Genomic DNA, 106,578 nt, shown 5'->3' with positions numbered 1-106,578 from the left:
CTTATATTTACATTGAAATTACTAATAAGTTGAATCAAATCATCATAATTTCCCTGACTGAAGATCTTTCTAATGAGGATGTGTCAAAACAGACCCTTTTGTTTAACTTGCATAAACAGTGCTTCAGACAGTGCAGTATTTTGACCTCCAAGAATGTCACAAGAAAACTATCTATTACAAAACCAGACTGGAAACTATAATTCAGCGGGTGGTTAGTTAGAGCTAATGTCAAGCCCAGTTAAAGTTAGATGGATTTATAATAACTGATTTACAGGTGCTGATCAATAATGAATGCAGACGCTACAGAATTATGTATTAGAAGTTATTAGTTACTATTAATATTAGGCTACATATTACTGTATAAACCGGTCAGTGGTACCTTGTCTGTGTACACCCACACACACACACACACACACACACACATACACGCACGCACGCACGCACACACACACACACACACACACACGAAAAGAATGAGTACATGAATTCTTTAACCTTATGTCAAAACAATATAAATGTTTTTATTCATATAAATGATCTTATCTATTATAGTGTACCAGGGATCTGACTAACCGTAAAGTCATTGGACATCACTTGGAATCATGGACTGTAAATTAAGAATGGGCTAAGTGAGAGAAGCTTCCCCCATAGCGTTCAGCTCAGGCTAACTGAAGCTTGTTCATGCTAGCAATTTGGATGGGCTTTTGGAGCCAGCTCCATTATTTAGAATTGAATGAAAATAAAAAAGGAAATGGATAAAATGTGTTAAGACAAACACATAGAGGTAAGACTGACTGTGTTCTGTAATACTTAAAGGGACTAGATAGAAGTTGTCATTTCTTCACTCGCTACTGCCACGTTAGGGCTTACGCATACAGTGGGGAAAAAAAGTGTTTGGTCAGTTCCCCATGGACTTCCTATTGGATTTTGGCCAAATACTTTTTTCCCCCACTGTAACTGCACTCTCTATATTAAGCTTGTGCATGACAGTGGAGATAATTGGTATTTCGTGACAACTTTTCCGGAGCCTGTTGCCATTTATTTACGGCTTCAGGAAGAAGGAGCCAATATTAATACATTCTTATTTTACAGTCTATCTTTGGAATTTCACCACCCAAGCCCTATTTAAGTCTTGTGGCCATGTCACCAAAAACCACCATGAGTGGAATATTGGCATCGAGTTGATCCATAATCTTTCAAGACTGTATATAGGCTCGAGGCTATTTTCATATCATCTTCGAATCCTGTTTAGTTTCCTCATTAATTTGATGAAACTCCCCTTTTGATCAGACATAACCTCAACTTCAGTGAAATCCATTTGACAGTTCAGCTTCAGATGAGCGTCCGCCTCATCCGGTGCAAAGGCAAATTTACCCCAAAAATAACACATTTGGGGTGGTTTGACACCGACAGTCCATTACCCTTTCGGTTTAGTATTCTGCCCTCGCACATTTTCCCGGGACACTTGCGTATTCAAATGCTCTCTGAAAGGTTGCAGGGTTTCCTTGGTTGCAGCTAACATTCGGGGAAGGAATAAATAAATAGTGACATTTTGGAGAAGATGAAATACTAACATTCAGATCCTTTCCGGGGTTACGTCCCCCCGCGAGTCATTTTAAATCTTTTACATAATAATGAGTTGAGGTTCTTCCCAGCTGTGCAGACTGTGCAGGCAAACGTAAAGGCACAAATCAGTGTTCAAAGTGATAATTATGCAAGACTGGAAAGTCACTCCGAGTTTTTGTAGTTGGTGAAAAGGTTGTACAGGACTCTCAGGGTGGACTTCAAGTTCAGGTTGACGACGTCTGCGAAATGAACCACAAAAAGTGAATAATTAAAACACGTTACACAGTCTCTTCGTTGTTTTGTTTTTTATGATGTGCATATTATAGGTATAGTGCAAAATACCCCAAATTCCCAAAACCTTCTTAATTTATTCAGCCTTGGGACAGAAATAGTTTTGCTGTTATGCAGTGTGGTTAAAAAATGTGTAATTTAAAAATACATTATGTAAAATTTATGCTATGATGTCATAATGTCAGGTGGAGGGCAGGGGCCAATACAACCTATCGGAGAAATACCTTTTTTGTTAGAAATTGCCAAAACAAAAATGAAAACAAAAATGTTTTTACTCATCAGTATTTGACAGTGATTGGATTGGGACACCTGACATATTATTTTATGGCTGAAAGTTCTTTATACTGGACAACATTACACACATGTTTTTGAATATTGTCACCACTTTTGGACGCCTTTGTGAGGAAATAATTGGACATAAGTTCATTATCCACGTAATTGAGCCTTTTTTTAAGCCATTCCGCGGGTGAAAAAAACTGTCCACGTTTTTTTGCCTTGTTGTTTCCAATGTAAAATTGGCTATTTCTATCTTTTTTTTTTTTTTTAAATCAAAATCACTATTTTTGCGAATGACATAATCTTAAATCCAAGGCTCTGTGAGCTGCTTTTTCAATACGGGGGAGATGGGGCAGTTTCTCATCATCGGAGGAGCACATGGGCTCTTTTAACTAGTAAACAATATTGAAAATTCCAGCCACGCCGTATGTCCGCCACTGTTTTTCAGATATTTTTGGGCGGACCTGGCAACCCTGAACTACAGACGGCATCTTTGCAGAGGGCGAAAAGCCTTTTGTGAAATACAGTTTTCCACTCTTTTTAGCCATTTTCTGGTGGAATAACTTATTTATCACATATAGATATAGATATAGCTCAGTAGAAGCGAAAAAACGGCAGTCGTAGCTAGCGTTAGCATGTCGCATGGCGCTAACATGAAGCATCATGTTAGCATTCTTCATTATTTAGAAGTAATTATGGCTATTAAATCACTTAGCTCCTCTCCATGTCTTTGTATCTTTATTAAGTAGAAAACTATATCAATAATTCAGCATTTATTAAAGTACTTTTTGAAAGTTAAGATCTTTCACTTCTTTGTTTTCCCCCTGAACTGTTTCAAACATGATCATACTGTATATGGACGATTCCAGAGATGCCGTCTGTATCTATTGCTGGGTTTCAAGTGACATCACAGCGTTCTAAAGGCCTATAATATATAGAGGTAAAATTATTTTGTTTTTGTTTTTGGTCTTGTACATAGAGATCATGGATTCAGTGACTGACATTAATGATCCTTTTGATAATTCATAAATTAAATTGTTAGACACTTATTTACACCTGTGAAAGTGTAATGCAGTTAATAGGAAAACCTGCGATACAAGCATTATTTAGTTTTTGTGAGACACTGATGCTTTACATTGATGCATCCAATATGAGGTATCAATTTTGATGAACTTTAGGGAAAATATAATCATCTGTGTCTTGCTGGTCACAGGGGCAACATTCAACCAGGAACTCTCCGCAACATGGCTTTCAGTATTGGTTTGGGTTTGCAAAAGGCAGTGTCTTTGAATCTGTGAATCTGATTTAAATCCAGGTGAAACTATGCTGTTGTGTATAATTCAAAATAAGTAGGAAAGTTAAAATAGGAGACAAATATTATCTTGTACACAAAATGACCATTCACTCGCACGTTTATCCACAATGGGAATTTATAATCTAGTCAGAAAAATAAACAGGTCAGAAAGAAACCAAAAAAACGTGTAAACTTGAACGTTGTGTAAAATATATATGTTTAAAATAGGTATACAAACCTCCTTATTATGCATCCCCTGTGCCCTACATAGTCACTTATTGGGATCCTGATGAAATCCAGGTCTCTGTTGAGTTATTGTTACAGCCCAACATTGCATCATTTTTTTCGTCTTTTTTGCATGCCTCAAAGCTCCCCCCGCCATTATCTGCACTTCCATGTGAACTGCCATGACACTGTCGATATCATTAACAGATTTGGGCGCACTTTCTTTGATTTTTAATGAACCCCCGAGATATGAGCCCAAAAAGCGACGCAAACTCTACATGCAAATGAGCCCGCACTTCTACAGTAGACTGGGGAAGGACTGCTATGGCAGCATGGAGATACTATAACGACTGTAATGATCCCAATTATGAGGAAAAACACATAGTAGTAGTGAGTGTTTAGCTGGAAAAACTAGGCTACATGGGGAAACTGCATATGAATGAGCAGAACTTAATAAGCTGTATATATTACAATAATACAACCTCATTAAGTTCAATAACAAACGTACTTTATCTAGATGTATAAAACGTATATTTGCACAAAAATGAGAATATATTTGTTTAATGGAAGTGGGTTTGGTCACTGCATCCAGTCAAGCAAAGGGTGTACCGCCATCTAGTGGCCAAATGTACGTACATAGCACTTTTCTTTTTTTAGGTACATTTCTACAGCCTTTACTAATATGTTGTTTGCAATACCATGATAGTACCTTCTGGTCTGGCTTTAGGTTTCTTCAGGCCTCCGTCTTGCATGAGTTCAAAGGCAAAGGCCACGTTGTGAACCTGTCCAAAATATACCAGATTAGGGAAGTATTGTTGTAGGATTGTGTGATAATATCAGCTATGTTATACTAGATGCACAATGTGTACTTTCAAAGAAAGAAATGCTTAAAATATTTAGTCTCTTCTGAGATAAACAATACCTACACAGCCCCACCAAAAAAGTCACAGGCTCTAATGTTTCGTCGATGACTGACTTTAACTTTGATTACCGCCCGCATTTTTTGTGGCATTTTTCAATAAACCTCTGCAATATCATAATATCCAGTGTTGCCTTCATTTTTCACCAAGATCTTGTATTGATGATGGAAGAGTGTGACCACTGTGCAAATCCTTCTCCAGCACATCTCAAAGATTCTCAATGAAGTTAAGATCTGGATTCTCTGTGACGGCCAATACATGTGTGAAAATGATGTCTTACGCTGAACCACTTTTGCAGATTGTCATCTTGGGAAATTATATTTTTTTCTCACAGGACAGGAACATGCATTTTTTTGGATTGTGCAACATAATCTTGGAATATGCTTGTGCCAATCAGGAAGAAGAAATCCTTGGATGAATAACCTGGTCATTCAGGATATTCAGTTCGTCAGCTATTCTCATTCTTTGGGCGCATAACTAGACTTTACCAACTGCAGCCACCCCAGATTAGAACAGTCAACTAAATCCAGGCTATGTATTAACTGCTAAAATAATCTTCATAGTCATAACAGAATCAGAAAAGAATCTTTTTCCCATAGTTTACCTTCTGTTCAAAGCTCTCCGGCGTCAGGAAGAAGTTGTACAACGGGACAAAGTAGTCTTCAAGCAGCCCCATCAGTAATATCAAGTAGACCCCATCTGCAAACTGGATAATCACACATATTTAAGATAATGACAAAACGAGCCACGATATTACCACACACACAGGCACGCGTATCAGATCAGATCCTATCCATTTAATTATTCAAAACCAGAGATCCGCCTTAAATGAAGCTGAGACCCAAGAATGACCCGCGTGAATAAAACATGAAGCACTTAGGATGATGCCATGAATAATGCAACGACTATAATTTCAGACAACAAACCTGCGACTCCAGCTCCGTCACTTCCAGGTTCAACTTGTTCAAGTGTTTGTTCACGAAGGTAATGAGAGACTGCCAAGACAAAAATCATATTAGGCTGTGTTTTTTGTTTTGTTTTTAAAGGAAATGTTCATTAAGCTACAGCAATTATCTGCCCATAGTGTATGCATGGATTTCAACAGATTTTGAGAAAATTTTTGTACAAATAATTAGTTTTTAAAGACAATTATTTATCCGGGCTTGGCATCAGCACATGGAGTTGAATAACGGGGAATACAAACAGCAATGTGTAGAAAGTAATTCACCGTTTTCACCACGTTGAGCTTGTCTGGGGCGTGATCCAGCAAAGTGTCAAACGCATCCCTCTCTGTGTTCCCGAAATAACCCAAAGGAAATTATGAGTCAAGCAACAATAATCAAGAAACCATTTGCATAATGGTACGACTTGGAGCATATGTTCAGTCGAGACTCACCAAATCTCCCCAGCATCATCCTGTGGACGTGAGGAAACATCAGTTACAGAGAGAGAGCGACACTGTGACTGAGAATGAGTCACAGTGTGTTATTGGAAAATGAGCCTTACTCTGTGGTGCTGGTCAACTCCTTGGTCACTACAGCAGTGTGCAGGACGCCCTCTTGTTTCTGTGAGATGATGAAGTTGTAAGAATTGCATAAACAAATAAAAACAAATACAATTTTCCACAGTGTGGCTTTAAGGTAAGATGAAATGAAACTTTGTTAATTTTCCTTAAAGGTGCATTATGCGACTTTTGATGTGAAAAAAAAAAAGTTGATATTTGTGCATATTTGACCATAGTGACCAAACAGCTGTATGGGTGGTCAGCATGGCACCTTTACTTTCGATTACGGTGGCCTCTACAACGCTCCAGGATCACTTGTTTTGTAGGATTTCTGGTGAGAGGGTCCGTCAGCTGGGAAAACCTTCCAAACAACTGATCCTGGATCCTAGAAACCACTGTGATGGAAAGTAAATGCGCTGTGCTAACCACTCATACACCCGCTGGGTCACAAGGTCAAATATGCACAAACTTTTTTTTTTTCCACATCAAAAGTTGCATAATGCGCCTTTAAAGATAAGAAACCGCAAAGTGCATATAGCAAGCACCTAAAAAACTAAATGTGAAATGAAGATAATAATAAAAAAAAGTATATGCAACAGTTAGCCTCTTACCCCCGCCTGAATAGAGTGCATTTTACCCAAATCTAAAATAAAAGCTTCTTGAGAAAAAGTGTCAAAATGGAAAAAAATGAAACTCAATCGAGGATAAAAATGCAACAACAGAGCGACAAAAACCTGACAAAAAAAAGATGAAAGAGTGACCAAAATGTGACAAGAACGCAACAAAAAAGGCAACAGGAGAGCAATAGAAAAGTGACAGAAAATGTGATGAAATGTAACAAAGAACCCAACAAAAAAGCGATGGGAAAAACTTTTTAAAAAAACGCGGCATGACAACGCGGCAACAGTGTGAGGAAATAGATCCATTTAGATGAGTTTTGTAGTTCCTAGCTTTCAAATGAGGCGTTAGTCTGGCCTATAGGCTGTGACATTATGCAAATGGGTAAAGCTGAACAGGAGAAAAGGCACTCGGTTAAGGCTGGGGTTAAAAAAGGACATAGAAATATGCATACACAGCAGGACAATGGGGATGGGCCGTGGGCGTGTACTGCCCACTACTGACCTTGACGACCACCACTTGCACTGAGACGTGTTCAGGCAGTCGGATCGGAGCCTGGTAGTGCATCGCCAAAGCCACAAGCAGATACACAATCGCCACAATGTTCTTCGAATGGAGAGCTGGAGGACAAGAGGGTAAAAGGTCTAATGAAGTTTCGATTATTGTAATTTGTAACTAAACGTGCAAGTACAGGAACATTCAACACTTTTTAATTCAGCCCAGTACTTTTGATGCAAATTCACTATATTTAACTATATTGTATGCGTCATTATAATAGTCAAATGGGGAAAGCTCACAGTCGACGCTCCACTCGATGGTCCATCCGTGGGGTCGGAGCTGCTCGTTCACAGCCTCGAGAACCGTCTGCAGCTTCTGCTTCTGTCCGATCTCAGACTGGGTCACCTCCGCCACGTTCAGCTTTCGACCCGAGAGTTTTTCTGCGAGACATCAAAGGCATTCCGGTTGGTATATTGCATGTATAAATAAAAGCTTTGCTAACATTACATGGGATTAAGATGAGATAACACCAAAGGCGAAAGTGCAGGTCTGGAGACTTGAAGATCCCAAAACCAAGATGCTTTTGGAAGGGCTAATACGGGCATGATTATGTAAAAGAGCTATTACTTTCAACCTAAAAAAAAGGTTTAATCTCACATGAAGCATCATAATGGGTTTATACAGAAGTGCAGCTAAACTGAAAGGCTCAAGTCAGTTCACAGTCGCCTTTGTTCTTAAGAAACAAGAACAAGATCATCAAAGAAGACTCGGGGAACTGCAGCCTCTTAAGCACAATGAAAACAAAAACTCTGTGGTTTGAACATCTCAAACATAAGAGACAAAAGATAGAATAAAAATTATACGAGGGTTGGTAACATAAAACGATAAGGTGTGTTTTGAAAAGGCTCCAAATACACGTGTTCTTTGCTGTTACGTGTGGAAAAGGATGCGTATTGTCTTTGGCGTGACATGCTTTCAGTTTTTGACAGATGATGAAATCTTTTGTCAGCGTGATCCGTGTTGGAGGGAATAAAAGTGACGTGAAGGAGAAGATTAAAGACGAGTTCTGACAGAGGCGCGTCAGGTAAAATACTGAGATGTTGCTTGAGGATTTCAAAGGTTTACATTACGACGAAATACAAAGAAAGTCATATACAATCAAAGCGTGATGTACGGAATCATGATCTAACAAACATAGACATGCTGGTTACCTTTCCCCACCCATTCTTGACAGTGAGTGGCAGGTGGATTTTTAACAATCACAGCAAACTGTTGTAGCCACCTCTTAAATACCATATAAGGAAGCAAAGAGCATATGAATAGGAATTAGATCAAATAAAGTTGCAAAAACTTTTTGGGCAAAAACTATAAAGCCAAAATATTTTTAGCTATCTGTTTTGTTTTGTTTTTGTATAGGACGTTTTCATCAGTATGTATCTATTCTCAAGTTTGCCACCGGAGGGCGTTGTTGAGTTCCTGGGCATTCCAGACATTCTTGATTTAGTTTGCATTTTATCCCTCAAAAGCTGTTTTGTTTGTCATCTGATGCACATGTTTGTTCAGGTGACCTTGATGTTCAGGTTGAAACTTTTATATTAAGTATGACTGCAATGTACGGCATATTGGTCCTTTTTTGGACCGCAGGAAGTACAGAGAGAAGAGGGTGGCTGAGTTTATAGTGGCCTAACGGTACCCAATAAATAAACATAAACATATGACAGAAAGAAATACTAAAAATATTGAAAACCCAAGATCATTGCAAGATAAAGTGAATGACTGAATTGTTTTCTTCCCTGTTGGCATGGGCATCTTCCAAGATCACAATACCAGGATTCATGGGGTTAAAATTGCTAAAAGATAACCCTAACCCTTAAGTTTTGGAGGCGGGACTAAAGTTCTGTTTCTCACCGAACAGTTTCTGCAGCACTTGTCCATCGTAACAATCCTCCTCCAGGTCTTTGACAATGATCCGGTCCTCCTCCAGCTCACTGTTGATCCAGTCAATCAGCACCTGAGGCACAGCCGACACAAATCAATGCTTTACATTCTTCAGTTCATAGATTGTTTTCTGTTTTTTTTTTTTTTTCAGTGTTTGTTTGTGAACATGCACAATGTTGAGATGCAGATGGATTGCCATGGCAACCGCAAAAGGATAAACACTGATGGAAAGCGGAACCACGGGATATTGCATCATACCTTGACCAGATCTTTAAATTTCAAGTTCTCTCTTGACGTCGGGTCCAACATGATCCTCTCCGCGTTCTCCTCTAATTAGGACGAGAAATAATAAAACTGTCACTCACTTTAATCTACAACATTTACATTTCCTGCTGCTTTTCATTATAGCGTTTCACATTAAGGCGTACATTTTGAGGACACATGGCAGTGTGTCTGTTGAACCATGATTCATATGAGCATAAAGACACAGGACATCCCCACCCTCTTTCATTTCCTGCTCCTCCACAACGCCAGTCCCCAGAGACTTCTTTCTCCCCACTGCTGCACCGTGTGACCTCTGTGACCCCTGTTTGACAACCGCCCGAAATGTCACAGGTTCTGCACAGCCCTTGTTTACCAAGTGGAACCATTTTTGTCATAGGGCACAGAGGGAAATGAAACAATACGCAGTGTTATCACCAATTAGGTATAACAAGAAACAAGAAAACACCCTCTCTTCAATGAAACCCTTTAGTTCAGACCTCAGTAAACTAAGTAAAGTAATCAGCACTTGATCAGACCGTCTTGATTCTGTCCCAGTCATTATCAATAGTGCCAAGTCAACGATTTGTTTTAAAGGATACTAGCAAGTCCACAAAGGCAAGGATTCTTTATGCTTCAACAGATGCTACACTAAGCTTTAAGTCAATATTGCTGTGGATCTTGTGACTATTATATATATATATATATATTTTTTTTTTTATTTTTTTTTATTTTTTTTTTGTGTGAAGGAAAATGGCACAATGGCAGTATGCTGTTCCTACCCAGCAGTGTGTCCTCTGGATGGATCTCGGTCCCTGAAGGCAGCATGGGAGCGTTGATGGCATTTTTCCCTTCCTCGTGAAGATCACTCACTAGAAAAAAAATATAATAGAGTTAATGGGAAAAAGTGAGTAAGAAATAAAATAATAATAATAATTATAATAATAAAATAATGACATGACTTTTATTTTTGCTTTACAATGTGCAACTTTTACAACATTTTAACATACTTTTTCATATACGTGCATAAACATACTATGCCTGATTAAATTTGAAAAGGAGTGGGAGGAAGTATAACTTACAAGCTCCCACCCCTGTAAGTATCATGTCATTTCATTAATGTGGTTGGAGCTAATATGGTATTCCAGAAATACACAGTGGCTTGTATTATCCAAACCAATTCGCATTTTCCAACCAAGTGTGCCAATCACTCTCCCTTTCCTTCTGTTTTCCGTCACATGGCAACATGTCAATTTAATGGTAGAAACACATTAATTACATAAATTATAAACACATATAAATACACAAAAATATGTTTCTATTCCAACAATGGTAAGTAAGTACTTCAATTGTAAGCACTTTAGTAGACTACAATCCATTGTCAAGCCCTTATAGTTGCAACCACAATGTGAAAAGATGTGTTTTTTTTTGGTTTCCTTTAGGTTTTACACCTAGAGCCTTTTGGTTGGCTTTTTTTGTTCAAACTAACTTGTCAAATGCACGTAAGGATATGAATTTTACATGTTGGTTATCTATATTACTGTTAATTATACGTCAAACAAAGAAAAGCATGTAGCACATGCCTGGCCCATGCCCTAATGGATCAAACAAATGCAAACCCATCAGTTCCAAGTTAATTGAGAAAGACCAGACACTTCCTCCTCCCTGTGCAGCTCTGTCCTTCCGCTGTGCTGCCGCTGCTGATAGGATTGTGAGGCCGTGGTGTCCTTTGACTGCTCACCAGCATGACAACATTAGCATTAGCATACAATCATGAAGGGTCCATAAAGACAAATAAGAATTGAGTTTATTGTTGACATAATGGTGAACGGTACATGGACTGGAATGAAGCAGTTAAGCAATAGCTGCAGACAATGCACTGTAGAGAAGGCAATTTGAGCGCTCAGATGATCAAGTGAAGGTGAATGGACTTTAAAGAAACGGCGAGACATCGACTGTTGCATGAGAATGCTCTGATCTTGAATTAGCATAATTCTATTTTACACATGTTTTTTGTAGCTTAGCAGCCTTTGCCAGTAAAACAGAAAATCTTGAGTTCTGATGGAGGCAGTATTTATCGCAAAGATTGAAAGCTGGATTTAAGAGCCTTCTTCCACTAATGGCTGCGTCGCTTTTATCGCCGTAGCATTTCGATTTGTGCAAGCAACAAATGGACAACAATCAATGACCCTCTTAGCTCGTCTCATTGACTTTGGCTATTTATACAGCCCCACAATAGGACGTCCAACTACTTTTCATTCAAAACTAACATATAGTGAATAACAAACACAGTACAACTTTACCAGAGTCAACGGGTCCAACGCCAAAGAGGATCTATGGACTGGGAAGGAGGGATCCCCAGAGCTTTACAATCAGATGTGGAAGTCTTTTTTTTACGAATTGCAAATCAGATAAAAAAAAACTAAAGCTAAAGCAATCTCATTATCAGCAATTTACAGAGAGGCCTCTTTTTGCCATAATTGTCCAACTTCCTGCCCCGGGAGCTGACTAGACAACAAAGTCAAAGCCATGTTCAACATATACCAACAGTATCAATGATTAAACACTCATTTGCATTCCAGTGTCCTATAGTTAAGAATATACATGAGAGCTTTTGCTTATTACTACTTCAAAACTGTATAACGCTTTGTTAAACATGATCAGTAGTAAGCAGAAGTACTGTGTATGCTGCTACATACTGACAAAAATAAATAGCTTAGTATTTGATAAACATGTAATTCCAGCTCAAATACGTACATTTCTTGTTACTACCATTCAAATAGCTCTCTGAACCATGTAAGCTGCTAAATTTACCTCTCCTGACCCCAGTGACTACATATGTGTCAACCGTACATACAGCGTATAAAGGTAACACGTCCTGCTTCCCTGTTTTACTCCTTTAGTTCCTCACCCCCCCTAAATATTAGTCAATATAAATCAAAATGTACCTTGTTTTTTCCTCTTGGTCCCACACAGAAACCCCGCCATGGTTCGGACACCCCTAACGTAGTCTGGAAAAGCCTGATTTTTGAGTGCGTCTGAGGGAGTATCAGTGACCGGAGCCCGGGACAGGGAGCTTCATGACGTGGTTATTTCTGGCCCACCCCAGACCCCTTCCACCTCTGCGCGGTCCAGTTACGGGACGTCTCTCTGTGTTTGTGTGTTTGCATGTGTACAGTATGTGTGGAGACAGGACACTGCGGATGTTAGAGCGACAGAGTAAACCTGTGGGAGGCAATGAGATGCACGGGGACGTATTTCAACAATAGAAGGTAATTTGACAAAGTTAATATAGTTCATAATAATAATAATAATAAATGATTGTATAATAACAAAGCTATGTCTTTGATTTTCAGAATTATTAACTGACAAATCAAATTTAGATGTCAGTGTTTCTTGCATTTTTACTGTATAGTATTGTTTTCCTTTCAGTTATCACAACAAATCATCCTCTGCAACAGGGGTTCTGGCAAGGACCCCACTGTGGTCGCTTTGAGAGGCATATTTCCAGTAGATCGAATGGAAAACATGTCCTAGGGGTCGCAAACAGAGCTTCTTATATCTTATATCTTATAATATATAATATTCCTATGTTATATATCGATTTTTGTATAATAATAATAATAATAATCTAGCGTCTGCCAATATTATAGCTAATTGGTGATATATCTCAGCTCTTCGTACTACACTTGCTAAATTGTCTTTCGTAATGTAATTTCCCAGCAGCTTAGGACTTGTTACACAAATGGCTAAGATACATCATCAATCAGAGCCTGTTTTGGCGCACATATAGTCACAATAATTTAATAAGCACAGTCTCGGCCGTTTATCTTGTTCTGGTTTATAGCTGTAAGTAAACAGTCCTTGGGGAATGGACTTCAAACATGTAAGTCAAGTCCCTTCTGCCTTCAGTGTGGAGTCCACAGGCTAAATGTAATGAGTGAGTAACAAACAGGGGAAGCATAAAGCAGATTGAAATTGATCTGGTGCTAGTGAGAGAGAGAGGGGGATATTGAGAGGGAGAGGGGAGAGAGAGGGGAGAGAGAGGGGAGAGAGGGAGAAAGAGAGGGAGAGAGAGAGAGAGATAGGAGGAGAGAGAGGAGAGAGAGAGAAGGGAGAGAGAGAGGGAGGGAGAGAGAGAGGGAGAGAGAGAGAAAAGGAAAGGGAGTGTAACGGGGAGGTTTAGGCAAGATATAAATAATGTTGTGTGGGGAAACTAACTGGGCCTTAAATATAGCCTGGTTATTTACACCAGACTCAGACAGTGAGTAAGAGCACAGAAGAGGCTGCAGCAGCTTCATGAGGGGCGGAGGGTAGAGAAAAAGACATGGATAAATAAATAATGATAATAATTATTGTTTTTGTTTACAGTTATATGTCTTATGAACCTGATTCATATTACTTCAGTAAATGTCAATCTTGATTTAACTTGTCCAGTTTGATAAAACATGAGGACCATTGCAATAAAAAATAAGAAATCAAAAACACCTTGGAATTAGTGGTGGGAAACCTCATGCTTTGATACGATATACAATACTTGGCTCACGATAACTATAATCTCACGATAAAATGGAGATGATCATAAAATTGCCGTGCTGCCCTTTACTGGTCTGACTGAATTCTTGATCATTAATATGCATGACATCATCAAAAGTATCGATATCAGAATAGAAAGTATCGTATCGTCCTGTAAAATATCGCTATATATCGCAAAATCGATGTATTGTCCCTACTTTGAGTAGTGAAAGTCCTTAAATGGCCCCCATAACACTAAAAAGTCATATAACTTAAAATAATCCATTGAAGCAGGAAACAAAACATAACATAAAATCAAGCCAAAATGATATTCTGTAACCTACAATTATGTTGTACAAATGCAGTGCACACTATTTACACAGCTATTTAATTTAGCCTATACAATGCAGGCAGCTGGAGGGTTTTGGGACCCCAAGTGAGTACGTTCCTACTGGGGAATGAGTGATGGTGAGAATAACTCAACTGATGTGAAAATATATGGTTGCAGCAAAAATTACAGATTGAAAAAGTGTATACAATGCAAAAATTAAAGTGATGCAATAGTTTTTTTTTTAGCAATAATGTTCTATGTGAATTGATAAAATCTTTGTTCATTTATAATACATTATGAAACAACTGAAGGGCATAAGTAAATTGCACTCACTTTCAATCAATCCAACTGTCGTATAGATGTTTTGTTGTCTGAAGGAAGTCCCTTTTGATCAATATCCACAGTAAATTCATGATGCATTATAAATGTCATGATGTGGGAGGGACCAAACAAACCATGCCGGGAAAAACTGTGTTTTTGGCCTTATTTGACCATCCTCAATGTGAGACATAACTGACAGAGGATGGGCTGTGTTAGATAACTACACTTCCTTAAACCTTATCAGGACACATACTGTACAGTAGGGCTTCACTGTAACGCAACAACTGACTTCCACAGGAGCGTGTGGGTGAGTGGCTATAAATCTAGCTATAAGAATACATGACCATGAACATAAAAAATAGCATGAAAGTGAATCAAAATGCTACAATTTAAATCTCTTAATGTAAGCTTTATTCTTTGTAGCTAAAGACGTGGAATGATCCTTGTGTGCAACAGTAAACAAAGTCCGAGCACTGGTAAACATACAACAAACTCTAGTTATATCAAATGAGAGATCAGTGGTTCTCAACAGTTACTGCATCAGGACCCACAATCATGCTGGGATGATTGTGGGCCGCGACCCAAATACAACTTAGACTTGTATAGTATTTTGTAAAATAATGTCTTTTCCTCAAAGAATGTTGTTAAATAAGCATTATATGAGCTCAAAAAGCTGAAATGATGATAAAAAACACCTGATAACTGTCATTTGAACAGAGTCAAGTAGTGTTTCTTTACTTTTTCTGCACATAAATATTAATAGACATATTTTTTGGGGAAAGGCTCGTGACCCACTAAAAATGGTTCCATGACCCACTTTTGGGTCCCCTTGATCAGGGGTTCCCAAACTTTCCAGGACGCAACCCCCAAAATCATTCAATCAACAACTCGGGACCCCCTTCTGTAAAATGCAATTAGCTTTTATGATCATTTAAGTTGCAAAACATTTTACATTTTGTTTTAATATGTTCGTTTGGATACTGTATTTTGATATTTGGCTTAATTTCATTAAAATATGCAGTTTTCAAGCAAAAATACATCAAGCTCAGTGTCAGAAATGTAAAAAACATTGTCTCAAAATCATCTTTTGACGCCCACTTAAGTTTTCCGTGACCCCCCAGGGGATCCTTACCCCCACTTTGGGAACCACTGATCTAGATAAATAAACATTGTTAGTATTTCCATAAAAGTACATACAGTTAACTACAAATGAACATAAAGAGCATCTATTTCACACGACCACATGGCTGTCACTTGTACTGCGCTACAGTATTGCAAAATACTATATCATATGACTATTCAGGATCATGTGAAGTAATTTTCCAGTGCAACACCTGCCTCTTGCACCCTTTGCTTTAAGGGCCACGCCCAAACCTGACAAAAACTCACACCACTGACAATCAAACCACATGCACACACCACAATGTACAAAAGACTTCTGTATTCAGTATTATAGTATAAACAAGTTCAATTTGAAACATCTTTGACCACTGAGGGGCACTGCTCTGCCATCTACACAGAAGCAGAGCTGCACAGCCTTAGAGGCAGGCAGTTTATATCCTAATGGTCAATCAAAACAAATGTTCATAAATTGTACTTGGTCTTGGTATACAAACATACCAACGCTGAGATAGCCGTGCCTACCACCCCTAGAGATCACCCGACAAAGCAGACTTAAAGACCAATATGGAGCATCCTATTAGCCTATACCCAAAGAGCCTCCAAAAAGTCTGGAAAACTCCACCTTTCAGAAGAATGCGTGGAATTTAATGAGGTCCCTAAACAATGAATAGGTCTATTTGCTCCAATGGTGGTCCTTTAACTATCTGCCCACAGACACATGGCTGACAGCACACACACACACCAGGGCGTTAAACCATGCAGCTGTTCCTCCAACAGGCGCAGACAGGGGCTCTGCCTGACCAATCTGCAATGGGACAAAAATAGTTCACCTCACAGTCACAAATACATTCTTACACTACAATATCAGGACTAAACAGTGAGAAATCAGAACACAACCAGGCCTTATCAAACTTATACCATGACTCTCTTCCCAGTTGGACAAAATGATGTAAATTACAATTACGCAAAAAAAAAAAAAAAAAGATGTATGTCTAAAAACAGGCTAAAACAAGTATTAAATCGGGACTAAAGGAAGCCTGGGACCAAAACCAAACAAACAAATCCTGAACTAATTCAAGAAAGACACATAGAAACCATCAGTAGGACACGACCTCAGAGTATACTTTACTTAAACTTAACTTAATGTGTGCAAAACAAACCCCACCAAATCCCAGATCCCTCTTATCTTTCTAACCTTGCATTCTTGACACGGGTCACACTTACAGGACAGTCAGTATCAAGGCTATTTTTACGCGCTGCCTCACAATAGATGAATGTAAAGCTGCTATGTGACATGACTGTTGCGCGCTATTGTGTTGTTTACGACTCTTTAATTCCACTGTGGTCGAACAATGTAGACCTATTATATTTATATTGTGTAATCTAGTGGCTTGTGATGTCGTCCTGGAGGCGAGTATTATTTTAAAAAAGCACCATCACATGATTGCAGCACCATGGACAGAGGAAAACAGCCTTTAACCTTTTGGAGAGAAAACAAAACAAAACAAAAAGCAGGATTGTCCATTTCACTTACCTTCCTTGGACTTCTTTTTGCGCACCAAAGTGCCCCCTAATTTGCCCAGAAATGACTCGTCCTTTTTCATCCTCGCGGTGCCAGAGGTGCCCGTGGTCCCAGACATAGTAGTTGAGGTGATTTTGTAATATTAGCTGCAGTAAATACAGCCTCGTTGCTCCACTCTGTTTATTTCAAACACCAGCGCTTTGTCACTCTCCAAAAGCGCAGACGCGTGCCAGGTTCAGTCCAGATAGGCGCTTTTGGAGGCATCAAGGGAGGCAAGAATGACACGGGACATGCTTCACTCTATGTATACCACAGCGCCGACCAGTGGCAGGCTACTGTTATTGATGCTATAGTACTGGAGAGGGACTACTTCAAGTCTTGCCATTAAAGTGCATATGACACTTTAGACACCGTTTTCGCTAAAACATAGTTAAAACAATTATATTCAAGATTTTGCTAAAGATTGTACCCAGCTTTCTTCATAGTTTCACTTCCTTATTGGGCACGGACAGGAAATGACACAGATGAAGGCAAACAATTTGAAACTGCTGCCGTGCCGACCATGTTAAGTCAATGGGAAGTTCCAGTTAACTATGTCACTTCCTGTCAGCAGCTTAAAAATAACTTTTCTGACCAACATTTCTTCCTCACTGAAATAAAACGATAATTATGCAACTGATGTCATCCTTCTGAATAGGTCATATTTTCAAAAGCATTAAAACACATGCACTTAAAAGATTCATTGTGTCATAGCTTGGCCTTCTTTACATGTTGTATTTGATTATGCATAGGCCTGGGCTAATCTAATTGATGGCATACCGAGGTTGCGCTTCCTGTATAAGCTTAACTCAGTAAACTCATTAAACGCCTTTCTCTGGGAGGTCACTCGTGTTTGATCTTAGCTGACTCGTTGTACAATCAATCATATACATATGCTAACAACACGCCATCAGCCAAATGTGAAGACACAATTATTTATTCTTTAGGAAAGTGAGGAAATTAGGTATGCGCCATCTCGTGTCAGCCGTCACCACCACACTGGGTTTCTGAAACGGTTACAAACAAAAAAAGGAGAACACAGTGAGTAATGTAAAGCGGCATGTGATCTAAACAACACTAAATGACAGCCTTACCCGTGGTCTGTAGTAGCTTCCAGTCATGGCACAGTGTATGTCTCAGTTTCTCCACAGTCTCCACATCCTCTGAGAGAGCAGCAGAGAGAGGCCCCAGAGCTGGAGCAGGAGTCCCCAACAGAGAGGCGACTGTGGGGGCTACACTCGGATGTTCACTTTCCTGAGACAGAATCATCACATCATACATACATTCTCAATATGTAGATGCTAGGAAGGGATTCCTTTACTTTAATCTTCATGCAGAGCCACTTCATCATTCACTGCATTTAATTTTGTATCAGTCCATTTCACATTGCCAACTGTTGAAATTAGAGTAAGAGTGCTGCCCCCTGGAGGCCATAACTTCAGAGTACATGAGAGCACAAAAACAGGACAATTTCACTAACTTACATGAATTTATACACCCCTACAAAGGACTAAAATAGGACAAAATCAGACTAATCTAAGATAAAACCAGGAACGAGACCAGCACCCTCTTTAAAACTTAATAATACTAGAAGAAGGCGCTTAAATATGCGCAGTTGCCACAGTGTAGGTGCAAGTGGTTTTTATATTTGCTTTTACCTGCATAACGACAAGAGTGTGCCCCTGTGCCAGACCCTGCAAAAGGCCTGTCAGCTGCTGCCATGCGCTTTCCAAAACTCCACAGTCTGAGGTGCGAATCAGCAACACCAGACTGGGGTCGTACTCATATCCCAGAGGCAGGAGAAGAGTAAGCACTGCCTGCATCAGCCCTGATGTGTCTCTGCAGCCCTGTGAGAGGAAAAAAGTATACGTCAAACTTAATCATATGTGCATTATATCGCACGAGCTTCAAGAAACATTGCCATTTTACGTTTTATAACCTTAAACCATTTGAGCACTGGGGTTTGGTGTAGCCACTGCACTTTCAAACATACTTATGAGCTGAAGGTGCATTACCCAAACATGAATTGAACAAAGCACTACTCCAGCTGTGTTATTTACAGCATGAGTGAGCAACATGGCAGCCCTTTTAAACGTTGTATATGTTTTACCCATTATGATCAAGTTAAAGCATAAGACATCACCTTCTTTAAGCACACAGGAATGTAGTTTTTGGTCTCTGCATCAAAATTCTTGTTGCTTATCTGTACAAGCATTGCATTCCTAGAGACAAGAACAATCCAAGATGAATTCTTCCACTTATGGGTATTTTATATTGCATACATAACCATTTCTAGAGTCTCATTACCCATTTTGTGTAATGCAGCTTTTCACCATGTCATCACCAAGGAAAACAACCAACATTCTACAAAAAAAACACACAAAAAACAAGAAATTCAACACCTGGTTTTGTAAAATTCCCAGTTGATACCCCCCCTCATTCTTCTAGGAGGGGGGATGCTCTAATCTAGCGGCACAACACTACACTAGATAATGCATTACAATATATATAAATAGTTAGTTAGATTATATTTAGTTTAGTTTATTTGAACAGTTTACATTCATTTTTCATTTCATTACAGTATGGAAGCTCAAAAGGAGTAGGCTGAAGGAAGAAGCTGTGCCTACCGCCTATTCCCCCTATTTCCCCTTTTACATAACGATCATGCAGTATACATTAGAATTACTTGTATACATTTTAAGGGGTTTAGTCTGCAGTGCACTTTGCCGTCCCTGATCCCATAATTTGCTGAATTTCTCCCTGCTGTTCCCCCCGCTCATGCTAAGCTTGCCTAATAAATAGTACATGATCAAAAAAATCATGTCAAATCCCTCATACCGCTTGCAGGAGGAAGTCGCAGCATGCTGGACAACCCAGTTCATCACTATAGAGACATCATGGACCAGAGCCAGGCCACTGCGGATCTGAAAGTAATTCAATATAATGAAAGCAGATCATTGATGCTGCTGATTTGGCCAGGTCAGGGAATCACACACACACACACACACACACACACACACACACACACACACACACACACACACACACACACACACACACACACACACACACACACATGCACACAGGCGCCAGATGCACATCACAACACAAATTATGACAGGAAAAAAACATGTTCTGACTTTCACTGTACCTCGTTCTTCTCCATTTGGTCCATTAGAGCAATTAGACTGGAGAGTGTTGTGAGGACATCAGTATCATCAGTATCTAGGGCTGAGTTTTCTCTCCTGCAATGACAAAAAAAGAGATATATTTTAAGTTAGAACTAATAATGCATCACAGAAATGGGTATCCTTTTCATAATGATGTTTATATTTTAGATTAAAGCCACAAAGCTAGAATTATGTACAGTATGTGAAAGGTACAATTATAACTATTTGAGTTTGATCTATGTATTGCAGTGTTACCAACAGTTGTTTCATTAAATTTGGGTCAGGATCCTCAGATGGGCAGAACCACTGACATCCTTCAGGACAGACGGTGCCATCAGGGACCACCAGAGCCGTCTGAACATTAGGAGTCACGCGTTTAGGAGGATCCGGCCAAACTATGTCGTCAGTTTTTTTCTCCTCTTCGTTTATCTCTGCTTGATCTCCATCCTCCGCCGATTTACTGCGTTTGGTGCTGAGTTCGCCGGAGGGTAGATCACCTGGAAGGACACAATGATTCACGGAAACTTCAAAGGCACTATCGGGAACATTGTGTGATTGACTGTGTACCTGCATGGTTGAGACAGGACCAGTACTTTCTGTGAGCCGCCCGGACGCAATGCAGAGATTCAAGAGCACTGAGGAAAAAAGACATTGAGATTTAAACTTAGTATCAGAACAGCAGGACTTGACAGTGCAGCTATGATCACTGTCAGACATTGCATTATTAAACCGACCTTTTGCAGGGACCTTCCAGGTTTACTGGTCGAGGCAGTGGATCTCCGAGCAACGTCTGCACGGTCTCACACACAGACTGAGGAAGGGATTTCAAATTATAACCTCCCTAAAATAAAGAAATTCAACATTAAAAACACAACTCATCGTTTTGATGTAAAGACAGCAAATATGAGCCTGACCTACCTCTAAAACAGCGCACACTTTTCCATCAGCGAGATTCATCAAGAGGTGAGTGAGGTGTGCGAAAACATCCGGTGTTGCACGCATTTCACCCTGAAATTTAAACGTATTAGTAAGTAATCCATTCATCTCATTACGTGTCATTACTCTATTGCATTTTTAGGAACCTCTGGGTCGCCAATGGCTGTGTCAAATCCGGCACACACCAACACCAGCTCAGGACAAAACTAGAAGAACACGTGCAACAAAAATACTATATATTGAGATTGTGGTGTTCAGCAAATTCTCATTCAAATGCTCTCCTTACCTCATAAGCAACAGGCAAAAGTAGATGAAGGAAGACAGACAAGTAATCACTGTTCTCCATTCCCACCTGAACACAAAGTATTTAGACTAAACATTATTTTACACTACTCTTGATACACTGTACCTTCCAAATTTAGCACAATGTACAGTGCTATGCAATAACTACTGTAATAACTACCTATGGAATAATGTGCAGTGTGGAGGTACATAATGTAATAAAACATAAGACCTTAGAGTTAGAGTCTTTTGTCCTATTACATTATGTACCTCCAAACTCTGGTAATACTTTATTTTGCACTACCCTTGATACATTGTACCTAACTAAATTTAGTACAATGTAATGAGCACTGTAACAATGTGTAATAACTTGTACTTGTAGTTTGTAGTACATAATGTAATAAGACAAAAGTCTAACCCTAACCCTAAGGGTCTCGTGTCCTACAAAGTACTAATGCAAGTTATTCCATTGTGTATCTAAACCATAGGTACAAGTTATTACAGATTGTTACAAAGCTCATTACATTGCACTAAATTTAGTTAGGTACAATGTATCAAGGTAGTATAAAATAAAGCGATACCCAAACGGCTAATACCAGTTATTATGGAGTATGTACTACATAGGTACAAGTTATTACACGTTATTACATAGCACATTACACTGTACGAAATTTGGTAAAATGTATCAAAGGTAGTGTAAAACAAAAAGTGTTATCAGTATTTACTAGAAGTAGAAACAAAACTTATGAAAACAGAAAAGTCAATGTAATTGAATCTAACCTTATTCAATGGTACATTTATTGTGAATCCTGCTCCATTTGCTGTGCCAACAATGTCAAAGTCGGACTCCCTGAGATTAGGCCAAAACTTCTGATGCTCAAAGCGGTGCCAGGAAAAGTAGAGCACACTAGGAAATTAGTAGCAAAATATGTTAAGTTTATATCCTCAGGGAAACAATAGCAGTTGATAAATAAAAAGCCTCACCCGGGGTCATCTTCAAAACAGTACTGCACGCCTTGACCATGGTGCACATCCCAGTCCACTATCAACACCCTCACAAACAAAAAGCCTGTGTTATTACTTCATAGTACACTGACAGTCATGTCCTAAATCAGTTCAGGGAATACCTTTTAACACCATATTTTTGCTGAGCATATTTAGCGGCAATTGACACGTTGTTGAATACACAGAAACCGCTGGCTGCACTGCGCATGCTGTGATGTCCTGGAGGTCTAGTGTCAGGAAGAATAGAGAATAATGTCAAATGTGTTTGTGGACCTTTTATTATCTTTGAGCAAACCAAGCATTAAATGTTAAAAAATGCAATATTATAGTAAAAGTGAGTAATATTTTCGTAAACCTTCTTGCTTGTATTCATTGAACAGTCTCACCTGACCAGAGCCATGCCATTCCTCACCTTCCCGGTCATCACACTGTCAACCAGCTGCAGAGTGGCCCCCGAAGCCAGTTTGGCACAATGGTATATGTTCTGACAAATAAAACAGAAAGTGTCAGGCAAATACATTTCCAATTAATGTGAGTAAACAGTGATTATGTATGTATAGCACTTACAGGGTGAAAGTAGACATCCCCATACTGCAACGTAAACTCCTGCAAGTCTTCAAGAGTCATATAAGGAGTCTTCTTCACAGCTTCCAGATATTCCTCGCTGTTAAACGAAATAAATGGCTTTTTTTCATAAAGAATTTTAATTTATTTTAAGTTAGACGAAGACTATATAGACTATTGAAATGTGTTTTAATCAAACCTGTGAACAAGGAGGATCTCTGCCTCTGTGGCCTCTCGAACAGGTACGGAAACACAGCGATCAGCCAGACCGGCTTTTACTAAAGCTTCATAACTCACAGTGAGGCGTTCAGGGACCTCTATCTTACATGCTGGGCTGGGAGAAAAATAAAAGCAGAATTATAATATTAGAATATGATATTATATAGGTAGGCATTAACACATCCAACACAGCCTTGTAAGTCAAAGTTTCTAGGTTTGATTTGGCCACAAAGGCGAGCAGAGATTTGTAAAGAGCAATAGAAGATGATAAGTCCTGAATTTGAATGCATATGATCTATTTACAAAACATTATTCTTGAGTTTGGCCCTTGACCTGCAATTACTGAGCTGTTTAGGACCTCTAAGGAAAAGAGCGCCTGGTTTTCATTGTCTAACACAAAAAAAAAAATCAGATACAAACTAAATCAATAAAATCACTCAATCAAAAGAACAAAGTCTACACAAGCACAAGCTACATTGTGTAACATGATTTATTATTGAAGCATAAATAATACATACTACTAATAAACAGATATACACTAAGAGTTGGTATAAATCTCTGAATAAACATTAAACATTTTACAAACAAGACAGTGTATCATCATCATATGCGTCGACTGGAAACAACAACTCAAACACGTGGTTCCTCCCCCACTCTCTGAAAGTGGTGATTCAGCCATAGAGTCAACACTTGGATTCCACCATCGCGCTTTTTATTCGCATTAACAATTTTCTGATGGGTATTTAAAATGCTATACATTAACTAAATTATTTTACAACATCACACTCAGACTTTACTGGAGTAGTTCAGTGACCATCGTGCAAATGTGTTTCGCTGCCGCGCACAGATACTCACTCGACCCAGAGGAGCTTATAGTTGGTCATCTCCGCATCATAAATAAGAGCTGTTCCTGTTACAGGGTTCATTTTTGCAAACTTCCCGTGCAAAGAGCTGCAGCAGAACTTGGAGATGTGCGGAGTCGTAAGTCGCAAACAGATGAGTCGAAGCGCGCAGAGGTTGCACGCATGGGATAAACTCCTGAAAACTGATATGTGGATGAAGGAAATCTATGGAGCCACATGAACAATTGGGCCTAAAAAAAAAAACCTTATCAGAAGTCCATGATGAACCGTGTGCACGGTGTGCACGAGTACAGAAGTAAACTAAAACAGTAGGAATGTATGTATGAATGCCTTTGTGTGCCCTCTGCTGGACAAGACTGGTAAGCTCAACAGTATAACAATGTAATAACGTTGTAAATATGTGTTAAATATTTTTCTTGCAGAATTGTAACTCATTCAAATCTTGAGGTCAAATCAGGTTTTGTTTTTTACTAAAATGCAGAAGCTTATAAAGAGAAGAAAACATTACACTACTATTGCAAAAGCACACAAACATTACAAAAAAGTGTTTGTTAAATTGGTAAAGACACAGAAATTATAAGAATACTTTATTAAAATACAATAAAAATGTATTTACAAAGAGGCCTCCATATAAACAGGTGTAGAATAACAAAGGTCATTCCATGAAAGCCTGCCTGCCTGAGATCATTACTAGACTCATCTTTTCACAGGAAGTGATGGCATTTTTCTTATGAGAACTCTAAAAGATGTTTATTTTTATTAAGTTTAGCAATGGATGCTGTTACAATCACAGGGTATGCCGTGTTTTGTAGATCATTTTACACTTATTTATAAAACGGTCATGTTTACAGTTCACAGTCTCTTGCCAACACATACTCAACCTAGCCTGTCTTCTTCTGTCCGATCTGCAGTTTCCTGTGTCTTTTCCTCCTTCCCTCCGTCCCCTTCCTCTTTTTCGATCCCAGATTTCTCTTCTCGTCGCCTCCTGATGTTGCACAAGAAGAACAAAGCCCCCCTACACCTCTTCCTGAACGCCGGGTCGCAGGCTGCATAGAGGAGCGGGTTGAGGCAGGAGTTGAGGTAAGCTATGCAGGTCACGTAGGGCTGTGCACTCAGTAGTATTGTATCCAAAGTACACGAGTATGGTATGAACCCAAACCCCAGCAGAACAGCTACTGTCTTATTCACATGTAGAGGCAGCCAGCAAAAGAAGAAAGCAAGCACTAAAGTCACTATCACCCTGAGGAGTCGGCGCTGTCGTTTGCGATCGGGACGGGGGCCTCTTCCAAAATGCTTGTTGAGGAGTTTGGCCAGTGAGCAGTAGCATATGAGCAAAATGATAAGTGGCAAAAGGAAACCAATTAGTGTTGATTTCAAGCTCAGAGTCGCAGCCCACCACATCTCTGCATGTTCTCTTTCAGTTTCATCCAAGTCTTCTCCAATTAACATAGAGTAGTCCATTTGGCAAGAGAGGAAAAATAATCCAGGATGAGTTGGATGCACTGTTTCCTCCTGCCAGTCATCAGCAGCGGCCTCGATTTCCTTAACAGAGCGTAGCAGCAAACCAGGCAGCGCTAGGACACATGACAACACCCACACACCAGTGATGATTAGTACTGCTCTCGTGGGAAATCTTTGTTGTGGATGGTGCCCTGAATGCCTGCGCCCGGTCAAAACCCAGTACCGCTCCACGCTGAGCATGCTCAGGCTGAAGACGCTGGCGTACATGTTAAGGGCTGTAAGAAAGCTGCTGATTTGGCATAAAGGTTGTCCAAAGGGCCAGTGGTAGCCCAGCGCAGTGTAGACCGCCCATAGGGGGAGAGTGACAAGAAAGCACAGGTCAGCTAAGGCCAAACTGGCTATTAGAGATTCGGTAAGAGAGCGAGTTGGGCGCGGGATAGATGGAGGATAAGAGACTGTTGACATTAGGGACCTTGGCCTACAACTTGATCTTGGTTGTCCAGTGTTTTGGGGGACTTCATTGTTGCACACTGTAAAGCAACACAACTTGGAAGTTCTACTCTGGCCTATTTTCTGTCTTCCATCAGGCCGGTCCAGGTATGCCCAGAGGACTAGTCCATTGCCGAGACTGCCAACAAGAAAGGCCAGCAGGTAAACAGCTGGGATGATGGAGAGAGAAGGAGTCCATTCGCTGTAGTCACAGTGGTGGAAGGATGGAAGAGGCGTTGGTGTGGAGAGGTAGTCTGCATCATAGTTGAATTCATCAGACTCCATTATCAGCTCTGCAGGGGGGGCTACAGTTGTCCACAGTGCACGTCAGCCTCTACTTTATACGATATTACTCTCTTGAAAGATCTGGAATAGAAAAGGAATATTTTGGAGTCAAATATTACACATGACGCAACCGAATAGAAAGTTGTTGCTCTAATGCCATGTGAAATGAACTATTACAATAGGATAAGGTTAAACGCTTAACCCCCACCTGAACAAATGTCAAAGCTTCTTGAAAATAGTGTCAAAATAACAAAAAAATGAGACGGAAAACAAGGATTAAAATGCAACAGAAGAGCGACAACAACGTAACCAAATAAGTGACAAACAAGCAAGGCAAAGAGCAATAGAAATAGGGACAAAACCGCTACAAAAAAGGGATGAAAATGCTGCAAAATATCAACAAAAAAGTGAAGAAAAACTGACAAAAGAGCAAAAGAAAAGGGACAAAAATGCAACATAAAAGCAATGGAAAAGAAACTCGAAAAAGTGACAACAATACGAGGAAAAAGATCTGTTTTATTTTGTCAGTCTTAGCTTTCAAATGAGGCGTTACACTGGCCCTTTAGATTTGGGTCAATCTGAACTGGAGAAAACGCACTTGGTTAAGAGGTTATGAAAATACTTGAAAAGATAATATGAACTCACCTTATAATAGTTTTTCCTCAGGCATGGTCAAGCATCTCCAACAAAACTTTCTTCCGTCACTGCTCCACTCACAGCAGGCAGCTCTAAGCCTGTGTCTGCTTCCCTCCGATTATATACCACTGCCCTGTCCCCCTAAAGCGCACACATGTATCAACACCGGACCCTCCTCTCCTCTCCATCCCCACACGGGACCACCCCAAAACACAGTTACGAGACCTGCAAATACTGCCCCTCCTCCCCCAACCCCAGGACAAACACGCTGTCCTCCCGTGAGACACAATAACCCATGGTCTCCCCTGCCTCATTCTGCCCCCCACGTGTGCACACAACTCCATGGGGCCAAGCGACCAACAAGCCCAGCCAAAGGTGCATGTAGCCGAACCTGTGCAAACTCAAATACTCTTTGTTTTGTAAGAGAGTCAGTGTTTCAGGCTCAAACATGCATTGTATAAACTGTGTAAATACGCACTACAGCCCTCATAGGTATGGTCAGGGAGCTGCATAAAAGTAGAATGAGAAGTGCATGTCTAAAAAGAAAAGAAAGAAAGACAGACACAAAAAAAAAGGCCTAGTTTGTTTGTGTCTGTCATAAACCACTGCAAACATAAGTACAGTAGTTCACACAGCTGTGTTGGCTCTGGTTTTAAACAGGGCCGTAATATAATGCTAATTTAAATGGCCCTTAGTGGTGTTCACGCACGGGTCAAAACAACCACTACACTGCCCTGCGTTGAATGAAATATTTTCATAAACCGCTGCCAGTGCCACATCATGAGTTGAGCTACTGAACTAAAAGCCTGATTTTCAGGTAGGGTGCTCAATGTCAGCTTTCAGAGCAACAATGAACTATTTTATTGTCGAGCCATCTCTATGATACTTTTTTTTTTTCTTCAATAGAATAAAATTCAGACCTAAATGAATCTTTTTAACTCATTAAAGCAAATAATGTTCACATCAGCTTAGATATCAAGGTTGATTTGTTGATGAAAATGCCATGGTCTCACTTTGTCACTTGTACAATGCTCCTAGTAAATGTCTAATTTTAATTTTAGCAAGAGAAACGTGTATAGTAATTAACATGCAATACTACATCCCACAAGCCTATTATTGTAAGACTAAAACATTGAAATTATGGCCCACTAAATATAAGCCAGTCATGCATGCAATATGAAATTTAAAGTATTTGGGATTTAATTCTCATTCTGACTTGTAACTAGACCAACCAAGTGGATACATTAAAACTGGCATTGTAGCATTGGATACCAGTGTGTTGTAATTGTAAACAGGAAGTGTTTGCTTCCACAGGGTCGGAGGTCACACGACCATCAACCTGTCGTCGTGGGAACAGATGTTTTAGAAAACATTCCAGTGTCTTCTGCGCCAACATGGCTTCCCTTATGATATTTGATGACATTCACCATACTGATGTCAGAGTACAGCCAAAATACAGTATGACATGTGGTTTGAGGCTGAGAGTAAAGTACTTTTATTGAGTATAATGTTATTAAGACATACTAAAATGAATGTGCCCACAACTATTTTGTGACCATTAGTAACATTACTGTTTCATTGCCTAATAAGTACAGCATGTTCTTCACCATGTACTGCCAGGCCTGTTTTACTACCGTGTATGAGCCACTATCTTACTATTCTAATGGACCCAAATGTAATGCACTAGTATCTATTAAAATTACATGTGAAATTTGCATGAGGTGTTGGCAGACTCTGAAGAAACAAAAGCCGTAGTACTGCAGCGTTGCAAAGTTATTGAAAGTCTGCCGGAGGATTTCTTAACAATGTTTCCACTGTGTTTCCTGTTTCTTTTGGTGATGGTTGGAGCAGAGGTGGAGGAGAAGCTGTCGCCCGAATGCAAGCAGTTCCTGTACATGGGGACTGTGCCTCGTGGACTTGAAGATCAGCCGTTTAAGAAGATTTGTCAATACTATGGCGGTCACCCCAGATTTTTCACCCTGTACGACACCTTCAGCCGCATTCCCGTGTATTCTGCCTACACGTTCAAACGCTCCGATGGATCCAAGAAAGTGGATGTGCCCTGGATGTACGAACCACAGGTAAGTCATATTCTCCTTCGTCTCCTCATTATTTTTATTATTCAAGAGAGACTTTATTAGTTTGTATTTTATATGTAGCATAAAAGGTTTTCAGAGTCGACAGCTGGACTTGAGTTCATGCTTCTCAGATAAGAGGCATCCCAAACTCAAGCAACCCAGTCTGTTTGATGACTGTAAAAACCTTTGCAACGATCGAAAACTCCTGTATGACTGAGAGCTTACACAAAGGAAAAAAAAACAAACACTGAACTTAAAAGAGCTGATTTTTTTTTTCCTGGTAGAGAAAATATTATTGGAAAAGGTAGGAAATTAAATTCACACACTGTCTTTCATCATCTCTAAACAATAGGCCTTTTATATTTCTGTTTGTAAGACTTTTTCATTTTGTTTATCCACATGACACACGTTTGTTTCAGCTCGCTCTTTCATCAGGCTCTCGAGAAATGCTGCCCTTCCCACCGGAGGCCATGCACAAGAGCTTTGAAGATGCCCAGGCCGTACTGGACGACTTCTCTGACAGTGTCTTCTACGAGCGTGGTCAACTGAACCCGGACGAACACCAGGCCCAACCCGAGGACAAAGCAGCCACATATGCTCTAACCAATGTAGTGCCTCAAGTGCGCGAGTTCAACATCGGTCCTTGGAAAGCCCATGAACACACCATACGCAGACGGCTTAACAATTACTGTCGTGGCACGGCGTATGTAGTGACAGGGGTGACGACTGCTGGACATATGATCCGGCGGCAAAATATCAATCGGCTGGGCATACCCAGATATCTGTGGTCAGCTTACTGCTGTACCAATTACGACCATAATGCCCCGTTTGACGAGCGCTCAAAGTTTCCCGCCTTTGCATCGTACGGGCTGAATGACAGCGAGGATAATAAAGTGCAGGAGCTGACAGTGTCACAGCTAGAGGAGTTTTTGAAGAGGGTGACATATGTGGGGAGCACCTTCCAAATCTTCTATGACAACTGTGCGCCACCAAACGGCGTGCAATATTAGACAAATAATGAATTACTTAAATACTTAAATGATTCTTGGTACAGGTGTTCATGTTCAGAAGTAGAGGTGTTGAGTTGTTTCATTGCAAGGTTATCAGAACATTTGGGTGGTCATGAGGGATGTGGTCGTAATGTTGTGCCCAATAAGTGACATAATGTCCAATTCAGCTTTCAAATTTTGTTCCTTTATAGCTGTAAAACATAAAATAAGAAATAAAATGCTACATTTACACAAAGCTTCCAGTATAATAAACCTTACAAGCATGTATGTAATAAATCATGTTAAAGCAAATACACTACATGAATGAATAAACTAAGATCTTTGAACTCTTCTCTTGTTAAGGGTTTATTCACATGTAAAAGAAATCACGATACACTTATTTGACGCTTACAGGTTTTTACTCTTTGACTGCAGCATAAAAACAACATGCCATTTGAAAAGTAAAAAAAAGTTTAAAACTCTAGTAGTCCTAAACTATTTGTCTGTACGTACGTCAAAATATTAAATTATGAAGTAACCACACATGGCAGACTGAAGTGAGAAGCATGTTTTTCTGTGTCGTCCAGACTCTGAAGAATAGATTTGATCTTATCTTAACCAGGTTGTATTGAGCTGCGTCTGTTTCTTTATGCTTGTGTCCAACTTGAGGATTTCGCGGATGGCCATTGTAGCGTAGGTAGAAGACGGCAAGGAGAACTCCATCCGCAAGGCTCGATATTTCCCCTCTGCAGAAGAAAGAAAGAAAAAAGATGACGCTTATCAGATATTTCAGATATAAGTAATTACAAAACTAACCTGTGCTGACGACTGGAGCAGGTTTGTTCTCCAATTTCTCTATGTCTGTGTGCACCAGGGGATTCCTTGGATCATCATACTGAACCACTTCCCTTTGCAGACAAAAGACAGAAGCAAAGGCTAAAGACATCTATTCAAACAGTGTTGAAATATGTTCATGTAAATACTGACCAGCTGACGTCAGTGGGTCTGATAACAACCCGTCTATAGGCTCCGGCCAAACTGTAGTCTTTTATTTTGTGCCGCATGTTGTCGATGTCCAGCGCATCTGCAGTCAGCATCTCTCTATAGCCACTGCCAACTGTAATGCAAACACGAGATCTGAAACAGCTTCTAAATTTCCAGTTAATTCATAGAGAATCACATGGTGCAGAGAGAGTGACCATTATCACAGAGGAGTGTTAGAGCACACAGCGTTTCGGACATCTGTTAAGTTTGCCTAACAAAGTCAATGAGCTGTCATTTACACAGCGCTGTTTCTTACCGTGGTGCGAAGGGTAGATGACGTCAAACCCAGGCAGGGGCATCACAATGTCGTGAATGGAGTGAGTCGCCGCCTCTTCAGCCGACAACACATGAGCCGTAGCTATAAATAAGAGGAAATGTTTTCACTTTAGCCCAACAACTCCAGTAGTTACAGCAAACAATACTTTTTCCTTTGTTGACGGCTGAAAGAAAATCCTAAGCTCCATTCTCTGCATTTACTTCTCTAAATCCATAAATCTCGACTTTGATCTTCCTTGCAGCTTTAACAGAATTCTACTAATCGCACACTCCAAAGTATGTCCAAAGTAAACAATCCCTGTCTGGTTTCACTGACTTCCATCTACCAAACTTTTAAGATGAGAAGTCTTGATTTCTTAGGCCATTAGTTCTTAAAGACAGAAACAATGATTAAAAAGAAGAAGAACTTACTTCCTCTCAGCACCAGGTCGCCCTCTACAGGTTTTAGGCCGAAAGCTTCAATCCTCCGGCTGACCATGGTGTTCCACAACACGCTCTGGTAACTGTGGATGTACATGAGCCGGTTGTTACGAGGAATCTGCAAGGAGGGGGGAAAAAGAACACAAATCTCAGACTAACCTGTAATTAATATGGACCACAAAATGCATCACACTTTCAACAATAAACTTTAAATCCCAATGTTAATATTTATATTCCAACACTAAAAGTAGTTCACGAAGAATGTGGTTGAGGTGAAAAACAAACCAGTCCGAATGCTTGAACGATGTTTTTCTTCCCGTACATGGACAGACCTCTCAGGAGTTGCCCTTCGACGCAGCGCTTGTTGGGCAGCTTCTTCAGGGCGGCCTCTGGGTCACGAGATTTCGCCCACTCCTCCCTGCAGCGAACCAGGAATTCTTTCTCCGCTGAAAAAAAGGTTTGGATCATGTAGCGGGAAATGTTGGAAATTCAAAGCTGAATAATGTAAATACCTCCAGGTCGTGGTAACAGAATCAAATCCACCACCTCATTCCAATCGTTTTTCAGAATGGCCCTAAAAGATATTTTTGTCCGACAATCAGCTAAAACCTTTCAATCAACATGTTTTATTGATGAGGTAAGAGATAGACTCATTGTATGCCTTACTTGCCAACTTTAAACGTCGGTACAGCTGTGGTCCCAAAGCGCTGCATGCCGTAGTAGTTTATAAAGCCAGTCTCTCGCAGAGAAGTCATACCTTTATTGACCTGATCATCAGACCCAGTGATATTTCTGTAACAGCACAAGTATGTTAGTCAGCAGTTCAACACACGCACGTCACTGCTCAATAGAGCTCATGACAAGCACATAACATATTTTATAGTAAACATGGCTATAATTAAATCATTGTAATGTGGTATAATTGCTAACTGACCTGAGAATTATGGTGAAGTGGTTTCCTTGCAGCTCTCCAAGCTTCAGAGGGTGATTTTTGTAGCTGAAGTTGCCAAGCTTCAGATTCATGAGGCACTTGTTAAGGTGGGCCAGCCTTTCTGCAGTGACCCTGAAAAGATGCATTGTAAAAAGGAAATGAGTTAATAAAAAATAATAATTTTGCAACTGCAACTGCAACGTACTTGAGCACAGCAATCTCCTGTACTGTGATGGCTCTTTTGTCTTTGGTTCCCATGTATGAAAACAAATTGGGTTTTAACCTACAGAGAAAGACATATGAACAACTTCCTCAGTCTGTAAAATTTGTTCTTAACCAAAAAAGAAAAAAAGAAATCAAACCTGATAAACTTTGAAAGCAAGTTGATGGCGTCCATAGTATCCTTGTTTTCCTTGTAAAGGACAAAGTGGCAGAAGCTTCCACGGTTTTTGGGCCAGAAGTGTTTTCGTGGTGCTTTTGTAAAAGACGAAAAGAGTTTGGTTATAAACGGTATCACTTCAATGAAAATTGTTACAATTGTTATACAGATAAAGATGTTGTATCATGTTTTTGTTTAGCTTTATCTGAGGTTTTTCCCCTGTTCTGGCATAAATTACTGTTTCTTACCTGCTTGTGCTTTGGCCTCTATCCACCAAAGAAAAGCAAAGGGAGGATAGTATTGTTACCAATAGTTACTAATGTAGACATGCTTATGAATGGGTTCTTATTGATCTGCATGCTGTTGTGATGGTAGAAATTGTGAAGTAATTTTTGCAATGCCATTTCTAGAAGGGCTTGGCAATAACCATACTTATAAATATCATGCACATGGTCATGCTCAGTCAAATTTGGAGTGAGTCACATCATACACAGCAGCTAATCCTCAGTGCAGGCTTGAAATACCTGCTAGAGCTTTCTTCCCACCAGCATGGTACGCCACTATGAACTTGCGGCCATCCCTGTCCTCTGTTTTCGTCTCCAGTCCGGGAAACTGAGTCTTTATGGCTTTGTGGACCCATGTTCGTTTCTCTTTTGAGTCTTCCAACACCTAAAGAAACAAGAAACAATAAAATCATACATGTCACTAAAATCATACACACCACTGTCAAAACCCCTCACCTCTATAGAAACACTGCCCTCTTTGTTCTTAAAAAGCTGTAACTCTCCAAGTTGAGTTCTCTGTTCCTCAGTGAGCACATCTGGTTCATCTGGCGGCTGTGAAGATTCCGGAGTTTCCTTACGACACAAAAGCCAAATTAAAATAGAAATTATTGGAAATTGGATGTACTAATGAGTATGCTACAATACCTCAACATCTGGAGGAATAGAAAGGTCGTCTAAGTGCACAGTCTTGCCTTCTTTGTTTATTTCATGAACGACAAAATCGGAGTATCTATTATCAAATAACAATGCTGGATGTTAGTTGCTTCTCCTCACCATTGCCAGATACATAATCAATGTGGTGCTTTTTTTCATTCTGTACTATCTTGAAAATGTGTTCGATCACATATAATAAGAGGATGCTGAGACTTTAGAACAACCATAAGATTATAACAAAAATAAGTGAAATAAAAACTGCTAAATGGAAATGAGCATATTGTGAAGCTGCTGCTCATTAGCAAACAAAAACATGGTGACAAAACAGTGACTACCTTTCCTTTAGGATTCCTGAGAAGCCTTCATGGTCACTGATATACTTGGTAATACCCACGTCCACCTCAGTCAGTCCATGCTTCATCATTTCAGCAAAACGCTCTCCATCTCCTCCATCTCCTCCCTCTGCATCGCTGTCACCTCCCTCTGTCTCCTCCGTGTCTTTGGGTTGGGCAGCAGCTGCTCCATTCTCCTGGTCGTCCTCAACTTTAGGTCTTTTTGGTTCAGTGTCTTCACCGTCATTCAGTGGAAGCCCTCTCTTCTCTCCAACTTGAGAGAAAAGGCCGGCTGTTGGCTCTGAATCAGCCATCAAAATCAGTCTATAGAGAAAAGGTGAAAGTATTAGTAGAATATCCTACAACTGTTCAGTGATGGGACAAGTGCTTTTTGTTGAACGCTTAACTCACTTAGAACAACGGGTTCTATGGTTGAAAGCAGCTTCAAGTGACCTCTTGATATGAAACACTTTTACTGAGACACTATAAAACAAAACACAAATGTCCGCTGAAACGTGTAAACATTGCAATGTTATAGGCTAGTGTTCGTTAGCAAGGCAGCTATGGTAATGCATCACGTTTATTCATTCTGGGCAACGAACTATTCAAGTAGATTTTGGTGATAAACCTAATCTACACGAAGCAATGTTTTCAGAGTAATTTTCTCACCCAAATTTGGTGAAATTCAGAAGAGAGCGGAAAGCAGCCAGTTTTCTTTTCCACACGTGCACAGTTTGTGCCCGTTCCGGAAACAGATGACTTATTCCCGCCCACTCTTCCGCTACTGGACATTAGTGCTGTCAATCAAATAATTCTCCGCCCTGAAAGTCCATGCTTTTTACGTTACAGTCTTGACACTTGATGGTCCTGTCGTTTGCAAGCAACTGTTATATACAGAAACCGCAAGAGTCATTCTAGCTCAATTTGCAACCAGACATAGCTGAAAAAATAGGAATTATTGAGCTGGTGATCATTGTTTGTTCGTTCAGTGGCGCCGTGGCTTAGATGGTTAAAGCGCCTGTCTAGTAAACAGGAAATCCTGGGTTCGAATCCCAGCGGTGCCTTTTCAGCGGACCATCTACTTTCAATGATGTGCGAGTGTGGAGACAGGCTATGGTGAAGAGACCATAGGACGTTCTAAAAACAATAGAAATATCTTCCATTGCATGACTAAGCCATCTAAGGAACTGCATTGTTGCAACTTATATTTCATATATAATAAAGATGTGCATCGTTAAAATGATCATGTTTGGATTATTTTATTTTTTAAGTTCCAACCAATGGTCCCAAGTAGATTTGTTCAAAATAACGTTCCAGACTCATCTCCCTATAAGCAGCAGGGGGCGCTGTTGGACCAGTGCGCGCTGAGGCAGCAGTGTTAGCTGGGTTAGCTGAGCTGTGTAAGCAGTGTTTGTGTGCGCACAGGGGGCACAGAGAGGACCGGTGCCGCTGCTGCACGCTCCTGACGGGATCAGGAGGCACGATGAGCTCCAGGAAAGGTGAGCACCCCCCATGTCCAACTGGGCTATCCAGAACTTTTGCAGTGCTCACTATAAAAGTTATGTGGGTCGATAGTTTGTCAGGACATGCTAAACGCCTTGTAGTTCTCAAGCTTTAAAAATGCTGATGATGTGTTTGTTTTTTCCCCCTCTCTCCTGCCCGGTGCTGTTCCCGTGAAATAATCCCAAATCCCGACAGTGATGGCCATCCAGGCTAGAAAGAGGAGGCCGAAGGGGAGGAAAGACAAAACGGGTCACCATCGGAGGTAAACTGCGGTCAAGTGAGCCGTCATCCGCAAAATGCCAGTCAAGCCAGCCGTAACGCTGTTTTGTTGTGCGTGACTATTACCGCTGATACGGTAGCCCAATGCGCTCACGGTTAGGGACCGTCAACAATGTATTGTACGTCCTCTTAAGCGTAGATTATTACCACGAATGCAGAGATAATTAGGGACCGTCAACAATATAATGTACGTCCTCTTAAGCGTAGATCAATAAGACTAACACGCTAGGCCAATGCACGACTAATTAGGGACCGTCAACAATGTATTATATCCTCTAAAGTGGATTTTTTTCTACATTTCGGATGGTACTGAAGAATCCTTTTTAAAGGTTTCACTCATTTCTAAGTGGCTAATTGTTACTCACCTCTCACACTCACTATGTGCCTAATTTGACCCAATTTCACTGTATAATTTATGAATAAATACACTACCAATATGCCTATTTGGTCATTTTGAACATGTAACAAACGGTCCTTTTTCTTACATATAGGGAAGGTTTTAAAGAGTCCTTTGAAAGGTTTCACTCATTTCTCAGTGGGTAATTGTTACTCACCTCTCACACTCACTATGTGCCTAATTTCACCCAATTTCACTGCACAATTTATGAATAAATACACTACCAATATGCCTATTTGGTCATTTTGAACATGTAACAAAAGCTCCTTTTTCTTAGATATAGGGAAGGTTTTAACGAGTCCTTTGAAAGGTTTCACTCATTTCTCAGTGGGTAATTGTTACTCACCTCTCACACTCACTATGTGCCTAATTTGACCCAATTTCACTGTATAATTTATGAATAAATACACAACCAACATGACGTCATATTGAACATGTAGCAAAAGCTCCTTTTTCTTACATATAGGGAAGGTTTTAACGAGTCCTTTGAAAGGTTTCACTCATTACTCAGTGGGTAATTGTTACTCACCTCTCACACTCACTATGTGCCTAATTTGACCCAATTTCACTGCACAATTTATGAATAAATACACTACCAATATGCCTATTTGGTCATTTTGAACATGTAACAAAAGCTCCTTTTTCTTACATATAGGGAAGGTTTTAATGAGTCCTTTGAAAGGTTTCACTAATTTCTCAGTGGGTAATTGTTACTCACCTCTCACACTCACTATGTGCCTAATTTGACCCAATTTCACTGTAGAATTTATGAATAAATACACTACCAATATGTCTATTTGGTCATTTTGAACATGTAACAAACGGTCCTTTTTCTTACATATAGGGAAGGTTTTAAAGAGTCCTTTGAAAGGTTTCACTCATTTCTCAGTGGCTAATTGTTACTCACCTCTCACACTCACTATGTGCCTAATTTGACCCAATTTCACTGTATAATTTATGAATAAATACACTACCAATATGACGTCATATTGAACATGTAGCAAAAGCTCCTTTTTCTTACATATAGGGAAGGTTTTAACGAGTCCTTTGAAAGGTTTCACTCATTTCTCAGTGGGTAATTGTTACTCACCTCTCACACTCACTATGTGCCTAATTTCACCCAATTTCACTGCACAATTTATGAATAAATACACTACCAATATGCCTATTTGGTCATTTTGAACATGTAACAAAAGCTCCTTTTTCTTAGATATAGGGAAGGTTTTAACGAGTCCTTTGAAAGGTTTCACTCATTTCTCAGTGGGTAATTGTTACTCACCTCTCACACTCACTATGTGCCTAATTTGACCCAATTTCACTGTATAATTTATGAATAAATACACAACCAACATGACGTCATATTGAACATGTAGCAAAAGCTCCTTTTTCTTACATATAGGGAAGGTTTTAACGAGTCGTTTGAAAGGTTTCACTCATTACTCAGTGGGTAATTGTTACTCACCTCTCACACTCACTATGTGCCTAATTTGACCCAATTTCACTGCACAATTTATGAATAAATACACTACCAATATGCCTATTTGGTCATTTTGAACATGTAACAAAAGCTCCTTTTTCTTACATATAGGGAAGGTTTTAACGAGTCCTTTGAAAGGTTTCACTAATTTCTCAGTGGGTAATTGTTACTCACCTCTCACACTCACTATGTGCCTAATTTGACCCAATTTCACTGTATAATTTATGAATAAATACACTACCAATATGTCTATTTGGTCATTTTGAACATGTAACAAACGGTCCTTTTTCTTACATATAGGGAAGGTTTTAAAGAGTCCTTTGAAAGGTTTCACTCATTTCTCAGTGGCTAATTGTTACTCACCTCTCACACTCACTATGTGCCTAATTTGACCCAATTTCACTGTATAATTTATGAATAAATACACTACCAATATGACGTCATATTGAACATGTAGCAAAAGCTCCTTTTTCTTACATATAGGGAAGGTTTTAACGAGTCCTTTGAAAGGTTTCACTCATTTCTCAGTGGGTAATTGTTACTCACCTCTCACACTCACTATGTGCCTAATTTCACCCAATTTCACTGCACAATTTATGAATAAATACACTACCAATATGCCTATTTGGTCATTTTGAACATGTAACAAAAGCTCCTTTTTCTTAGATATAGGGAAGGTTTTAACGAGTCCTTTGAAAGGTTTCACTCATTTCTCAGTGGGTAATTGTTACTCACCTCTCACACTCACTATGTGCCTAATTTGACCCAATTTCACTGTATAATTTATGAATAAATACACAACCAACATGACGTCATATTGAACATGTAGCAAAAGCTCCTTTTTCTTACATATAGGGAAGGTTTTAACGAGTCCTTTGAAAGGTTTCACTCATTACTCAGTGGGTAATTGTTACTCACCTCTCACACTCACTATGTGCCTAATTTGACCCAATTTCACTGCACAATTTATGAATAAATACACTACCAATATGCCTATTTGGTCATTTTGAACATGTAACAAAAGCTCCTTTTTCTTACATATAGGGAAGGTTTTAACGAGTCCTTTGAAAGGTTTCACTAATTTCTCAGTGGGTAATTGTTACTCACCTCTCACACTCACTATGTGCCTAATTTGACCCAATTTCACTGTATAATTTATGAATAAATACACAACCAACATGACGTCATATTGAACATGTAGCAAAAGCTCCTTTTTCTTACATATAGGGAAGGTTTTAACGAGTCCTTTGAAAGGTTTCACTCATTTCTCAGTGGGTAATTGTTACTCCTTGTAGTTGTGGCCGTAAGGTCTCTGGTGCCTGTCGCGGCGGCAATCCCCGAACCCGGTGGTGGCGCCCGGAAGTAAGGGATGCCGTCAAGCTGAAGAAGGAGTCCTACCTGGCCTTGTTGGCTTGTGGGACTCGTGAGGCAGCTGAGAGGTACCGGCAGGCCAAGCGTGCTGCAGCTCGTGCGGTCGCGGAGGCTAAAACTCGGGTCTGGGGGGAGTTCGGGGAGGCCATGGAGGAAGACTATCGGTCGGCCTCCAAGAGATTCTGGCAAACCATCCGGTGCCTCAGGAGGGGGAAGCAGTGCTTCACCAACACTGTTTACAGTGCGGGTGGGGAGCTGCTGACCTCGACTGGGGATGTCATCGGTCGGTGGAAGGAGTACTTCGAGGACCTCCTCAATCCCGTCGTCACGTCTTCCAATGGGGAAGCATGAGGTGGGCTCGCTCATCACCGGGGCTGAAGTCACCGAGGTGGTGAGAAAGCTCCTCGGTGGCAAGGCTCCGGGGGTGGATGAGATTCGTCCTGAGTACCTTAAGTCTCTGGATGTTGTAGGACTGTCTTGGCTGACACATCTCTGCAACATCGCGTAGCGGTCGGGGACAGCGCCCCTGGATTGGCAGACCGGGGTGGTGGTCCCTCTCTTTAAAAAGGGGGATCGGAGGGTGTGTTCCAATTACAGAGGAATCACCCTCCTTAGCCTCCCCGGTAAGGTCTACTCCAGGGTGCTGGAGAGGAGGATCCGGCCGATAGTTGAACCTTGGATCCAGGAGGAAAAATGCGGTTTTCGTCCTGGTCGTGGCACACTGGACCAGCTCTATACCCTTCATCGGGTGCTCGAGGGTTCGTGGGAGTTCGACCAACCAGTCCACATGTGTTTTGTGGATCTGGAGAAAGTGTTCGACCACGTCCCTCGTGGTGCCCTGTGGGGGGTGCTCCGGGAGTATGGGGTCTGGGGCCCTCTGTTAAGGGCTGTCCGTTCCCTGTATGACTGCAGCAGGAGCTTGGTTCGCATTGTCGGCAGTAAGTCAGACCTGTTCCCGGTGCGTGTTGGTCTCCGCCAGGGCTGCCCTTTGTCACCGGTTCTGTTCATTACTTTTATGGACAGAATTTCTAGGCGCAGTCAGGGGCCGGAGGGTGTCTGGTTTGGGAGCCTCAGGATCTCATCTCTGCTGTTTGCGGATGATGTTGTGCTGTTGGCTTCAACAAACCAGGACCTTCAGCACGCTCTGGGGCGGTTTGCAGCCGAGTGTGTAGCGACCGGGATGAGGATCAGCACCTCCAAATCTGAGGCCATGGTTCTCCACCGGAAAAAGGTGGCTTCCCCTCTACAGGTCGGTGGGGAGTCCTTACCTCAAGTGGAGGAGTTCAAGTATCTCGGGGTCTTGTTCACGAGTGAGGGACGGATGGAGCGTGAGATCGACAGCGTCAGCAGTGATGCGGTTGCTGTATCGGTCTGTCGTGGTGAAGAGGGAGCTGAGTCAGGGGGCAAAGCTCTCGATTTACCGATCGATCTACGTTCCCACCCTCACCTATGGTCATGAGATTTGGGTCATGACCGAAAGGACAAGATCGCGAATACAAGCGGCCGAAATGAGTTTCCTCCGCAGGGTGGCTGGGCGCACCCTTCGAGATCGGGTGAGGAGCTCAGTTACCCGGGAGGAGCTCGGAGTAGAGTCGCTGCTCCTTCACGTCGAAAGGATCCAGCTGAGGGCATCTGTTCCGGATGCCTCCTGGTCGCCTCCCGCAGGAGGTGTTCCAGGCATGTCCTAGTGGGACAAGGCCTCGTGGAAGACCCAGGACACGGTGGTGGGACTATGTCTCCAAGCTGGCCTGGTGTCGCCTCGGGGTCCTTTTTCTTACATATAGGGAAGGAAACAATTACCCACTGAGAAATGAGTGAAACCTTTCAAAGGACTCGTTAAAACCTTCCCTATATCTAAGAAAAAGGAGCTTTTGTTACATGTTCAAAATGACCAAATAGGCATATTGGTGGTGTATTTATTCATAAATTGTGCAGTGAAATTGGGTCAAATTAGGCACATAGTGAGTGTGAGAGGTGAGTAACAATTACCCACTGAGAAATGAGTGAAACCTTTCAAAGGACTCGTTAAAACCTTCCCTATATGTAAGAAAAAGGAGCTTTTGCTACATGTTCAATATGACGTCATATTGGTAGTGTATTTATTCATAAATTATACAGTGAAATTGGGTCAAATTAGGCACATAGTGAGTGTGAGAGGTGAGTAACAATTACCCACTGAGAAATTAGTGAAACCTTTCAAAGGACTCTTTAAAACCTTCCCTATATGTAAGAAAAAGGACCGTTTGTTACATGTTCAAAATGACCAAATAGGCATATTGGTAGTGTATTTATTCATAAATTGTGCAGTGAAATTGGGTCAAATTAGGCACATAGTGAGTGTGAGAGGTGAGTAACAATTACCCACTGAGAAATTAGTGAAACCTTTCAAAGGACTCGTTAAAACCTTCCCTATATGTAAGAAAAAGGAGCTTTTGTTACATGTTCAAAATGACCAAATAGGCATATTGGTAGTGTATTTATTCATAAATTGTGCAGTGAAATTGGGTCAAATTAGGCACATAGTGAGTGTGAGAGGTGAGTAACAATTACCCACTGAGTAATGAGTGAAACCTTTCAAAGGACTCGTTAAAACCTTCCCTATATGTAAGAAAAAGGAGCTTTTGCTACATGTTCAATATGACGTCATGTTGGTTGTGTATTTATTCATAAATTATACAGTGAAATTGGGTCAAATTAGGCACATAGTGAGTGTGAGAGGTGAGTAACAATTACCCACTGAGAAATGAGTGAAACCTTTCAAAGGACTCGTTAAAACCTTCCCTATATCTAAGAAAAAGGAGCTTTTGTTACATGTTCAAAATGACCAAATAGGCATATTGGTAGTGTATTTATTCATAAATTGTGCAGTGAAATTGGGTGAAATTAGGCACATAGTGAGTGTGAGAGGTGAGTAACAATTACCCACTGAGAAATGAGTGAAACCTTTCAAAGGACTCGTTAAAACCTTCCCTATATGTAAGAAAAAGGAGCTTTTGCTACATGTTCAATATGACGTCATATTGGTAGTGTATTTATTCATAAATTATACAGTGAAATTGGGTCAAATTAGGCACATAGTGAGTGTGAGAGGTGAGTAACAATTAGCCACTGAGAAATGAGTGAAACCTTTCAAAGGACTCTTTAAAACCTTCCCTATATGTAAGAAAAAGGACCGTTTGTTACATGTTCAAAATGACCAAATAGACATATTGGTAGTGTATTTATTCATAAATTCTACAGTGAAATTGGGTCAAATTAGGCACATAGTGAGTGTGAGAGGTGAGTAACAATTACCCACTGAGAAATTAGTGAAACCTTTCAAAGGACTCGTTAAAACCTTCCCTATATGTAAGAAAAAGGAGCTTTTGTTACATGTTCAAAATGACCAAATAGGCATATTGGTAGTGTATTTATTCATAAATTGTGCAGTGAAATTGGGTCAAATTAGGCACATAGTGAGTGTGAGAGGTGAGTAACAATTACCCACTGAGTAATGAGTGAAACCTTTCAAACGACTCGTTAAAACCTTCCCTATATGTAAGAAAAAGGAGCTTTTGCTACATGTTCAATATGACGTCATGTTGGTTGTGTATTTATTCATAAATTATACAGTGAATTTGGGTCAAATTAGGCACATAGTGAGTGTGAGAGGTGAGTAACAATTACCCACTGAGAAATGAGTGAAACCTTTCAAAGGACTCGTTAAAACCTTCCCTATATCTAAGAAAAAGGAGCTTTTGTTACATGTTCAAAATGACCAAATAGGCATATTGGTAGTGTATTTATTCATAAATTGTGCAGTGAAATTGGGTGAAATTAGGCACATAGTGAGTGTGAGAGGTGAGTAACAATTACCCACTGAGAAATTAGTGAAACCTTTCAAAGGACTCTTTAAAACCTTCCCTATATCTAAGAAAAAGGACCGTTTGTTACATGTTCAAAATGACCAAATAGGCATATTGGTAGTTTATTTATTCATAAATTATACAGTGAAATTGGGTGAAATTAGGCACATAGTGAGTGTGAGAGGTGAGTAACAATTACCCACTGAGAAATTAGTGAAACCTTTCAAAGGACTCTTTAAAACCTTCCCTATATCTAAGAAAAAGGACCGTTTGTTACATGTTCAAAATGACCAAATAGGCATATTGGTAGTGTATTTATTCATAAATTGTGCAGTGAAATTGGGTCAAATTAGGCCCATAGTGAGTGTGAGAGGTGAGTAACAATTACCCACTGAGAAATGAGTGAAACCTTTCAAAGGACTCGTTAAAACCTTCCCTATATGTAAGAAAAAGGACCGTTTGTTACATGTTCAAAATGACCAAATAGGCATATTGGTAGTGTATTTATTCATAAATTATACAGTGAAATTGGGTGAAATTAGGCACATAGTGAGTGTGAGAGGTGAGTAACAATTACCCACTGAGAAATGAGTGAAACCTTTCAAAGGACTCGTTAAAACCTTCCCTATATGTAAGAAAAAGGACCGTTTGTTACATGTTCAAAATGACCAAATAGGCATATTGGTAGTGTATTTATTCATAAATTATACAGTGAAATTGGGTGAAATTAGGCACATAGTGAGTGTGAGAGGTGAGTAACAATTACCCACTGAGAAATGAGTGAAACCTTTCAAAGGACTCTTTAAAACCTTCCCTATATGTAAGAAAAAGGACCGTTTGTTACATGTTCAAAATGACCAAATAGGCATATTGGTAGTGTATTTATTCATAAATTATACAGTGAAATTGGGTGAAATTAGGCACATAGTGAGTGTAAGAGGTGAGTAACAATTACCCACTGAGAAATCAGTGAAACCTTTCAAAGGACTCTTTAAAACCTTCCCTATGTCTAAGAAAAATGAGCTTTTGTCACATTTTCAAATTGACCAAATAGGCATATTGGTAGTGTATTTATTCATAAATTATACAGTGAAATTGGGTCAAATTAGGCACATAGTGAGTGTGAGAGGTGAGTAACAATTAGCCACTTAGAAATGAGTGAAACCTTTAAAAAGGATTCTTCAGTACCATCCGAAATGTAGAAAAAAATCCACTTTAGAGGATATAATACATTGTTGACGGTCCCTAATTAGTCGTGCATTGGCCTAGCGTGTTAGTCTTATTGATCTACGCTGAAGAGGACGTACATTATATTGTTGACGGTCCCTAACTATCTCTGCATTCGTGGTAATAATCTACGCTTAAGAGGACGTACAATACATTGTTGACGGTCCCTAACCGTGAGCGCATTGGGCTACCGTATCAGCGGTAATAGTCACGCACAACAAAACAGCATTACGGCTGGCTTGACTGGCATTTTGCGGATGACGGCTCACTTGACCGCAGTGGAGGACAGGGGCGGCGATGGAAGGGGCTGCGCGCAGTGGCGGCGGGGCGAGAGTATTTGGCGGGTTTGGTTTGTGACAGCGGTTCCTCTGATTCAGACGGGATCCTGTATGATGCGGGGTTATGTGCAAAATGTGCATATGGTATGTTTTTAAGCGCACAACATTGAACTTGGCAAATGAGAAACACACCCCCACTTCCAAGGTTTACCTGCCTATAGTGCCTTCGCTTAAGAGTGCCAGTACTTTTCAACATACAGCATGGAAACAGCTTTCTGCAACGTTACTTATATTAGACCGGTTTCTCACTCGTGACCTCATGATTGATTTTTTGCGGACCAAAGGGTTGCTTTGGTAGGTCTGACAGATGTGACAGTCACTCTTTTACGACTGTCAGTTGTTGACGGTGAGCTGGGCGCGCATCCTTTTGTCAAATGTTGGATATGAACGCCTTAACAGACATGTAGGCTATAAAATGATCGGATTTTGCCAGTGCAGCATGATTTCTTCGGCGAGAGCAAGGGGGGCGTGTGGTCTGCGAAGTGCATGTGAATTGGAGTAGAGAGACCTTACTTCATGGCGTCACGCAGTTGGAGCGACGTCACCACCGTCTGAAAAGGCGTCAGGTGGAGATACAGCGTGGGCGGCCAGACGAATAATTGGAACCCCCACCACCACCACCTCCACCACCATGCTTGGGTATACACATTACATAACATATTGAGGTACAATCATCCTGCTTGTATGCATTTGGAGATGTGTTGACTTAGGATGAGTTACAGACCGGGTGCAGGTTCATTCAGTGCATCATCACTGACTTTTCTTTTTGGTGACCACACAGATAACATTTGCCCGCATTAGGTAGGACCTTACGACACTTGCTCATGATCAAAACCACCCACCCCCTGTATCTTACACAAATCTGTGTCCAGGGCTAAATCAAAGGTCCGAATGAGGAGCGGCTCCACTAGGGCTGAAACAACTAATCGATTAATCGACAACTAATCGATTACTAAAATAGTTGTCAACTATTCCAGTAATCGATTAATCGTTTTCTAGTAAACACAGACTAAAATTGAGCAAAAAAGACATGACAATTATGTATTTTGGATGAAAACCTACTTTGTTTTTTAAAGTTAGGGTCTGCAGTGTTTTGTACATCGTAAATTTCATAAATATCTGTCTTTGTCTCGTCCAATCAAAGCAGAATTAGCATAAAGAGCCTCCTACAAACGTTTACTTTAAGTTTACTCCATCCGCCTGTCCTCAAGCCGTGCCACTTTAGCTTTATGTGATAAAAAAATTGAAAAAAATACAATTTCCATGCACCTTTCACAGCCAAGCGATTAATCGATTAATCGTAAAAATAATCGGTCGATTAATCAATTACCAAAATAATCGTTAGTTGCAGCCCTAGGCTCCACTAGATTAGGCCCACACTTACCCAGGAAATGATCAGACGCCTTTCACAAGATCAGGGTGTCTGCAGGGCATCAAAAAGCCATAAAAGTAAAAAAAAAAAAATTCTGCCAAAATCAATACCTTAAATGTAATTGAAAAAAACATTACATTGAATTCAAACTGGCATTAAATCTAAATTTATTGGAAAATTCGGACATGGCTCAAACATCTGTACGGTATAAGTTCATCGAAAATACCAAATTAGGCATTAAAATGGTATCAGATTTGACTTGTCTGTATAAACCCTGAAGATACAGTTGTCAAAGAGATGTTGAAAAGGGGTCATAATTTGAGCGTCATCTTGCACATTGTGAAATATCCATAAATCATCTTTTTGACTAAATGTGTAATAATTTCATAGATGACAGTTGACTTTTGTTTTTGTTTTTTTTGTCTTCTATTGTTTGTGTTTCCTTTTGATTTTTTTTATCTTCCGAAGAAAACAAGATTAAATCATTATTAATGGTCACTTGTGGAGAAAGTCTGCCTATTCGCGGTGGACCACATGCTCAGCGCTGTCTTGGCTCAGTCACAAGTGCAACAACACGACAAACTGCTGAGTGGAGTATGTTTATAAGGGCCCTCAATATTAGCCTCAGAGCTGCAAGTGTTTCTTCAAAGCATTCTAATATTTTTTTTTTTTAGATCAATACGCTGACCACACAACAAGAACAGGCCTGGGGCACAGACACTTAAAGTGATTCAGGGTAGATTGGCTTACGCAGTTGTGCTCTGTTTTGTTTTGCATCTCTCATAACCTCCAGATAAACTAGACTAGAGTATTGTAGGGCATGGACCTTCCTTAACCAGAAATCAATTCTAAATCACTTTAAAGTTAAGGATGTTAAGGTGTACTAAAACTCTGTAATCAACCTTTAGTGTTAGAGTATTGTGGCATTTAGGCTTGCCACATTGTTAAACTTTATAGAGGTGCTGTTGTGAGCCAGTGTTGAATGTTGCCATGGAAAGTCTTTTTGTGCCTCTCATTATGATTACTGAGCAGGAAAACTTGTTGCCATGATCACAGCCATGATGCATGTAGACCTGACACTCCAGCGTTTCTCACAATGGTTAAAAGTTTATTAGTGTCATCTATAACTTGGGCAATTTTTTTTCTCCAAGCGAGAAAAGGAAAAAAAACATGGCTACTGGTTTCACGGAAGAAATCTGAGTATTGATCGAAGGAAGAAATGTATCCTTTTAGTGTTATGTATGAGGATAGGATAGGATATAGATAATAAATAAGATCATAATTTCACAAACCACAAAGTCCATTAAAGCAGCATTTGTTTCAGCCTAACTTAGCCAGACAGATGAGTCGCTGTGAATCTAAATGCTAATATTCTTTGTGGGAGATATTTCTGCCAAGTGGCTCATTCTGCTGTGTCATTATAGGGCTTTGTGCATGAAATAGGCTGACTCCAAATTGACTAACACTTCGGCACATCGCTCTGTAAACCTAATTGATTTCTGCTGAGGGTTTGGCCCAGGTTCAAGTGTGAGAGTGTGTGTTTTAAAGTTGGGAGTAGGTTTGAAAAATGTGCAACACAAGGAGTGTCCTGGTGCTCGAAACCATATGTTGACAATTCAATATGACTTTTAGCTGAACTAATAATAATAATAATGCATTAGTTTTATATAGCACTTTTTCAGACGCTCAAAGTCGCTTTACAGTTTCGTGCATTATTCGTTCACACCATACTCTGTGATGGTAGGCTACTATTGTAGTCACAGCTGCCCTGGGATAGACTGACGGAAGCGAGGCTACCAGTCTGCGCCATCGGCCCCTCCGACCACCACCAACCACTCACTCACTCACTCACTACATTCACCCCAGGCTTCCTGGTGTTCCCAAACGGTCTCCCATCCAAGTACCAACCAGGCCCTCCTCTGCTTAGTTTCTGAGATCTGCCGGGATCAGGCAGAGCAAAGGCGGTACGGCTTCTTTTTGCTGATCATTATTAATTATTTAAGCTCAGATGACATGTTGAGTTGATTACTTCTGCATGATTTTGTGGTATTGTAAATTTCATTGCAACGGTTACAATAAGCAAATCTTGACGCTGCAATTATTTGCATTATATCATGTGTTCTGAAAACAATCTCTCTCCATCATGTAATGATAGATGCAGCCGGCGGGATGATAATGTCTGGCCTCAAGAAAAAGCCAGAATGCTCACTCCAGCCACTAGGGGGCAGCTTAAACTAAAATATGGAAAGAATTCCACACGTGTCCAGCGGAGTGCACTAACATAATAAGAGATCAGGATATAAACAGCTTGTTAGAGCCATGTGGTAAATGGTCAGTCTGCCCCAGGGCGGCTGTGGCTACAAATGTAGTGTACCACCATCGAGTGTGGAGTGAATGAATAATGACTTTATGTAGCACTTTGAGAGACGTGTGACACAGGCTGATAAAGCACGAAGTATAAGCCGTTGTTATTTGGCCACAGTAGGGCTGGGCGATATGGACCAAAAGCCATATCCCGATATATTTTGGTTGAATATTGATATACGATGTGCATCCTGATATTTTTTCCGCAAAGTGAGAGCTGTGAAATGAAATGTTAAGTCAAAGTCAGAGCCAAATACGAGTAGTTTTATTGAAAGCTCACTATAAAATGTAAACATAAACACGTATAACAAAGCTCCGTATGGTGCACATTTAAAAAAATAATAATCTTGAAATAAAAATAGCCTGTAAAATAATTATTACAGCGCAAATTTGAACTATATCTATATATGCGATATGTTAATCCTTCTGAACTTGTTTAAAATGTCCACTTAAATCCAGATAGATACATATATATATATATATATATATATATATATATATATATATATATATATATATATACACACATTTGTATAAATATATGAGCAAGATAAAAATTGTGCATATGTAATAAGAGATCTGCGGTCGTATTTATATGACATGATTTGTCTAGTACGTTGAGCAATAGATGCTCAGACCGAGAGTGAGTGCGAGAGGGAGAGGAGGCTTCAGACTGGGAATCAGAGGATGCCACAGGAGACTGAAGGCAGGAAATGAAGGTTTGCAGAAAGTGCTGCGTCAGTTGGACACACAAAGAGGGCGCACCGGTTGCAAAACGTCAGAACAGCAAAGTGGAGCACATATATGATCCGCGCAGCTCGATATTATGGACACTGGTGCTGTGATACAGTTTCATTCTGACTCTTGCTGTTCCACTCAAACTAGTCTTACCTGATGAACAACAACTTCAGCTAGAAACTTGTTTCTGTGTGTTTGTGTTTTCAAGATCATTGTCATGGTTGATTTGGAACATTGACTGTCATGGTCTTTCTTCTTTTGAGGTAGTCCATTTATTTTTATTGGATGTAGCTTTTAATTCGAAATGGTCAATTTTAGACATTAAAAAAAACTTTAAAATAGAGGAGCATATTTCCAATGTCAAACTTTCTTGTTTGCTCAAGCTGTGACAGGCGTGTCTCTGTGGTTTGCAAACTTGTTGGTGGCTAATCTTTATATTATTATATTAGTTTCGTCCTTCTTCTTTAAATTTTGATTTTGATTTTTCTTATTTTGTAATGCTTTTTATAGATATTGAGAGTGATTTCTTGTTGTTGTCATTTGTAAAGTGACATGTGCTTCCCATGTGGTCAGAGAGTGACTCTGGTGCCAGGATTATTGCTGGCTGACTGAATGGGAACTAGTGGTCCACACCAGACAGTGTTCGGCTGCCCTGCCTTTGGATGGGTGCACAACAATCCAAAGCAACATGCACTGCTGTGTGTGTGTATGCATTATTATTCTTTCCTTTTGAGTAATGACGTGCACTACCATTGTATCACTTTCTGTTTTTGTTGACTCGAGACCAGACAAATTAGTCTGATTATCACAGAGGATAATGGCAATAAACCTCACACCTTGTATAATCCAAAGCAATTTATCGTAATAAGAAGTCAATACATTGCCTGACGTATTAAACAACATGACAAATGCATGAGTCAGAAACAGCGCTCCAGGATCAATGATCATTATACAGTATTAATTGCATGCTCAGCTGTGATGGTTCGTTCTCATGTTTGGAGCCTGTTTGTGTGGAGAGTTTGTTTGTATTCTGGCTTATCGCCCCTTGTCTGCTCTGTGCATCGCTAGTGCCTGTGTATGTGGGTCCTGCACAGTCCATGCATTGGTTTGTTTATTTCACGGCCTCAGCTGCCATTGTAAACACTGAATAATTGGCCGAGATTGAGATTCTGCTGTCCTTGTTTAGCCTCACTGAGCTGTGTCTGATTTCCTCTTGTAATAGATAAGGTTTGGTTACCCTCAGTCAGGGGTAGGCATGTTTGCACTGTCTTAGTAATAAGATGGGCGCTGAGCCTCTCCAAACTATGCCCTATGTACAAATAGCAGTGTTGTTCCCAACATAAAAATGAGGTGTTGTGTGCAGTCACGTTTTTCAAAACATCATTGACAAAAACATTTCCAAAAACTGTATTTTTGCTGGCAGATCATAATTGTAGCCCCAGGTTGGGTCAAGTGTCCTGACCACTATTATGAAAGTGGATGCATTTGCGTGAACTGCGTAACATTTTCACGGCTAATAGCTGGGAGTAATAATGATAAACACTGTTTCTGAGAAAGAAGTAAAAGAAGTAAAGCATGTCAGCGTATTTCATTTGTCAAAAACCTTCAGGGAAATATCCATTGAGACTGTTGACCTTGTGTTTGCTGCTGACCAGGCCTCCCCTCTGCGCTCCAGGCTTTTATCACGGACTGAAGCTGCAACCACAGGGAGCCCTTTGTTGAACGCCCCCTCAGCTTGCCTTGTGCATAACACTGTTTTCCCCCAACCTCCCCTTTGTTATAGGGCTGCAGAAAAACTTGACTTGTTATTATTTTTCCCTGGTCTCGACTCCCACAGTGCGCCCCGGCCGTGCTGTGCCCTGTATCTCATTATAAAAAGCCTGAGGTAAATTGGCTGGAATAGAAAAGGTTTCAGAGGCGCAATTCCCCTGTCTGACCGATAGAGGGCAGCCAAGTCCAATGTTTTGCTTTTAGGTGAAAGGGTCCTTTGTGGTTCAGCGTTTGACACACTGTTGATGAAAATGACGGAATACTTTGGCTCTGACGTGATGTTTGTCTTTTGAAATTACTTTTTATGGGGGGGAGGGGGTTGCAATTCAAGGCAACTTTATTTATATCGTGCATTTCGTACACATTATGTTTTGTGTGTGTGTATAGTTTCACATTGTAAACCTGAACGTGATCAAATCCTTTTCAATTTCGAACAAGTGTTATTGTGTTAATGCAGCTACGTGAATGAGGTCAAAGTTCAAAAACAGGGGCCAGGGGTCACACATTAATCAATTAAACATATACCACTTAGCTAATGAGATTCACACACCCATCCCCTCACACACACACACACACACCCTTACAGCCGACTAATGTGGCCACTGGCTGCTCTCGTCACATCTGATATATAGCAACACAATTTTGGCAAGTCAAGAAATGAATCCATACAACCTTGTAAAATCCTCATTAGTATTCTAGGTAGGTGCTCCTTTATCTTTAAACATACACACACACACTTTAAATTGCAATTACCCACCCACCACACAGCCGGGCCTTTTGCCTTTGAGTGCATTCTCTCTCTTACTAAAGCACAGAAAGTGTAAGTTGCTTATCAGAGTGTCTGGTAGATAAATTACAGGCACTCAACAGTAAACTGCACTGGGGCGCTCGGTGGGCCTAAGTGTGTCTCACCAACATAAACGAAAGCGCACTTGTACACCCACTGTAAGTGTTGTAGCTCTCAGGTGGGAGGATGGAAAAAAAGGCTCCCAGACAGATCAGTGACTAATCTAAATGTCTAACAATTATACACAGTTATTGCTGTATCAGGCCTGTCGTTGGGTCTTAAATACCAACTCACTTATTATACGGAGGATGAGTAATTTAATCCGATATTCCAATTTTGCACGTCTGTCCTTAAAGCAATTGACATTTTAAACAGTTATTAATTTAACCACAAAGTAGGTTGATATACACAATAAACACGACTCACACAGCTACTACTAGAGTCTTGCCATCAGTACTTTTTTAGAAATGTGTTAAATTTAGCAAATGTTATTCAACTTTTGCTTGCAACTTGTTAGGGAAATATGTCTCCATAGCAACTGAGACACGGGGAGAACATGTAAAGGCACAGAATCGAACTCTGGACATTCTTCTTTGACTTTGCTGCCAAACCAAAGTACAGTAAGAGCACAGGCACCACATGAAAGAAAAGCAATAGACAAATGTTGCACACAATGGGTAGAACTGAAATTTACTGATCATATTTTCACTTCTTGTAGAAAAGTAAATTGCCTTAATTATTGGCCGCTTCTTGTCATGTGAAAAGAAGGAAAATGTAAGAGGCTGTGAGTGTATGTGTCTTCCACTTGGTGGCAGTGCACTCCCTCCCGACAGTCAGAATCAGCCTGATGGCACAAAGAATGCAGTTATGCAGCAGCATCCTCCTGCTTCTCCTGTGACACCATTTTAGATCATTTGCTTATAATGTTATAGCTCAATCTCCTATCTTTGCCTGCTACATTACCATCTACCCAATAGTAACCTACTGTCTGGCCAGTTTGCGTCACACTTGTATTTTTGCATGAATACTCCCCCTTTAGAGCATCTACCACCAGGCATCGTAAGGAGAAGTAGGCCGGTTAAAGATAGCTCACGGCAGCCTGAATACTGGCTCCCAAAATATATCTACTCCTAAGTATCATCCCCTCTCCCTCCCCCACTATATTCTTCTTTTGCTCTTTCTAGCGTCGGAAATAGATCAAGAGGATTGGGCCTTTGAATTTGCAAATTGATAGCAGGGGGTGAACGTCCCAAAGCAAAGGCAGGAGAATTGTGTCTGGATTTGGAAGCGTGTGAGCTGAACGGATCACCTTTGGGAATCTCGCTTGAATGTTATCCCAGTTGTAGCAGAAGAATATGGCAATGCAGTCGTTAAATATGGTTTGTTTTGTCTTTAATCCACACCATGGTGCTTTTGACATTACATTTCTTACCAGTTACGTAACACCACGTTAGAAATTACTACTGAACTTCCAAAGGTAGCACTGTGTCAGACTTTCCTGTTTGTGGCTGCTCCAGTTTCCTAGATCAACCCTTGAACTGTGTGCACAATAGTCTCATCCTCCATTTGATGCTCCTGACCATGATCCTGCCTCAAAATCTAGTAAAGGGTCCCCAGGGGATGTGTCCCATAGCTCCTCACAGGTTGCCCCATGAGAACATGAGCCCTGCCTATAGGGACAATGTTAGGCCTACAATTTATGTAGCTTAAAGCACAACCCAATGCTACATTTTAGAATCAAAGACACCTTTTTGACAGAATTTGTGCCGTAAAAACCTCATTTTTCTAGTGTGAAACGAAGAGAAAAATGGGGAGAGACTACCAGCAAAACACTGGGGCAGTGATTCAGTGCACGATACAGGGGCTACTGCAGGATGTGAGCAAAAACTGAGAAAGATCTTTAATAACTGTTTTAAATATTCCGATATTACTGTAATACAGTGTTTTAAGAAACCATTACAGCACAGCATATTCCATTAGATTCTATTAGCTTTAAACACAAATCATAGTTTGCTTTGTTGTTTTCACCAAATTGTGCCAAAAGACAAGACTTTAAAAAGTCATAAATCTGGTACAAAACTGACAAAAGAACAACAATAGAACTAAAAATTAACTTTTTAGATGTCAACCAATATATCGGGCCAATATATGGAAATTTTACATCCGATTAAAGGTCGGCATCTCTGGAACTGAACGTGATAGAGACTGTCCCTTTTTTGCATTGAAAAGAGTTCAGTCAGAGCCTTAATATGAGCCCTCCCTAAACCTCTTAGTCCTCAGGAGAGCTGAGAAACATTGCAGTGAAAATCGGTCACAAGTTTGCATACCTGTACAAACTTGTGACCGTATTATATATATTTTATATGTTTTATGTTGCAGACTTTTGCTTATCATTTCGGAGCCATGAGAGATAAAGACTTACCATGTTTTTGTTTTGGAATCTGCTGATTTTTGTCTTTCATACAAGTTTCTTCAGAAGTACCTACTAAACATTAATGTCCTGAATAGTGAGCCATATGTCCCTTATAAAGGCTCCTATTAGGACTAAGCCAACATCTGATCAACACATCTGATCCTTGTACAATTGCATAATGACAATGAAGTTCATTCATAAAGCGCCCCCTGCTGTCACATTTTATGGTTTAAAGCAGAACTAAGTAACTCATGCCCCTAGAGGCCATAAGCGCCACTGCAGGTGTCGTAGCATGTACAGTTTATACTCATTAATTGTCCGTGACAGTAAAGATTACACTGGCAGAAAATACAAAGGGAGAGAGGGATATTGTACATTGTGTCACTCACAACCCAATTACACAAAGAGGATATTTTTTTCACTCGAACTTGGTTGTAAATACTGCTATAGTGGCGCTAGCTCGCAGCTAGCTTTTCCTGTTAGCCTGTTAGCTTCTTCTTCGTGATTCCATTAGTGCGTATTGGGTTTCCGGGTCAGTGGCAGGGAAAGTTGCAAGGGTGGTTTTCTGGCCAGAGACACCAGAGGGAGATGAAAGACCCCCCCAATCATCCCATTAACACTTGTATTACTCCCAGAGGGACTACGAAAAGGATTTATCAAGGTAAACAAGTAACTTAGTTCTGCTTTAAGAAGCATCATATACAGGCTTATACACAGAAATAAAGAAATATATATAGAAAAATCAAAAAATATTGGCCAAAATACAAGACCGTGGGAACCCAGGGTGCTGAGGGTGCTGCAGATCCCCCTGGTGGATAGTTTGCGAACTGCAGGCAATATTAACAAATAGGAAATATGCACATAAAAAGTGTTTTTGGGGTAAATTTTGTCCCTCAGCACCCCCTAGCTAAAATATCTTTCCACGGCTCTGCCAAAATATCAGTGTTGCATATCAGCATCGGCCAATCAAAATCCCCAAAAATCAGCATCGACCTTAGAAAAACCCATATTGGTCGACCTCTAGAACTTTTGCACATTTTGACCTTGGGTGTTTAGCAAAACGTTTGTAAATCTCAGCTAATGGAATACCTCGGTGATCTTGTATTACATTCTGCCTTCTCGCAATTTGGAATTGTGTCACCTAATAATAGCTACAACAATCATTCGGCGATGTATTTGCACCATGGCCCCAAACAAGAATCACCCTCAAAAGTCAATGTAGCTTATCTAAGAATGTGACCCCAAAAATGTGCATACATAAATGAATTAATAATAAAACAGGCTGATTCTCTGGCTGTGTGGAAGAACCGAGGCCCAGCGTGTACTTTGCCCCCCACTGGCCCATATCCACCGAGAAACAGGACAATGGTTTGGCTCTGGGACATGTGTGCCTAATGTAGCTCTTTTATGTGGGAAAGTAGAGACAGCAGCTCGGAGAACGGATCACTGTGTCCTTAGTGCTTGCCCGTGTATCTGTTCCCTGTCGCATGCAGTCCATCAGGAGAGACTGTCTGTGTTGTTGGATGATTTCAAAAGAAATGCTTTCACAACGACAGGCCTATTGTTCGTACCATTCTCAAGCATTTTCAGAAATGCCATTTGAGAAAGACCAAACTGAGGAGAAGAAGAAAATGTTTCTGTTTAAATCAGTCACTCTCAAACCCCTTGATGTAAAAAGACAATTGGCTCGTTGCACAATGTGGCATAGCGCATCCGCCAACCTGAAGTTTCCTATGGATATTAGCTCAGGCCCGTGTTGAATAATCATATTTTCATGGTGGACAGCAAATTCCTGGTCAATCATTTACTGCATGTTAAAAAAGAAAACTTGACGTAGGATCTAAATACTTACACATCTCAAGAAGACATCTATTATAACCAAATTGTTTTGAATCTAAAGGCTAGCATGCAATAAATAATTAAATAGGCCTAAATCACATAATAAATGAAATAATAACTATAGACAAGACGATATGTATATTTGCATCAAAATTTTTAATTGTAATTCATAAAATGAACAACTCACAACTTCAGTCATCGGAACTAGCATAGCCACTACAACATGCAACAAGCCAATAATTAATGTGTGTAAGTATATCCAGTATACACAATATGGGGCAGCAGAGGGAAGGGAGAGTTCAGCTTTTATCCTGGTGGATGAAGTTGTCCTTCAGTCAGTTGGACCTCGCATGGAGTGAGACTAGTAAAATGTATATATATTATTTTCCTGTCAAATCCATGTATAACTAAAATGTGGATCATGGCCTGAATAGACAATTGTGGCTTAAAAATACAAGAATGAAAAAAAAGAATGGGTCTTGCTTCCTCATAGCCCACACATCCTTTCATTTCAAGCTTGAAACAGGGCATTTTGCAGTATTTGCTTAATTCTACCCCTGACCTGTTAATGTCACTTTCCATGTGTATTTAGGCTCCACCCTTAAATCCCATAACTATGCAGATAATACCTGTTCAACAGCTCCTAGTCCATATTTCTGCTGATAATGTATTTCCTGGTCAATATCATTAACCTTATTGTGCCCTTTGTACGCCCCACTGTGCATTTTCACACACTGCGTCACATATACCACACTGCCATACTCCCACACAGCAATATTGAGGTCAGATGGAGAGATGAGACGACCCCCATCACGGCTTCACCCTGTGGCTACGTCCTGCACTGTTTACTCATGTAGAAGCTCCCATCTGCCCAAAAGTGAGGTGAGAAAACACAGGCGAACGCCGTGACAGCCACATAATGACGCAGAACAGTGTCCGCATCCAAAAACGTACAGGTGAGACCCAGCTTTTTGAACAATTGTGTGACAAAGCAAATTAGCCTGAGTAATTGAGTTTTTTAACTTAATTTTTTAACATAATTTTATGTAAAAACAAATGTCTACAAAACTAAATAGTGTCTTAATGTCAACAAACGATGCTAAATCTTCTATGCCCATTTTACTTAGTTTTCTGCCATGTCTTATCCCCCACCAACTAACTTCATGACTTCTACAGCCATAAGTCTCTACTTGGGTCTTCATCTAATGACTGGCTACTTTCACCTACAATAGATTTTACCCAAATATGTCTTAACTCTATCCTAGAATTCAATTAAACAGGAAAAAAAAATCCAGTAAGCTATACAGCATATAGGAAAAAAGGGGCAGCCGATCTGTGCGGCGTTGCCCTGAGATACGGGATGTCGTAATAAGGCAATTGGGAGAAGGAAAGAGAGGCAGAGGGATGGAGAGAGGGGTGGGAGGGGCGCATTTGCTGCGGAGAAAAAGGGGGAGGAGAGAATGACTCAAAGAGAAAGGCATCCGCTTTCCTGCCTCTGAACTGAGCCGCCACCCCTGAGTTTTCACCAGCGGTGGAACAGTCCAACTTGCTGTGGGCTCTGTTGTTGTGCAGAGCTGCAGAAGGCCTGACAGAGCCCAGCAGACACTGTGAGAGGCGAAAGGGGACGTGCATCTACAGACGAGACACACTGGAGAAGGAGCTATTCCCACCGATATTTTCCACCAGCAGCAAGCAACGTATCCAGGGAGAAGATAAAAAGGCAGAAGGAGGCCCGAGAGGAAGCTGACGCTGAAGTGAAAGTGAGAGGCAAGGTGAAGGAGGAGAAGGAAGGAAGGAAGGAAGGGAAGGGAGGGAGGAGAGGACGCTAGGACATGAGGAGGGGCACCTGACTGACATGTCTGCTGCTACAACCAGCTAATCCACTCACACTGCCAGACTGAGCCAGTGCATTTGCCAGGCCTTTTGTGCTGTCCAAAACCAAATCGTGCCCTCCATCCTTTCTTCCCCACTGAGGACAAGAGGAAGAGCGAGGAGGAGGAAGAGGAGGAGAAGGCACGGGAAGAGGAGGGGGTGCCCCTCTCCTCTGCCCAGACACAGCAGCAGCAGCAGCAGCAGCAGCAGAAGCAGCAGCAGCAGCAGCAGCACAGGAATAAGACGAGAAGTCACCTCAAAAAGCCCTGAACTGCTTTGCGTTCTCCCACCGCTCTGCCGCCGCCTCCTGTGGTCCCCGGGCCAGAGAGCGGCTCCCAGGCTCCGCTCATGTCCGTGAACTCAGAGAAATCTTTGTCCCCCGAAAGGTAAATGCCTCCTTCCTCCACCTGTCAGTATCTCTTTCCCCTCAAAGTGTCCTACATGTCCTGGCTTGTTATTGTTAAATCTCTGATGCTGTTCTGTTCTGTATAGCGCCCCCCCCCCCCCCCCCCCCACTCCCCTCCTCCTCCAAGCGCAGTCCAACCACCTACCTTCCCCCTCACCACCTCCATGTTTTGTTTCTGTCTGTGTTTTTTTGCAGCTATTGTCTGGGTCACATTGATTTTTGACTGTATCATGCAACGAATTTCATGTCTGCTTTGTTGCCAAATGCCCCTCAAATCTCGCACGAATCTTCAAACGCACCACCTTTTATAGCTTTTTAACATGCAACCTGCTGGCTCGCTCCTCTTCAAGGTTGCAGCGTTTCTTTTGACAACAATGACAGTCGCACATACACACACCCCGGGCAGCGTGTCGGATGGTGCCAGAGCTTACACAGCAAGAGTGTCAACACACGTCAACATGAGGGGAGCCATGCAGCGGCAGAGGTGCATCTACTAAAACCACTGGACAACAGGCCAACAGAGCACCTCAGATACTACACAATGGCATTTCCAAGCAACTAATGGGCAACGCATGGGCACCAGTTAGGGTTTGTTGGCATTTTCAGTTGTTAGGAAGGCCTAGAGATTGTTGCACATTGAAGATCTATTAGTTCATGGGTATGGAAAAAGATACGATTGTGATTTATTCAGAGAAGCATTGCTATTAACTTTGTGTTTTAAAGTCAGTCTTCAAGTTATTGTGCAGATTTGAAACATTTCTTGGGGCAAACATATGAGAAAAGAGCAATACAAGAATCAGGGTTGTCTTATGGAGCCAAGATGCTGTATGTTACAAATGAAATACACTAAATTGATGGCAGCATTTGCAATTTGCTTTAAGATTTTGAAGTTAAGATTTGTCTTAGATACAAGGTTTCAGATGACATTCACGTCAATAACTTAAGGTGTATATTGTGCAATTGATATGTCACAGGACTATATTGGCAATAGATCTTTGGTGTGGCATAGTAAGGCCATGAAGGACTCATTTTGCAAATATAAAAGGTCTGTTCCATCATTTGTAGGTACTGTTTTTCTCATCTATGGCACCAACAGAAGCTCCAGAAGCAGAGACTGCACTTTTACCACTCGTTCGTTCGTTCTTAAGGTGAAGCCATTGTACTTGCACTAAAATGATCTGATTATCTTGGTGATTTGCTGGTGATTTTTATCACCATAGATGGAAATAGTGTTCCAAGATACTGTGAGCAAGCAACACCTTTTACCCCTAAATCACAGACAGTGTTTCTGCCTGTACTTGCTAATCAAACCTGCTACTTATGTTTAATTAGATGCTCCATCACATAAGAGAAATGAGAATGTAAGGGAAGGGAAGCTTAAAGGCTTAAATGTATTGAATTTGTAACTACAAGGTGCTACTGTACTGTATATTTATGCGGCAAAAAAATGGCTTATTTGGATTGCTGGTTGGCTAGACAATGAAAAAAGTTGGTGAGAAGTTGCCAGTTGACACTATTAATGTTGTTACATTGTGTAATGAGACATAAAATGGAGACCTTGACACTGATGAAGACTTGAATAAAACTGCCCTTGGGTGAAAAATGTACAAGCATACTACATATTCGTGGCACGAGTTACTTCAGCTTATCGCAAAATTCCTTTGGTTAAATATGGTGTCGATCACGGACACATGTCTGAATAACACAAACCCGTATTGTTGCATGGGTGCTTTCCATTCCTGCTCTCCAAACCGGCCAAAGTCATGGCGTGTGTCTAAACCGTCGAAAGCCTAGATTCATTCAGATCTAATTGGAGCGGGCCTGCATTCCTCCTCCCTGAAGTGAATATGCGGAAAGAGCTGGATTTGACGTGCGCTGGAGGGTGTTGTCGGGCCCAGGCAGAGTGTGTGACTCAGGTAGACAGTGACGCTGTGCCAGAGGAGCCCGCGTCCAGACTGGTATTCTCAAAACACGGAGCAATGGACACTTTGATAGACCTAAACATGCTTAATATTTAGGTGTGCCATTTAGGAAAGCAATTCTGAATGACTATGTAACAAATGTGTTCTAGTTTAGATTAGCGCAGACAACACTGAAAGAAGAACGCAAACTAGACTATCAAAAACATACCGAGAATAGTGTGTAGCTTCATTTCTGCAAGTTTGAGTTATCCTGTTTACTTTGGTTGTTACTTCTTCTACTCCCTAAGCGCCCCATTCATTCTGCGTATCTAATGCACCCATTCTGCGTTTATCACGGCACCATTCGTTTGTTAGCATGCCGTTTAAAAAAAAAAAAAAAATGGTGGCTTGCATCTTCCAAGCAAAATATAAGATCAACAAAAGCGTAAAATGAATCGTATAACCCTAGTTTGAACCCGAATCTGAGACGGCTGTGAAAAGTGACACACTGGAATGCAGATAAAACGACATCTTTGGAAACTACCAGATAACATTTCTGAGATGGGAGCTCCATCACATGCATCATCCGGCAGCAGTGAAATGTTCTTGGCCTCACAACCGGCGTATTCTTGTCACATTATCTGTTGTTTGGGTCACAGAAGTCTGACTGTAATTAAGAATAATGGAGAGCACTCTATTGTTGCGTGAAAGGTAGCAGTGAATAGATACACTCATCGGGCCGCCGCGAGCTGAATAGCCCCAGACATCTCATATGACAGGAGCCATGCGCTGGACCATTTTAGAATAACAGATTGAATATTATATGTGCAAATTTGCTTCTTCTTCTTATCGCGATCAGCTGTGGCGCTTTCTGATGATTCCGTCTTCAAGGCTGTGTGTTCTGAATTGCACTAACCTAGAATGTGTGGGTATGGTTTGGTCGCCTTTTGTTCTCAATTCACACAGTACCGAGCGGAAAAGATGCAAATGAATCTCTTCGCCGATTTGCATAAGCTGGCAGCTGTTAAAAGGGATTGATATAAGGCATACGTTTTGAAATGATCACTCTCATTAAGATGTGTGGTAAGAGATGCTCCGAACTCACTTTTAATATGGTCTTAAGTTCTTCTTGAAGGAAGTCATTAGGATTAGATAATCGCAAGTGCCAGATCAGCCAAAATGTCTTTAATGCGTCTTCCGGGAAACACTTTGTCTTCTTGCATTTGTAGGTTATTTTTTGCCATGTTATGAAACTTTTTGAGCTTTTATCAAATCTAGATTCACTTCTCGTAAGACAATTTAAATACCTCCTGGTGTTATAACATTTGGGAGAAGTAAGAAATCTGAACTGCTGAACAAATACAAGAGTCAAGAGACATTTCGAAACATGTTTGTAGAGCTCAAAACTACCAGCAGCCAAAAAAATGACGAGGTCGGGGTATTTGGGATAAAGAAACAATCAGAACCCTGACACACATTAGAGGGAACACCACTGAAGTTTGCGATTTTGATACGAATGCCATTAATCGTGCTGCGTACAGTTCTAAGTTCTACTTTCAGTGTACTTTTCAGTTTCGGTGACGTTTTGTGTTTTGCTGAGATTCATCTGCACAAATTATGCTCATAAAACCATCTGGCATCCAGGTGTGCGTGAATACAATTATTTCAGCATCATTTTAAGGACTGTCTTTATGAGAGATGCCAGACTGTGTTTCTTTGTGCAGGTGTTTCAAATTAATTAAAAAGACATAAACCCCTTACCTTCGGCAGGCAGCATTTGAAAGGAAATATTAAGTAACGCTAAATCTTTATGTGATTCCCAGGGTTCACCAGAGAACAACATTTCTACCTTCAGTGTGCAGTGTTTCCCCTCCATTTTTCCATACTTGGCAGTGGCACAGTAACTACTAACTTGTATGAGGGAAATTGAGTTCATCTTTGTCAAATTTCCGTAATGAGTAGTGAGAATGAGTTCCTTAGTATTAAAGTATTTCAAAAATCAAATAAGCAAAATCAACTTAGAGCTTTTTATTCGGATCGGATTTGGATCACAATGGTTTATGCTGCAATACAAAGCATCGATACTTTATCAAGTATTGCAACACTTTCAATACTTGTGTTTGGAGGCATTTTCATCCTTTGTTTTCCAGAAACATTTACACAGCATTTTAAGGTAAACGTATCACTTATCATAACTACTGTATCGCAAAACATACATACATACGCACATATCGGATCAGCCCCTGAGTATCGTGATTCATATCGCATCGTGACAAAAGTGGATCGTCCAGTCCTACTTTTTACCGTGTTTCATTGTTGTTCTCTAATCAAAAACAGACTTGGAGATCTGTCTCAAGCCACCTGTGCATCTTTGAGTAATCTGTGGATCTTCACTGTTATCAGCACTGTGACGGCAGCTACCAAAAAGCCCCTCCTGTTCCCAAAAACCTCCTCCTGAGGTTCTACGTACCGGGAAATGCTTTCCTCACCTCTTGCTAAACTCAATCACAGAAGTAAGACTACTAATATACCAATATTGTATTTCCCGACCAACAAAACGTAAAACAACACTTTTAACAGTAATACAGATGTGTAAGTGTTGGGATTGTTATCAACAAAGGGCATAATGGTACTCCTTTCTTGAAGATTTGTTTTCATATTCAAGAGACAATTCAGGATAAATCAGTAGAAAAAATAGCTAAAAACAACATTTTTTTTGCATTATATTGAAACCATTTCAAATATGGTTTCGATTCGATTGCAACTGATCGTGCAGCCCTCCTTCAAAGCATTCCCGCTGGATAACATGTGACTTGTTTGCTAAACCACGCGTAGGGATGGATTGGAGCGAGAATTGGGCAGCGCTCTAAAAGAGCAAAAGGTGGCACGGTGACAAATTTCCCCAGGAGCGCTCGCATTAGGAAGACGATCCTTCTTGTGTAACTTGGCACTTTTAAGGCGCGGCGGTGATGCAGATGGATAGAGGACACGTTTGGCGCGAGAGGTGTGCGCTGTGCGTCTGACATCTCGGGTGCACGTGAGCAGCTTAAAGCCCTTTTTCAGCACGAGGATGACATGCCGCTTTAATGTGGCAACTCGTGGCAGGTTTCGAGGGCTTATGTCCTTCATGCAGACTTTCTTTGAGGATTATGTCGAAATGTGATAAATAAACACTCGCAGGTCAAGAGACTTTGTGTGCCTCTGCGGAGACGGCAGAGTGGAATGCGCCGGCTAAAACTTGAAGTGTTTGTGTATGTTTGCGCAAACTCTCTGTTGTGTAGGAATTTTCCATTGTAGTTTTTAAAGTCGTTAAATGGACTGGATTTATGTGATATGAATGGTCTGTGTCCTTTCAACTAGCTGTTATTGGCTGATAAAGTGAGATTCTGACAGGCTGAGGTTACCAATATGTTCTTGACAATGCACAAGAACCTCATAAAAAAGATTATGTCACCTGCCAGGTTTTGACAGAAAAAAAAAGTATTATTATTAACATTTTATCTAAAGGATGAAAGTCAGGGTATACAAATGTAAAGGCAAATGTTCCAAGAGATCACAAGGCGATAAGTGATTTTTTGTTTCAATCCCATGCTTGAATAAATTGAGAAGGATGGGGCATGAATATCATTCAATAGCATACATATAACAATCAGAGGACAGGTTGCCTTGACAATCCCTAAAATGAAATTCTGAAAGTAAACAGGAAGCCATACTCAGTAAATTCTACTGTGATAGCTCCTTGGGTGGGTCATATAGGTATTCAAAGTGATATGAAATTCCAACATAGCCATCAGTAAAAAGACTAACACAATAGAGAATAGACCGTCAGATTAGTGGCAGGGCTGAATAAGATGATGCTGTGTGGCGTGTTGGACCTCAGCCAGTCTGTCAGGAAGCCAGGCCGATGCAGCAGACAGCAGTAGATCAGGCATGGGTGGACAGTAGGATCCAACATGGCTCCCACCGTCTTTCCCGGCCCGACCCACATTACCGCAGACGCAAACAGGCCATAGCAACACACTCTCGCAGCCCGGAGCAGCCCTAGCCATGCCGCGACATGACAATAGGTAATGAAGCGTAGCAGGGAGCTCGCTCGCAAAGTAGAAAACGCTGGCCTGCTTGTCTGGCTCTCTGGCCTCCATTATCCAAGCTGTCCACCCGTCCTGATTATGCACTGAAAGGATGCTGCTGTTTTTGAGGCCAAACTTTGCTCTTCTTGCATGTGGTCACGATCTATTTTCTCCATTAAATGCAAAATTAGCTGGAAATTAATTATCATCATTTTTCAGAAGATACTTGCCCTAAACTAGGAAAGTGCATTTTGTCTGCTTTGTGCCTTTGCTAATGGTTGTTGTCCCATTTTCCCATATCTTGCCTATATGTACATTTATATTTTACTTTTTTGTACTATTTATCCTGTGAACTAGCCCTATTTCTTCTTGAGGAATACAGCTACAACGAATACTCCATGTGCAAGTCCCAAGCACAGATAAATGGAGATTTTGATGCTGCATCAGGAAGAGGCGAAACAATTTCGATGACCTAGCAGCGGCAAACAAGCAAAATAGCTTTTTTTTCTTTGAGTATAGCTTAAACACATTCCCGCCACCTCTGATCGCAAACATTTGGGGAAGTACAGTATTAGCGGCTCAACAAAAGTGCTTGTGTTGTGGTCATAGGCCGCTTATCCTGACTTTTTACAATACCGTGTTGCTGTGTCACTGCAGAGTCAGCACTGGGGACTTTCCACCATGTTGGATCAGGTCCTGTGTGGTTAATCAGTAATGGGAAACACTGACTCAAACACTTTGCAACGAACAGGACACCGAACGCGTCTCACGTGTGTGCGCGCATGTCGCTATGGCAATGACCTTCGAGGAGAGGTCATGTGATACGGACCTGTGCATCTGACCTGGAAGTGAAAAAGGCCAGGGCATGCAGTTTTTAGCATTGCTAAGTTGCTAAGTTAGTATGTTCTTGTGCTTCTTCACAGATTGATACGGTGGTTGTAGCAGTGCAAGGCATTCGGTCAATTCGGTCAAATCCCATGTTATAATCCATGTACACAATTTTTGTATAACAACATTTAAACAGGGAGTGGATGCATTCTAAAAGGAAGCAGGATGACACAAAAAGAACATAAAACAGCATTTGTCACTTTACCATTACCTACATCAGGGGGGTCACAGAGCTTATACAGAGGGCCATGAGGAAACACAACATAAACACTCCAGTCAAACCACACACCAAACTCAGACAGTTGTTAGTCAGACCCAAAGACACCATCCATCAGGACCGGAAATGCGAGGTCATATACGAAATCCCATGCCTATCATGCAATAAAACATATGTGGGGGAGACGGGGCGATCATTCAGCACACGAAAGAAAGAACACCAGAAGGAATGCGAAAAGGAGACAGCCAACAGACAAACAAGAGCAATAAAAGAACAAGCAATGCAAGAAAATCTCAAATCAGCCATATCAGACCACTGTAAGAGGGAGAACCACATCATGAATTGGGACAATGCCAGGGTCATCCGTGCCGAAAGTAACAAGTACCACCGCTGGATCAGAGAAGCCATCGAGATCAGGAAACGTGCACCAACATCTATGAACCGGGACGAGGGAGCGTACACCTTATCCCACACCTGGGATGCCGTCCTGGAGAAGGCGCCAGTCAGTAGGGGGCGTAAGCTCTCCCTTACGCCCCCTTTCGGAGACAGCTCGGCTAGACTATGTCTCCGAGCTGGCCTGGTGTCGTCTCGCGGTCCCCCAGAACAGCTGGAGGAGGTGTGCGTGGATCGGGAAGTCTGGGCATCTCTGCTGAGACGGTTCCCCCCGCTACCAGGTCCTGGATAAAGCGGAAGAAAATGGACTTTGTTTGTATGTGATAAATAAGTTTATATAATTGTGTTTCCCAAAAGATACTTCCAGTGAGGCCACGCCCCCATCTATTGCCGTCTGTATCAATGCAGTTCGTTTCCTTGACAACGACATTGTCAAGGAAACAAAGGAGTGAAGGATTATCTCGAAAATGTTGTTTCATATTCGACGTATTGTCGCCTTCTGCGGCAACTTTGCAACGCGAGGCTTTGCATGTCCATCAGCAACAACAACACCATGGTCATCTTTTGGATACCCAAAGAGGTCCCACAATCCTGACTTCAGGCGTTTTGTTTGTGGATGCAACTCTGGGGGAGAGCGTCCTTCTGCTGTGCTCAGTTACCGGTGAGTTTACGCACTGTTTGTGCTGAGCAGCGACCAGTACATTGGCGCGAGAAATTTCAGTGGTACACCATCCCTTCTAAATCCTACCACGTCCCTTTATAACTGTGGTAATCGTAAAACCGGTTAATCTCATCCCTATCATATAATCGAAGTGCAAATACCGTAAACATTAAATGTGGTATCAGTTGAAGTTTACAAATCTATTACTTGTATTTTGGTTCATAATCCAACTTTTTAGTGCCATTTTATGATTATTATTCAGAGAAAAAATAATGTTTGCAATCTTGTTGATATAAAATATCCTGTACAATGACACTAATAAACCAGTGTCTATGTTAACGGTTGATTGATAATCGTTTGATAAAGTTACCAATTATTCGATTAATGAAATTGAACAGAATGTGCATCCCTAACTTTGGGTCCTTTGCCAGTGGCTGGGTTGCTCATTCATATTTCTTTATCAAATGTTTGAACAATTCAAATATTGAGAGTTTAATTAAAAGCACGACACCGGCTTATCAGCTATGTGCTGCTAACTGCTAACTAAAAGAATGAAGTACTGACACCGTAGAAGAAGAAACAGCTCAATTCAACAGCTTTCCCCGTGGATTAACTCAAACCTGCATGAATGTAGTGAGATACTCCAAGTATATCTTTGACGAGGTTATAACATGCTCAAAAAAAGTCGATTTTGCTTGACATGTCCAAATAAAATGAATCTACATTAAGAGTGAAGGCCGGATCAATGTGACTTTTGATATATATTACATTTACACTTTTAATAGCATTTCAATCTTGACTGCTGGATTGTTCTGCCTGGTTGGAAACAATGCTGATCTTAACCAGGGAGAAATGAGGCGTACTAGGATTTGTTATTGAATTGCATGTCATGTTATTATGTGGAAGGATTTTATTTCATTCAAAAATAATAGATTGGATTGAGGGTAGAATCACAGCTGACACTTTTTTTTTATTGAATACTGTATCAACGTCTGCTTATTTATTCAGAAACATTTTAAATTGTCAATCACTGCAAGTCTGTAGCAATACGTGTCAGTGGCTATAACCTCCCCCACGAGCCAACGCTGAAAACCATTTAGAAACCAATGACTGACAGTTGACCATTTACCTGTCACTTCACTTGACGAGGGAATGGAGACCTCTCCCTTGTCAAGAAATCACATGAGTTTATAGCGGCTTTCGACACAAGAAACATTTAGACAATGACCGTGTGAACATTGTTCCATGTTATCAATTGGCATGGGGCGCAATAACATACACATCACCCAATCCTACTTTGGGATTATCATTTGGTACAAAAGAAAAGATGCACAGAATGAATGTTATTCCACTGGTCTCCAAACATAGCACTATCGGCGTTGGGCTAATTTGTGTAAAATGCTGGAATGCTGTGATCACATTGAGATTACAGCCCCATCATCAGCAGTTTGGTTTTGTGGCTGTTCCTTTCCCTGTTTAGACGCTGTGTTTACAAAACACATTCCAGTCTCATGTTCGTCACGAGCCACAGTTTATATCAGCAATTTTCTAGACTTTCCCCTCAGCATTTCTAATATTAGCTACTGTTCTAATCTACAAATCTCATCTTTCCTTGAAGTACAAAGATATTTGTGACTTCTCTGATGAGATAAAGTCCATTTTTATTGATGTGATGGAGAAAGTCAAACCTTTGCACTTTGTTTTATGAGAAGATGCAGCACAATTTGTCTATTTTTGAGTTGGGAGCAAAGACATAGTTTGCTGCAGAAAGAATTTCAGACAGAAGTCCAGTTGAATTCTCTCAAGACGCAGCCACCGGTGATGACTGAGGATAGAGATGAAACGCCTCCCCTCCAAAAAAGAGAAGAAAGGCGCAGAGAAATAAAAGTGAAAAGAGACCAGGGGATAAGATGGATGTCTCTCTCTGTAGATCTGCACTGCATGCTGGGTAATTCTCTGTTGACAGGGGACTGCACTGCTGCACTGGCGTTGTGGAATGATAATAAGCCGTTTTGAGTTTTTCTTTTTAATGGTGGGAACGAACGCTTTGAGTTTGTTTGCACAGCTTTGCATACACAGGTGAATAAACGTCTAAACTGTCTAGGTCTGAAGCTTCTTTTTTAGTCTAGTTCCAGAAATAATTGTGACTTTGCCTTTTCGGTAGTGCCTCAGTGCTTTGTAGAACTGACTCAATGGAGTAATGTCCTCATCTGTTGTGTGAGATGAGCCTGTCCTGCTGTCACTAGATTCAGTGTTTGCGCTGAGTGATTTGTGATTTTTGTATGGAGTCTGCCTAAGATGGGCGTGTGCCGTGAAAGATATCTAACCATGCTTTCTGTATTATAGTAAACTGAGCATTGCTGAATTTCCAATATAGCAATATTGCAGCATGTGTTTTGAATTAATGGGGAATATGAATCAATTTGAGCTACCTGGTCTCAAGATGCAAATGGTCTTGTTTTCTTTTATTAAATGAAATGAAGCTAAATTAACTTAGCATGTGATCTGTATGCAGAGAGATTATCATGGAAAATGAAATACTGTGCTGCAAAAAAAACGGCAAATGTATAGTACAAGCTCAACTTTCATTTTGTGTTTACTTTGTGTCGCAGTGTCTCTCTTACTACAGACTCTTAAATGTCATGTTGTGACCCAATTTCCCAATTCACTGAATATTTTATTGCTTTGACCAGACGGTACATTGCCCATCACATGTGTTTGTGTGGATTCAGTGTCTTTAATGTTGTCTTTAAGAGGAAATTAAAGCTATGTTCAGCTTACGAAAGTTCACACATCACTGCGATTGGTTAAGTCGATGTGTCAGCTTGCCAAGACTGACCAACTGGCAGAGTGAGTGGGGAAAATTATCTCTCTTTGAACAGAGAAGCACTGACGATCTCTCTCAAATAGCAGTTTAGGACACAGCAATACTCCATTAATCCATTCATTTGTATCCATTTTATCCGGGAACGTAGAGGCAGCAGTTTGAGCAGAGATGCCCAGACTTCCTTATCCACGTGCACATCCTCCAGCTCTTCTGGGAGAATCCTGGGGCCTCCACCCAATGGAACGTGCCCAGAACACCTCCCCAGGGAGGCGACCAGGAGGCATCCAACATAGATACCCGAGTAACCTCAGCTGGCTGCTCTCAAGGTGAAGGAGCAGCGTCTCTACTCCGAGCTCTTCCCAGAGCTCCTCACCTTGTCTCTGAGGGTGCGCCCAGCCACCCTGCGAAGGGAACGCATTGTGACAGCTTTCAGTCATGACTCAGATCTCAAGACCATAACTGAGGGTAGGAACGCAGATATACTGGTAAATGGATTCAATTCTCTCTTCACCACAACAGTCCGAGACGCTGCACTCGAGTGCCCAAATGCGCTCACATTTCAAACTCAGATAGGCGTTTAGCAGGTGGGTGTCATTGTCCCATGTGATCCGCTGCAGGAATCTGGGTTGGGCTGGTCTCCTCTGCCTACCCCTGTTTCGTTTTATCATCCCAAACCATCAGAACCTGCCGCTCTTTGGTCACCCATGCTTTTTCATACAATATGGAGTACAGCCCATATTCAACTCCCAAAAAAAGATGGGGTCTAGCCCTCTGCGCACTTCGACTCCGCCACAGAGCCCTCCGGAAAAGGTAAGCTGCCTTGTAGAGCAGATGGTAGTGCTGTGTGGTAGATTGACAAGGCTAATAGGCAGAGTTGGGGAGTGGGGGTGAGAAGGTTAGCTGGACCGTGGTGTTTTTATGTTTGTCTAACAAGAAAACATTATTTTAACAAGGTAGCCACATCACAATGACTCACATGTCAAACTGTGTGGAGGGTGAGTGAGAGGTGGGAGACAGATTGTTTCAGTGCAGCCCAGACGCTGTAGGGTTTATTTGAGCTTTGCCTAGTGCTAAATGTGTTAATCTAGATATGTGCGGCTTCACTGCGGGGGAACATCAGACTAGATTTTCAAGTCTTGGATTTATTTGAATTTATGTATGAAATGCAATTTTCTCTTACTTTAAATGGCCTTTAGGTATACTGCTGTGCTTTCTATTACGGCAACGTGACATAATAGTGTTTGTCTCGATGAGCATTTCATTTAAATGCTAGTTGTTGTGCAGCCATAAGGTCACAAACACATCTATTGAAATTGAGAGTATGTGTGAATAATTTTGTAAATTAAAACCAATTGTGGGTTCTAATTTAATTTTGTATCTACTGACCATTGGGTGAATATTTTATTGGAAAGTAAAGACCAAATACAGCCGTCTTCTTTTATAACTTGTGTGTGAACTTTCAGATTAATCTTGTAATTTGAACTGTGTGTTTTGTCCGTGGTTATATACAGTATATTAGCGTCCTTAACTTTAAACTCTTAATAAGAATGTTTCCAAAATCCTAGTGACAAAAATGAATGGAAAAGTTACTTCCGGAACACTCCGGTGGGCGGGACTCCTGAGCTACATTAGAGGGTATACACTAGCATATTTTCTAAACCAAAGCTTTTAGACCTTTCAGGACTGAGTGTCAAAACAAATAACAAATGTCATAACACAAAATGATCACTCAATCTGTTGCCATGTTGGGACATGAATGTATTTTAATTTTTAATGCATTTTCCATCATTTCCAATGGCTGTCATAATTGTCATATTGTATTGTCACGACTCACGGTGTAGTAGTAGGAGGAAAAAATATATATGTTCTGTCATTTTTAAAGGGACTATATGGAGTCGAAAAATGTTCAAATATTAAGTATTTTCCTCCCCCTACATGTTCCAGCCATGTCCTAATGTGTAGAATGAGCCCAGGCCTATTCACCACAACTAAAATCCCGCACTGTCACTCAAAAAGGTGTTACTTCGGGTCCGAAGTTGCACGAGCTTAATATAGAACCTGCAGTTACGTGTTAGACCTGAGGTGGCAGTAGTGAGTATAAAAATGACCAACTTGCATCTAGTCCCTTTAAATCAGAATCAACCACATGTTTCCATTTTTCCATAATCTTATAATAAAGATATTGCTTAAAGAAAAGAAGCTGTATTCAATTTTTAGGTCTTAGAAATATGTCATCTTTAGCTGAACAAAATTCATGCAGCTAAAATAAGCATCTCAGTATGGATAAATTATTGATTTCAGCACAGATTGTAATGCCGCATAGTCACCTTTCTTACCATGGCACATAGGTGTTACATAATTGCGATAATCAATCATCGCTCCTCCTGTATTTCCCCAGGCCTTTGTCCCGTCAGCTTTACCTTATTGCATTCAGAGTCCCCTCTGCACCACAGTATGTATAGATTTAATTAAACTGAGCATTATCTGTGATTGGCACTGTCTTATTGCAAAGATTTAGTGCCTTCTTATGAAAACTAATAATCCTGTGTTACTTTACAGTGATTTCATTTAAGGCAGTGCATCATGTCACCAGCATGGGCCCTCAGAGGGACATCACAATGGTGTTAATAAACAGAAAACAGTGAATAGTGTGCCACAACAAAAGCATACATTCACACATTATTGCCTTTATTTTATCAGTGATACCAGGAGTAAGTAAGGAAATGGTACTAAAAGACACTACAGGCACAGACATGAACATATTGCTAAGGATTTTCGTTGTTCAGACTTCTGCCTTCTCTCAACGGGGCTGGCCAAATCAGTAAGTCGGTATGTGTGAGAGAGAATTACAGTCAAGCTGGTGTATTTTATTTGTCAAACCTAGTACACAGCCAATGTTGCAGATCATTCATTTGGTGTTCAGAAATAAAATGGGGTGATATTTTTTTGTACTTTTGTCATGTAAAGCTCCATCTCTGAACATAAGAACATCATATGCAAAGTAATAACTCGAGCATTGCTAGACAATTAATGACTGTTGCTCTCATAGGAAGCCTGTGCTAAAACAGGAAGCTCATGCAAACTGAGCTGCTCTGCTGCTATAGTGGAACACTCAAACCTCTCTACTTTGTGGTGCAAATGTTTGGTTTGTGGACAAGATGTCAACCTTGTACTTGTCTTTGCTAGTTCTACGTTCCGTTTAAATATTCCATCCCTGACTAGTACGTGGCTTCTTATTGCATCTCCATAGTTAATACCAGTCTGTACATGGAGGAGGTCACGTATGTTTGCCTAATAATACGGACCCTAAATACCACCAGATTTCTGTACATGACATTTCCAGGCATGGAGTAGTGCAAGACTTTTGATTGCATTTCTCTAGTTAAATATGCTTCATATGTTTGCAGGATTCACACATAGTGGCGGCGTAGGCGGATGTAATCTCCACAGTGCCCGTCTTTGTGGCTGCTGACGTCAGTGGAATGTATGCGGATAGAGGGAGAGAATGGAGCTCTATAGAAGGCAGCGGGACTGGGTTCAAAAAGCTGTGCACAATGAAACATACAGAGGGTGAATATGCCCAGGGGTGTGGTGGGATGCTTCATGTGGTTATGTCGCGATCGGCACGGCGTAATAGACTAATGGCTTATATGTGCGGGGGGTCATATAAAGTTCTGTTATGGCTCTCTTTGGTTTGTATGCAAAAAGGTGAATTCTTTGTGCAAAAAAGTAGTCATAGTAGAAGTTGTATGTAATAGTTTTTAGTATTTTGCAGTAGTTTTTTTGGCCAGTATACTGTAAAAGAGCAGTAGCTGTTAGGCCAAGTGCTGCAATACCCGATTATTGCTTTTTGATCAGATGGCTTACCTGTGTAGAAGCGTGTGCCTTTGTGGGCCCCAACACAGCAAAGCAAGGTGGGATTCTCTGGCAAACAACAGCACAGCCCGATGGAGTCAACCATGTGGCAAAGGCTAGGATAAAAAAAACAAAATGAAAGAAAACGGAAAAAGTAGTAGTGCAGTTCTGCCGTCATAAAAGTGCTGTAGGCTTACTTCTTGTAGGGATGTACCGATCCAATACCGGATATCGGAGCCGATACTGAAAAAAATACAATATTGGGTATCAGCTACAATTATCTGATACTGAATCAATACCAGTTTTGGCTCTCAACACCTTCACACAACTTTAACCAACTAAATCTAAGTGAGTTAGTTATAACCTCCACAAATGTATTTTTGATCGCCAAGCAAAATACCGCAGCTAGCAATAGCAAGCTAAAGCTAGCGGGAGCAGGCTAATGCCAGCGACAACTAATCAAGACTGGGACAGAAACTATGATAGAAATACCTAAAGTAGCCGGTGCATCTCTACGTCTTCTTGTTTATGTTCTCAGCAATCTGAATTTACTACTTCACCTATCTCTTGTAGCAGTGAGTGTGTTGTTATGATAACACTGTCTAAGTGTACAGATTCCTATCTCCCTTGTGCTACTGGTTCGGCTGGTGAGCCACTTAAGTTCCTCTTAAGAATTTGTGGAATATTATGCACACGATAAAGCCTCTGCTGAACTGCTCCAGTGTCACAATACAGTTTTTTGATCCAGTACCGAGCGGATGTTTGATGCATTCCGTTCCTATAATGTTCTGCCGGACCGCCGTGTTTATTTTTAGAGCAGTAACATGTCAGTATGGGGCTAGTATGTGATTTTGTGGTCACCATTAGCTTTTGTTGCTCGTTTTGACCCGTCTGCGCTGCACATTATCTAACAGTAGGGTTGAGTCGATGCAGCGTAGCATGTGGTCTTGTATCCTCTGGCCGCCTGTGGGGATTTTCAGCAGCAGTCGGTCCAGCACATATAGATTACTGTGTGTGTGTAATGCCGGGACACACTTTTTCTAGTGTTTGTTTACGATGTGGCCTACTACCTTAAGAACACAAAACTGGACCAAATAGGTGTATAGTGGTAGCTTTTTTAGGTTATGAGGACAAAAAAAAAGTCTATGAAGAAACGTTTTATGACGCTGCGGCGATCTTTACATTTTCTTCATTATCTGTACTAGCATTTCGAAGAGTATTTACCATGTCTTGGTCTCTGCCCATTTATGGGGATTTGCTGCAGACTGAACTTAGTATAACTACTACTTCTGAATGCAGAAAAACAGCTCATCACAAAACATACACAATCTGGAGTAAATAAAGTCAGAAAAGAAACGTCTCAAAACAACAGCGTTCTGATGGTTACACTTATCACTATAGAAGTTGTAGATTCCCATTAACCACAATTTAAAACTATAGGCTCTCTACAATGTGATGTCACATGAACACAGCCAATTGAAATGATGTTACTCTCAATCCCTTGGTGCAAAAACTATAGATCAAAATGATATATTATTCTTTAAAATAATGAAATAATGATTTAAATTAGCAGAGTTCAGTGTCCTTGGAGTGAACCACAGTTTGTTAATGCAGGTGACAGCGGGGTAAGAGGGCGGTAAGGATGAAAAGGGAGAGAGCTCAGCTTCCTTACAGCTGGGGGATGAAGCCTTTAGCGGGCTTAGCTACATATTGTTAGCCTAATGGCAGCATAATTGTCATATTTCATAGCCAAATTGCATCTGTTGCCCTACATTTGCACTCAAACACCATCTCCGTCGTGTTCACAGATACTGGAGGCAAGGCAGGTGAAGTGTTTTTGCCCAAGGACATAGAGGAAGTATGCACTGTACAACTAGAATTGAACTACTGAACTTTGGAGCAGTTGAGGAATACTTTCAAATGCAATTATTGAGCCACTTCCCCAACCCCCCCACTTTGACCTTCATCAAATATACCTTTTTTTTTTGTCTTAAGCATTCCTATATTTAAACGCTAAATGACAATGTGATATAGCAGGAACTACTGAAAATGGTTAAGATCTTTATCCCATTTTTATAGCCATTGAAACTCCTAAATTTGATTAAGATTATGTAAGATACAGCTGCCGCACTTCTCCGGCTCATTATGTAAGCTCTATATTGTGCCGGGGAATAATGTATTGAAAGTCTTGCGGTATGAAACGAGAGCTTGCGTCTTGCAGAGCCTTAATGGCAGCTGGAACAGTGGGGTGGGGGGGTCACACCGGGGCAGTGCGGCTCGGTGTGACGTCAGACCGCACTGATCCTTAAAAATAGCAATACGGGATCTCAGTTTCTCCACTCCGGCAGACAGAGAAGGAGAATGAGTCAGCTGTCCCGCCAACTCCGGCCAACTCACTGAGACAGAGGCGATCAAACGCTAACCATGAATCAATGTGTAGACAGTAGCAGGGGAACGCTGCCTGAACTGAAGGTGCCCCCCGGCCCCCGAATCCCACGTCCAGGCTGAAACTGAGGAGAGGGGTGGGGGATGCTCTTGTTGCTAATGGCTACTGTTACCTCGGTGACAGGAGGACGTTCTGAGGGATGAGTCATCGGGTTTTGAAACTCGGGGCGGTCAACTGTAACATTACATTTATCACTGGGGACATATTATGTCAACATGTTTCATACGTATTTACATTTTTGTAGAAAATATGAAACCAGTGTAATGGTAAGCGAGTATGTTTGTGTATTTGTTTATTTGTGATGCATTTAGAACCACCGGTAATAAAACACAACAAGTTAAGTTATACTTTATTCATCTCTGTAGAGAAATGCTCTGCATATGACCCATCCTCAATGTCGCTGGGCGACCTGTAGGAGCAGTGGGCTGCCAGCATGGGCTGGCGCTCAGGGACCCATCTCCATGATGTGGAGCCAGGCTGGTGGTCAGAAACACCTGGCTGGGGGATTAAACTATTGCACATGTTTTTACCGCTAACCTACGAGATCTTAGCTTTCAAATGAGGTGTTACACTGGCCTATAGGCTGTAAGCTTCATAGAGAAGCTTTTAGATTTGGGAAAGGCCGATCTGGAGAAAATGCGCTTGGTTAAGATGGAGTTTAGCAGGTTAAATAGGAAAAAAGGTTTTATGAGACCGCCTTTTCTTTTGAACTGATTATAATCACAACATATTTTTTTAAACCTTTCGTGGAGGATGAATCCCATGTAGCAGTCTAGTAGTTGAGGGACACTCTTTACAAAGTAATGCTTGAGTTTGGGCCATCAAAATAAAAAGTGACCCCATCCCTGCTTTAGATCCACTTGTATTATAGAACATAGACCTTACTTTTGTATTTGAAACCATTATTGCTTCATCAGTGAATGGACTTTGTTGACTTTTTCTGTACTTTTTCAAATCCTGCCTGCCTGAGCCCTGAACATACTGTGGTTTCCTGACATCCTACACTTCCCCTGATATACAACATGCAAATGGCTGCAGGATCTTTTTGCATAGCACCACTACGAGTGCAACTGCCACCGACGAGCAACTAGTATTACTCCTGGACATTAGTGCACTTTGAATCATTAAGCTATATCAACTTTTTTTTTCTGCTAGATTCTTGAAGATAAATAAAACAAATCCTAGCCTGCAGGATCATGTTCTCATAATTGTAAGACAAGACTTGTGTTTATTTTAAGCTGGCTCCTGTCTGTGACCACACTCCAGAATTATGTTGTAAAAAAGCAGCTCGGGCCTGTTCTCTCGCCCCGCACCAAACAGCACATCTACAGTTACTTTGCTCATGTCTCGACTCGCGCTCCCAAACGCCCCACGCTTCAAGTGTCTGCAAAACGGATAAGACAAGGCAGACCAAAGAAAAAATAGTAACTGTTCTGACTAGACAAAAGTGAGAAATTACTAAAGATGACAGCACGAACTTCATTGATTATGCCTGCCTCAGAGGTTACGACTTTCTTTGCTCAGGCTACTTTATATGCAAATAGAGCAGGTATTTTCAAATCTAATCTAATCTCAAACGGAATAAATTACTCGAACCAGTGTGGGCTACTCGACTCAGTCTGTAGTCGAACGGTGTCACACACTTGAGCAAGTATCCATCTGTTTTGTTTTTGTAAATATGAAAGAAATATCACACCAAATATCAATGCTCCAAATATTACACCAAGCATAAATTCACTAAAGCACTCTTCATTGACTACTATTTGTTTTTTGTTTACTGTCTTGCAATAAGGCTACTATAAAAAATACATTTTCCTTTACCGTTGTGACATTTTGTATATTCTTAAATATTTACAGCAGGTAAAGCTACTCTTGGCCCTGTGTGTTATCACCACACACTCTCCATCATACGCCATGTACATTAAAGGACATTTTTCCGAGTGAAATGTTGCTCTAAATAAACTTTATTCTTTCGTGTTTGACACTTGCCAACGGGACTGCACTCTGGAGCTTCAAAGATGGCAGCGTCTTTATGATTTAGCTAAAAAAAAACACACGCAGCCTGTCTCATGTTCATCTTTTTTATCTCAGTTTTTGGGCACTGCCTTGAGGCAAAACAAACATCGAGCTGCATAAACACACAGTCTAAAACCTGCACCATGACACTGTAATGCTATTCATATAAATAGCCTTTTCTGTTGAAACTGGAACCTCGTCTTCATTGTGCAGGCAAAAATACAATCTCTATGGAGCAAACCAGGATCGATTGTAAATTTGTAGTTCAGTAGTGCTTATTTGTTACTTTACTAATGTTGTACGAATGCCAGTTACATTGCGTGAGTGGACGGGATATGTTTGCATAATATCTTTTTGTTTGCATTCTATTTTTGCTCAGGTTTCCAGTTTTTGGCACAAAGTACAAATCCAAGAGGAAGTCTGTGGATATTGTCAGCCATTTATTGGTCTCTAGGGGCAAAGACAGGAATGTCACACCATTTTAAAAATGCATAGAGATAGTCAACCCATAATACCTCATAATGTGATTAAATTTGGCGTCTTTTTCGATAAATGAACACAATCTGACAAATATCAAATGTTGCACCACCGATTTGGAAGTATAATGTTATGTACAGTAGCTGGGTGTTGTGTTTTTGCACTCAAGGATGAGCGCTCGTCTCCTGTTTTGCTAATGCTGTGTTTCCACTGGCTCAGCACTAATGCTTTCTCCACCTCTACCTGTTTTCAGTGTACACACAGGTTTCAGGACCACAATAACAAAGAAACATCAGCTCTCACTAATTACAGACTCAGACTCCCAGCTGTATTGTGTTTCATTCTTTTTAAAGCCTTTGGACCAGAAATATCGACGCAAATGAAATAAATAAATACAGTTTACTAGCGAAAGCCCATTGGAATGGTCGCTGTAAAACACGCCTTCAAAGCATTGCTGCTGTTTCATCCCATTCTCATCTCGTCTCCCTCCTCTTTGCAATCCAAATTTTTTTTTTTTTTTCCTCGGCTCTTGTCCAGAAACTTTTCAAAGGGATAAGTGTTAGTGCAGCTGTATAAAAGGCCTGTCTCTCTTATAAGTGATGTATGACACCTCGGGACGTGACTGCTTTAGCGAAGGAGCACAGGCAACTCACTGCAAGGACACTGCTCAGCTACAGTCTGCGCAACAGAGGAGCCTCGAGCCAGGCTCACAAGATTAGTATAGATCTGTTGTGTGAAAAACAAGTTTCATTATAAATACCGACACAGAAACTTTACGCAAAACTAGGGCCGCACAATAAATCGCCAAATTATCGTCATTGCAATATGATCCCTGCTATTACTGGCATTGATCACTATTGTCACGTCATTGTGCAAGACACTTCATCAGCGCCTGGTCAAATTTCTATAGCTACATTTATAAAAAAAAAGGTAGCTAGGTGCCACTGAGGGAATGAATGATGCGTCAAGTTGTAAACTGACTTTCAAAACACACTCATATCTACCTCTTAACCACGGGGATATCCACTGACAACCGTCTCGAACCTTTTTGGCATTGGACGGACCTGCTTTTCTTGTTTGTGTTTGGCCTTGGCGTTGTTGCATTAACTCTTTACACCCCGAATACCCACCGCCCCGCTCCCCGTTCGCTCTGCGGTTGCCGTGGAAACAGAGGCTCGATCATGTGTCTAAGCCTGTGCCTGCAATTTATAACAGCCTTCCCTTCTCCCTCCACTCACATCGGCTTTGTGTTGTGTTTGTGTTTCTGTTTCCACCTTCTGTCTCAATCAATTTGGTCGCCGTTTTAGTAACTATCCGCCAGTCGTACAGCGAGGTGGCAACAACATGCTCTTATTATTTTAAACTATAGCCGATTAAATGTATTCCAAGCCGGTGATCCAGCAGCAAAATTAATATTGTATGCTCCTACCCCTGCTATAATCGAAATCCATATGTTGCTCTTTTCTGTCTTCAAAAGTAGCTTGTGAGCTCCAAAAAAACTTGAGCCACCCCTGCTGTAAATCCATTACCTACTACAGCTGTACAAACAGACAGTCCTTCAATGAAATGACATTCAAATTGTGACTCTAATCTATTCCTAACTAGCTTAGATACGCACCCAAAATGTTGCGTCTGGTCCGTAAATGCTGCAAATAGTAAATAGTAGCCATCTGCGCCTCGGCATCCACTTAGAAAGCCAGTGCGCCGCTGCCTGATCAATCATTGTTAGTCTCCGTGGATCCGAGGGCCAGCGCAGGGCAGAAAAGGAAGTCCAGACATGTACAAGAGGCAGCCTGTTCTCTGCATTCCGCTTCAGGAGGCTGCTCCCGTGGGCTCTGCTCCGTTTTACACAAGTGGAACAAGGCCATTAGAGGACTGACCAAAACATTGAGCAAATTTGCGATATGTGGTTTACGCGATCCTGCAACTGTTTGAGAACGAGCAAACATGGTGCTCCTCAAATAGATAGAAATGTGTAGGGCTGCAGGGCGATGTGGCAGTAACATCAAATTATGATCTGACCTCTGTGACGATTTGCTGTTTGGAAGAGATCGTCACATTGCAGGCCAATTTGTGTGATCTTGCAGAAGCAGTGATGAGTTTAGTTGTCTCTTTAAGGCAATATAAAGACGCTGAGTCAGAAATGGACACTAACTAATCTCCCGTTGAGAATCGTCTTTTTTTTAAATCTTATATCTGAAAGAATGCACTGCCCCCACAGTAGTTTTCGTAAAGTGTGTGCCGTTCGTCCATAGAGTGACGGTATATTCCCTTTTAACACGTCGCTTCAGTCTGCCACTGTCTGACACTGTGTCTAAAGCTGCTCCTGTAGTGTTAAAGCTACCTTCACAAAGTGTGGATGAGTCAGTGTTGAGTGCTGCCACAGAGCCACGCATACCTCAAAGATGACCACTAGTTTTTGTTTTGTATTAGTCATGAACACTTGAGGCTCGGTTTATTGCCATGAGTCAGAGGCAGCAAAAATGTGACTGAATGAAAAGTGACTTTGATTGGAAAAGGCCTTTTGTGAAATCAAGAGCTCTTACTGGAAAAAAGTTATCTGAGAAAGTCTTTGGCAGCAATAACTTTAACAACTAGTAATCTCACGTCCTTGGGCCAAGTGCGACACTCACATGTCCTTTCCAATGTGAAAGTGTTAGTCTTAAACTGTTTGATTGGAGGAAGATGCAGAGGCCTTTGGGGCAGAATGGCAGGCACATTTCTTTCCATCAGGCCTTCCACATAGGTACAGACATCTCTGGCATCGCCCATATATAATCATGCTGTCAAAGAGGCGGAAAATCTAAACTTTCAATCATTTCAAAACTACTTTAACAAATGCTGAATTATGAATATAGCTTTCTACCCAATAAAGATACAAAGACATGGAGAGGAGCAAAGTGGTTCAACAGCCCATAAATGCATAAATAGTGGAGAATGCTAACATGACGCTACATGCTAACGCTAGCTACGACTGCCTTTTTTTTTCTTTTTTTCTATTGAACAATCTGCTGTGAAAAAACATCCATATGGACCAGATTTAGACTTGACTTAATTTGTGTGTGATAAATAAGTTAATATTCTGCCAGAAAATGGCTAAAAAGAGTGCAAAATTTTGTCTTTCAAAACATACTTCCTTCTTCCTCGGCGAGGCCACGCCCTCTTATATGACGCAATGCCGTCTGTATTTATAAATGTCTAAAGGACGTCAGATTTATTACTATTACTATTACTATTACTATTACTGTCTGTGTCTGACCAGAAAAAAGTTGTCATCAAAAAAAAGTCACATGCTAATATTTATCCGACGGCCTTTAGCTTTGATTACAGCACGCATTCGCTGTGGCATTGCTTAAATAAGCTTCTGCAATGTCAAAATATCCAGTGTTGCATTAGTTTTTCACCAAGATCTTGTATTGATGATGGGAGAGTGTGACCACTGCGCAAAGCCCTCTCCAGCACATCACAAAGATTCTCAACAGGGTTAAGATCTGGACTCTTTGGTCACGCAGTGTATTTTAATTACTAGCAGTTATTGTCATTGTTATTAAAGAGTTTTTATGTGTCGTTTTCAGGCCTGAGACGCAGCAGAAAGCCCCGGTGAGCACGCCCTCCCCCCCGCCGCCCCCTCCACCCCCTCCGGAGCCCGTGGGGCCTCCTGAACCCGAGGAGGAGATCCTGGGCTCGGACGATGAGGAGCAGGAGGACCCCGCCGACTACTGCAAAGGTCAGAACGCAGGACATTACTATTAGGGGTGGACTTTGCGGGACATCACGGCATACACGCGATATGCAGCATGTTCTAAATCTTAGTTTGCAATAGTGTAGAAGTGCAGTAGCCGTGATACTTCTCAGTGAGCATGTGTGTCTTTCCATTGTTTATCAGATAAATACACCTACAACACGGACCTTGAAAGCTTTATGCCAGATGGCAGCGTAATCAAAGCGGGGTTTTGTTACGGCCCATATAAATACTATACAATGCATCGGATAAAAAAAAGGGTTGTTTGTGTCTGAACGCTCCTCCGCCTCTTTGACCTTGCTTGTTCGCGTTGCTGTCTGCTCGCGGATTATGTGTCATTGGCTGGTTATCACTTGCAGCCTCCATAACCTTCATCTCGCCTCTTCTTTATCTTCCTCAGGAGGGTACCATCTGGTGAAGATCGGGGATTTGTTCAACGGGAGGTACCATGTGATCCGGAAGCTGGGGTGGGGCCACTTCTCCACAGTATGGCTGTGCTGGGACATACAGTGAGTCACATTTAAATACAGTTACTTGGAACATCTATGGGTTTAAAGGGATAATTCGGGATTTTTGACATAGGGCCTCATTTCCTAGTTATCCAGAGTGTTGTTGATTCTGGAGATATATATATTTTTTAATTCATGCAGTTAGTGGTGCTAGGCTAATGCTAGGCTAGTACATGTCTATGGTAACTAGTAGCCTGCATTAAAAACCTCTTCAAAATCATCGGTAATCCTCCAAACGTTGCCATATCTGATTTGTAGAAAGCTCCTTTGTGAATTCCACGTGCAGTAAAGCCGGCCACAGGTAAACAAACTATTGTAGATCAGGTAACCTAGCCGATCACTCTGCCACGGTGTACCTTACAACCAGGAAGCTGATGCTGCTCAAATATAAGTTCTTTTAAATGGTTAGATTAAAAAAATTATTCAGTCAACACAGACATTTATATCGGTAGTCTGATGTGATTTGCCTCAGGTGCACTGTTCTTGGGTCAGACTGTTTTTAATGCAGGCTACTAGTTACCGTTGACATGCGCTAGCCTTGCACTAGCATAGCACCACTAAACTCTTCAAATAAAAGGACTGCATGAAAAAAAAAAAAAAAAAAGATCTCCAGAAATCAACAACACTGTGGATAACTAGGAAATTAGGCCCTATGTCAAAAATCCTGAAATATCCCTTTAAGTAACAAGAAATAACCGCCCTCAGCTCGGTATTAATTGGGGGCTCTTCTGTATTATGATATCACATGACTGCAGCCTCCTAAAATGGGGGACATGCAAATGAATGTGTCCTTTGTTAATTATTAAAACGTTGTGTTTGGCTACATAAATACTGTCACTGTAGTTGTATAACAGATCTAATTTAAATGATTAGCCTTTCTTACCAATAACACCATATAATCGATGAATGTGTGCACCTGCTCGCCATTTGACAGCGTGACATCATCACAGCCTCCCATCTGAAAGCGAGCAGTAGATACAGTAGATCGCTCACCACAAACACAGCATGACCTAGAAACAACAGAAGATACCGCTCTCACGTCGCAACACAACTTCACACATTCGAAGCCCGCATCCCCCCCCCCCCCCGTCACATTGGATAGGTCTTTTTATAACTTGTAAACAATATGGCGGCTTTAGGCTTCCAGAAAGCTAAGCGTACAAACGATACCTCCAACAAAGGAAGTAGTACCAGACTTCAACATAACGGCATAAACGGATGAGAACGAATACTCCAGGAACCCACGGTACATACATCCAAGGATCTGGCACACCATCACCATGACAACATCTGCAACCAAAACCTCCTTGAGCATCCACCGTCGTCAGTCGCTCGCTCGCTCGCTCTGCTGTTGTTTTCATCCGCGTGGCAACAGCGCAGGATGACTGACAAGATCGTCGAGCAAGTGTCACCTTTCCTTTCGACTCACGGCCTCATTCAAAGTCGTTTGCTTCTGTCACTGGTGTTAATTACACTCACGCTGCCAGTGAACTCCTCATACGGAGTCGTGTTGCCTTATTTGGAGCCTCACAATTAGTCACGACTTCGCTTATTAAGGCAATTGACGGGCTGGATATGGGTAGTTTCAGATTCTGGACGGGGATGATGTCACACTCTCAGATGGGAGATGGGATCTTCCAAAGAATACAAATATTGCTCAATATTAGAATTATGGTCAATTATCCACATATGTAGCCAACCACACCCCCTCAGAAAACAGCGTAAAACCAGGCCCTGTTCTAACTTGAATTTGAGTGAGCGTAATCAAAATATGTGTGCAAATAAATGTTTACCTAATTCAAATGGGTACACATCAGCAAAATTCTAGTTGTGTCGTCTTAAAATCATAAATTTGCGACACAAGATTGGCATTTAGTGAATAAATAGCAGTGGTTTTTTTTCTAATGCATGTCTTTTTCATGGTTTTTGTTACCCCAATCAAGCTGTTTAGCGGTTTTTACCACAGTCTTTTGATGTGCAGAAACACCTGTGCATGCTGATAGCAATGCGTTTGGAAAACTAGTGCACGCTATCAAGCACAACACTGGAGTTAGCTGTTTAAATTATACAGTTAAATCGTTATCTTGTAAAATAAAACGAAAGGAGAAAAATAAATGCCGAACAGAGCGAGCACTTTGCATATTGATTAGGTTACCTGTTACAATTTGGGATGATAATGCTAAATAATGTGAGAGAAAATTGTTATCTTCACATAATAATACATTCAGCAAGTTTAAAAAAAAATAAAAAATTTATGGAGATCTTGACCGTGGCTGGATTCAAAGTTCATATGACAAGTTAGACAGCCCATTTCACATGGACATAGCGAACACAAATAGTGTGTTGCTTAAAAATGTATGTAGTTTTGTCTGGATTGACATTTTGTGATGTGCATGCAACATAAAAGGTTTTTGGTCTCAAATTCTCAGAGTGGTTGAAGGAAAAGAATCTACTGGTAAAGTAAATACCCCATGTAGATAATTGATATGGAAGCAAACTTGACAATTTGCTGGTAAGAGTCCCTGCCTGTATTTAAAGGTTACTCCGCACAAAATTGGGGTGTTATGAATTGTTTTGTGCCTTACAGTTTGTACCTGATCAATTAAAAAAAGAGGAAGAAAATGTGAACATTCCATAACCGTAGCCATGTATCTATACTGTACATAAGGGCCATGACATGAGTGAGTCCCAGTTCTATCCTTGGAATATGGAACTCTCCCTCCTCCTGCATTAGTTATGGTATAGGTTAAAACAAAATATTTCACTTTTTAAAATTGCCACTTCACTGGTGTAAATACTTGCACAGATATTAACATATCAGACTAAGTAATAATTAGATAGAAACACAACATAAAACAGTCTGTTCTCAAAAGGTGAACCTCTTATGCAACCTGAATATCCTTTTAGAGATAATGCCAGACTCTCATACATTTGCACGTCCATTTGTCGAGTGGGTAGTGTGAATGAGAATAGGCAGTGTTTGTTCTCTATATTTGACGTAGACCTGTTAATCAGCAGCATTAACTGCATGGACCCGTTAGAGTGACTCAGGTAACATTTAATCGTGCTTTTGTTTGTGCTATTTCAGAGTGAAGAACTTTGTGGCGATGAAGGTGGTGAAGAGCGCCCAGCATTACACTGAGACTGCGTTGGATGAGATCAAACTGCTGCGATGTGTAAGAACTCAGTCTATTCTGTATAATATGTTGTCAGACATTTTCTCCACACTTTAAAATGTTTTGGCTAATGAAATAAAAGTCAGTTATTGGTGACTATTAATATTTTTGCTCTGTTTACAATCACATGCATACATAATACATTCTTTGCCCTTCTCTAAAAGTCAAATCTCTGCATGTCCCAGACTGACAGTGTGCAGGAAGAGGGAGAGACTTCTTCATTTATAAACTCCCCGTCAGCCCCGTTGCTCATTGTGATTCTGTGCTGCAGGTGAGAGAAAGCGATCCGGACGACCCCAACAAAGACATGGTTGTTCAGCTGATAGACGACTTCAAGATCTCGGGAGTCAACGGCATTCGTATCCTGCTCAGAGGCTCTGTGTCTGACTGTGTGTCAGTGAGGGAGCAGAGGAGAAGAGTATTCAGAATCTTTATTGGAGTAAAATATATGAAAAAGATGACATGAATCATTGTGTAGATATAAAAGTACTGTATGCAAAAGTTAATTCTATTGATAGTGAAAGGATGTGCATGTAAACACACCTCACCATGGGTAAAATGAATGCTTATCATGCACCTTGATAGCATAACTGAACTATAGACCACACAGTCTGTGAGTTGTTGGTCCTTGACTCTGGTTCAGATGTGTGCATGGTGTTCGAGGTGCTGGGTCACCACCTGCTCAAATGGATCATCAAATCAAACTACCAAGGCCTGCCACTGCCCTGTGTGAAGAGCATCATCCGACAGGTACAAAAGCACCCTCCAAATCAAGGGGATCCAACAGATCTGAACATTACACTGCACTTCTGACGTGTAGTGTGGTTCCTGTTGGTTTAACATTTAGATAAGGAGAGCTCAAGTGACATTTAGACATTTATCAGTATAACCGTAACACTATTTTGATGACTACTCGATGTCGGGTGCCAGCAACTCCGGTGGCCATTTGTCCATAAACTGCTTGTTGGTCGGTGATTCTGCCATACACTCCTCAAACTGTAATTAAAGCCACACCGCAGAACATTTCACACAATCAATAGAATAAAGTCCGATCAGTCGAGACAGCTGCATCTTCAAGATTCCGAATTAGAATCCGAAGGTAACAACGCTGAGGGTGTTTGACACAATTGTGAGGTCTCTCTGAATGAATAGTTTGAAACCCATGTGCTCAAACTCCCTAACGTCCCCTAAACAGTTCATGGTATTGTGCGCTAACTCCAGCCCTGTCCTCCTGAGACTGTGGCGGCTTCCAGACATTGTCCCCAGAGCCACCGGAGGAGCCTGTGAAGCTGCTGAGCCATTTAAGCTGTTGCCAGTTTGTAGCTTCAGAAAAAAAAAAAAACAGTGTGTAAATGAGAACAAATTAAATGGGGGACTGTGTTGCTTCAAACTAAAAGCCTTTGGGCAAAAAAAAAAACTAATTAGATCAACAGCGCAAGGAAACACAACAAGTTACAAGAGAGTGTCACAAGAAACAATCGTGAATCGGTTGAGTCAGCTCAAAAGCGTTTAAGGTTTAATTGTCACTTAGCAGAATAGCAGGTACAGTATAGTGGGCTTGATTTGAGAAAGATTCATTGGATAGATTGACGGGTCACTAATTTCTGTTGAATCAGGATAAAGGGTGGAGTGAGCTCATCAGATGGATAGAGCAAGAGGCAGTTAATTCACTTTGCCAAAATGAAAGAATTATGGCATAATGATTTGAGTGCTTGCTGACATTTTGTGATTGCAGTAGCTAAAATCAACATGTTTTCTTAACCCAAATCTACTATCTTATCTTTCTTATCTCACTTTAGGTGCTGCAAGGTTTGGACTATCTCCACACCAAGTGTAAAATCATTCACACAGACATCAAACCGGAGAACATCCTCATGTGTGTGGACGACGCCTTCGTCCGGAGGATGGCCATGGAGGCGACTGAGTGGCAGAAGGCAGGAGCGCCCCCTCCGTCTGGGTCAGCAGGTAAGGATATGGTTGCAAACTTATTATATAAGCAAATATGATGTATAGGGTTATCTATCTAATATGTACAGTCTCTAGAAATACCACACCAAAAATGCTCCCCATCATTTTATGTTTATTTTATTATTGCAGTTACACTACACTTGCATTGATGTGTAGGCGTCGATCAAGCTAGCATTTCTGTTTTTGCTTGAGTTTCACATCCATGTGCGTGGAAGACTGCTTGGAGCTTAACAATTTTCCTTTGAAACAACTCTGCTTTGAAAACGCAACTGTCATTAAATGTAGTACCTCACAATTACCTTCCCCATACAACATCAAACAAGTGTCTGGAGCGCCTTGACATTTGCGTTGACTTAAATTGGCGTGGTAAAAATGGAGTTGAATTAAAAACAAGACGCTCAAGTATAATGGGATTTGCTCACCAAAGCAACAGTTATTCTCAGCCCCACAGTTGGTCCCACAAAGCCGAGTGTCTCTCGCTTTTCATCTTCTGCCTCCAAGTTCTGCCACTGAAAAAGAAGCACTTCTCCGAGAAACAGACCTGATGAACTCGACGTGAACCCTGTCCTCTCCACGAACCCCTTACAGGCTGTCAATTGGTTGCATCAGCCAATGGAGATTCTTCTTTGTGCCTCAGGCTAACCAATCATACACACCTATACTAGAATAAAGTGAGCTGCAAATGTTCTACTTTGGTTTGGGTACATGGGTATTGTTGTAGTTAAGTATTTTGTATTTTTGTTATCTTAAAACATGTGGACAATGGCTGTAAATGTATGTATCTGGGATTTGACAATAGGCAAATGTGTTGTTTGAATTTTCACACTTAATTCACAGGTTTTGTGGTGAATTTTGATGTAGAAAACGGGAGAATCAAGCCGCCTAAATTAACGATAAAGTGAATGTTGAGGTCAGTGTTTCGAGTTAAAGCAACTCTGATGACTGTTTTGTCTTTTGTCTGTCAGTTAGCACAGCCCCCCAGCTCAAACCGGTGAGTACGATAGATGTGAGTATGAAAAGAAGCACCACACACACAAACATACCACACCACACAATCAGCATACATTTGTAAAGCTACACGATTTTGGATGAACTTACTTACATTTCAAAGCACATTAAAGGTGCATTATTCCATTTTTTATGGGGGGGGGGGGGAGTTGATATTTGTGTGTATTTAACACACAAATATGTTTGAGTGGTCAGAATGATGCCTTTACTTTCAACCACGGTGGTCTCTATAATGTTCCCGGATCAATTGTTTTGTAGGTGGTGAGAGGGTCCGTCAATAGTGAAAACCTTCAGAACCTTTGATCCTGGTGCGTCCTTGAGACCACCGTGATGGAAAGTTAAGGCACCCAGCTAACCACCCATACAGCCGCTGCATCACCACAAGGTCAAATACGCACAAATATCGACTTTTTTTTCACATAGAAAGTTGCATAATGCACCTTTAAGTGTTTTTATCTTATAGGAGATTTTTACAATGTTACAATGTTGTTCTCACATCAAAAACGTAGCTGGAGCTTTGTTTTCAGCTGCTAGCGCATCTTTGACTAATCCTGTGGCTATTTTTAGCATCATGGCGACAGCTCCCAAAAAGCTCTTCCTGTTCCCAAAAAAAAAAAACTCCTGAGGTCTTTCCTCACCTCTCGATCTCTTGCTAAATTTATTCCCTACATTGCGAGGTAAAAAAACACTCGACATGGCTTCACTACAGCCACATGCGGCAATCATTTTTTATTGAAACAGCTGTGTAGCAAGGGAGGGGCTTATGGTTGTTCACTTGGAGGATCAGGAAGTGAAACTACTGAATATGAATAATGATTTTTTTGTTTTAGATCGTTATTGCAATTTGTAAGTGATAGTGATAAAGACGTGTTTGACATTATTACCAAATACCTGCATAAAGTGTAAAAAAAAGTTTTCTAAATTAAATTTGAGACATTATTTAAAATGTATTGAGCTGTAAAGTATGTAGATATTAGAAAGCTTCGAAAAAGTTCAAAATTGAAGACATTTTAATTGTTGGTTTTGTTTGATCATTTTGTGTAGTTTATAATCAAAGTAAAAGTTGATTGAACTAATTTAATTTTTTTCCCCTTGTTGCTTAATTAAACAAATGTGAAACACACACACCGACATATTCACAGTGCACAGCAAATAATACTCTGGTGTTTTGTTGCTTTTAAGGATTCAAATCACACAACAAAAAGCTAACCATTTAATACTTGTCAAAAAACAGCTTTCTTGTGTCGTCCATTGCGTTTATAGCTTTTTCTTCACTCTTGTTCTCAGATGGGAAAAATCTCCAAGAACAAAAAGAAAAAGCTGAAGAAGAAGCAGAAGCGGCAGGCCGAGCTCCTGGAGAGACGGATGCTTGAGATTGAGGCGCTGGAGCGGGAGGCGGAGAAGAAAGAGGAGGAGGACGAAGAGCAGACCAAAGACGGAGAGGAGAAAGGCTCTCGCGAGAACAACCGCGGGACACCCGAGCAGACGGCACCCGCCCTGGGGCCCAGTACCCCGGAGCAGACTGCACCAGCCCTGGGGCCCAGTATGGCTCTGGGAGAAAGTGATGAAGAGGAGGAGGACGAGGAGGAAGGAGAGGAGGGAGAGGAGGAAGAGGAGGAGAGAGTGGAGAGAGTAGAGAGGCCCACAAGGCTCACCAATCACACATGTGAGTGTTATTATAGTATTATTAGTAGCCTATTTCGACTCCTCCTGTCATTGTGTCATTAATTTCAAATACGTATGTTGCTTAAAGGTGCGTTATGCAACTTTTCATGCGAGAAAAAAAAGTTGATGTTTTTGCATATTTGACCTTGTAGTGAATGACCCAGTGGCTGTATGAGTCACTTGGCATCTTTACTTCATTGTGGTCTCTACAAGGCTCCAGGATCAATTGTTTTGTAAGTTTTCTGGTGAGAGTCAGCAGTGAAAACCTTCCAAACAATTGATCCTGGAGCGTCCAAGATACCACTGTGATGGAAAGTAAAGGTGCCGTGCTGACCACTCATACAGCCGCTGTGTCACTACAAGGTCAAATACGCACAACGCTCAACATTTTTTTTCACATACCATTCGCATAATGCACCATTGCTTAATGTTGTTTTTGATGCACGTTTTTTTTTTTTATTCTTATTGACTCTATTATATATATTGTATATGGTTTTGGACTGGGGGTGTACGGCCTGTCTACAGCAGGCCCAACAAAAAAAAGTTTGGGAACCTCTTGGCTAGAGAACTGTAGACACGTGACGTTAAGCTGTGTTGGTAAAGCACTAAAAGGCACGCAGCTCAAGAAGTGATGCAAGTTGCTGCAATACGCAGTACTTCACCAAGTGATAGGACTACAGTATCCAGCATTTAATACATAACAAACAGAAGTTGTTGTTTTTTCCTCCCAGGTATAAAAATATAGATGTTCTACAACTGTAGCTTGGCCAGGAGCGTCTGGTGGTTTGCCCAAGCCAATCCCAAAACCGATAAGATTTGTATCACTCCATTCACATATGCAAATTCGCTGCATGGCTCTCAAATGCAGAAGATTTTCAAATTGGGTGTCATTCTAAACGAACTGAAGATGGCAATTTTGAATTTGAAAGGATTAACAAGGAGCCTTGTATTTCACAATTTTAATCAGCCTGTCAATCAGAACTCACAGAGATTACTCCGACCACGTCTTTGTAAAGAAGATCTGCTGTAGTGTTGGTTTGGGGAGATAACCAGCAGTCCTCTTTCCCGTGTGTCCAGATAAACAACAAACATGCTGACATATTTCCCTCTGCCTCACTCATTGTTGTGCGCTTCACTTCATACTTTCTTCTTTTATGGTGGCTACGCGTGTTTGCATTTTTTTTTGTATCTATGTACCACAATTTTTGATGTGAAACGTCCACACTGAATAAATAAAATAATAAACATAAAAACAACAAAGTGACAACACCACAGTTGTGCATTCATTGATAAAGGAAATAAATGTGTTTTGGATATTACTTCAAAATTTTTTCCCCGATTAACTTTTTTTGTTTGTTTGACTCTTAGGTGCGGAGCCGCCTCAGGATCACATCGACGACACAACTCCTGTCCGGGACGCCGACGAGGACACCGCTGAGGAGGAAGAGGAGGACGAATCCACCCCAGTCGCCGAAAAGGACACTCCTATCCCCCCTGAGTCCGAAGATGGAAACAGAGACGAAGCACCTCAGGAGGAAATCGAGGAAGAGGAGGAGGCTCTGAACAACACTGAGGATGAAGAGGAGAAAACAGATGAGACTAAAGATGAGGAGACTGAGAAAAGCCAAGGAGACGAGCCAAAGAGTGAGAGCAGGACAGAGGAGACGCCAGATGAGGAGTCAAGGGGGCAGAACGCAGAGGAGGAGGAGGACGAAGAAGAAGAGGAGGAGGAGGAAGAGGATGAAGATGACACCACAGCAGATTTGCTCACAACGACAGACTTACTGACGGACAATTCACCCGTTAAGTACCATAACAACAAAAGCAACCTGGCCAAGACAAATGGCCACGTGCTTTTGGGTAGTGAAGGACTTAAAGTTGGAGTTGGGATGCCTCCCTCGCCCTCGCCCACCCCCGAGACTCTGCTCTGCCCCCTAGTGGAGTCAGAGCTCAGTTACACGGACAGGGACCAGTCGCTAAGTAGTTCAGGTTATGAGATGTACAACGGGGAGCTGACAGAGACAGCTTTGACTAATGGCTCGTCCAAAGAAAGGCATAAAACGATAATACCTAACTTCCCTGACCTGCCCCTGGATCCTGAGCCGGGAAACCCTATATCAGAGGTGGACATCGGAGCGGGGCGGACACCCAATAGCCCCGCAGTTGACCGCAGCCGGACTGTGTCGTCTTCCAGCACTGGAGACACACCCAAAGGTGGGGAGAATTTGACACCGACATGTAGTCTGGTCATTCCTCTTTATTTTTACCTATGCACCAAAACATACACTTTTACGATTGCACTTTACAGAGAAAGTGAATCATCATGCAGCCGATAATCTAGTAGTTAAGTCTATTGATGGGCTAAATGAGTTGAGGTATCGACACACGCATCAAGCACAGAAAGCAACACCTCGGCTGAGCTGTGTCATAGGCGTATCATTTTAAGAAAAGTCACATGACCAACACTTTCACTGTGTCCTTTTGTATCATGTAGTGTCGTACGTAACGCACAGCAGCGAGCAGCAGAGCGTGCTAGTTGAACGAGAGCAACACCTGGCTCATTTTGTCATTCGGGATTTATGCACCGGGCGCTGATCCCGTGGTGGTGCTGGACTCGAGCGCCCGCCCCGGGCCGGCCAAATCTTTGGGCACAGGGTGAATCTGCCCTGATACAAAATACTTCAATAGATAGCATGTAAAGCACAAGAGCCATCTCTTTTCTTCTCTTTCACTTCCATATTGAAGTGCAACGCAAAAGCATAGATATAGGCTAGTACATAGTTTGGTTGTTATACCGTTCGCGTAGCTCTGTAAGAGGAGATCAGGGGGTTGTGAGTGGTCTATGATGGTCTATGACGATTTAGTCGTTTGACTTGACATCCACTGGTAAACAAAAGCAAAAATATGCCTGGTGCCCTATTATTGTCACAAGGGCTATCCTTTAATAATTCTTGGTCAGTGGCTTCATTTTTAGATGGTTGTACCACTAATATTACTGATTCTCATTCATTTGTTTTATTCTCATTATCCAGAGCATTTTTCCTCTTTCTAAATGATCACTCTCAGCTGTTAAACAGCTCAATCCTGACAATTTGGTTCACGTTTCTGAACGAGAATAAATTAGCTGTCAGTGTTGAGTGAGCTTTTGTCAGGCTCACTGCTGCTGTGTTTTTTCACCACCTGATGGCGCCTAAAAGCCTACCAACACAGTGTGATACAGTTTGACACAATTTTGAAAGTGTGTTACACACACTTTGAGGAATCATCTCCCCATCACTAGTTGAGGCTGCTGCATATATGGCAGAACACTGTTCTCAGCGTTGATGGCTTGACTCAAAAATTTGCTGAATGTCCCCCCCTGCACGTTCGCCTCCTTTTACTCTTAGCTGTCCTGTCTTACAAATCCTTTAAAAAAAATGAAATTGCGGACTGCTGATATGGCCAAATGAACGGACCAAATGACTCTATGTCTTGAAACATCAGGAGGGCTTTGCTTTGTTTTGATTAGTTAGGTTATGATTTTATTTCTGTGTAATTCACCATTATCAATTTTCTTTATTTGTCAAGCTGTCGATCTAAAAGTCTTTCCTAGCACTCCGCTGTGTCTATCTTTCAGTTAAAGCTCGAGCAGCTGATCTGTTAATAAACCCACTAGACCCACGCAACGCAGACTCCATCCGTGTGAAGATCGCTGATCTTGGAAATGCCTGCTGGGTGGTAAGGCACACTGTGACACTTTTAACTCTCACTATTAACAAAGAGGAAATTACCAGCTCATCTAACTTTTGACTACATTTTCTTCCCTTAGCACAAGCACTTTACTGAGGACATCCAGACGAGACAATACCGGTCCATTGAAGTCCTGATAGGAGCCGGGTATAGCACTCCGGCTGATATCTGGAGTACTGCCTGCATGGTAAACAGAACTATTTAAAGATATTATTAATGTGGTGCAAATATACAGACTCTCACCTACCTGTTTTTCTTTCAGGCATTTGAACTAGCGACTGGAGATTACTTGTTTGAGCCCCACTCTGGAGAGGACTACTCTCGTGATGAGGGTAAATGTCTTAACTTAATTTCATAAAGATTCATTTTTATAGATAATGTATTTGTGCAGCATTGTTGTTTAGCTGTCGGATTTAGACTGCTTGTTTAGAAACCAACTTCATTAAGATTATATTAAGAAAGGCAAAATGATTATGTTATCTTGATGCTAGATTGCAGTTGTAGAATAAATAAAACTATAAGTTTAGTGGTAGAAAGTGCCCAGTCCTCCCCAAACCCTCCTGTCCACTCCCAACTGTAAATCTTCTTTGAACTGAACTGCCTCCACTCACCTTCACTCTCCACTCTCACTGACTTCTTCAGTAGTTACAGGTTTCATGTTATTTCGTCTAGCCAAACTTGACAGAAATGTTGCCAGCTGCTAGTCAAACAATAAGTGTCTGCAGCTGCTGCAACCACAAGTATACACATATAGCCTTAGCACAAGTAAAAATATCAAACTACTACTTCTCCTGCTACTTTGACCTGCTTATGAACCTCTATTATATATTACTTTTTCTACCAGTTATTGCAAAGTACTGCTAAATTGCCTTTACAGATATTTCCCTTTTCTTCACAAATTTTTACTTCCCACTTGATTGAATAACTTTGTTTATTATGCGCTCCAATTCTTATGCTCCATTTTGCTAATATTTTATACCCTGGAAAACAAACCAACCAGAAACAATAAGTATTTCTTTGTCTAAAAATAGCACAGAGGAGTGTCTGCGCGTCTTATGATTCTCTATATTTAAACATTAGTCCCGGCCTCATAACTAAATGTAAGGCATATTTTCTCCTTTATGTATCTGTGTGCAACATCTTTACTGTCTATTGAGTGTTAGGTTCTTATCAGCTCACTGTCAGTTCGTTTTGAAAGCCTCTAGTTGTGTTCTATAAAAAGCTGCAAGATTTATGAAATAGTTGCTTTTGTTATGCTTGGCTGCAGTTGATCCTTTGGACTATATAAGCATTTCATTTCTGCTGTGTAGGCTCACTAACAAATTTCTCTCTGCCCCTCTCTTCCCACTTTCTTTTCCATTTTCTGTTACTTCTCCCTCATATTTCCCCCCCATTTGAATTAATCACTCTATTCCTTTCCTTTTCTGTATTTTCTTCCCCATTTTCTCCCCCCCTTCGGTGTTCCTCCCTCCCCGTCCTTCTGTCCTCTGTAGACCACATAGCCCACATCATAGAGCTCCTGGGCTGTATCCCAAGGCACTTTGCTCTCTCTGGAAAATATTCCCGGGAGTTCTTCAACAGAAGAGGTAGTGCTGACCAGCGAGCAGCGACTGGGACTGGGGTGCATTTTTGCTTAAGATTCTGGAAAAAAGGACACCATTGGGAAAGTTGAATGGAAATTACAGCTGCACAAACTATTTTGAAGATGTTCATATCATCCTATTTTAGTGCTGCTTTTTTGTGGTTGACCTTCATCGCAATAGTCCACTGTTACTAAAAGATACATCATGCTTTAACCTCTTAACCCCCACCTGAACCAAGCACATTTTCCTCAGTTTGGCTTTTTCCCAAATCTAAAAGTGTCAACATAGCAATGATAACGCAATCTGACGAAAAAAGAGACAAGAACGGGCCGGAAAAGCAACAAAATATAGGAAAAAACACAATAATAAAGTGACAAAAAAAACAAAAAGAGGCAACATAAAAGGCAAACACAACAAAAAAAGGCAAAAACCCAACAAACAGGAGAGAAAAACGCAACAAAAAAACGATAAAAGAGAAAAAAGATACGAAAACTAAACTTAAATCACTTTTGTACTTACTTACTTTGTCTTAGCTTTCAAATGAGGGATTACACTGTTGCTTTCCAGTCCAGAAATTTTTATATTTGGTTAAGGCCGAATTGGAGAAAATGCACTCGATTCAGGCAGGGGGTATTAAGTTAAGACATGGTTACACAACTTTAAACTTGATTTTGTCCTATTTAGATGGAGTTCTGTCCTTGTTAGTCAAGCCTAATTAGTTTTCCACAGAAAGGCCTATGTAAGCCATGTTTTAAATGGACTATGCGGAGTTTAAAATTATTGTATTATTCCCCCTACATGTTCCAGCAATGTTCTAATGTGTAGAATGAGCCCAGACCTATTCACCACAACTGCCTCTAAAATCCTGCACTGTCACTCAAAACGTTGTTACTTCGGGTCCGAATTGCTGTCATGCAGGAGCTTAATATAGAAGCTGCAGTTACACGTATGACCTGAGGTGGCAGTAGTGAGTATTAAATGGCCAACTTGCATCTAGCCCCTTTAAAGCCACCCTGTGAAGTTACATGTTGCTGTCACTAGAGAAACCCAAAAGATAAACATCATTCAATTCAAAAGATTTTATTGTCAATTCATATGAATCGAAAATTGCAGCGCTGAGCCACTCCAAAGCAAAGCTGTGCACCCATGTCCCCGTGCTGATATCTTAAGCAGAGGAGCGCCCCGGTCCCGCACAGCTAAAGGGAGGCTTGTGTAGTGATTGTGAAGTGTGTTGCATGCTGCGATGCTGAAACCTGCCTGTCCCTCTGTGATGCTGATGTTTGGTGTTGGGACAGACCACATCGCTCTGATCATGGAGCTCCTGGGAAAGGTGCCCCGCAAAGTGGTCGCTGCCGGGAAGTACAGCCGGGAGTTTTTCTCCAAGAAAGGTAAAACCACGGGTGGTCCAAAAATAAGTGAGTTGGGTCTGTAAGCTGAAAAAAACACAGGTGAGGTGTACGTTTTATATAATTAACAGCTAAACCCAGATGCCAGTGATAATACTGCAGTAATACAAGGGATACTATCATTGTCATATTGTTCTCAGGCCAATTTGACACTTGATGTGACAATCATGGAGAAAGAAAGCTAAAACAAAGTAGCCTTATAACCTCCAAAAGTCGAGCAAAACCAAGCTCTTTTTTTTGTCTATATCTTAACCTGAAAGGATGCTATTTGGTAAACAATGCTCATTTAGACAGAAAAGAAGCATTTGTAGCTTATAGACAAGAGCATTTAGTCCTTTCCCTTTGCTCTGCTGAGCGTTGCACCTCTATAAGACTCTGGTAAGTTTGTGTGTGTGCTTGATACAGCTGATAACCCTTGCACTCGATCATTTATTCCCTTTCTACCTTGTGCCAATCTCTTCATATTTTCTTCATAACGTGTCATGAGCGCTGAATATTCTGCCTTTGATGTTGTCTCCATCCGAGGTCTGAGCTGCACTTGATGTCTCAATGTTCTCCCTTTTATCACGCAGCTCCTGTTAATCGAGCTTGACTTTTTTTGCTTTTCTGTCTCTGGGTTTTTTTCCTGGCTGCCGCGCCGCCTCCAGTCTCATTGTGTTGTTCCTATATTTTTGCATCAGTGGTTCCCAAAAATGTCCAACCTGTTGGTGTTTTTTTAATCTGAAATAGTGTCGGTGATATCGGCACAAGCCATAGAGCAGGCCCAGGTACCAATGGTGGAATTCAAAGTTCTCTGCAATGTAGACCATTTTATTACGATTTTTGCCCCCTTTTGGGCTCGTCCAGGTGGTTTAGTCCTGGTGAAGGCCTGATCCTGTATACATTTAGGTGTGATGGAGCCAAATTGTTTAATAAGGTGTCACCAAGCTAAATGATATTGTTACCGAGAATGTTCTTGCATGTGTGCCGACCTATCAGAGCGCAGGAGGAGGTTGCCATGGCAGCTGGGGTTTATTCAAAGAAATCCTTTCGCTTCAATTTTTAATGCTTTCTTCTTTTTTATGTACAGTATATTCTCTTTTAATTCACCACTCATTTCTCTTCTCTATAAAGTCTTGTACAGTGGTTGATTCTGGAAAGTTAATCTGTTTTTATCTGTTGCTACAATGATATGCTATTACTTTGCAAATGATACGCTCTGCACTGCAATCGCAACGGGGTGAAGTTAGTCGAAGTGAAGCTCCACCAGCCCCGTACGATCCAGCATCAACCCTGTATAGTTTGTCTCCATCTGATTCCACTTCCTTTTTCCTGTACTTTGCGTTTGTTGCCGAGACGGTGGAGATCTTCATGCTGATTGGAACGTTTCTGTGATTAGCACACCCATAGAGAAGGGCGAACTAATCAGAGAAGTCGTTTGCTATGAATAAACAGCTGAAGATTTCCAGCGCTATGGCCTGGTATGGGTTGCTTTGATAAACGGCGTCAATTTATACTTTCCTTTTTAGCTTTGGTGCTGTTACATTAGCGCAGACTGCCAAGAGACCAATGTTCCATACTTCTTTCTTTTTTCTTTTTTTTCGTGAGACTGACTTAAAGCAGCAGAGTGTCATTAGGGAAACTTGGGGTGGGTAATTTCTGTGACATCTGGTGGTCAAATTGCACATTGCGTTGTGGTAAATGGGCACACTACCCACGGCCTCTTCATTCTAGGCTTAATCGGCAGCTATGGTAGACTGTGAGGGACGTGCTGTTTTCCACGCACTGGGCGGAAATGGGAGTTAGATTCCCCCCCCCCCCCGCCTAAACCAAGTGCATTTTCTCCAGTTCAGCTTTACCCAAATCTAAAGGTTTATAGCCTATAGGCCTCATTTGAAAGCTAAGACCTACCTGTTGCCGTCCCTTTTTTTTTTTTTTTCAATGCTATTGTGTTGCTTTTGTTGTTTTTTGTCACTTTTTCATCGCATTATTGTCACTTTTCATTACATTTTTGTCACTTTTTCGCTGCATTGTTTAGGCTTTTTTTGTTGCATTTTCGTTACATTTTTGTCACTTTTTTTTTAATCTCATTTTGGTCACTTTTTTCTGTCATTTCTGTCACTTTTTTGTGGCATTTTTGTCACTTTTTCGTCACATTTTTGTCACATTTTTGTTGTGTTTTTGTCACTTTTTCATCTAATATTTGTCACATTTTTGTGGCATTTTTGTCACTTTTTTGTCACTTTTTCATTGCACTTTTGGCTCTTTTATGTCAATCTTTTGCAGCTTTTTTTGCAGTTTCATCCTCATTTACGTCTCAATTTCGTCACTATTTAGATGCTTATTTTCAAGAAGCTTTTAGATTTGGGTAAAGCCAAATTGGAGAAACTGTGCTCGGTTCAGGTGGGGGTTAAGAGGTTTGGATTGTCATCTGGACTGGGAGCTATTAATGGTGGACTGATTAAATCCAGTTATTCAGCTCATGTGGTTGCATTGGTCTGTGCTGTAAACGCAAAAGGCAGAACAAATGTATTTCCTGCTCAAAGTGACCCATACCACATTGCCGTTCTTTTCCCTATGCAATAATAAACATCTATACGTCGTTGCTGATTGCCCCTTTTTTGCCACTTCCTACAGGCGAGTTGAGGCACATCACCAAGCTGAAGCCCTGGTCACTGTTCGACGTCCTGGTGGAGAAATACGGCTGGTCGCACGAAGACGCCGGACAATTCACCCACTTCTTGTTGCCGATGTTGGAGATGGTTCCGGAGAAACGAGCCTCGGCTGGCGAATGTCTCAACCACCCCTGGATCAACTCGTAGCCCCCCCTGAAAAATCCCCAAAATCCGAGCTCCTCCTGTCCCCCTGCGAAACTTCATACCCCGTCGTAGACTGTGAAATAAGACTATTTTTTATGTGCTTATCTGTCTATACCCGTCATACTTTCCCCGAGAGGAATGTATAGGCAAAGTGAGCTGACTTCAAAAAAAAAAAAACGTGGGGTCTTCCAAATGATTATTTAAAGGTATGGTAGTGGACGCTGTTTACCTACAACGTGAACGGAGGGGGAACTGTCTCACTTTGCGTTAACAGGTCGTGCCGTCGAGATGCCAGCAAGCCACTTCCAATCGTCAACCCGTCTTCTTGTAGCTTCACAGTCATCCTCTCCCCCCTCCTCCCCTTAACATCTCAGTGACAAGAAAAATCATTGAAATCTCTGCTTTGGTTGAAAAACAGACTAGAGCTACAGCTGCCTCAAAAATACTCAAAAGGACCGATTGTATGAGCAGATTATTGTGCCTGACTGTGTGATATAATGTCTCTGAACAAGTAGTCTAAACAGCTATATGTCCCTGTCTACAGAGTCAAGTTTACACCATGCAACCTTCTTCAAAGTCCCCTTTTTAGCAATTGGCAAGAAGCCCCAATTGAGCTGCATTGGGGCCTGGAGACATATATACACACATATGTGATCCTGGCTGCTATTACAGAAGGATTGATATGGTGCGATTTGATAAAAAAAAAAGAATACAATCAATTCCACATAGGAGACATCTTGATCTGAAAAAGAGACTCTTTACAAACTGCATGGAAAGACTGAAGGATCAGCATGAAAGCGTATGGGGAAAAACGGACAAGGATGTTTATTTAAGTTACACATTTCATTCCTGTTTCAAACCTCTCCATGGATATATTTGTTTAGAAGGACTTTCACTGGGAAGGGAGATCAACTCATGTCTGTTTGGCTCTTTTTGGCGTTTCTGTACCTAAGTCATTCCTGAATTTAGTATCCTGGTTCTAATCCTGCTGTGGCACGTTTACTAAAAAAAACACAAAAAAAAGGAAAGAAATGGTACTAGCCCTTCTATTCCCCCCTTTTTTGAGGAACTATTGAGAACTTCTCCTGAGAGGGGATGGTGGCGGCGTGGACGTTGCACTCATCTTTGTCCTTCAGGGAAAAAATCGAAACATTTGTACAAAAAAAAACAGCCGGAAAATCTAGCGACGAGGGGAAAAAGTGACTGAGTATTTCAACACAAAGAAACATCATTCCAAAAACGAAGAGACGCTTGTTCCTCTGCTGCAACGGGAGGGGGCGGCAACAGCTCAGGCCTAGGGGAATGTTGACATGATCTACGCCCCCCCCCCCCTCCTCCCCCCACCTGGTGGTGATATGAGAGTAGTACCGCGAACGCTCTCTGTGCCAACGCTCCAAAAAGAAAACGACAAAAACACACACAAAAAAAAGACGTTCCACCATATCTCCACCTAATAGTTCTCGTTCTCACGCATACACAAAAACGTTATCATAGTTAGTCCAGTTGCCTATTTTTCGCAATAAATAAAAAAAGATGAGTATAAGTAGATGGTGAAATATTTTTAAAAGCTATTTAAGTCATTAAAAACAAAAGAAAAAAAGAAAAAGGCGCTCTCTCTGGTTGTTGTGACCGTGGCAGAATCTCGTCTTATACTGAGGTGATTGTGTTTGTCTATTAGAGATGTTTTTATTTCTTTTATTATTACTATTACGTAATTATTATTATTATTAATTATTATTATTATTATTATTAGAGAGGATTTTTTTTTTTATTACAGTTGTCACCCCCCCTCCTTACTTGAAACAGTGCTGCTCTGTCTGGGCTCTCAATGGTGATATTAAAAAATAATCAACAGTTTTGCAATAAAGGCACCGAAACTTGATTTCATGCTTTTAGCCATGACTGTTCTTTCTCTTGACACAATCATCAATATTTAACATTTTATATAAAACTGTTCTTGCCATTACAGTAGATCATACAGTAGGTTCATGTACCCTTTATTATTACACAACATTAAACTTTATATTATGCAGTGTACCTGATTGAGGATTGAATACATGCCATTAACAAAGGCTCATTTGCAAAGAAACATGGGAGAAAAATACATTTCACAACCATTCAAAAATATATGTTTATCCATTTGTTTTCTTATAACTACATACACATTATTTGCATTGTAAAAGGGACAGTTTATGAAGTATAACAAAAAAAATGGAGGCAAATTAATGAGGTATTTCCGAACAGCACATTGCAGTGGTTCTATTGAGACAGTACTGAAATGAAGGTTTGTAAATGGTTGATGTGCGAAGTGCAGTTCACGTTGATCAGAGAAGTGAAGCACAGTTTTTGACCAGCATGGGCTTCGCCAGCTCTAGGATGTCAAGGTTTGGATCGAGAGACCTGCCCAGTCCTTCCAGCACCATGATGGCAAACACAATGGATGCGAAGTTGCTCTCCAGCTTTACCTGAATCAGAAACAAATGCATGCTTAAAGAAAGCATTTACACAAAGCTACATAAATATCTAAAAGTAGGAATGTTAAAGGCTTATCAGTTACATTAACTTCAACCCCTGCCTTCACCAAGTGCATTTTCTCCAGTTCAGCATCACCCAAATCTTAAAGCTTCTGGACTGGAGCCTTTAGGCCAGTGTAATGCCTCATTTGAAAGCTAAGACCTACAAAACTGAGCTAAACAGATCTTTGCACTCACATGGTTGCCATGTCGTCATAACTTTTTTCTTCATCGCTTTTTTTTTTGGTCATTTTTTGGGGCTTTTTTGGGGCTTTTTTGTCTTGTTTTCATCACACTTTCGTCACTTTTTTGTTTTCCTTTTGTGGCATTTGCTTTTTTGCTTTATTTTTTGTCGCATATTTGTGTAAGGCACATGACATTACTTAGGGGGACTTTTTTGCAATATTTTTATCACATTTTAATCGCTTTTTTTGTTGCTCTTTAGTGGCTGTTTTTGTTGCATTTTCTTCTTCATATTTGTCGCTATTTAGACGCTTTTTTTCAAGAGGTTTTTAAATTTGGGTAATAGGAAACTGTAGAAAATGTGCTCGGTTCAGTTGGGGGTTAAGAGGTTAAAACAATTGATGAAAGTGCAATATGGCTATGGTCAATACAATTATCAGCTTAAGTCAACAGCCAATCCAGAGGCAGTAACTACGCATGGTTTGGACCTTGGAGGAGTTAAAAACCTTTTTTTGTTACAAGTTACTGGAGGGGCAAGGCTTTATTATATGTTTAAGCAGATGTTTATTTAAAATTAATTCTTGTTGTTGTTCATTAAACATATTTATTTGTTTTCATAGGAAGAAATAAAACCAAAAGTAGACTTGAGCTTGATCAAAACAAGGGGAAAACAATCATTTTTGTTGCCAATTTTTGTCATCATTCCGCATTAAATTTATGTCAAGTGCAAAAGGTTGAATTTCATAACTTAAAGAACGTAATACTGCACATAGCCAATTTATTTCTGCTTGACCAACATTGCAGTTACTTCACAGAAAACAAAACACATTACCTTGTGTTTGATGAGAAGACCAAAGACACGGGAGAGCAGGTCAGCGACTTGAATCTGCAAAATACATAATGCTATTTAGTTTTCCCATATGCTTTGAAGTATTTCATTTTGCACAAGAGTTTCTTGCACCTTTCCTAACGCCAGTGAGTTGCTGAGGGCGTGGTCGACGAGCTGAGCCATCTCCTTTTTAAATTGTGGGATGTCTTGACACTCATTAGACCGAGCGTGATGTAGGATCAACTCCGCCACTCGCTCACCCTGAAAATGCATATTTACTGTATGGATTACTCAACAAACTTATCAATGTTATAGTTAACAAACAGTGGTCCTGGGTGGACTCATTAATCTTTTGTAGTTACTGTTTGTTCACTGTTACTTCTTAGACCATGTTCTGTTGCGGTTGTTCACCTAATTATTATACTTAAAATGTTTTACTTTCGCAGTGAAAAAGTAAAAGAAGAGCTTCACAATCATAAAATGCCTCTTGTGCTACACTACATATTTTTTGTACGAGTTTTGTACGTCAATCATAATTAAGTTACTTTTAAAAGATGGTACTTTGCTTTGTGTGAACCATTGAATTACTCTATTATAGTAAAGCGATCTTTTGTTATCGAAGTTTTCAATCTAAAACACAATAACAAAATAATGTCAAAAAAGCAATAGCTCTTAGCACCTTGCGCATGACGACAGCCGTAAAGACAGCCTTGAAGTTGGCGAGGTCATGCTCACTGAGCTGCGACACGATGCCGGCGTCCAGGAGGATCAGTTGAAAGGGACTGGGGTTTGGTCTGACGCTGACCACCACTGTGTCCCATAAGTCTGTGAGGGTGGTTTTACCGCGGACATCCCCAGAAACATCAGCGGACGCAGGCGATTGGGACTGGACCAGGATGTTACCCGGATGAAGGTCTCCATGAACAAAGTTATCCACAAATATCTTCAAAAGAAACAATCAAGCACTTGTTTTATAAGTATTCTACAAAGTACTCTTGCACTGTTGATAGCATTTGGAGGCTACAAATACAAACAACATGATCTCACCATCTTCAGCAGAGTATCCACACCCATCCTCGCTATCTTCTGCTTCACCTCCAGTGGAATGTCGGACCTCAAATAATTTGATATTGGCTCACTTTCCTTAAACAAAAGGAACAAATAATAACCGTTAAAAGTGATATAACTCATCCATATTACTTTAAAGCAGTTCCAACTCACTTCAAAAGTTTCTACTAAGATTGTTCTGGTCACAAATGGCCGGAGCGGCGTGGGAAACTTGACGTAATCTACATCCCGAAAATTGTGTCGGAAATGTTCAATGTTTTTGGCCTCGAAACGAAGATCAATCTGTACAAAGAGTCACTGAAAACCGGAACACTTATATAAATGTATAATAATGTACATGCATCATGAGCAACTTACTTGTTTGGTCATAAGCTTCTCAAATTCTTCAACTATTTCGGACAGACTGAGCCACTTGAGTCCAGGCAGGTGGTCCATTATCCAGCTGCCAGTTTTCATCAGCAGCAGGTCGATCTCTACTTGCCTCCTGACTCCTGGGTGCACCACCTAAAAGGTAAGTAAAAGCTTGAAGCTAAGAAATAAAATCATTTGAATTAAAACATTCCTGAAGTAAGTCCAGAAAGATGACGCACACTCACTCACCTTTATAGCTACAGGTATGAGAGTCCCCTCTGTGTGTTTGTCCTCGTCCTTCCACACCGTCTCCCCCATCTCCTCCTCGCTTCTCCCAGACCAGAGCTTCTTCAGGACCCCGATTGCCCCCGTGAGACCGGGGATCTCCCAAGCTTCCAGCAGGTCATCTCTGTCCCTCTCCTCCACAAGCGTCTGGAAAGCTGGATCCTCCACTCGGTCTGCCCTCGCCCATCCCCTGTACACCTGAGCCACGCACCCAGAACCGACGGGCTCCTTGCTTTCAAAGACAAAAACTCTCCTCCATTCCTCACCAAAAGCCCGGCGAAGGCACTGCTTGGTGTGGGACCACGCGTGAGGCCGAACTCTGACGTGCAGCCTGCAGAAGCGATCACAAAACTCCTTTGGGAAAATGTCTCTTCTAGTACTGGCCCATTGTCCCAGTTTGATGAAAGTTGGACCGGATGATTCAGTCACCCATAGCAGGGCATCCAGCCATTTAGAGGCCCATCCATTGGATACAAGAGCCAGAGGGAAAAGGAGCAGAAGGGGGCCAAATTTCAGGAAAAGCACTAATGCTCTAAAGCCAAGGCGGAGGACAAATATAAGTTTATGCACCTGCACTTTGGCAACAGACTTCCTCTCTGTGATGGGTGCTTTAAGAGTGGCTTCCTGGCATTTTGCAACATATGGTGTAATACTGACAGCACCAGCACACATTAGAGAAACCTTGGGCAAGTGGGCCAAAACAGGTCTCCTTTTTAGACATGTTCTACAGTTTTGATAAATTCTGGCCAAAGAGCAGGACTTTTGAATTGTATGTCTGAAGTTTAGGGCAGCCCTTACTCCAATAAATAAAGCCATTTTGCAACAGGGTTATTAAGTACTCTTAAACTACCTTACATAGATATAAGCATGTCCATGCTAGCACATATGGGATTTCCATTACAATCCCATATAAAGCAAACTATACGCTACCTGCTAGTCCTAAACAAATTCATATCTTACAGTCTCTCATCGGTTATCCTTTCCAAGACGGAAAGATGCCCAGGATCATCTATATCCGCTCCGAAGAAAGTGGCTGTTTTATCGTTTGCATGGCGCGGTGATGGAAAGAGAAGAGTGTGGAGTTTATTGAAAACAACAGCAGCAAATGCAATGACGTTCGCCTTTACTTCCGCATTTGACGTAGACGAGCGAAGTGATCACGTGACGTTAACATCGTTTTAAGTGTGTTATTTTGTATCGCTTACAATAAATCATTTATCTATGTTGCTGATTTTTTTTTTTTCCAGCTAACACGCAAACTATTGGCCTGTTTCCTATTTTCAAGTGTGTTTTAGTAGCGTCCTACTGACTTGCAGGATAGTAACATGGCCTATAGATGGAGACAAATCGTCCATTTCGATTATGTGAAAAAGAGAGACGATGCACGGTAAGAAATAATGATAGATTCATGTGTACAACTTTCCCAAATTGCGACTTGGTTACAATGTCATCCAGCTCTCACAATTTAGACATATTAA

At 41.0% G+C, this 106,578-nt stretch overlaps 6 protein-coding genes across 13 annotated transcripts; 2 read left to right on the top strand and 4 right to left on the bottom strand.

Annotated features, from left to right (window-relative positions):
* Positions 1–959: 959 nt before the first annotated feature.
* Positions 960–17,491, bottom strand: parvb (parvin, beta). 3 transcript variants are annotated; one of them, XM_079567629.1, is made up of 13 exons: positions 17,215–17,491; positions 10,174–10,263; positions 9,389–9,459; positions 9,101–9,203; positions 7,492–7,632; positions 7,199–7,314; positions 6,079–6,137; positions 5,969–5,988; positions 5,801–5,862; positions 5,499–5,567; positions 5,177–5,278; positions 4,362–4,434; positions 960–1,805 (listed from the first exon to the last, which is right to left on the bottom strand). In XM_079567629.1, the coding sequence occupies exons 1-13, from the start codon at positions 17,318–17,320 to the stop codon at positions 1,729–1,731; spliced, it is 1,089 nt and encodes a 362-aa protein (XP_079423755.1). In that variant the 5' UTR covers positions 17,321–17,491; the 3' UTR covers positions 960–1,728. The 3 variants fall into 3 exon arrangements, with proteins under 3 accessions (XP_079423755.1, XP_079423757.1, XP_079423756.1); XM_079567631.1 differs by lacking the exon at positions 17,215–17,491 and adding an exon at positions 14,571–14,609; XM_079567630.1 differs by lacking the exon at positions 17,215–17,491 and adding an exon at positions 12,340–12,414.
* Positions 17,492–18,222: 731 nt separating this feature from the next.
* LOC306971320 (polyamine deacetylase HDAC10-like) lies at positions 18,223–24,405 on the bottom strand (the record flags this gene model as incomplete). The annotated part of the gene is made up of 20 exons (XM_079567560.1): positions 24,273–24,405; positions 23,398–23,532; positions 23,202–23,298; positions 23,021–23,118; positions 22,757–22,861; positions 22,614–22,682; positions 22,410–22,536; positions 21,634–21,699; positions 21,494–21,553; positions 21,330–21,419; positions 21,146–21,252; positions 20,979–21,046; positions 20,671–20,908; positions 20,393–20,486; positions 20,080–20,165; positions 19,549–19,605; positions 19,385–19,463; positions 18,900–19,088; positions 18,336–18,495; positions 18,223–18,248 (listed from the first exon to the last, which is right to left on the bottom strand). The coding sequence occupies exons 1-20, from the start codon at positions 24,341–24,343 to the stop codon at positions 18,223–18,225; spliced, it is 2,022 nt and encodes a 673-aa protein (XP_079423686.1). The 5' UTR covers positions 24,344–24,405.
* Positions 24,406–24,551: 146 nt separating this feature from the next.
* LOC306971076 (endonuclease domain-containing 1 protein-like) lies at positions 24,552–30,351 on the top strand. 2 transcript variants are annotated; one of them, XM_079567219.1, is made up of 5 exons: positions 24,552–24,639; positions 25,246–25,360; positions 26,329–26,392; positions 29,003–29,232; positions 29,649–30,351. In XM_079567219.1, exons 3-5 carry the CDS (start codon positions 26,341–26,343, stop codon positions 30,237–30,239), a joined length of 873 nt encoding a protein of 290 aa, XP_079423345.1. In that variant the 5' UTR covers positions 24,552–24,639; positions 25,246–25,360; positions 26,329–26,340; the 3' UTR covers positions 30,240–30,351. The 2 variants fall into 2 exon arrangements, with proteins under 2 accessions (XP_079423345.1, XP_079423346.1); XM_079567220.1 differs by lacking the exon at positions 26,329–26,392.
* Positions 30,352–30,616: 265 nt separating this feature from the next.
* On the bottom strand, positions 30,617–34,657 carry pus7 (pseudouridine synthase 7). Of its 2 annotated transcripts, XM_079567977.1 has the most exons (16): positions 34,542–34,657; positions 34,198–34,282; positions 34,009–34,125; positions 33,793–33,937; positions 33,517–33,534; positions 33,252–33,363; positions 33,095–33,172; positions 32,893–33,021; positions 32,625–32,750; positions 32,471–32,532; positions 32,244–32,404; positions 31,950–32,076; positions 31,519–31,620; positions 31,206–31,335; positions 31,035–31,126; positions 30,619–30,964 (listed from the first exon to the last, which is right to left on the bottom strand). In XM_079567977.1, the coding sequence occupies exons 1-16, from the start codon at positions 34,628–34,630 to the stop codon at positions 30,828–30,830; spliced, it is 1,710 nt and encodes a 569-aa protein (XP_079424103.1). In that variant the 5' UTR covers positions 34,631–34,657; the 3' UTR covers positions 30,619–30,827. The 2 variants fall into 2 exon arrangements, with proteins under 2 accessions (XP_079424104.1, XP_079424103.1); XM_079567978.1 differs by lacking the exon at positions 33,517–33,534 and having other exon boundaries at positions 30,617–30,964.
* A 1,256-nt stretch (positions 34,658–35,913) lies between these two features.
* On the top strand, positions 35,914–100,903 carry srpk2 (SRSF protein kinase 2). 4 transcript variants are annotated; one of them, XM_079567316.1, is made up of 16 exons: positions 35,914–36,037; positions 36,237–36,303; positions 81,863–82,014; positions 82,430–82,538; positions 85,627–85,714; positions 85,986–86,073; positions 86,358–86,464; positions 87,514–87,679; positions 88,648–88,688; positions 89,978–90,356; positions 91,724–92,569; positions 93,972–94,072; positions 94,164–94,271; positions 94,347–94,416; positions 96,963–97,055; positions 99,690–100,903. In XM_079567316.1, exons 1-16 carry the CDS (start codon positions 36,022–36,024, stop codon positions 99,872–99,874), a joined length of 2,616 nt encoding a protein of 871 aa, XP_079423442.1. In that variant the 5' UTR covers positions 35,914–36,021; the 3' UTR covers positions 99,875–100,903. The 4 variants fall into 4 exon arrangements, with proteins under 4 accessions (XP_079423442.1, XP_079423441.1, XP_079423444.1 ...); XM_079567315.1 differs by lacking the exon at positions 96,963–97,055 and adding an exon at positions 95,578–95,670 and having other exon boundaries at positions 35,915–36,037; XM_079567318.1 differs by lacking the exons at positions 35,914–36,037; positions 36,237–36,303 and adding an exon at positions 57,767–58,516.
* A 330-nt stretch (positions 100,904–101,233) lies between these two features.
* On the bottom strand, positions 101,234–106,140 carry adck2 (aarF domain containing kinase 2). Its single transcript, XM_079567324.1, has 8 exons — positions 105,065–106,140; positions 104,822–104,968; positions 104,618–104,746; positions 104,444–104,539; positions 104,076–104,339; positions 103,529–103,657; positions 103,400–103,453; positions 101,234–102,336 (listed from the first exon to the last, which is right to left on the bottom strand). The coding sequence occupies exons 1-8, from the start codon at positions 105,914–105,916 to the stop codon at positions 102,196–102,198; spliced, it is 1,812 nt and encodes a 603-aa protein (XP_079423450.1). The 5' UTR covers positions 105,917–106,140; the 3' UTR covers positions 101,234–102,195.
* Positions 106,141–106,578: the final 438 nt, after the last annotated feature.

The sequence above is a fragment of the Gobius niger genome (assembly GCF_951799975.1).
Source record: "Gobius niger genome assembly, chromosome: 12".
Lineage (NCBI taxonomy): Eukaryota > Metazoa > Chordata > Actinopteri > Gobiiformes > Gobiidae > Gobius > Gobius niger.
This window is presented reverse-complemented; position numbering and strand designations above follow the sequence as displayed.

Coding starts and splice junctions, on each gene's coding strand:
- pus7 (XM_079567977.1), bottom strand. CDS start 34,630: ATGATGAAGCATGGACTGACTGAGGTGGACGTGGGTATTACCAAGTAT. Junction 32,751..32,892: donor CACTTCACCATAATTCTCAG/GTCAGTTAGCAA, acceptor GTGCTGTTACAG/AAATATCACTGGGTCTGATG. Junction 32,077..32,243: donor TCGTTCAAGCATTCGGACTG/GTTTGTTTTTCA, acceptor CCCTCCTTGCAG/ATTCCTCGTAACAACCGGCT.
- adck2 (XM_079567324.1), bottom strand. CDS start 105,916: ATGGCTTTATTTATTGGAGTAAGGGCTGCCCTAAACTTCAGACATACA. Junction 103,658..104,075: donor CGGCTGTCGTCATGCGCAAG/GTGCTAAGAGCT, acceptor ATGCATTTTCAG/GGTGAGCGAGTGGCGGAGTT. Junction 102,337..103,399: donor GTCTTCTCATCAAACACAAG/GTAATGTGTTTT, acceptor TTTCTGATTCAG/GTAAAGCTGGAGAGCAACTT.
- LOC306971076 (XM_079567219.1), top strand. CDS start 26,341: ATGCCCAGAGGACTAGTCCATTGCCGAGACTGCCAACAAGAAAGGCCA. Junction 26,393..29,002: donor CCAACAAGAAAGGCCAGCAG/GTAAACAGCTGG, acceptor TGGTTGGAGCAG/AGGTGGAGGAGAAGCTGTCG. Junction 29,233..29,648: donor CCTGGATGTACGAACCACAG/GTAAGTCATATT, acceptor CGTTTGTTTCAG/CTCGCTCTTTCATCAGGCTC.
- parvb (XM_079567629.1), bottom strand. CDS start 17,320: ATGTCTGGGACCACGGGCACCTCTGGCACCGCGAGGATGAAAAAGGAC. Junction 10,264..17,214: donor CAAAAAGAAGTCCAAGGAAG/GTAAGTGAAATG, acceptor TTTTTTTTCTAG/TGAGTGATCTTCACGAGGAA. Junction 6,138..7,198: donor TGCAAGTGGTGGTCGTCAAG/GTCAGTAGTGGG, acceptor ATCATCTCACAG/AAACAAGAGGGCGTCCTGCA.
- srpk2 (XM_079567316.1), top strand. Junction 82,539..85,626: donor TGGCTGTGCTGGGACATACA/GTGAGTCACATT, acceptor GTGCTATTTCAG/AGTGAAGAACTTTGTGGCGA. Junction 97,056..99,689: donor GGAGTTTTTCTCCAAGAAAG/GTAAAACCACGG, acceptor CACTTCCTACAG/GCGAGTTGAGGCACATCACC.